The following is a 144179-nucleotide window of genomic DNA, read 5'->3' as shown; positions in this document are numbered from 1 at the left end:
AAATCTTGATTTTGTTAGTTAAGATGATGGTGATCTCACCTAACAGTTGGGTCAAAGTAGCCTCTGATGGCTAAGATGTGAGCCACACATTCATACACATTACTGAAGGGATTGTAAACTATTCCAAAATTTAATAAGGCAATTTGACAACACCTCTCAAAATTCTATCAAAATTTTAAGTGTTTCCTATGTTTTGACTTTTAGGGAATATGTAACTCAGTGGTTGATTGTGAGTTCTGGGTTAATTGTGTGAACCTGGGCAAATCACTTACCCTTCTGTGCCACAGCTTCCTTATTCAAAAGACAAATAATATTAATTGTACAGACATTGTGAGATTGCTGTGAAAATTAAATGAGAAAACCCATGTAAAGCACTATGCTCATAGCCTGGCACTGTGGATGATTTCTTAAAATACCATAAATGTGTGTGTGTGTGTCTGTGTGTGTGTGAATATACATATATATTATATATATGTATTTTTGTGATGAGTGAATGAATGTTTGTGAGAGTAAAAAAATGGCAAATCACCTACCATATTTGTTGGTGTATATAAGATGCATCTCAATTTTACAATGTAATTTTTTAAATGATACTTGATCATAGTTACTTAAAGTTATTTTAACTGAATTTTTTTTGAAAGCTAGTTTTGTTCCTAGAAAATAATATACTGTATCCTACAATTATAAAATTCTAAATATGCAGTGATGTTCTAAATTAGGGAAGAATAATGTATAAAAAATGACACAAAACATAAATTTGCATCATGGAATATTAGTATTAAATACCTAACTGGTAGTAATTTAATAGAAGGAGAATAACACCTCTACCTCTGTTTAGCTTGTCATCCCCCCTCTTTTTTTTAAATAACTAACTCAATCCAGGGTGTGAAGATTTTATCTTTTCATTGATTTTTTTGTTGTGGAGCTTTGCTGTTAGGAGACATATCATTCACAATTTTCTGTTTAGAGCTTTATCTTCCACCTTAAATAGGGATACATTTGAAACAATAAAATAATAATTTGGGAATTCATTACTGGGAGAAAAATTACATGCATGAAGTAGAATATATACAGCTGTTCAAAGGCACGAAGGTGTACCTTATTTCCCTGTATTGACAGAGGGAAAACTCTAAAATACATTTACTATTTTTGTTTTCATCTTTTTTAATTCCACAATTCAAAAGTAATAATACTCACATTTTTTTTAAAAGTGGAAGTGTTCCTTCTCTTCTCCCATGCTTTGTCTCAGAAGTAACTATTGTCAATAGTTTGGTTATTTCCTCTACCTATAGTTAATCTCTGTATTGTCCTATGATTTAATTTATGATATATCATTTATTTTAAAAAGTGCAAAATAGTATACCATTTATAATTTTTGCTATGCATATGTTTACATGTACAAAATATATGAAACACTTTCTAGAACTGTAGGTTAGATTAGAACTTTTATTTTCACTTTATGCTTTTGTTTTAATCATTTACTATGAGCATATAATGCTTTTATCTTTTAAAATTTAAACATTTTTTTAAAAAGCTGACAATCCATTATAATTGACTTGACCACTGGATGACAGGCAGCGAGTTTGTTTAAGGTTGTGACTTTAATTCATGATGTGTTTTTGGTAAGTCCCTTTCATTTCTCAATTCATAAACTCAAGATAATTTAACGCAAAAGATAATCTTTGTCAAAACCTTTGAGGTTTTTGGATGAATGATGACTGATGCAAGACTGTTACTCCCCAAAGACTATTTAAAGAAGTTTGGGAATCCACTATGCTACTTTCTCAAGAGGAAAATGGAATTTGGCCATGGATTTTTTTAGCTCCTGACAAATCTGGTGAGGCATGGCACTTAGAGGCCAATTCAGAAGTCACAGCATGGTCTGTCACCTCCGCTCTGTTCAGCTAAAGAAATCCAGTCAAGAAAACAAACAAAAAACCACAGCAAATCTTCCCAAAGTTCCCTGCCTAGTTATTCTGAATATAAAAGACTGTGTTCCTAAAGAGATAAAAACTTTGGCAGTAGCATTTTTATGTAATAGCAATGAAAAATATCACAATGCCTATGGTCATCGTCATTGCTCATAAACAATGTCGAAATGTCATGAAGATATTTTGGCATTTTCCACTCCAGTTTTTTCTATATTTTATTTTTTAAGAGTTCACATTTTTACCTAAGTCTTTGTTATTGATTTCACTTGGATTTGCATAGTCTTGGGCATTTTACAAAATGGACTCATACTCTTTACTTCATCTGATCTAACTCATTTGAATAAAGACCTTCAAATGACTTAGCTTTCTGAAAATGGCTTTTTAGGGTTCTCCTTAAAACCACTAAACTTTGCTGTCCATTTAGTTCAGTTTTGCTGGTTTGTAAAAAGTTTAACATATGACATAAAACTACTAATTAAGATTTAACTGCTAAGAAAGACCACATGACAAATGGGAGACTCAGGTAAAGAGACTCCTGGCTCCCCTTTTTCACTGAAGGATGGTACAAAGTTTTTGACAACTTCTCCGACAGAGAAAGGTCCAGTTGAAACGTCAGTAGATCAAATAGACCCTTGACTTTTGAGTCCCCAGAAAGAAGGCCATAAATGCAAGCGTAAGGGGGTGAGTAGGAGGAAAACCATTCCCAGTGCAGCTTTTCAAGCTGGAGTCACTCAACAGACCTTTCCTGAGGATGTTCCTGTTTGCAACGAGTGGAGTATGACATTGTTTCTCCTCCATTTTTTTTTTTTTAGGCAGGAAGAAGCTCCGACTGTTCGAATACCTTCATGAATCCCTTTGTAATCCCGAGATGGCATCTTGTATCCAGTGGGTAGATAAAACCAAAGGCATCTTTCAGTTTGTATCAAAAAACAAAGAAAAACTTGCCCAACTTTGGGGAAAAAGAAAAGGCAACCGGAAGACCATGACTTACCAGAAAATGGCCAGAGCACTGAGGAATTACGGAAGAACTGGGGAAATCACCAAAATCCGGAGAAAACTAACTTACCAATTCAATGAGGCCATTCTTCAAAGACTCTCTCCATCTTATCTCTTGGAAAAAGAGATCTTCTACTCACAGTATGTCCAACCTGATCAAGCATATCTAAGTTTAAGTAATTGGAATGCAAATTGTAATTATACATATGCCAATTATCATGAGCTAAGTTACCCCGATTGCTAAATATAGTCTTACATATTATGATTTCCAACATCAGAAATCCCTGAACATGCAATACAGATGATGCATTATAGAATTGTACACTTGAAATTTATATAATTTTATTAACGGATGTCACCAGAATAAATTCAATAAAAATAAAATTAAATTAAAAAGAAATGCTTACACATTTCAGGATTTTTCTCTTAAAGCAAGTGCTAAAGAGAAAAAACTTTACTGTTGCTATTTTTTTTTTATTACATAGCATATAATCTATAGTGACTTGGTGAGATATTCTGCCAGTGAACCATGTTAAAATGATCAAGTCCCATTTGAATGTATAGGCTAAATGTCCTTGCTCTTACTCCAATAGGGAGACTTTGATGAATATATTCATTTAAACATTATTTTCCTGTCATACCAAACAACAAAAAAATTACTAACAGATATCTGATGACCTTAACGACAAACACTGATTGCAATGATAATGTTTAATTCATGCTAAAATACTTAAAATGGCTTCTAATCTTCAGTGGCTGTTCTAAACTTGTATTTTCTCTGCACTCAGACCTCATGGTCTGTAACCCTCTGGTGCCAAAGAAAAGGTCTCAGGAAAATGCCACTTAACTTAAAGAAAGCTTATATCTCCCACAAATTACTTCCTTGCATTTCTCTATTTCTTAGGGTAGACCCTGAAGTTAACGTTTCTTGCTCTCCTGCCACTCAGCCACAGGGAGGTGCTCTTGCCCTGTTAGCTAACTAGCCCAACTTTGGAACATGATCTTTTTCCCTTGAACTAGCCCAGCAGAGACCAAGCTGGAATAGTTGAAAGAAAGAAAAAAGACTTCGATAAATGATAGAAACTAGCAAATAATAAACCCAGAGAGAAACCAGAATTTAGTCAGTCTGGCTTGAAAGCTATGTTTTCATCTCCACATTCTATGAGGAACTGTGGGAAGAAATACTTTTTTTCTTCCTGCTTGGCAGGTCATGCATGTGCCACAGAGCTTCCTAGACAACATGGTCATTTTCAGCCAGGTCAAGAGCCCCCTGAAGCCTGCCCTATTCAGTTTGTAGCATTCCCACTCCTTTTTCTTTGTGTCTTCCTGGTACCCTTCCTTCCCCAGGAACTCTTACAAAAGAATATGTGTGGGTTATAAAACAAAAATTAATGAATGAACAAACTCATAGGCTCTCAGAAGGTAAGGAGGTAGGGAGAGGGCAGAGGGTTAAGGGCGTCAAATATATGGTGACAGAAGGAAGCTAGACTTTGAGTGAGGAGCACACAATTGAGTATACAGATGTATTATAACATTGTACACCTGAAATTTATATAATTGTGATTAACTAATGTTCCTTCAATAAATTTAGTAGAAATTAAAAGAAATATGGCAGCTCCAATGTGACTAAATGGAAGCTAACTTGATCTTGGCCATCTCCACATGCAGTCTGGGCTCTGTTATGGGCTGAATGTGTATACCCCCAAAATTCATGGTGAAACCTATCTCTAATATGATGGTATTTGAAGGTGGGGTCTTTGGGAGGTGATTAGGTCATGAGGGTGGATCCTTCATGAATGTGTTCAGTGTCCTTATAAAAGATGCCCAGAGAGCTTTCTCTTTCCACCATGTGAAGACACAAGACGGCCGTCTTTGAACCAGGAAGTGCACTTTCACCAGGCACTGAATGCTCTGGCACCTTGATCTTGGACTTCCCAGCCTCCTGAACTGTCAGAAATAAGTTTCTATGGTTTATAAGCCACTTGGTTTATGGTAATTCTATTATAGCAATCTGGACAGACTAAGACAGTTAGTCTTAGACTGTTAGTACTTAGACAGTGCTTACATTAAAGTATGACTCAGCAATTACTCATTCTTCCACAAATACGTTTTATAGAATATTAATAAAGAACATATATTTCACTGAAGATTGCAAAGAGGAAATGGTTAAGAGTTTACAACACAAATCATTTAGTCAGTTACCTAATAAAATTCCCTCAATATTTTCTCCTATAGTCCCACCCATATCTAATACCAGCTTGAGGGGCTCATCTGGACAATTCTCCCAGAAGCCCCCAGTCAGTTCCAGCTCTTTCTTAGTGCTCTAGAGTTGCTTCCTTTTCAGCAGAAACTTTGGCTCTGCCTTTTACCCAAAATGCACTTACCAAAGCCCATTTTCACAATCAGGTCCTTCCTTACAAAGACATCTCATATTGTTCAAAGACTAAAACCCTCGACCTATATTATGGGAAATGATATCCTGTTTCAGACAAGGTGTTCCTTCTTCCCACCACCCAAGAACAAGGGAGAGAGACTTCTTAGCTTTGACTCATGGCCCCTCTTTCCCTAATTATAGTATCCCATCCTCCATCTTGTCACTTTTATCTGGCTGAATGGTTCATTTAAACTCTCTTCCAGGGAGTGGCAGCTCTGAGAAGCAAACTCCATCCAGTTACAGTGCATCTCACGGGAAGTTTCCCAATACTTGGTCTCTTGGCCCAGGTATTAAGCATTAAATCTTTACTTCCAGGTACTTCCTGTCAGCACTTCCCTTAAATCACAGGATCCTTCTTTGCCCTCTGGCCCTGCAGCCTGTGGTCTTTCTGGCTGATGTACCTTCTTTTCTCCCTACAGTTCTTTCTATTCATAAGGCATAAGAAAGTGCTGAGGATATTTTCCTTTTCCTCATCCAAGCCACGCTATGTAAGAAACATTCTGTGGGCAACCCTGTTCAAAGTCATCTCTTTTATTAAATTAAAGGGGGGAAAATGCAGGAAGAGGATGACAGCATTAATTACAATACATAAACTAAAGTATAACCAGTATAATTTTATTCCTCCCCCTCCTCTATTCCTTCTTTGTGCTACACTGTGCCAGATAGAATAGATCATCTCTGGGTGTCTAGTGCTACGTAAAACAGACATGATTTCTTCTATCTACAAGGTGTCAATTCTATCACTATTTAATTACAGATTTAGACATCTATTAATATTTAACCCAAATTTACTTAATGGCTTACTGATGAGCAAGTTCTTGTTTGAGCTGGCCTGGGGTGATTAAGATGTTTACTGTAGGCTGCAGTATGAGAGCCCTGTAAGCGAGGTGGTGGGGGAGACTCTGAATTGGTTGGTTTGTATTTAAAAATCGCCCCCGCGGTGGTCCTTTGTGATCCCTACTTCTGCCTTGTGGAATAGTCTCCCAGTTTATTTTTTTGTATGGTAATGTCTGAAACTGGCGTTCAAAAGATTTATTTTCTTAATACTGGGCAGCACTGTGTTAAAATGAGTTCAGAAAACTATTATTGCCAATTTCATATTTCAGCATTTGCTACTGAAAACACTCGACTTCCTGGCCCTGACTTCTGAAGCATTAAACTTTCTTGTTGTAGCCAACTGAAATCAGCTTTGAATCACTGAAGTACTCACTGGAATTTATTGAAAGATATTACCTTGCTTTACAGAATTTCTGAGAAGACTGAAGAGCATGCAGCCGGTGGGTCATAAAGACCCAAATCACATCAAAGACCTGGTCAAATGAGAACATCATTGTCACTGTTACCAAGCACTAGATGCCTTAGCTCATGTCATCTCACATGTCACTGAACAGAGCTAGCAGAGCATCATTGCTGCCCCCGGAAACTAACTTGCTATAGCTGCCATTGCATTCAGAGACAGTGGTCTACCATCCCTGCTTCTGGACATCATAGAGACCTATTCAAATTCTTGGAAGGGGACTTCGATGGGCAGAGGCTTGCTCATGTGCCTTTGTTGGCTGCAAAGAACCTTAGAGAAGCAATTATCTGAAATTTTCAATTTTTATACTGGGAGACTTTCTGCATCCCACCAAGACTTGTAAGGACAAGAATTCCCCAAACATAGGAAGGGGTTCACATGCTGGGCAGCCAAAAGAATGACAAAAGTTCATTTGATTTTTAAAGCACAATAACAAAGATCAGAACATGTATAGTTTAATTTCAAAGACCTTTGACCCACCTGGCTAACTGCCCAAAATTCTCTTTGTTTTTAGTACTTCTGTGGTCATAAGAATTTAAATAGTCTCTAAACAACTTTTCTTTATCTTTCTCAGAAGGCATTTTCAACACAGTATTTAAATTCTCTAAATATCAAGTAAAACTATAACATATTTCTGTAATTGAAGCTTATCTAAGAACTTTAAGTCCATAATTTCTCAATTTAACACTATCAAAGTGTTATTTATGTCTGTTTTGCTTGTTCAGGAAATTTCTATGATGTTCTAGTTTCATGGTTTAATTTTATTGGCATGAAGTTTGGAGAGCTCAAAGATATATAATTAACCAGTTACAATTTAAAAAAAAAAAACAACTGATACTGATTCTTTTCCCAAGAGCGTTTTTCTGGTTGACAGAGCACACCCTGAGGATGTGAGGGGTACCCTGGAAGCGCTCGGGATTTAATGGCCCTTAGACGTAGCTCTCAATCAATGACAAATGGGAGTTCATAGATACTTACTTCTGCTTCTTTACCTTTTAACTGAAAAATGCTGAGATGTGTTCTTACACCTCCCACTTTCCCTAATGGTGTTTCTTGGAACCTCCTCTCAAACTACTAACATTCATGTTCTTGTCTCACTGTCAGCTTCTGGAGGTGGGGGAGGACTTAACAGAAGCCATTAAATGACTCAGATCACTTATGACCATTGAGACGTATTAGTTACAAATGAGAGAAATGGACCGGCACTTAGAGCTTACTGGGATACTAATATGTTTCTCTCTCTCTGCCCCTCTCTCTCTCTCTCTCCACCATGGGTGTTAGCAGCTCCATTTCCCATTTATAGGTGGAGAAATGGATGCTGGGAGAATTTACATATGTTTTCTAAAGTCATCCAGCTAATAAAGAGTTCCGTTGTTTGTACTCAGATCCATCTAATTCTTTCTACTATGCCACACTGCCTGCTGATGTAATGACTATCTTAGGTATAGGTTAATATAGGTTCTCTACCCATGCCAATCCCAGATCTTCATAACATTATTGTTCTGGAGAAGAGTATTTGCTAATTAACAAGGGTGATATGTAGAATAGCCATCTATTCCCCATTACTGGGTTGGGTTTTTTTTTTTTAAGATTTTATTTATTTATTTTTAGAGAGAGGGGAATGGAGGGAGAAAGAAAGGGAGAGAAACATCAGTGCGTGCTTGCCTCCAAGCATGTGCCCTGTCTGTGAATCAAACCTGCGACCGTTTGGTTTGCAGGCCGGCACTCAATCTACTGAAGCACACCAGCCAGGGCATCTACTCCCCATTACTGTTGATGGGAGTGTACATTAGTACAACAGTTGAAAATGAGGTTTTAAATTAAAAATTAATGTTTTTTTATTTTTTAGCAATGTATTATGTATGACATTTAAACTTTGAATTGTTCTAAAGGGCTTATAATGAAAAAAAAACAGTACCTTGCTCCAACCCTCTCCTCATCAAATCTTGCTTTTCAGCAGCAACCACTCCAAACTCATTTATCTATTTCTTCTGATCACACATCCAAATAAATTCAGGGCTGCTATTTCTTGGTTTCCCACCTTTAGATAGTATTGATTGACGTTACCAGCATGTAACCTTCTGAGCTGGGCGCCCACATGTAGGCTAACAGACTTCCTACCATTGTGCTAAGGTATATCTACCAAGACCTTGTTACTTGTTAATAATAAGTCTTCATGGTAAATAAGGGTTTTCAGCCAACGTATGTGTGAAAACCTCTTCATTCAACCTCATATTTAATTTATAGTTTTATTAGGTGAAGAATTTTGAGTTTCTTCTGAATTTGGGAGGCATTTCTTCATTGCCTTCTCCCACTTGCCACTTTTTTAGACATCAAGTGCCCTTCAGAGAGTGATGACTTTTCACTTCTGAAAGATTTTTGTATCATCTTATTATCCTGGGAACTGTAAAAAATTTGTATCTGTGCCCTGTCATGGGTACTTTTTTTAACATACTGTGCTGAGTATTTAGTGGATCTTTTAAGCCTGGATACTTACCATTTTCAGTTGTAGGATTTTTGTCATTGTTGTCATGTCCTTGAAATTTCTTCTTCATTCTTTTTTTCTTTCTTGCATTTTGGAAACTCATTGTTAGACCTCATAATTGATCATGTCTCATCGCTCCTCTTTTTCATCTCTTTTTGAGATATTTCCCTAACTTCACATTCTAACTCCTCAACTACATTTTATGTTTGTGATTATGTTTTAAATACACAAATGTTTCATCTTGTTTTCTGACTGTTTAATTTTTATTTATCTTATTTTTATTCTATGAATGAGTTATTCTCTACTATATTTCTCAAGTTATTATATGTATGCAGTTTTAAGTTTTCTTGTCTTTCCAATGTAATATCTTTACTTTCTATCCCTTCATTTAATTTTTTCCTTCTCTTTTCTATTTGTGACTTTCTTCAAATACCTGGTCATTCTTGCCTCTCTACTAATGTGTAAGGCACTAACGAGGTTTTACGGGTGGTACTTACTGACTATAGGCTTCACTTTAAGATGGCATGGTTGCAAGGCAGCTATTTCTTTGGGAAGCCCAAATATCATCACTTACAGAATATTCCTGAGAAAAATACTCCCAGAGGGAACCTGGAGAGACAAATGCCTAGTTTCGGGGTTATCAGAGGATGTTGAATGAAGGTCTGGGGATCCCACCATTCAGTAAGCAGATATTCATTTAATATTAGGGTTTTCAGCTTCACACTTCACCCTACCTTTCAGCCCAAGTCAGAGCCATTCTAATCCAATTTCTCCACATAATAAACCTTTGATCTACTATTAGATGAACTAGTAAGTTACCTTTCTGGATGGAGAACCTGGGGATGCAACTGTTTTCATTTAAAGATGTTTCAGGTGATCATCCAATTTTCAATCCTACATTGCCCTTAGCTTTCCATGATACCTGGTGCCTTCAAATTTTGAACTTTTCAGGCAGAGAAATCAGTGAGTAAGCTTGGTTTTACAGTTTCCTTTTCTGTATACATGTGATTTGAAGTTTCTCTTCTGGGCCATGGATCATTTTTGGGTCTGTTCCTATTGTCTGTTTTCTCTCTTGGTTTGTCTGGTGATTTTAAAATGAATGCAGGACATTTAATATGAAAAATTATATATACTATAGATGATATTATTTCATCCAGAAAGGATTTCTCTTAGCTTTTGTTAGAAGACAGGTGAGCAGTAGATCGGTATAATCCAGTCAGGTGTTGTACTAATTCAAGACTGAGTTGCAGGCTTTTTAAGGTATAATTAATTTCCTTTTTATACTATCTCCTAAGGAGTAGCCCTTCATACATGTTATATTTAAATTTAAAATTTTTTTAAAGATTTTATTTATTTATTTTTAGAGAGAGGGGAAGAAAAGGAGAGAGAGAGAGAAACATCAATATGTGGTTGCCTCTTCCATACCTTGTACTGGGGACCTGGCTCACAATCCAGGTATGTGTGCTGGCTGGGAATCGAATCAGCGACTGTTTGGTTTGCAGGCCAGCACTCAATCCACTGAGCCACACGAGCCAGAGCCTAAATTTAAAATTTTGTCTTTAAAAAGTCTCTTGTATGATTTTACAAAACAAATTATATAATGAGAGCTTTGTAAATATATCCTTTTCATACCATATATATTTACTTAGCAGGGGTAAGATGAAATGTATGTTGTTGGAATATGGGGTTAAGTTATAGGATTAATATGCTACTTTATTTTGGATAAGAAATTTTACTTATACATAGGGATAATAAAAATCTTTTTTTTTCATTAAAACAAATGTCAATGTATTTAGTGATAGAATGCAGTATTTTTATTAATTTTTATGCTAAGTCATAAAATGATTTTTCACTTCTGGTGGGTTGTTTAGCCTATGTACCCCATGGATCATTCTCCTTGGACTTTAGTGGGGAAGTCTAAGAAGTACTGATTGCATCTAATCTACTTCTTCCTCCTTCCATATTGCTCCAATGGCGAGCAAATTCAGAACATCGTATTCTAGACTTCCAGTAAAAATGAATCCCATTAATTTATGTATTCATTTATCTAAACACTTAGGTCACAATTTCTGATTTAATTATCCACATTTTGTCTTTCTATTTTTTAAATCAGATATGCTTTTATATATGTTTATTGTCTACTCTTTTATGGCCTTTTGAGAAATAAATAGAGACATAAACCATATATCTGTCCATCACATTCCTTATTTTATTTGTTGCCTTTTTTTGAAAGCTGACTTTGAACTTTTCTTTGAAGACACTGACATGATTTATTAATTTTTGTGGCATTTTTATTAAAATCACTGGGAAATCAACCTAATCTAGAACAAGAAATTAGGATGATCAATGTAAAATATATTAGTGTTTCTTTGACTATTTATAAGAAATTATTGTATTGCTGTACTATAAAATATGTAAGGCACTTTAAAATAAAAGGAAAACCATTAGTTCTATTCATTTAGTTGCAGGAAATTAGTATTTCTTTTAGGTTTCCCTATGCAAATATTTTTAGAAGCAAAAACAACCCCACATTTTTATGGATATTTTTAGAAGTATTTATATGTAGAGACTACATGATATCAGGATGATGTAAAAACATTTTTATAGGGTAAGAATATCCTATCAAATCCACTGAGTGGCAGGAGGAATATGTCATTCTACCTCATAAAAATATTTTTGCTATCTTATTACCTCCATACTGAATAACTTCTTTGACTTGTGGAGTACAGAGACTCGTTTTTGCTGCAATAAATAACAGAATTTATAAAATTAGTTCTTAGATTGCCATATGGCTTTTGATGAGGGGATTGTGACTACCTAAGAATTAATTTGTAGGAGAAAGAAAATTACAAGTAAATTAAATAGGCAAAAGAGCATTACAAATGAGACTTATGGCATAGGAAATACTATTCACATAACCAAATATAGGGGTGTTAAGCTTTTTAAAAATGTGTTAGATTTCCTCTATGAATGTACACAAACGTTTGAATATGCAGTTTTCAATAGTGACCTAAACTTTTTGAGACACAATTTATTTATCACTATAATATAGATAGTACACTCTCTCAAGGCCGTCCCAAACACTAAATGACATACCAACCTCATAGAAAAACCATGTTCACTTCAATTAAAGAGACCCCAAATATAACTTAATCCTTAATTTTCTCAATGAGAAGTTGAAAAAATAAGTTTCAGTCACTTGAAAATATAAACTTCTAGGGTATATATTAGTCAATTGACTATGGTCTAGTATAGTAACTTTGTTATCAACAATATAAATATTGTATTGGTGTAAGGACATGCATGTGGGTACCAAGTTTACAAGGGGTGGAATTGTAATGGTTAATTTTATGTGTCATCTTTTGGTTTGCAGGCCAGCACTCAATAATTTATGTGTCATTTTGACTGGGTCATGAGATGCCCAGACACTTGGCAAATATTATTCTCTATGTGTCTGTGAGGGTGTTTCTGGAGGACATTAACATTCAAATCAGTAGACAGTGAAGCAAATTGCCCTTCTTTCAATGTATAGATGGATCTCATCCAGTCAGTTGAAGACCTGACTAGAACAAAAAGGCTCAGTAAGAGGGAACATCTGCCTGACTGCTTGAGCTGGACTTTGATCTTTTCCAGCTTTTGCACTTAGACTGATACATCAGCTTTTCTTGGATCTCAAACCTGCCAGCTTTTGGACTGGAACTTATACCACGAGCTCTCCTGGTTCTTAGGGCTTTGGACTTGGACTGAAACTACACATTGGCTCTCAGGGTTTCGGTTTGGGAACTGCCAATCTTGAGACTCTTTAGCCTTCACAGTTGCATGAGGCAGTTTCTTACGATAGCTAGCTAGCTAGCTACCTATGTACACACACACACACACACACACACACACACACACACACACACACACACACGGTTCTCTTTCTTTGGAGAACCCAGACTAACACAAGATGCCATAACAAACTACCATAGAGCAGGTAGCTTAGACAATACGAGTTTATTTCTCACAATTCTTGAGGCTGGGAAGTCTAAGAATCAAGGTGGCAGCCAATTCAGATCCTGGTGAGGACTCTCCTTCTGGCTTGCAGCCAGCCTCTTCTCACTGTGTTCTGAAACGGTGAAGGAAGAGAGAGTCCTCTGGTGCCAGGCGTCTCTTCCTATAAGGACACCATTTCTATCAGATTCAGGTCCCACCCTCATTACTTTTTTAAATTACTTACTTTCTTACTCCAAATGTAGCTACACTGGGGGTTTAGGGGTTTGACATTTGAATTTGGATGGTGAGGACATACATTCAGTCCATAACAAATACTAACTTAGAAAAACTGCTTTCTAAAGCATTCTTGTTCTAAGAACACTTTTATCCACACATGTACATGGGTCTTTGGCATGCAGGTTACTGCGGCCTCTTTCTGAACCACCACGTCCGTTTTTCCCTACCTTCTGAATTGTTTGCTCTATACCACTCTTTGTATCAGTTATGATTACATCACAGAAAATTTTATCCCTAGGCCAAGAACCACTTGCAAACATTGAGACATTTTAAGTCCTACAGATTTACATTCCTAATCTCTAGTACCACTTATACTGCTTTTTAAAGTTACCTTTTCATAAGAGAGGGTAAAGGGACAATAAATGGTGATGGAGAAACACTTGACTTTGGGTGGTGAACACTCAATACAACATACAGATGATGTGTTGTAGAATTGCATGCCTGAAATCTATATAATTTTATTAACCAATGACACTCTAATGCATTCAATAACATTTTTTTTAAAGTTGTTTTTTCAACACCTTTGCTTATACCAACACTAACACCTATCATTCATTATTGAGAAGTCACATCCTCAGAAATAAAGACTAAATCCATGTTAAATTTCTTTGCCTCCTTCTTAACTGGTTTTGTAAGCCTCTCAGACTAACATTGACTGAATTAGTTTCAAATATTTCTTCCCCAAACAGGACTTTGTTGTAGAAAATAAAGTACCTACAATATAATGTAAGGCTTTATAATGATTTAAAAATATGGAGATTCTTTTTCTGAGGGAAATATTTTGGGGAAAACTGCATTTGCAATCCTTAAATACCTATTAGCTGAATCCTGTCTCTTCTCTGGATATTAGTACTTCTCTGTCCTGGAACTTGTCAGGATTCCCATCTGCAAAATACTGAATGTTTGTGTGCCCTCAAGTTCATATGCTGAAATCCTAAACCTCAGTGCAGTGGTATTAAGAAGAGGGCCATTGGGAAGTTAGTACATCATGAGAGAGGGGCCCTCATAAATGGGATTTAGTGCCATTATAAAAGGGGCAACAAGAGTCTCTTCCGCTCTGACTCCACCATCGAACGCTGCAGGAGGGGGCTGGCAGTCTGCAGCCCTAGACAACAGCTGTCACCAGAACCCGACAATGCTGCTACCCTGATCTGTACTTGTAGCTCTCAGGCCTATGAGAAATACATTTCTATTGTTTGTAAGCCACCCAGTGTGTGGTACTTTGTTATTTAGCATTATGAATGGCTAAGACACCGTCTTCCCTCTGCCCACTTTGGAAAACCCCTTTTGATTACTTATTTAAAAAGTAAAGACTAGTAAACAAGTGGCTTGTGGATCTACATGACACTGAAATAACAACAACAACAACAACAACAACAACTTTAGAGAACATTTTTTGAGCCCTTATTATGCACCAGGCACTCTGTTAAGGGCTTTTAAACTTTATCTTATTAAATCCATGCAACAACCCGCTGGTGAGATCAACAGATAAAATATTCTCCCTGTATCTCCTCATATTGTCTCCCTTCTGTGTATGTCTATCTCTGTGTCCAAATTTCCCATTTTTGTAAGGACACAAGTAATATTTGATTAAAAGTTCACCCTACTCCAGTGTGACCTCATCTTAGTTAATTATACCTGCATCAACTCTGTTTCCAAATAAGATCTATTCTAAGGTACTAGGAGTTAGGACTTCAACATACGCATTTTGGGTAGACACAATTCAACCATGACACTCACATTAAACTTTGCACTACATATCATAATTGCTTAATATTTAATGTTCTTTATTCTTCTAAAGTGTTAATTAAAAAGACAATCTTTTTCCTTAAGACAACCTCTTAATCTTTTTGAGTTAAATAATTACTCAAAATGTTATACAGTTTAAGTAAATCCATTTTTAGGCAGACTATCCAGTTGAGGAAATAATTGGGGGGAAAAGCCCTCTCTCTAAATTGAACAGCTAGGAAAACCGGAACACAGAACATGAATTTGGCACCGGCACGTGGTGAAGTAAGCTTTCTATTTCCCTTCCACAATGTGTCCTCCACATTAACTTTCATGGTCATGGTGCCTGAAGCTCTTTGCCTACGTTGCAGGCTTCGTTTTCCCCTCTCCCAGTGCTGCCTGTCTTTATTAGACTTCTGTCACCCTTATGGAAATACAAGTCCTATCCCCAGCCCGGGAGTTCCATGTGCATTAGTTCTTACGAACTGACTATAAAACTGTGGATACAATAGCTGATAGACTTTTATTTTCCTTCCTGCATTAACTTTTCAGATGTCCTTTGAAAACAAATCTACACATGTAATCTGTATCTCACGTGTAATTAACATATAATTAATTCTGGGATAATTTTGTTAATAGAAATGTTTCTTTCATGAGAATGTTTCATGAGAAAGTGTGAGCTAAGGACTTTGGCTTCCCACCTACATAATTCTTTCCCTACAGGATTTTCTGTGAGCCCTTGGTCAGGGACCTCTTTGATCACCAGGTTTTTCTTTCAAAATGAAAATTGCTTCATTTTGTAAAACTTGTACACACATAATCCCTACTTCTTGTAAAAAGCTCATAAAGTATAAATATAAAGGCATAATAACTGCTTTTTATTCTTTGTATAGCCTTCCAAACTTTTTCTACATACATATATCTTACTAAATGATGCCACAAATGCACAGACTATTTGTAATTATCTCTTTCTGCCGAGAAATGGAAACAGAACGTATTTTCTTGTGGACAAAGCTTCACATTATCTTTTTAATAGCTGCATGCTAGTCCTTTTGTAGATACAGCATGACATATTTATTACCCTCCGATCTCGATGTATGGCATTTTCCAGGGTTCACACCGATTTTTACCTTTTTCTTAGACACCAACTTTTTAGGTCCAAACTGCAAGCTTTAGCAATAGAAATAGAAACCCAGGGTTTGAGCCCTAACTCCCGTCAGGTCACACCGTCTGTGGGTTGCCACCCTTCTTCCACCATGAAACATTATTTGAACAGATTCTCAAAATAGTACTCCCTCTTTTTAGCATGCCGGCGTCTCGCTTGTGTTATCTGGCCCTCCCCAGTGGCCAGCAAGAATTCTCAACCCCTTGGCCTCGGAGTCTCTCTGTCCCTGCGCCAGACCAGACTTAGCAATCAGGGCATGACGTCAGGTTGCTGCAGGCGGTTGGACCTTTGGAAGAGCAAGTGGGAATGCAGACTTGTGGAGCCGGCCAGCTCCCTGTCTCCACCCACAGCAAGAGATCCTGGTGTCATGCATAGAAGTGTTTGGAGTGGAGGATAAAAGGTCAGGGGTACAGACGGATAGTGTGCTCTAAACCCAGTCTAACCAGCTTCCATTCTGGACTTGCTGTTGCTCATAAATTACACAGGAGATTGAGGGAGGTTATAGACTTTTCAATTCTCTAATTATCACGAGACGTAGTATAACTTAGTAAAAGAGCGTGGCCTTCAGAATCAGACAGTCGTAAGTTCAAGACTAGATCTGCAACCTGATACATAAGACAGTCAATAAACATTGAGTAAATGTGTTAAATGTTTGTGATTTTTTCGTTTCCCCAGGTGTATAACGGAGGTGACAACAGTACATGTCACAAGGTTGTTGCGAGGGCTATTTGATGAATACACAATTAGCATATAGAATGTGCTCAGTAAAGTAGAGCTGCTACTTTATTATGCTCAGAAGGAAAATTAGAGCTCTTCTTACCAGAATCTGTATTATAGTCCCCCTTGCCACATTTATTTGTTCAACAAATTATGTTAAACGGGACCTGTGATAAGTACTGGGGAAACGTGTCCAGGGCAGCAATCTAGAAATATATATTCATTCATGCATCGAACATATATTTTCTTGATGATCAGATTTTTTTATTGTATTTTTTCCATTACCATTTATTCCCCCTTGTTCCCTTTTCCACCTCCACCTGCCCCCTCCCCCCAACACATATTTATTCACTGCCTATTAACCATATACTGAACACACAATCATCTATCTCCAAAATATTTCTTGTGTCTGTCTACTTACTTTCATCTCCATTGTCATCATCCTGGGGACCACAGCCACAGCTTCCTGATCACTCTGCCTGCTTCCATTCCTGTCTCTTTAAAATCATTTCACACCCAGACTGGCCTTTTAAAACTGTAAATCGGATCATGACATTCTTTTGTTAAAGCATAAAATCCCATTTAGAATAAAATTCAAACTTCTTTCCTTGGCCTGTGTGGTCCCCCATGACCTGGCCTCTCCCTACATCTCCAACCTCAGCTTACCTTCCCCCCACTCACTATGCTGTTCCAGCTCCTAGGAGAAGCCAAGCCCTTTTTTTTTTTTAAGATTCCAGACCGAGGGGAGGGGAGGAAGAAAGGGAGAGAAACAAAGACGTGAGAGGGAAACATCAATTGGCTGCCTCCTGCATGAGCCCTGACTTGGACCAAACCCACAACCGGGGTATGTGCTCCGACCAGGAATCACACTTGCGACCCTTCAGCCTGTGAGACAACGTCCAACCAACTGAGCCACTGGCTGAGGCCAGCGAAGCTCTTTTTTACCTCAGGGCCTTTGCACATGCTATTCTCTCCACCTGGAATGCCATTTCCTAGAATGACAGGCTTCTCATCTTTCATGTATCAGCCTAAAGGCCACCTTTTCAGAGAAGGCATCCTGAATAACCATTGTTTTTTCCCTAACACAGCGTCTTTTTTATTTCATTTCTACTAGTTTTTACAACCTGAATTTGTTGTTTTTATTTATTTGCTTACTGGCTTATTGTCTGTCTCTCTCAGCAGAACTTAAGTTCCATGAGGACAGGAGCTTTGTCTCTTCTTTGCTATTTGCTCTTCATTGCCCAGGACTCTATATCTGCCACAGAGTCGGCACTCAGTGATGATGTGTTGCATGGAGGAATGTGTGAGTGAATTCCTGCTGTCTTAAAACCTCCAGGAATAAAAATTCTGAACCGCAGGATGGCACATCCTAGGGCAGATGTGAGGTTATTTTTACATAGGGCTAAATTTTAAAAAATTAATAGAATGAGACCTGAGGAGAAGGGAGAGTCAGCCTCCTGTAGGAGAATAAAGAGAGTAAGACTCCAGCAGCGGGGAATTTAACAACTCTTTTATATCTACGGACACGACTGATGAGTTGCTCTTCCACAGTCCCTTAAGTAAGACCTGTTGGTGGATAGGGTGCGTGGTAGAGTTGGGAGCCTGGCTTCACATACTGGCCCCACCACTCAGTAGCTGTGTGGCCCCAGGCAAGTTAGCTGACGGCTCCAAGTGCATGCAAGTGAGACATGCACCCCTGAGTCTGCTCCAGAATAAGTGCTCAGTACATGTTAATGAATAATTATTCTTTTTATTCTGCTTAAAAGATTTTGTTTATTCTTTTTTTAAAAAGATTTTATTTATTTATTTTTAGAGAAGGGAAAGGAGGGAGAAAGAAAGGAAGAGAAACATCAATGTGTGGTTGCATCTCATGTGCCCTGTACTAAAGACCTGGCCTGCAACTCAAGCATGTGTCTTGACCGGGAATCGAACCCACGACCCTTTGGTTTGCAGGCCAGCACTCAATCCACTGAGCCACACTAGGTGGGGTTGCTGAGAAGATTTTTAAAGACATACCATAACCAGTGTAAAAAAGTACCAATAGCTAAAACCTAGCACAGTGCTTAGTATGTCAGGTGTCAGTGGGCAGGCTAGGCCCCTCCAGGAGTTTCTGATTTAGTGGTTCTGGTGGTGCCTGGGACTTTGCATTTCTAATAATTAAGTTTTGAGGTGATACTGATGCTGCTGGTCTGGAGGCCACACTGTACTTGACAGTGGTTAAGTACACCAACTCTAATGCCAGGCCGGCTGCATTTGAGTCCGAACTACACCGCCCTGGATATGTGATCTTGATCGAGTTGCTTAATCCCTCTGGCCTTGGCTCCCTCCTCTGAAAGCAGAGATAATAATAGAGCCTTCCTCCAGAGGTCATTAGGGGATTTATTTTATTTTATTTTTTTAATTTTGTTTATTGATTTGAGAGAGAGAGAGGAAGGAAGGGAGAGAGAGAGAAAGACAGAGAGACAGAGAGAGAAGAACATCAATTTGTTGTTCCACTTATTTATACATTCATTGGTTGCTTCTTGTATGTGCCCTGACCGGAGCTTGAACCTACAAATTTGGCATATTGAGACAATCTTCTTACCAATGGAGCTACCTGGCCAAGGCGTAGGGAGTTTAAATGAGGTCTCACATATGTTAATTGTTTAAGACACATTAATAATTATTTGTTAATAAAAAACCAGTTAAAATGAACTTATAACAGTGCTATCCAGTGGAACTTTCTGGGACTATGGAAAGGTCCTATCCCGTGCTGTTCTATTCTGTAGCAACAGTCTGCATGTGACTATTGAGCACTTGAAATGTGGCTAGCACAATTGAAGAGCTGAATGTTTAATGTCAATTAATTTTAATTAATTTAAATTTAATAGCTGCAAATGACCAATTAGAGTTCCTCCCAAGATCTGGGCAGAGCCCAGCTCTTTGGACTCTGAAAACACAGGGCAATGTGAAGACCCAGTATGTGTGAATCAGCCACTTTCTAACTGCCTGTCCTCAAGCAAGCAGCTCAATTTCTTGGCAACACAACCTCACCGGTAAAAGGGAAGTAACATCTGCCCTGATTCCTCAAAAATTCTCTATGTGTTTTAATGTGATAATTAATGTAAAATCGTAAAGGCAATACAATTGCAAGGATTTCTGTAAAGCTTTATGTCACTCCTTCAGAGTTTCTTCCCTATGACCTACTTTAAGGGCAATGGCTCTGTCATCTTCAGTCTTCTGTGTTCACAGTGCACAAAACACAGCAGGTCCTGAGTTCAAACGCAGCCTCCATACCGCTTGTCTTCTAATGCTTTAGGACATGTAGTAAAAAGGAAGAAATAAAATATCTGTATTATTTAAAATGCAACAATATGCCTTAAAAGTTATTGTCAAAAAGTATTTTTAAACTAATATTTACTTTGTCCCAATTATAAAAATTTAGTTCTTTTAAAAATTTAAAAATCCAAAATAGTGTAAAGAAAAAATACAACTTACTTATAATCCATCTACCTAGAGATAATCCTTATTAACATTTTGAGGCATTTCTTTCCAATTATATGATTATGAGTTCCTCCTTTCTTCTCTCCTTCCTTCTTTCTTTCCTTCCTTCCTTCCTTCTCTCCTCCTTCCCTCTCTCTCTCTCCCTCTCTCCCTTTCTTTCTTTCTATAAATATCTTTGGAGTACCTGCTATGCACCAAGCATTTTTCTAAGTGATATTAATACAGCAATGAAGAAAAGAGACCAAAAAAAAAAAACCCCAAACCCAAAAACTTTGCTCTCACAGAACTTCTATGCTAGTGGATGATACATGTAAACAATAAAAAAATACCAATATAATAAAAATATATACACTAAAAAAATATATAAATTTAAAAACAAAATTGGGCTAATGTCATTTATATGCTTATGCTGTTTATCTTTTTTTTTTTCTCTCCTTTCCATTATGTTGGAAAACATTTTCTAATTTCTGGGTTCTTTAAATAGGTCTGTCTTTACATCCATGGTCCGCTGAGTCAACACACGAAGCTCTTTGGGGTAAAAGGAAAAGTAAATACTTAGTTGTGTCTTCAGGAACTTTAGCCTGGGGCATGGTGTTCTTAAGGGACAGGTTGGACTGCCCAGGGCTGTGACCTTTGGACAATCATGTCCAGAGCTAGGGAATCCCAAGTCCAGAACTCATTGGTCATATCTCAGAGTTTACTGAGCCTTCAGGCATTACCAGTTCACGTTATACCTCTGAAATATAGATATTTTAGATCTTAAAGTTTATGGAATCATCAGGACCCATATAGTTTGTGGTCCACCTCTTTCTATTCCTGTATGTCCAACACTGCTAATTGCTCTGCCCCTTTGCAGTTCAGATGACAAAAATCTAAAACTTAAATCCTGAAAGAGGCTTCTAAGTCAAAGTAGTGAGAAACATAGGGTAGAGAGGAGCAAAGCTCACACTGTGATGGAGACTTGTAGTGGCGAGACAGAGGGAGCAAGGACAGACGTTTGTCTTCTTCTGTGCCCTGAACCGCCCCAGCCCTCTCCATTTTACAGAGTCCTGCTCTTTCTTGTTTCTCCTTGTTCCTCCCCTCTCTATGGTCCCACATCCTTTGCTCGTTAGGGTCTGCAAAAAAAAAAAAAAAAAAAGGAGAAAGAGCCCATATTTTCTCAACACATCAAGGCAAAGCTCTTGTCTTACTTGGGAATAAAAGAACAAATCAACGAATGAATGAAATTGCTGGGTAGCCAGAAGTGTTCTGTTGATGGGCCCCAAGGCAAATCCTCAAGAGCAGTGGTTTTTCTTCTATTATTTAGGGGAACCAAGGAAAACGTTGATTGGTTGCTCATATCTGTCCATCAAAGGTTTGAGCCAGGACAGAGTCTAGAATTAAGGAAGCACACTATACAATGGATAGCACCACAGAGCTACCGGTGTGGAAAAGAACAGCCAGCCTGCCTTGCTGCTTTGAGATTTTACTAGTGGTAATTTCAATGACATCTTTGTTTCTCTTCCTCTTTTTTCACATCTGTCACTGCATCATTCACACTGACAGTGCGCTAACATTGCTAATAGTCCTATACAAAATGCAACTATTGGCAATGAAATGCTTTGCTACTAGATTAAGAGGCAGTACAATATAGTACAAGAGTGAGTGGACCAGCACTATCCAATAGAAATGGAATGAAAGCCATGAATGTACGTAATTGAAAATTTTCTAGTAGTCCCATTAAAAAAGATGAAACTAATTTTAGTCTTGTCTTATTGAAACTTGTGTATATAAAATATCATTTTAATATGTAATCAGTAGAAAAATTGTTAATGAGATATTTTATATATTTCATGCCATCTTCAAAATCTAGCATGCATTTACACTTACAGCACATCTTAATTCTGACTGACCATATTTGAAGTGCTCAACAACCATATGGGTTAGTAGGCACTGTTTTGGACATGGCAGATGTGGACTTTGCAGCCAGAGTACCTAGGGAAGTAATCTAAGGAGCTATATAACCTCTGCATTTCAGTTTCCTTATCTATAAACTGGGGAAATTATAATCCCTACCTTGTTTAGAATTGTTACAAGGGTTAAATGAGCATTCCAAACATTGTCTGACATAGAGTGGACTATCAGTAAATGTTAGTTCTTATGATCATCAGAAAATACATTTAACTACATCCTTATAATGATCAAAGCACTCTTTCAGTAAGATCTTACTCTGAGCTTTCTAAATAGGGACTGTATATCTGATATCTTGCAGTGATAAAAATCATATGCCACTTTGGAATTTCTACCTAGCTTCAGAATTATCAGGAACAGTTTGATCTTGCTGTGCTTTCACAAAACTTGGTAACCTATAACTTGACAAATTTCTTTATACTATTAAGTCTACGAATAGATTCTCATTGAATTTTCCATATAAGCAGTATCATATTTTTATTAGGATATTCACAGTTATAAAATTATCCCAGACTGCTTTTTGATGAGCTCTTAAGAGATTAAAACCATGCTTCATTACAGTAAGAAGATAGCACTGTTTTCTTGCAACTGTGGCATATAGCCATAAATTCATATTAATATCACAGGATATATCTGAGGGCCTATGCACCATGATATATAAATTATTACTTGGGGCACTGGTATGACAGCTTTTGAGTAAACAGTGGAGTAATTCTCCAAAAGTTGTTTTGGGCCACTTAAAAATTGTATCTTAGAAGTTTCCAAATCTCAAATTCTTTCATTGATTTATGTATTCACACATTTATTCATTCAACTATCTGTTTATTCAGCATGTATTCGATATGTATGGGCCAGAAACTTGGCTAGACAATGAGGAGTCAGTGGTTAGCAGGACCCACAGTTCCTGCCCTCAGAGGTTCCGATTCAATAGGAGAGAAAGATATTAATCAAATAATCACACAAATAAAATTGCCTGCTGGCATAATTGCAATTAAGAAAAGAAAAGTTTGCTTTGAGATTCTATGAGGAGGAAATTCGATTTGGTCAGGAGAGCTTTCCCGAAAGAAGTGCTGACTGGACTGAGAACTGGGGAAGGGAGAGGCGTTAACCAGGTGCGGAGGGGAGACCGTTGCATTCCAGCAGCGGGAACAGCATGAGCCGCAGGGCTGAGATGGCAGGGTGAGGCTGAGGGGCGAGACTGAGAGAGAGCTGTGGGCCTGAAACAGAGCGAGGGCAGGCAAGCTGAGGTTTAGCTGGAGAAGTTGGTAGGGTCGAACATCCTAGGTGCTTGACAGCCACGGTAAGGATTTTACGTTTATTTGAAGAGCATGGAGAAGCTGTCACTGGGTTTCCAAAACTTAGGGATGCTAGGTCAAACCTCACTTTGATTCTTGGTAATTATGATGAAATAAAAATGTCAGGACACCAAGACATGGAGACCAGGAAAAGGCTACACATGCCCTTTATTCCCAAGAAATGCAACCCAAAATGACAGCCACACTAACTTCTCCATGGTCTGCCCTTTATTTTAGCAGCTCTTATTCCAGTTCTGAGCCTTTGCCTTTGTGTTTCTCTGCTGGTGTTTAGCAGAGCAGATGATAGAGCTGTTTTGACCACAGCTTAGAGTTGGACTCCTGAAGATATGACCTGTTTCAGAAAAGGATGTAAGGCCTGACATTTTAAGTTAGACCAATGAGTCTCAATTCTGGGGAGGAGGCAAATAGGAAAGACGTGATCAAATTTGCCTTTTGAAAAGATAACTACAAATGCCAATGTGAAAAAAAGGGTTAGAGGAGGTTATGAGAGGATGCTGGGAGACAAGAAATCTCTTGCTATCTTCTAGATAAGAAGTGATCTCAAATGTGAAAACAAGTAGATATATTTAATAGGTAAGTAGAAGTTTAAACCAACAGGACTTGGAAATGGATTGTATACAGAAAATAAGGGAGAGGGAGATATCAAAAATAGCTCCTAGAATTTTAGGCTGTAGAACTGGATGGATAGTTACACCTTTCTTCAAGATGTGGAGCATGAAGTGAACAAGATTTGAGGAAAAAACTTAGGAGTCTATTTTTGACTTGTGGAGTTTGAGATGCCTCAAAGATACCCAAGGGAGGATGAAAGTAATGGGTGTTAAGGGCTGGGACAAGGGGGTTGGAGGCGGACTGAATGTGGGAGGGGGAGTGGGAAGGGCAGGGGAGAGCAATGGGGGGAAAACGGGGACAGCTGTAATTGAAAAAAATGATAAAAAAACAAAAAAATTAAGGTACAATTTGCTTTCGCAATCTTTCAAATGGAGAACAGAGTTTAAAAATAATAGCTTATATTATTAACACAATGTTAAGGAAAGATTTGCGTGTATGTTTATTTTATTAAACTAATTAGGCATTTGTAGTAAAAAAGAAAAGATGCTTGATGGATGTTTTCAATTTGGAAGCTCATGTATGTCAGTTTATAAAGTGCTCTGAAATTATTTTTTTCTGAGGCTTTTCTGTCCTTTATTTTCTCTCTTTCTTATTACTACAGCTCTTGTTATTCAGGTATTATCTTTTCTTTCTTATTTTCATCTCTTTTTCATTTTGCAATATTTTTTAGAAGATTTTTCTCAAGTTTGTCATCCAACAATTTTACTGCGTATCAGAGAAAAAAAATAAATAATAAATATAGGCTTGACCTGACAGGAAGACATTTAAAAACTATCAGATAAACCTGTCTTGTGATTGACACTGCTCTAGAATTGACTCTGTCCTCACCAAAATATGTATGTTGAAACCTAAATCCCAATGTGGTAGTATTAGGAGGTAAGGTCTTTGGTAGGTGATTAGGTCATAAGGATGGGGCTCTCATAAGTGAGAATAGTGACCTCAGAGCCCCGACCAGCATGGCTCACTTGGTTGAGTGCCATCCCACAAAAGGAGAGGTCATTGGTTTGATTCCTGGTCAGGGCACATGCCAGGGTTGTAGGCCTGGCCCCTGGTTGAGGTGCATGGGAAAGGCAACCAATCAATGTTCCTCTCACACGTCAATGTTTCTCTCCCTCTCTCCCTCCCTTCCTTTATCTCTAAAAATAAATAGATAAAATCTTTTAAAAAATAAGAGAACTCAGAGAGCTCCCTTGTTCCTTCCACTATGTGAAATATTTTTCTCATGTAATTGAAAAATCCATTTATCTATTTATTTATTCAATGATGTTTATCAAGCACTTACTATTTGCTAGGCTCTGTTTTAAGCCCTTGAAATACATTAGTGAACAAAACAGTCTAAGATTTATGACCTGGTTAGAGCTTAAACTCTAACAGACAGAAATAGATGACAAACAATAACCATGTTTAAAAGATAAGTGCTAAAGCCCTGATCACATGGCTCAGTTGATTGGAGGGTCATTCTATGCACTGAAAGGTTGCTGGTTTGATTCATAGTCAGGGCACATGCCTAGGTTGTGGGTTCGATCCCTGGTTGAGTCATGTACAGGAAGCAATCAACTGATTTCTCTCTCTCTCTCTCTCTCTCTCTGTCTCTCTCTCCCCCTCTCTCCAAAATTAATGGAAACATGTCCTTGGGTGAGAATTAAAAAAAAGAATGCTCTTAAAAGGTAAGTGCTATGGTACCTGAGAAAAGCAGTTTGTGGTAAATAGAGGTTGAGAGTGTTGGGTGGGAGTTAGGATGAACTATTAAAAAGGGTGGTCAGGAAAAGACCTTACTTATTGAGTAAGGGACACTTGAGAAAAGACTTGAAGGAAATGAAGGTAGTTCTAGTTTAGACACAAATAGACATAGGATCTCACGTGATATCATCAGGACTTATCTTTCTCTGAGCCCTGTTATGGCTTCATTCTCAGGCAGAATCTCCCCACAACTCAATAGCAAAAAAGGAAAGAAATAAACCTACCAAAATTTGGCAAAGGACCTGGACAGACATTTCTCAAGAAAAAATATACAAATGGTCAACAGGTACATGAAAAGGAGCCCAACATCACTGATCATCAGGATGATGAATATCAAAACCACACTGAGACATCACTTCACACCTGCTAGAACAGCTGTTATTAAAAAGATAAGAGATAGATAACAAATGTTGGTGGGGAGGTAAAGAAAGGGGAACACTTCTACCATGTTGGTGGAAATGTAAATTGGTACAGCCATTATAGAAAACAGTATGGAGCTTCCTCAAAAAATCAAAATAGAATTATCTGAGGATACAGCAATTCCATTTCTGGGTATTTATCCAAAGGAAACAAAATCAATATCTTGAAGACATATCTGTATCTCCATGTTTGCATCATTCACACTAACCAACATATGGAAACAATCTAAATGTCTGACAATGGATGAATGAATAAAGAAAAGTGATAATATATAGATATAGATACATATCGATGTAATATGATGAATGTTATACATCTATATAACTATATCTATGCCCCTATATACATAAATACACACACACACTTACACATGATGTAATATTATTCAGCCTTAAAAAGAAGGAAATCCTGCCATTTGTAGCATGTGGATGAACCTGGAAGACTTACGCTAAATGAAATAAGCCAGGCACAGAAAGACAAATACTGCATCTCATTTATATGTGGAAGTTAAAATAGTCAAACTCATAGAAGTAGAAAGTAGAATGGTGGTTGCCAGGGCCTTGGGTGAGGGGAAGGTAGGGAGTTGTTGATTAAAGGGTACAACTTTCATCTGTGCAAGATGAGTAGGCTCTGGAGATCTATTACAATATTATAAATAATATAGTAAACAATACTGTTTTGTACACTTGAAATTTGCTAAAGGAGTAGATTTTAAGTGTTCTCACCACAAAAAAAAGGGAAAAGGTAAGAAAAGATAATGGTAACTATATGAGATGATGAATACAGTAATTAGCTTAATTGTGGTGATTATTTCACAATGTATTGCATGTATCAAAATATCAAGTTGTGCACCCTAAATATACAAAATTTTTATTTGTCGATTATGCCTCAAGAAAGCCAGAAAAAAAAAAAAAAAGAAAGAAAGAAAGAAAAAGAGCCATTGTCCCAATAATTCCAACAAAAATCACAGGTTTAGGTCTCACTGGCTGGCATGGGTCATGTGACAATCCCTGATCCAATGCCCATGTTTGATTGACCAGTTTTGGATTATATTCTTGCCTCTGAAGTTGGGGTGTGGGAGCAGGTAGACAACCAGAGGGACTGAGAGTGAGGGTGAGTTGTTCCCCAAAGAATAACTGGGGTGCCAGAAGAAAGAGGAATAAATTCTGAGCAAGCAGAACAAAACACAAAGCCCAAGGATGTCCATTATGGGGTGGGAGGGAGAAGGCACAGCCTTATTGCAACTGCCCCAGGTGCTCCTTCGCCATTGGCCCCCTGGTGAGTAGGTTACTACTTCTAGATTACATGTAATAAAAGATTCAATTTCCTTCAGCTCAGTTCAAGCAAAGCTACTTGTAATTATTTAACTTGCAAGTTTTCTAGGGTGCTGGCTCTCGGAAGATTTTATTTGCTGATAATCTTTAGGTTGCAAGGTCAGCAAGAAGAATATTATCATATAGTTACCAAGTAGGGGATTAAGTTCATGTGATTTAAAGTGACCTTGGCCATTTGCTTTTATTTCATTTTTTACTTTTGTGTTTCCAGACTCTACATAGCTCATTGACTGTAGATGCCTCTCCAACTTCCCCTCTCGATCTCCTTTTATAATTTGAAGTGGGACTTTGAAGATCCTGTAATCACCACTGCATACCTTTGATTAAATTTTCTCTTAATTATTCTATCAACTCGATTTATATACCATTGAAGGGCAAAAGGGATACTACTTCTATTTAAAAGTTAGTGATTTTAAAGCAGCCCAGGTTGACCAAACTCAGAAAATGAGTTTGAAGAAAATGATTTCATGGCCGAAAAGTAAAAGTTGCAGATATTGCTTCAATGCAAGACACTAAGAGGGTCCATGTTAGATGGTACCTTGATCTACGTTTTGTGGAATACAGGCTTGATATAGCGTGTATAGATCCACCTGTACTCTAATATAAAAAAAGAATCTCTACCAAGAGCATCAATAATGCCAAGTGAAAAGTCTAATTAACTTACTTGAGTATGAGTTCCCAAAGTGAATGTATACTTCCAGCTGACATACTTTTCTCTTTAAAAAATTTTTTTTACACTTATTGATTTTAGAGAGTGAAACATTGATTTGCTGTTCCACTTATTTATGCATTCATTGGTTGATTCTTGTATGTGCCCTGACCAGGAATGAACCCACAACTTTTGTGTATTGGGATGATGCTCTTACCAACTGAGCTACTAAGCTATGGTCCAGCTGACTTAAGATGCACATGCTCCCTACTTTAAACACGTAATAATTTCCTCCTTGTCTTTAAACTCTCATCCCCTAACCTCTCAGTATTTTTATTTCATTAAAATATATTTTTAAAGATTTTATTTATTTATTTTGAGAGGGAGGGGAAGGGAAGGCGAAAGAGAAGGAGAGAAACATCAATGTATGAGAGATACATCAATTGGTTGCCTCTAGTACAACCCCAACTGGGCGCCTGGCCTGCAACCCAAGCATGTGCCCTGACTGGAAACAAACAGGCAACCTATCAGTTCACAGGGAGGCACTCAATCCACTGAGCCATACCAGCTAGGCATAAAAAATATTTTTTAAGTAACCTTTGCAAACTCCTGAAAATGACACTAGAATAACCAGGGAAGTCCCTCTCCAGGTAGAGTGACCTTACATAACACTCTGTGCCTCAGTTTCCTCACCTGTCAAAGGAGAGTAACAATAGTGCATACCTTTGAGGTAGACGGGGCCTGTTATCCACCACTCCATCATAATACCAAGAGGACAAACTAAAACAAAGGTGGAGTGACTGTGATAAGGGTAATTGACATGGTTGATGTAGCGAAGCACAGTCTCACAGAGATAGGCCTTGTTCAGTTTTTTATTTAAAGAATGTAGTCTATGATATTCCTAGGGGTGATTCATTTGCATAGCAACCCCTGCTTCTCACCCCTCAGCCAGGGTGTGTTCTAGGCATGGCTGAAAGCACACCAGCTAATTCTCTTTGAGCCTGAGTCCCGCCCTCCCCCTGCACCCTCTTGCCATTTGAAGATGGTTTGTGGGCACAGAGCTCATTTCTGGAATGCTGGAAGAGCTAAATATTTGCCTAGTGGGCGCCGCACCAAAGGCGGCCCCCGCCTTGTAGCTCCGATGGCTGCTTTAGGGTAGGATTTTGCAGATCTATCTTGCTGCACACTGAACCATAGAGATAGACTTCTCAGCTTTAGGAAGACAAGCCAATTCGTAAATTCCCTTTACCTAAATTGAATCAATTCTCCATGACCGGCACCAGGGTCTTGATTCCACGTGTAGTCCTTTCATGTTACTCCTGTAAATGAACTATGACCACAGAAAGGTCAAGGGCTTTAGATAAAATTCAGATTAATTTTGAAGTAAGGGATTATCTCAACCAAATTTGAGGAGGTCCATTCCTTTTAGCAGCTGGTGTTATAGTTTCATAGGATAGAAAAGTATTCTGTCAAAATGCCAATCCTACAGATCTGGGGGCAAGACATAAGGTAGACTTAACCAATCGGGAGATATTTTTCATGCCAGCTCACAGTAACTCACAGATACCTGACAACTGCAGCTGTCTGGGCCCCTGGCGATGGCAATGGTCTATGACTCACAGGGGTGTTTATGCCAGAGAATGCTGCCTCTGCAACACTACCCCAGACATGCCCCAGGAGAAAGTAATTTGGAGCAATGAATGTAAGAGGAAGATCTCTGGGCAGATTTAGTGAAACCCAGCCCCATATCTGAGTGCAAATAGTGGTATATGGGGAGGTGGAAAGTGCATGGGCTTTGGGGTCAGACGGGCCCAGCCACAGTTCTTAAGCTCTGCATACTTTATATTCAGCCAGTCAGTTATTTATCCATTCATTCTCTTTCTCAACCATTTTTATTGAGGATTCACTATGTGCCAGGCACTGGGCTAGGTGTTGGAGTATATAATAAGCAGGGCTGGCTACATAATTTGTGAGTTCAGTACAAAAGCAAAATGCAGGGCTGCTCGTTCAAAAATTATTAAGAATTTCAAGATAGTGACCGTGACGCACTATACCAAGTATGGGTCCCTTAGACTGAGCCACACAGAACTAGTCCTCATGATAAGGTTTTGGAGACAGGATAGTTTGTGCTCATGAAGCTGAGTTGCTGGGGAAAAATTATTTAATTGCACCAATTAACCTAAAATCTTGACCTTATCAGGATTGTTGAAGGACAGGAGCATGATGCTAAGAATGTCTGTAAGAGGGGGTGTCAGCTCGGGGCACCTCAATAAAATACCAGAGACTGGGTGGCTTAAACAGCAGAGATTTATTTCCTCACAGTTCTGGAGGCTGGAAAACCAAGACCAGGGTGCCAGCCTGTCGGGTTCTGGTGAGGACTCTCTTCCTGGCTTGCAGAAAGCCTATTCTGTGTCCTCATGTGGCAGAAAGGTCTCTTCCTCTTTCTCTAAGGACACCAGTCCCGTTATAGGGTCCCCACTCTCATGGCCTCATCAAAACCTAAATATCTCCTGAAGGCACCTCCCCAAATACCATCACTTTGGAGGTTGGGCTTCACGATATAAATTTAGGGAGGACACAAACATTCATTCCTTAACTCATTGACTTGATTAGTCAAGAAGACCAGGAAGGCTTCTCCAAAGAAATAATGTTGAGGATGAGATTTGAATGGTGAATTGGTGTTCAGTAGGAAAAAATATTGCTGATCTGTAGGGGACTCCACCATTTCAAAGCCCAGTGGACAGAAATGAGTCTGAAAAAAAGAGAAGGAAATGTTGTCATAGGTGAAAAACCAGGAACGGCGTGGGTCATGGGAACCTAGGCAAGGAAGTGTTTCAGGAAGCACGGAAAATCCACCTTGGTGACTCTGGCAAGTGGATACGCTCTTAAAGGTTTAGTGGGATTACTAGAATGCACCATATTTTATTCTTTCTGGTAATTATTTATCTCTACTAGAAAGTGGGTGCATCTTTTCCCAAACAGTAAATTCAGTTCTCAATCCTGGTGCATATACCAGAGAGGAAAGTTGAAATAAAGAAGTAAAGTTGTACAGACTCTTCTCCTAGGAGTGAGATAATGCTCTTCTAGGCGCAGACACATGAATACACATGGTGTGAAGATGCCGGCTGCTGCCTCCAGCTGCAGCCCCATCTTCCCGCTCCCTGTCTCATCCACAGACGCCGCCCTCTATGTACTTCCAGTCCCAGGATTCAGCACATTGTCTCACACCCCTTGACCTTGTGATGCTCTGCTCCATCTGGAACAATCCTCCGTTTCCACCCTCAGGCATGGCCTTTTTGACTCTTGCTCTTTCTTCATAGTTTAACTAATATTTCCTTGAAGAGGCTCCCACCCTTGGACCAAAGTTGATACTCTTCTTTCCCTCTTGTGTTATTACAACTATAATATGTAAATAAATAACAGTATAAAACATAATCCTTCTTATAGCCCCTGTCTTTTTCTTGATCCATTTATCCTACTACTGTGTCTATAGGCTAACGAAGGAGCTTCATTTTGCCATTGACTCCTAGTAGCCAAGTGTTGTGTCTGTGTTCTTAGTGTACACCAATCACCTGCCATAAGCCAAAGGAGTGCAACGACATTATCGTCCAAGCCTGACTTAGAGAGGAAAAATGGTCATGAAGATTATTTAACCCTCATTTACAATAATGCTTATAGGCACCTCTCAATTCCAGCACTCTCCCATCACCATAGCAACCACATATCAAAAGAGGAGTGTGGGTATGTATGTGTGTAGACCCAACAATCCTCCAAAAAGGACATGGCATAGCATCAAGATCAACACTGTGTTCTGAGATCTCCTGTGATTCAGAATTTGCATACAGACGGGTTGTATTCCTAACTGGAATATGGGGAGGGGGTAGGGCTGGTGTAGGGAATGTAAGCAGTTAGGATAAATTATTGAAACTTGTGTCAGCTTAGAGATGTTCATATCGGATTCCTAACAAAGAATGGGGAAAGAAACAGATTCCAAGTTTTCTGCTCTTCTGAGTTCATTCCAACACCATCTGAATGTTAGACCTTCTTATGAATGATGTTGGGTTTTAAGATGTTGAGTTGTTTTTTGCAACTTCTATTTATTGATGTTCTTCAACAAATTCAGAATCAAAGAAATGGAAAAATCATAAGACTAAGCTCACATGAGCAGGAAGTTTGGGCAACTTATTTACCAGAGTATATCCAGCAGTCTACAAAGTACTCAGCTAGATGCAGATATACCAGGAGGAAGCACCAATAAAGAAGTGGGGAAAGGAGACAGGGAAGGGAAAGAGGCCAGTAAAGGCACAATATTGGGACAATTGTATTGGAAAACTCGGGGAGACTGTATCATAGGTATTTCAAAACTATCTCCCCTCCCCAGAAGGCAGGAAACTCAGGTACTCATCCTCTAATTCCCATTCACTTGGCCCACCTAAGAAAAAGTCCTTAGGTGGAGATGACTCCTCAGGCATATACTGGAATGGTTAATGCTCAGGGAACATGTGTAGACACTAGCTGGGTCCACTAAAGAGAAAGAGAAAAGCAAAGCAAAGAGAAAAAATGAAGACAAGGAAAAAGGAAAAACTCAGTGTTCCTTTCTGTGTGCTTGTGATGTGTATTAATGAGGTCTATTAATAATTTTCAAAACTATAATAAATAAAGCCATGACCAGTGTGACTTAGTAGGTTGGGTGTTGTTCCACAAAGCAAAAGGTCACCAGTTCAATTCCTGATCAGGGTACATGCCTGGCTTGTAGGTTCAGTCCCTGGTTGGGATGAGTGATCAGGGAGCATGGGAGAGGCAACCGATTGATGTTTCTCTGTCACATCAGGGTTTCTCTCCTTCTCTTTCTCCCTCCTTTCCTCCTCTCTTAAATACATACATACATACATACATACATACATACATAATAGAAACACCTATGATCAACTCCTCTATACAACTCTTCTCTCCATCTGAAGTAAGTACTTCTACATTTATCAATTTATTGTTTCTCATGTATGACTTTCCAAATAGAACAACACATTGCAAAGTACTTATGAATAAAAATGGATTAGTAAAAAAAAAATGGATTAGTAGAAGATAAAATTCCCCAAAGGGCTAAGAAACATAATAAATATAGGAAAAGATATTTCACTTCATTTGTAATCAGGGAAATTCATATTAATACAGTACAGTAAGACACCATTTCTAGGGAAATATTAAAAAGATTAATGATATTCAGTGTTGACAAGGATATGGAGGAATGGGCATTATTATACATTGCTATTGGAAATTTGTAGCCATATTCATTAAAATGAAAAACACACAGGCCCTGGCCAGGTGGCTCAGTTGCTTGGAGTGCCATTGTACCCCCCACACAAAAAGGGTTCGGGTTTGATTCCCAGTCAGGGCACAAACCTAAGCAGCATGTTTGATTCCTGGTTGGGGTGCATAAGAGAGGCAGCCCTTTCACTCAGAGTTCCCCTCTCCTCCACTTCCCTCCCCTCTCTCTCCCTTCCTCTTTCTAAACATATCCTCCTCAGATGAGAATTAAAAAAAAAAAAGAAAGAAAAGAAAAGAAACTCTCAGTGCTAGCGGGTCTGTTGAGAGGCAGATATATTGACAGATGACTGGGGGCCTCGAAAATCAGTGGTCATTGTAGAAAGGATCAGAGCGGCATAAAAAAGTGTTCTAAAATAGGTAATGCTTTGGGAATATATCCTCGAGAAATAGCTTTTGCTCCCCTATCATTTCAAAAAGAAATGGTACAAAATTTTCTCCAGCATTGCCATAGAAAACCAACATAGCCAAAAATTAGGGGGTAGTTAAGCAAATTACAATGTACTAAGTACATTGAAATAGAATAGCAAAGGCCGAACTAGGTGTCTCTCGGGTCTGTGTTTGACTTCTGGCTCTTACATGCTGGTTGTGTGACTTTAATGATGTTACTAAGCATCTTTGAGCTTTAGTTTCTTCTTAAAATGGGGATAACAGTAGTGTCTAATTCACAGATTTGCTGAGTGTTGGAGGAATATGCATGTCATTACGGTTACTACTACTACTTCATAATAAAATGAATGAGTGAGTGAATAGATGAATACAGAACTCTATGAGATACCCCTAAGTGAAAAAATAGAACCGGCCATCTGTGCTTTATATGAATTATGTAAAACTTATTTACACAATGATTAAAATCAAAAGGTCAAAACATTTTGTAAACACCAGTAGTGGTACTTGAACATGGAATTATTTGCCTCTTTAATTTTGTTGACCTTTTACTTTAAAGTTGGTTAATTATACAATAACTCATATATAAAATATTAAAAACAAATCCAAGAAACAAAATTGCTTAAGGGTCTATTCTTTGACAATAAAAATAATGTTTTGTGGTATGCTTGGGACAAATATTTATTATATCTCTTCCCGCACCTCTCTCTCTCTCTCTCTTTCTCTCTCTCTCTCTCTCTCTCTCTCTCACACACACACACACACACACATGCACACGGACCCCTACCAGAATATTCCCACTGTTCCCAGGCTGCTCATCAAGCTTATGGTTGGAAATTGCAGTGTTACCAAAATACAGAGCCTTCCAGGATGTCTTGCCAGAAGGACCAAAGTCCAGGCTGGTGGAAGCATTTGGAGCAGCTTCAATTAGACTGAAGGGCAAGGACACACAGACTCCGTGTATGTGTGCCAGAAAACTATGGAAGTCTGGTTGTTAGTAAAAAGGGGAAGTTCAAGTTTCATAGCAGAGCAGATAAAGCCCCTCAGGGCCTCACTCAGCCTCCTTGTCAGTGTCAACTCCTGGCATTAGGCAGAACCCTACTATGGATCCTACAATCAACACCCCCCACTGCCCCTGCTCTCTGAATGCAGCATAATGTCCATGCTTTCATGAGCTTGTCTGGGCTGTCAAGAATGTCCTTCATGCCCTCCAAGATTCCTCTGGAAAATTTCCCTGATCTTCTCTTCTTTTCATAGAAGATGGAATCATTGTCTACTGTACACAGCATTGGGTGCATGTCTCCACTGATCACCTAGCATCATGTACTGGAACCATTGGGTTCTATAATGTGAAATCCCACTTAGGTTATCATCTCTACCAATTTTTGTTTCTTTTTAATTCTGAAGTCACTAGATGTCCTATTGGTCAGCAAAATACATGGTGAAAGAAGACAGAAAGAGAATGGCTTATTCAGTGACATCCATGAACAACGGAATTCAGCAGTTCACTAATACACAACCAACTCTAACACAGAATTCTGTACCATGTACAGAATTAAAAATAAACCTAGGTCATGTTCAAACATAGTAATATACATCACTTGTTACTCATCCCTTTCTTTCCTTCCCTCTTTTCCTTCCTATCCATTTCATTCATACAGCAAATTTTGACCAACCACTTCATGTTTGCTTAGCGCTTTGCTCTGGGAATACAAGCATCAATAAGATGTAATTCCTGCAATATTCAGATTTAGAAGCTTGGCACTATCACTCATTAATAACATGAACTTTGAGGAAAACAACCTCTCTAACTACAGTTTCCTCTTTTCTAAAAAATACTTTATTTGTTTATTTTTAGAAAGAGGGAAAGGCAGGGAGAAAGAGAGGGAGAGAAACATTGATGTGAGAGAAAAACATCAATTGGTTGCCTCTCATACATACCCCAACCTGGGACCAAATCCACAACCCAGGCCTGTGCTCTGACTGGTAATCAAACCGGTGACACTTTGCTTTTGTAGGACGATGCCCAACCAACTAAGGTAGGGGCAGTTTCCTCATTTTTGAATTGGCCTAATAGAATAGTAATAGCCACACTAGGTATCTCTTGGGCCTCTCCATTAAGTTTCTTTCATTAAGCAAGAATAATAATTTGACTTCAGGGCTTTGGGAAGAGGGAGAATTCTCTAGCAGGACAGGAAGGAAAGAAAGTTGTTGATACTCTTGCATGACTTTGTGCTTTTTGGTTCCATCACAAGGATGTTTGGCAACCTGAAGGAAAAACAATGCGTCTGATTCAAATGTCAGAAGAGAACCAACTTAGGATGAGTGAAAAAGCACAAGAAACGAGTAACAGCAGGTGGGATTGCCAGGATGGAGAGAGGAAAGGGGTGACTTAACCATCTGGTTGAAATTTAAAATATCTTTTCTACTCTCTTGATATTGCTCTTGAGTGTTACTAGTGTGGTAGAATTTGCACAGTTAGTGAACAGATTCTATTCATGTATTAAAATAATCTGATGTTTTTGGAGAAGATGTTTTGCCTAAATTTTTAGTACCCTGTGTGAAAGTAAATTGTTGAAGAAGCAAATCAGGAACAAACACATCACTGGATTGTGCTCAAAACACATGGACAAAGTTATTGAGTGGGGGAGATAAAATGAGACACCGAAGATGTTAGTTTCCAAATATGGGCTTGAAAACTGACAATCTAAGGTCAGATCTCATCACCATTTTACTAGCCATGTAACCTTGGGCAAAATAGTGAAACTCCTGTTCCTATGATTTTTCTTCTGTAAAATGAGGATATTAATACTACCTACCATATAGGATTGCTGTACTTGATAAATCGTAACCAGTAACAACACATTAGCCCTTTTGTGATGGAGAATTAAGGATGGTTTTCTTTCTATATTCAACATTTTAATGAAATAGAACTTGAGCATTATAATTAAATCTGAATGGGATGAGGAAAGAAAGCAAAAGGGTTGAGAGAAATTTTCATTTGACTGAGCTATTGGCTTGGATTATGCAATCATAATATATTACAAGCAAACATAGCACTGCAGATTTTTGACTACGTATTCACTGAAACCACTAGCACTTTATATATCAGAAATTAAAAACTAACCTCATGAGTAAAGCAGTTTGAGCTTATATTTATAACTGCCCTGGAAGTCTATTGCTGAGATGAAAGGCCTTTATTTATTAGGGCCTCAGTCAGTGCAGGCCAATGAAAGGAAGGCACTAATCTAAGAGATAGCTTGGGATAGAAGTCCTAACTGGTCATAGAGATGTTTTCCAGAGGAGGTATAAAGTAATGTTGAATTTGGAAGAAAGTTAATTGTCCAACTAACCATAGTATGGTTAGTTTATTTATTTATTTATTTTTTTAGTGTATAAAAAACCCTTTATTGCAAGACTTTTTCTTATTCTAATAGAGTCACTTAGGCTGAAAGTTCAAACCTTTGTTTTCCCTGTTACCTACTTTGTTTTTTGTTTTTTGGGTTTTTTTCTTTCTTTCTTTATTTTTAAATACATTTTAAAGTGTTTTTTTTTTCTGTATTAGTATTTAAAACTTACTCTCCTATATTTGTCATAGGAAAGGCTTGAATATTCCTGAATTGCTTATCTGCATGGGAAACTGACTTGGACATGTATTCTTGCGATTGTTATTTGTCCTTTTCTCAATGCAGTTCCCACCAGTACTCAGAGCAGTGCTATGAGGTAGACTAAAACCAAGTATAGCTAAGGTTATTAAGATTTCCTGCTGTACCTGTACATACCAGCTATATTAGATACCCACTGTGTTTCATCAGTCTTATCAAATGTTCCCTTCAGCAGGTTATTACCAATCCTCTGGGAAACAGGACTAAGCATGGATTTGGGAATGCCATGGGTTTCACAGGAGAAAGACCAAAAGAATGGAAAAGACCCCCGTATTCATTAGCCTTGTGGTTGGAGTTTCACAGTTGCTTCAAATTCTGGGCACTTAAAACACTTTACTCCCATCTGCAGTGGATAAGTCAAGGAGAGGTTCTTTGTTCAGGGTTCAAGTACTCTTGTGACCATCCCAAAATAGCTCTGAGTGTAATACAGTAGAACCTCACGTAGCTAAACCCTCAAGCCTTTGACCTGTCATCATTGCCACCCTAATCATCTTTCTGCCTTTCTTAGGCAAGCCAAGCACTTGAACAAAATTTTCCATCAACATTCAGAGTTGCATAAACCCCTTCTTTTTTCTTTTCCAAAGCCACTAAAAGTTTCCTTGTCAAAGAGAAAAGGACATAAGCTGGACTTAACAAGGACTTCTCTTCTAGATAAGTTTTCCTAGTGGCTTACGCTGTTCTTTACTCAGATTTGAATCAGATTAAGTCAATCTTCCCCTTTGATTTTATTTCACCAAAGGATCTTATTTTCTTAATCTATGAGATTTTACAATAATTGTGATCATTTTAGCCAGCTGTTTATTCATGAAGCCACGTGTGCCGCTGGTCAGCCTGTATTTCTTCCACCAGCCAAGTTATTGTGTTGAGTTGAGTGTTAAAGAAATCTGATCGTTTCCTTGGTCTCTGTTTTGGAAGATGCCGGAGTTTTACCCTTGGTGACAGCATGAAAACAATATTTAAACGAGGTTAATGAAGAGATGGGAGGGTAACACTGCAATAGCTCTGTTTTAAACTACGTCAAGAGACAGCACAGGAAATGAGAAAGGGTTTTATGAAAACTGGGCAGTTTCCTGAGTCATAGTAACATCACATGAAAAAGCAGCATGTTAGTGGGTAGAGGCCAGGGGTGCTGCTAAACATCTTCCAATGCATAAGACAGCCCCACAGCGAAGAATTATTTTGCCAAAATGTCAATAGTATAAGAAACTTTGCAAACCACTTTTAACACAATCAGTCACAGCACCTTCTCCATATACTGCAAAAATCTTTTTTTGGAGTTCCAGTTGCGTTTTTACCTTTCTTGAAGTAATAAAGCATAATATACTGAAAATGTTGCTGATTTTTTTCCACCCTCAATATTAAAATGGTTACACAAAAATTCACCAATTTTGATGTTTTTTAGTAAAGATTTTATTCATTTTATAGAGAGGGGAGGGGAGAGAGAAAGAGGGAGAGAAACATCAATGTGTGAGAGAAACATTGGTTGGCTGCTTTTTGCACGCCCCCAACCAGGGACCTGGCGTGCAACTCAGGCATGTGCCATGATGGGAATTGAACCAGTACCTTTCGGTCTGCAGTACGATGCTCAGCCCACTGAGCAACACTAGTCAGAACTAGACAGTTTTTTTATTAAATGCATGCTAATATGACAGCTGTCACAATATGATCTAACAAAATTGTTTTGAACAAAGTTAAAGACAACCAAGCATTACTAAAACCATCCTATGGTAAAAACTAAACAAACTTTTTGGCTTATCCAATATTACATAGCTAAAACTTTGAAATTTTTAAATTTTCTTTTAAAAATCATTCGTGTTGGTTTCTTTTATCATGGTTACAAATGGTACATGCTATAAAAATACTTTAATGAATAAGCGTCCTTATTGTTATTATTATTATTAAAGATTTTAAAAATTTAATTATAGCGAGAGGGGAAGGGAGAAGAGAGGGACAGAAACATCCATATGCGGTTGCCTCTCAAGTGCCCCCGTCTGGAGACCTGGTGTTGCAACCCAGGCATGTTCCCTCACTGGGAATTGAACCAGTGACACTTTGGTTCGCAGGCTGGCACTCAATCCACTGAGCCACACCAGCCAGGGCTAGTAGTAGTAGTAGTAGTAGTAGTAGTAGTAGTAGTAGTAGTAGTAGTAGTATGTAGTAGTAGTAGTAGTAGTAATATTTATAGAACAAGATGATATTATAATACTGTTCTTTGACTTGCTTTTACCCCCTACCCCTCATATATCGTGGCCATATTGCTCCATGTCAATATGTGCAAGTCTACTTCTTTTTTCTTGGTAATGAGCATCTTTGTATGTGCCATTTAATTGTGTAGCCGATACGTATACTAAAATGTACATATTATCAGACTCCCCTTACTGGACATTTGGCTCATTTTCTTAGTAATTGCAAACAGTGCCACAGTAAACATCCTTTTACATAGTCTTTACTATCTTCTGCATGGGTTTTTGTAAAGTCAGTTTTTAGAAATGAAAATTTAAGTTTCCCAATCAGTCTGGGTAATGGTTAGACGACGTTTCTAACTTACCATGGCCACAGGACGAAGATTTATGTATCCTCCAACCACCTCCTACAGACTGCACTGTCTGAAAAGACACTAAGTTTTGTTGGAAAAATGGCAAGTTATGACTTCTTTTCAGTGTCTTCGCCAGTAGATGGCACCTCGTGTTCCTTTGTATTGACTAAAATGCCCCCTAACCTCCATGCATTCCCAGCGTGTCACTGAGCCCTCACTAACAAAGCGATGATCACATCACGTACAAATGCTCCTGTCTCATTGCGCTTGTCCCGTGTTTGTATTGTTCTGGTTCCAGGACGCTGAGACTTTAAGCCGGAGGCTCTAACTTGAGCAGGAAGAGTTTATTTTGGGATGAGGAATCTTCCCCCATAGGAGGGCCTCTCAACCAGTGTCTCTATTTCTATGTCTTTAGAAACTGGGAAATTCTGGAAGGGAAGAATTTTTCTAAATCTGCAGAATTCACTCTTTTCTCTCGAAAAGTATCAGGCTCCTGTGTTGGTTGGATTTATTCCCTTTATTGTGGGAAACGCAGGTGCAGGAACTCTGAGGGGTCAGGCTGAGAGCGATTTCAGTCAATTATGCTTTAGAAAATGGCTCTATAAATCTCCTTAAGTATGTAGAGTTGATGGGATAAATATATACAAAGTATTCATTTCATCAACCCTATAAATATACGTGTTTAAAAGCGCCAAGGAGGAAAAGAAGGAACAGTAAACGATGATTTTCAAAAATGTGATGACAAATCATTTAGTTTTGTGCAGGTGTCAGTTTTCTTTAAAACAAATGTCCGAAAAGCTCAGTGTAAGAGTTTAATATTTTACTTTTCTGAATAAAATTTTGATCGAAGTGAGTAAATGTATACTATTTTCCTCCAAAACAATTAGTATGGCCATGAATAAACCTTCAAGAGAAATATGGGAGAGAACTGGAAATTCCTGATCTGCCTTTTCTATAAATGTACCTACATTTCTATGTCTCTCTTCAAGAAAAATTCAAGCGTGTGGGATTTTCTCATATGAGATGAGAAAAGATGAGCTTTTGGTGTTGGTAAGAAAGGAAAAAAAATAACAATTTATGATACATTTAGCCAGTTGTGCCTCAGAACGCAATACAAATTCCACTTTTGGCCTTCTGGGGACTATTTTATACTGTGGTACACAGGGTCATGCATCCTGCAATATATAGTCCTTTAAAAATACCCGGATATTCTATCTTCCCTCTTCCCTTTTCCCTTTGAAACCCAGAGAGAAAATGTAAAGTTAGGGTTGTTTCTAACAAAACATTTTATAAACAATTTAGGTGATGTGGACCAGTAAAATAAAAAAAAAAAAAAAGCTTTATTTTGTTCTAAGTTAGCTGAATACATCATTAGGTTGACCCATCTTCCCGGAATATGTATTGGTATTGTGGGGAAAAGACGAGGTGAATTTTCAACTAAAAAATTATACAGTATAGAATTACTATTTGCTTCTGTATTTATGCAAACTTGTTTTCCTGTTTTTAAGCTACAGCATCGTGTTCTTAAATCTTGTCCCACCTAAGTCTGATACAGCACCAAAGCTCTACCTTAGCCTAACTTGAGATTTTTAAAGGAAAAGTAAATGGTAATCTTAGAAATGGGGCAGAAAACTGAGTTTTTAATATGGCTTATGAACAGAATTTAACCCTTTGTACTCAGCTCAATAGGCTTTTAAAAAATAACCACAACCCTGGCCAGGGCGCTCAGTTAATTCGGCATTGTCCCCACAGACCTAGGCTTCCAGTCCTGGCTCAGGTTGTGTACGCAAGGCAACCAATCAGTGTTTCTCTCTCACAGCAATGTTTCTCTCCCTGTTACTCCTTGCCTTCCCTTTTCTCTAAAATCAAAAAGCTGCCGTGGCTGGTGTGGCTCAGTGGGTTGAGTGCTGGCCTGCAAAATGAAAGGTTGCTGGTTTGATTCCCAGTTAAGGCACATGCCTGGTTGCAGGCCAGGTCCCCAGTTGGGAGTGTGGGAGAGGCAACTAGTAGATGTTTCTCTCACACCTTGTTTCTCTCCCTCTCTTTCTCCCTCTTTTCCCCTCTCTCTAGAAATGAATAAAGAAATCTTAAAAAAATTAATAAAATAAATAAAATAAAATCAGTAAACATGTCCTCGGGTGAGGATAATAATAAATAATCACACACACAGAAGAAAAAAAGCAAAAAAAATAAAAATAATCATGAAACTGTTTATTATAGGATTCCTTTCTTTAAAGTTATATTTTATTGATTATGCTATTACAGCTGTCCTGATTCTTCCCCCTTTGCCCCCTCCTCCCAGTGTCCCCCACTCCCACAGGCAATCCCCCCACCATTGTTCATGTCCATGGGTCATGCATATAAGTTCTTTGGCTACTCCATTTCCTATACTGTACTTTACATCCCCATGGCTACCCTGTAACTACCTGTTTGTACTTCTTAATCCCCTCACCTCTTCACTCATTCTTCCCCTTCCCCTTCCCCCCCCCATCTGGCAACCATCTGGTAACTAACTTCTTTTCTCTTGCTGCTTTTAAGAGTCTCTCTTTATTGTTAATCATTGGTCTTTTAATTATGATGTATCTTGGAGTGGGCCTCTTTGCATCCATCATAATTGGGACTCTCTGTGCTTCCTGGACTTGCATGTCTATTTCCTTTATCAAAGCTATTTGAAAATCTATTTTTTCAGATAGATTTCCAATTTCTTGCTCTTTCTCTTCTCTTTCTGGCACTGCTATGAGAATGTTGGATTGCTTGAAGTTGTCCCAGAGGCTGCTTATCCTATCTCAATTTTTTTTGTATTCTTTTTTCTTCTTGTTGTGCTGTATGGTTGTTTTGTCTTCCTTATGTTCCAAATCATTGATTTGATTCTTGGCTTCGTCCACTCTACTGTCATTTCTCTGTAAATTGTTCTCTATTTCAGTTAGTGTATGATTAGTTTCTAACTGGGTCTTTTTTATGCTGTTGAGATCTGCACTAAGTTCTTTGAGCATCCTTATAACCAGTGATTTGAACTCTGCATCTGATAGATTGCTTATCTTCATTTTATTTAGTTCTTTTTCTGGAGTTTTGATCTGTTATTTCATTTGGGCCAGGTTTCTTTGTCTCCTCATTTTGGAACCTCCCTGGGTTTGTTTCTATGTATTAGGTAGAGCTGCTTTAACTCTGTGTCTTGGTAGTGTGGCCCAGAGTAGTAGGTGTCCTGTAGAGTCCAGTGGCACAACCTTTGCTATCACCCAAGCTGGGTACTCAAGGTGTGCCCTTCCTGTGGGCTGAGTATACCCTCCTCTTATATTTGAGACTTGGTTGCTGTTGGTAGATCAATGGGAGGGATTTACCCAGCCCAGTTAGCTGCAAGGACTGGCTTAGACCACTTACCACCAATATCTGGCTTACATGGAAGATGAGCTGTGCAGGGGCAGTGGCGGTGTTCCTACATGGTCTGTAGCTGTCCACTGGGTGTGCTGGCCCTGGGGTTTCCCAAGCGGTGCAGACCAAGGTCAGCCCCGACCTGTGTTTTGCCCAGGGCACCCTGCCTAAGCTCCAAAGCAATCTGAGAAGGCTGTTACTTGTGCCGGGCTTGGAGATTCCCAGGTGAAGCCAAGTTGTGACTCTAATCTGGCCACTGTTAGGGCTCACTGAAGCCAGCTGTTGCTTGTTTGATAGGATTTAGGAGCCAAGACCAGCCATTCTTATGGAAAAGTAGTTTTGGGTGGGCCTGTAAATTGGGTGAGGCAGAGCCTCTGGGGATCCCCAAAGCAGGTCCAACAGTGTTAGCCAGGTTGATGGAGTCTCAGATATGGCACCAGCTTATTGGCTCTGTGGGGGGGGGGGGGTGTAGTAAAGGGACAATGACCTCTGCTTGCCTTGATGCCAACACTTCAGTTTCTCCCTGTATACCACTGGTGACTTGCAAGCTGCTACCCTGGCACTTGGAGCTCACACGGAGTGAGTCTGAGTAGGTAAATTGGTTTATATAATTCCATAGTTGTCAGACCCCCATTCTACTGGATTTTGTAGTTGTCAGACTTTCATTCAGCTCGATTTCTGACATTCCTGAGTGGTGGTTGTTCTATATTTTAGTTATGAATTTGATGTGGTTGTGCAAAGAGGCGAGCCATATCTGCCTACACTGCCGTCTTGACCAGACGTTCTTGGCTATTGACCAGAATTGTATTTATATGAGGTTTCTTGGTATATTTGGTGATAATTATTAGAGCACTAGCTACTTACAAAGAAGCTGAAGTGTCTATGAGCATCCACAAATGAAAGAACAGGGCTTTCAAAATTTATAAATGTAGTAAATGAGTTAACAGCAGTCTTTCAGAAATGCCTTCCCTTCACACATTATCCTCAACATCCATCCATGTGGTTAAAAATCACATGTGCCCGCCCTGGCTGGTGTGGCTCAGTGGACTGAGTGCTGGCCTGTGAACGTAAGACTCGCCGGTTCGATTTCCGGTCAGGGCACATGCCTGGGTTGCAGGCCACGTACCCAGTAGGGGGTACGCTAGAGGCAACTACACATTGATGTTCCTCTCTCTCTCCTTCTCCCTCCCCCCCTGTTTAAAAATAAATAAATTCTTAGAAAAAAACAAACAGATGTCCTTCCATATCATGAGGTAAGCCAGAAAGAGAAAGACAAATATTGTATGATATCATTTATATATGAAATCTAAAAAAGCAAATGTGTAAAATCAGAGAATAAAATGGTGGTTACTAGTGGTAGGGTGATGGAAAGATGCTAATGGCACAAGCTTACAATGAGTAGTAAATAAACCCTAGAGATTGAGTGCACGAAATAGTGAATATAGAAAACAAAGCTGTATTATAAACATCAAAATTGCTGAGACTAGATCTTAATTATTCTAAAGATGAAAAATAAATGATGATTCTGTGATGTGATAGAAGTGCTAATTATTGCTACAATGGCAATCATATTACAATATATAAACATTACAGCATATCAAATCAACATGTGTATACCCTAAATTTACACAATGTTTAATGTCAAATATATTTCAAAAGAGAAAATAATACCTCCATTTTTTTTATTGTTCAAATACATTTGTTTCCATTTTCCCACCACCACTTTCCCCTGTCCCACCCACCCCACCTTCCACCCTCAATCTTTCCCCATTTTGGCTTTGTCCGTGGGTACATTATACATGTTCCTTGATTTGACCCTTCCTCTTCTTTTCCACATTACACCCCACCCTACTCCCCTCTCATTGCTGTCGGTTTGTTTTTTCTTTCAATGTTGCTGGTTATATTTTTCTTGCTTGTTTGTTTTGTTGATTAGGTTCCACTTATAGGTGAGATCATATGGTATTTGACCGTCTGGCTTATTTCGCTTAGTATAATGCTCTCCAGTGGCATCCATGCTGTCGCGAAGGGTAGTAGCTCGCTCTTTCTTTCTGCTGCATAGTATTCCACTGTGTAAATGTACCATAGTTTTTTGCTCCACTCATTTATTGATGGGCACTTAGGTTGCTTCCAGCACTTGGCTATTGTAAATTGTGCTGCAATGAACACTGAGGTGCATAGGTTCTTTCGAATTGGTGTTTCAGGATTCTTAGGGTATAATCCCAGTAGCGTAATTGCTGGGTCAAAAGGCAGTTCCATTTTTAGCTTTTTGAGGAAATTCCAAACTGTTTTTCCCTAGTGGCTGCACCAGTCTGCATCCCCACCAACAGTAATACATCCATTATTATGGTAACCTCCACTCAGTCACTGAAGGTCTGACAGTTGAGATCCATGGTTACAATGCTGAATGCACATTTTAATCACCTGGGGGAATATTAATTAAAAAAATTGCTAATACTGGAGCCCAGTCCCACCCACCACAATTAAATCTAGATGTGGGTTTAGCCAAAGCAGTGAAAGCTCCCATGGTGGGTATTTCTTTTCAAAGTCCCCAAGAGATTCTGATGGGCAGCAAACCACCTGTCTAAATCTAAAAGAAAATTTCCATTTCATATTCATTCCCAGAGCAACTTACAAGTATCTGGTTAGATTTTGACATTTTCTTCTCCTTTCCTCAGAAAGGGGCAAATGAGCTGTGCTAATGATATAACCAAGACAGTTGGGGATGGAAGAGAATCTGACTTATGTAGAAGGTCCAAGGATACGCACAGAAATTATTTAAAGAAAATAAACTTTCATTGCTGAGGCTGCTTCATGGCTACTGTTTATGATCTCATGCTTGCCAAGGCCTTTTTCTTTGTTCAGAGTCAGCTTCCAAAGAAAGTATAAATCTGCACAGTTGGCTTCTTCCAAAACCTTGCTCTGTCCCCCGTTTAGTGAGTCTTTATAATGATCTGAGCCTGTGAAATGTTCCAATAACGAATATTTCCAGTCTAATGGAGCCCTACTAGTTTAGGTAATGTGAAAAAGATTTCTTTCCCGGCTTTCCATGGCTGGTTGAATATAGAAACAGTGCACCATAGGAGTTAAGAGTGGGCGTTGGAGGCAGACCGCTCAGCTTCTATTTCTGATTCCTCTGTTTCCTAAATATTTATACACTTGAAAAAATACTCAGTTTATCTGAAACTTGTTTTTTTCATCTGTGAAGTGGTGATGAAAATTTTCAGGGTTATGATAAGAATTAAATGGAAAACTGTATACAGAATGTAAGGATTTAATCGCTTCTCAGCCTTTTGGCTAAGATCAAGTGCAGAATGTAAGGATTAAGTGGAATAATGTATGCAAAAGGTTCAGCATAGTGCTTGACTCAGGCTTAGTACTCAAGAAATAACAGATATTGCTACCTTAACTCTCTTTAGCCACCTCCACTTAACTGACTGGCAATTTTTTTTTAAATTTTTAAATTGTATTTATTTATATATTTATTTTTTAGAGGGGAAGGGAGGGAGAGAAACATCAGTGTGTGGTTGCCTCTTGTGTACCCCCTACTGGGGACCTGGCCTGAAACCCAGGCATATGCCCTGACTGGGAATCAAACCAGCAACCTTTTGATTTGCAGGCTGGTGCTCAATCCATTGAGTCACACCAGCCAGGTTGACTGGCAAAATTTACCACCTCTTTTTACTTCCTCTAAAAAAACATACTGTCTGCCGTGCCCTGGAACACTCTTAGGTACACAAGCTTACTTCTCCCACCAGTTGAATTATAGCCTTATCAAGAGTATTGTTTGTTCCCGAAACTGTTTATGCCAGTAAGACTTTGTAATTGAAATTTAATTAAATGTTAAGTAAACAGATGAAACATGAATGTGGAGACTTGTTTCTTTAAGCACTAGGTTAAATGCATAAACAAATTAAAGTTGCAAAAGTCAAAGTAGGTGTGGTGAAACAAACTGTAAAGACTCAGAAAATGGTACAAATTTAGAATTCTAAACACATTTTGATTATTTTTCCAAATCAAATAGAATGTTTATATTTAACAGTTTTCTTTCTGTTTTTAATAAATTTTTTTATTTTGTTGTTCAATTACAGTTGTCCCACCTTTTTCTCCCATTGCTCTTCCCTGTTGGGAAGCACCCTGTCTGGTTTCAGGAACTGTAACCCTACTGACAGGTGGGAGGGCCCCAAGGCTGGCAATAATCAGGGAGGCCTTGGAGAAAACAGGCTCCTGAGGAAGCATAACCTGTCCCCCTGGCAAGGGTATAGCTCCTGCCTCTCTGCTTGGCCTTGTGATGGTTGCTTGTTGATGACAGGTAAGAACCCTCGACGAAAGGGGCGACCTAAGACAGACATCAACCGGTATGGGAAGCAGACAGGAAACTGGGGGAACAATTTGGAGAAAGGGCAAAAAGGCTCACACCCCTCGGCTTGACTTTGGACATGGCCGGAGTCCTCATTCTATCCTAAAGAAATCTCCTTGTCTCTTGGTGGCTCCCTCCCCCAACCTGGCTCAGGCTTGAAACAATACTGGACACAGCCCTAAACTATATCTGGCAGTTCCCGGGGAAATCAGGCCTAAAAGTAAATTCTTTACAGTGTGCTTTGTTTTTCCCTCAGAAGCTCTAGCCAGCTCATGCTGGGAAGGAAATTTACGTTATTCATAGATCCTAACCCTATTCCCTTGGGCACTTTTGTGTTTACTATGCTCTCTCCTGTTGAGTCTTCTCTCTTGTATACTAGTCTCCTCTCAGACCCAGGTAAATCAGTGTGTTCCTGCCACTTGTTTTTTTCAAAGCATCACCCATTCTCTGTAAACATTAACATACTGATGCAATGAGATAACCTGTGCTTTCTGGTTAGCTAGCCCCACTGAGAACCCGTTCGATAAAAGCCTTTGAACAAAGGGACTCTGGGCCTTCCCCGCTAGGGGGATCCTGGCAAACAGAGAAGGGTTTGCAATGACTCGTGTTTATTCCCCCAATCCCTGACACCGCCAGGATGGGTTCTGTGGAAATCAGAGTCCCCAGTCCTATCTCAGCTGGCCCTGGACAGTAACCCTCAGATCCTGGAACACTGTGCTCCCTGCAATGTGCTCTGTCCCCCCATAGCAGTTGTTGCCCAGACTGGGGAGAGGCAACCTGTGGCGGCGGAGCTCCCCAGTGCGCCACATGACACTTCCCTGCCCTGATTCCCTCCACCCCCAATCAATCTCCAACCCATTGTTCGTGCCCAAGAGTCCTTTTTTCCCTGGCTGATGTGGCTCGGTGGATTGAGTACCAGCCTGTGTACCAAAGGGTTCCTGGTTCGATCCCCAGTCAGGGCATATGCCTGGGTTGTAGGCCATGTCCCCAGTGAGGGGTGTGTGAGACACAACTACACATTGATGTTTCTCTCCCTCTCTTTCTCCCTCCCATTCCCTCTCTCTAAAAATAATAAATAAAATTTTTTAAAAAAGAGTCCTCTATTCATGTTCCTTGACTTTCCCCTTCCCCTTCTTTCCCCCATTTCCCCCTCCTCCCCTCTCTCTGGTCACTGTCAGTTTGTTCTTTATTTCCATGTCTCTGGTTCTAAATGACTACAAGTTTTAGATCTGCTTTTGAGAAACAGGTATTGTATGTCATATGTCATTTATGTAATAACAATAAAAATTTCCAATGGGCATATTGAGTAAGGAAAAAGCCTTGGTCTTACATAAAAATATTAATGACTGAATGTACACTTACAGAGTTTACATGAAAAATATTGGTACATGCCATTTAAAAAAATTATAAAATCTTATTGATTAACTCATTATTTTATAATATTGGATCAAGGGATTTTAATTATTTTTTTTCAAAGATTCACATAAGGAGAAAGGGGGGAAAGGTGATATTCTTTTCTCAGGACAGCTTCTTTTCAGTTACAATTAGCATGAGCTAGATAAGAAACTTTTTCTCCTGTTTTTGTATTTTTATTACCAAAAATTTTAAACATAAAAATATTTTAACGAATTTTTATTCTACATGTATTGTAATCTATCTTCCAGGTTCAACAACTATCAACTCGTAGTTAATCTTGTTTGATTTATATTCTACCAGGTTCCTTGTTTCTTGTATTATTTTGAAGCAAATCATATGTTCTGAAAGTTGATTTTTCCATAGCTACAGTATTTTTGTTTCCAATTACAAATTGTTATTGAAGTGTATTATAGAAAAGTGCATACAGAAAAGTACATATATATAACTGTTCAGTTAATTTCACATAGTACATTGGCATAAGCAGCATCTTACTTGAGAATCAGAATATTATGACTTTTAACTACATAGGTTAACTTTGCCTATTTTGTTCTTCATAAGGTGGAAGCATAGTGTATATTAGCTCTGTGTCTAGCAACTTTTGTTTAGCACTAGGTTTCTGACATTTATCCATTTCACTTACTCTCTTTACTAGCTAATATTTCTTTTTGTGAATACACCACAATTTATCCATTATAGTGTTGATGAGAAATTTGATTATTTCCAGTTTTTTGATATCATAAATGTTGCTATTATTTATCTCATCATGTGCATAAGAATGCAATTATGTTGGGTATATACCCAGGAGTGAAACTGCTGGGTCATATTCAGCTTTTAAATATACTGCTCAGCATTTCTCCATGTTGGTGTTCTAGTTTTTAAAAAGCACATCTCTCTACTAGGCCAGATTTTATAAACTTCATATATTTGGTTTTCTGTAAACATTACATTTTATGAATTAAACTTTAAATACTTAAATCACTTGTGTGTGTGCATGCATAAAATTAAATTCTCTGAGATATGCAAATATTGCCTATAAACTCAATGAGATTTCAACTTAAAACCACTAATCTAAATCAATTATTCAATTACACCTTTTAAATTGGAATCATGAGACTGTCTCCTAAATAGCTCAGTACCAATGCCAGATATTATTATGAAAATATTAATACCATGGTTTTGATTCTCTGAAAGTTTTCTATACTTACTTCTAAATCTTCCCGAAGTTTTAAAAGAAAAGCATACTTGCTTAATGAAGATGATGACGATGCTAGTGAACTGAGATTGTCCTTTCACAATGAAGACAAATACCACTCCAGTTAATGGTGGTCATTTCAGCCCACAGACCCTGTCTAAACCTGAGACCTGGTGCTCCAAAGACGTGTCGCGATCCTTCCCTCCACTCCACTGTCAACCTGAGCTCCTTCTTACAGTGACTGTGTTTTGGGCTTTGAAAATTGAAAGGAGGCTGTCCTCTAACTTGCATGACCCAATTCTTTGCCCATTGCCCAGTGTCTGCAACTCTGGAGAAATGCAGAACCAGACTGATCACTTGCTTTCACTGCAAGTTTCTTTACTTCTTAAGATTTATGTGTAGGTAGGTTCCTCATTTACATCTACAAGCTTTTGGATAAGATTTGAAGGTATGTGAATGCTTTTTTTCCCCCCACTTAACTTAAAAGACTTTGAACTTGATGAAGTCCAAAGATACGAAAATGTTTCTGTGTTTTGCTTGATGGAGACTACAAACAATATACCTTTCTGGAATATTGTAAATAATGCTTATGACTTTGTCTGACCTGTGTTCCTAACTTGTGAAATCATTTTATTGATGCATCTGTCAGAGCTGAAAACCTAAGACTCTTATTTGTGGACTTTCTTCCCTTCATAATCAACAGATATGCATTCTGAAAGTCCATGTAGACTTTACTAATTCATCACTTAACCCCAATGTGATTCAGCCTTTTAATTAATTAGTGTTGCAGGTGGTACCATAGAGCTCTATGCAGAGAGCCTGCAGAGAAAATCTGTTTGTCCTCATGCAAAGGGAGCAATAGAAAACATACCTGGAACACATACTTGCTTTCAAAACTAGCTCTACCTCTTCCTAACTGTGAGCTTTGAAAAGTTATTTAACTTCCTCGTATCTCAGTTTCCTCATCTTAAAAACAGGGATAACAATGGTGCTCACCTTATAGAGATATAGGTGAATTAAATGAGATAATACATGTAAAATGTTTAGTGGGGTGTGCAGGACACTCTAAGCGTTCACTAAATGATGATGGTGACATCCCTGAATTTTCTGGGAGACAGCTGAGGATGAGGCTTGCCTTCAACCAGGGAGGCAAAATGAGGGCACTGCGGGCCAGCAGCAACAGTCAGGGCAGCTGAGCAGGACCAGAGTCTTTTCAACAAAAGCACAGGGCAGAAAATAAATCTGAGCCCCAGAATCCCATCTCAGAGGCCCCAGCGCTGCAAATAGCAGCTGCAGCTGCAGACCAAGGGCTGGCTTTTACATGTCCACAGTGTGAAAAGACTCATGGTGACAAACTAATCTTTTCTATCACACCCACACAGAGTCAGCAATCGCACATAGGAGTAAACTCTGAATATTAAGTAGCCATTTTTAGTAGCATATCGCAGACTGACTGATAAAACAGACTGTATGGGAAACAGGGCTTGGTAAATTTTGTATACTAATCAGATGGTCTTGGATGTACTATAGAAGATCATTTTGCTGCCAGTGAAAACCCCCTTCCATCTATAGAACACTTAACATGTCCAGACAGTATGCCAGGAACTTCACATGTGTTAGCTCATTTAACTTTCCCACGTCTCTATGGGCAGATATGACTATTCTCTCAAACTAGATCTTAAAAGGGCCAGTAAAAGATGAAGTAACTAAGGCTCAGAAGGTTAAATAACTTACCCAGAACTGTAAGATTCTAAGTGCAGAGCCAATGTATAAACCCAACTCTGTCTGACTCCAGCATCTCATCTGTTAAACACTTCGCTCTGTTGCTGATATTATAATAATATATTACTCATAAATTATTTCATGTGGTTACTTCTTGTTACCTCAGATAGTCCCATATAGGGAGGGGCAGAGTGTTACATTTGTTTGTTTTGTATCTCCAAGCTTCCAACACGTAGTGGAAGATGAGTGATACTTATTGGTAGATGTTGAGCAATGCTATGATGGAATAGGGTAATGGAAGGCATCGGACAGATCCCAGCGACAAAATCTCGAAGTCACTTAAAAAAAATAAAAGAAATACTTGCCTCTCAGCCCATAGATATTTATTTATTTTTCCAGCCACAAGCTACCAAAGTGCTTCTTGTAGGCTGTAAAGATAATGAAGGCAAGATCCTGCCTTTAGAATACTGTAGTCTACCAGGGGTGTCCTACCTTTGGACGTCTCTGGGCCACCCCGGAAAGAGTTGTCTCGGCCACACATTAAATACACAAACACTAATGAAAACTGATGAGCAAAAAAAAAAAGGTTTTAAGTAAATTTATGGTTTTGTGTGGGGCTGCATTCATAGCCGTCCTGGGCTGCCTGTGGCCCACTGGCCATGGGTTGGACACCCCTGGCAGACTAAGTGTTGCAAATTCAAATGTCCACACGGGCTACTCAGTTAGCCCCCAAATGACTGAACTGGCCCAAGAATCCAACTGGGGTGGGCTCCATGGAGCTCCGCTTCATTGTTTCTACCCAGACCCAGGATTTCCAAGTGGGGGCAGAAATTCACATTTTTGTATGATTTTTTAAGATTTCATTTATTTATTTTTAGAGAGAGGGGAAGAAAGGGAGGAAGAGAGGGAGAGAAACATCGATGTGAAAGAGAAGCATCGATCAGTTGCCTCTTCTGTGCACCCTGACCTGGGACCAAATCTGCAACCCAGGCATATGTCCTGACTGGGATTCTTACTGGCGACCCTTTGCTTTGTAGAATGACGCCCAACCAACTGAACCACACCAGTCAGGGCTGTATGATTTTTATATGAAACAAGTGTGTGGGCCAAGCAAAATTTATTTGCAAACTGGATTTAGTTCACAGGCTACCAGGTTGAGATCTGGTTTAAACAATAAAACATATAAATATGGACAATATGAGGGAAACAGATGTTTTTACAATACAGGAAGTATACATAAAATATTCAGAGAAATCAGAGATCATTTCAAACTAGAGCATTAGAGAAGACTTTGTGGTGGAGGTCATATCTGAGTTTATGCTTCCAAAGTGAATCAGCTTTGGAACCACCATGATTGATGGGAAGTAAAGCTGCTTCAGCTGCAGGAAATGGTAGCAACAAAGGCCTGCAGATAGGAAATAATAGGTCAAGGTCAGAGACCTCTGAGCTTCACTGTACTCTGTGCTTGTTTTGTTTTTTAGTGCCTTCCTGAAAATAAATTTATTGTATACATCATCTATAAGCATCAGAGTTTAGAAAAATTTGGGTTATTCCAATAAGCGTTGTAAGCACAGAGTAGAAGACATGGAGGCTGAAAATTGTTAGGGCCCATAAATTAAGGGAGAGATGAAGGCAAAGGAACTCTCACTGCTTATAGCCGACTGCATGGTGTGTGGTAAGACATGAAGCTTAAAAGAACATCTGAGTCTTGGAAGGGATCCAGCAAAGGCACCAGGACTAATTTAGGAGATGAAGGGTATGTCTTATGAGGAGCGGCTTAGAGGGCTTAACATGCTTCGGCTTTAAAATAAGGCGGGTGAGCAGAGTTCTATTGATAGCCTGCAAGGCTTCCAGTATGAACTTGTACTTGGTGTGAGGCAAAATTCAAAGTCACTCTAAGGAATGTCAAGAAGGTGGCTTCCTTTCTTTTACACTTCAAGAAAGATGAATCCAGACACATTATGTGCAGGAAAGTTTTTAAAACATAGAATGGATTTCCATAGACTCTTTGGGGGAATGTGTTCAATTTTATCACCATCCATCCTCTGATCTGCTAAATTTAAAGATCAATATTCATAAGAACAATTTAAAATGTCAAGGGTGGAAACATCACCGTCCTGGTAGTTCCAAGTACACGTAGAACACACTTGACACAGATACACACACAGGGAGGCAAAATTCACTTAGTCTGAAATTTTACATATTCACCAAACCTTCACCACCTTCTTCACTTGTTCCTTCTTGTTTCATGTATTAGGAGGCTGGTTATGGCTGGGAGAACTGGTAGACCTAAGTCTGTAAGTGATACTGTGTCAGTGAAAAGTAAAATTTGTCCGTCCTCAAATTTTAAATTATTCAATAGCCTGCTTTCTTTTATATTTTAACTAATTTCATTTTGGATCCTGGACCTCTTGCTTTTCATAGCTTAGTTAAAACTCAACAATTTCCACAATATAAGCAAAGGAAAGAACCAGAAGGAACTATAAGTATTTTACCAATTATTATCATCTGTAACCGGTTAATTTGTAATATTCAATATACATTGTAGGTTCAGAAGTGAAACTCAGGTTCAAGGTCAGAGATGGGTTCTGGGAGTCATTCACACAATAATAGCTGAGAATCTGAGGGGATTATTTCACTAAGGGAGACAAGGCGCACAGATACGAGAGGGCCGAGAACAGAATCTTGGGGGAAGTCCTCCCATCTCCACCAGGGCCCAGGAGAGGAAGAGAGGGAAAGCAGAGGGAGAGGCAGCATCTGTCTACTGCCACTTAAATCCATGAGCCCCTTCCTCCTGATCGTTGTCCTCTTTTGAAGCCAGCCATCTAAACAAAGCCCTTAGGCTATTTTGTTCACAAACTTTTTTGCAATGAACTGAATTGTGTCCCCCCAGCCCCCTAATTCATATGTTGAGTCCTAACCCTCCAGTGTGAAGGTACTTGCAGATGGGGTCTTTGGGAAGTAATTAGGTTTAGATGAGGTCATGAGGGTGGGATCCTCATGATGGGTTTAGTGTCCTTTCTAAGAGACACTCCAGAGCTTTTTCTCTGCCTCTCTGTGCCGTGAGGGCACAATGAGAAAACTGCCTTCTGAAACCACGACAAGGGCTTTCACCAAAACCCGACCGTGCTGGTATTCAGATCTCAGATTCCAGCCTCCAGAACCCTGAGAAGTACATTTCTGTTGTTTAAGACATCCTGTTCATGATATTTTGTTTTGGTAACGTGGGCAGACTAATGCATCTTCTAAAAAACATTTTGGATAATCTTTATACATTTTCAGATTGATATTTAACATTTTCTATCATAAACTTAAATAGCTGTAAAGAATGTCATTTTAGCCTTCTGTAAAAGTTGTCATTAAAACTAACAATAAAACTGTAACCTCACTATTTTAAATATCTCCCATGGGATAAAGATGTCATAGTGATATAATACCCACCCTAACATATTAAAGGTATATAAGCTCTTTAACCTCTGAAAATTTAACATTATTCTCTTTCTTCCTGAGTAAATTTCTTCTTCTATTTACCTCACAGGATTCAATTCCCACTTAATGCAGTTTCTTGCCTTAAATGCCTTTAAAATTTTTTTATCTTATATTTTTCTTCCTCAAAAGATATATAAATAGGAACTTTAAAAAACATTTTTTTTTCTGTGACTCCAAGACTTTGCAGTGTTAGAAATGCATTTGGAATTAAGTTATTGTTGTATTATTTGTATAGCATTTTTAAAAGAAGATATAACTGATACATAATTATTAAGCACAAAATAGTGTTTTATTGAAAATGCATTTGTTAGGTGTGAAATGCTTTTTTCTTAGTTTATTTATCCATGGCTGAGTATTCATTATAAGAAACCGAATTCAGTATCAATATCAGAAAAAATATTCTAGCCACAAAGGCCCCATAGTGTATGATTCCATTTATAGGAAATATCCAGAATAGGTAAATCCACAGACAGAGGAAACACATTGTCGGTTACCAGGGCCTGGGCAGAGGGGAGAATAGGGAGCAACCGCTTACTGGGTAACAGGATAACTTTTAGGGTGAGGAAATGCTTTGGAAGTAGGTAGAGGTGGTGGTCGTACAACATTCTGAACTTACTAAATGCCACTGAATTTTTCACTTATAAAATGTTAATTTTGTGATGTGAATTTCACCTCACTAAAAAATTAATTTAAAATAAAAACAATAAACTGGGGGATTGCAGGGGAGGGTAAGGAGGGATAAATGGTGATGGAAACTTGACTTGGGGTGGTGCAAACACTACACAGTGTACAGATGATGTATCATAGGATTATACCCCTGAAATTTATAAAATGCATCACTAATGCCACCCAATAAATTCAGTTAAAAAGTAATAAAAATTTTTAATATCTTAGGAATTAAGAAATAAATTTGTTTTAAATAACTCTGGATCAATGAGAAAATTAAAACCAAAATAAAAGATTATTCATTAATTAATGAAAAGGTTGGTATGTTATCAGAATCTATAGGATGAGGCTACAGTCCTTGGCTGAAAACACTGTCTAAATTAAATCTTTAACATGGAAAAGAACTTTACCAAAAGAAGTTCTGAGAAGAAAAGATAATAAAGCTACCAATTGGTTATTTCCAAACACCAATAAAAATTGTTGCAAAAACATATTAAGAGAAAGAGAGAAAATAAAGATATTTATAAGGAATAAAAAATGGGGCATAAAAATCACAGACATTCCAAATATTACAAATTAAAATAAAACGTTGTATACAATATCCTTACTAAACCTAGAAAAAATAATTTTCTAAGTTAATTTAAAAGAAAGTAAAAATCCTGAACTTCTAAAGTTCTAAAGAAGGAATTGGAAATATTCCTAAAAATTTATTATTTAAAAATGGATCAGATTAGATGGTTTTATAATTATTAGTTATCTTCAAAAAATATATTTTCCTGTTATTCAAATGATTTTAAATATTAGAAAAAGATGCAACTATCTATAATCAATTTTGTGATGCTAACATTACTGGTATGTTATACAGCAGAAAAAAGAATTTATAGAATAATTTCACCAATATATAAATGCAAAAATATATAAATTAAAATGTTAGCCAATAAATCCAGAATTTATTAATAAAATAATAAATATACCATAATAAAATAGGGTTATTATTAAGGAGGCAAGGATTATCCAATATTTGGCAATTTTTCAAAATATATAATCATTTTATAAGCAAATAATAGAAGAAAAACACATGATTGTAACAATATATACAAAAATGCACATTTGATAAAATTCAGTAGTCAGTAAGAATAAATAAAACTACCTAAAGAAGTATTTACTGCAAGATATTAGCAAATATTACATTAATCTTTAAATGCTGTGTCCAGTTCCATTACAATCAAGAGTATAGAGAAAGACCCACCCTGCACACTATTATAACATTGTATTTGAGCTTTTAGCTAATGTAATGAGAATATAAAATAAATTCAATAAACATTGAAAAAACAAAATTATCACTTTTTCATATTATGTAATTATACAATTATATAGCAGATAAATACAAGTAACCTTCCTAAAAATCTTATTTGAGCTAAAAAAATATTTGACTAAGTGGCCAGATACAAAATAATTATAAAAATAACTTCATAGCTTTTTTTCATACTCCTAGTAACCACAAAGAAATGGAAATGGGGAAAAGAATTACCTTTGAAATAGTAACAAAAACCATAAACTGTATAGGCACAAATTTAATATAAATGGTGTAGAATTTTAATAGGAAAAATTATAAAGTGTTATTAATAACTCTAAAATGATATCTGACTTGAGAGACATACTGTATTTCTAGATGAGGATTAATATTATCAAATGACAATCATCTGAGAATTAATATATAACAATTCATATAATTATAATTAGAATATCCTTTGTGTTATAAGAAGATGACAGGAACTGACAAAATGTATTTAAAATTTATAAGGAAGAACATAAATTAAGAATTGCAAAGAAAATTTTGAAAAATTAGATGGGGTGGTGCTTGTCCTATTACATATTAAAACTTAATTTAAAGCTAATTAATTCAAATAGTATTCGCTGAAGAGACACACACTGAACAGTGAAAAATTAGCAGTGTATCTATAAATAAACTTAAGTTTATATGGGAACTTAAACCTTAGATTACATTTCAAGTCCATGGTAAAATAACAGTGAAATGGTGCTGGCGTGGTTCCCTGTTAAGCTGGGGCTATGGTGGGGGCAGCAAACAAGTTTGGACCCCTCACTGACACAATAAAAATATTTAACTATTTAGAAATATTTGCAGAAAATTTATGAGAGTATTTGAATATGCCTGGGTGGAGGGACATTTTTAAGTAAGACAGAAAATCCTAAAGCCATAGAGGAAAATGTGACAGATTTGAATAAATAAAAAATTTTAAACTCTTTTATGGAAAAAAAATCATAAAAGCAAAAGGCAGAGTTAATAGCACTATTAAAAAATAAAGTATTTGAAGAACGCAATCACAGAAAAATATAGAAATCACCAATAAACATGATATGTTGCTTAAACTTTGGAAAAAATGGAAACTAAAATAATGAGCAATCCTTTCTAACCCATTAAGTTGATAAATTAAAAAGTAATAATATCCAAGGTATGAGAAAAAACAGTCTTACACATTGCTGTTGACCTGTTAAGTAGGCAAACTTTTGGGAAAATAATCTAGCAAAAATCTATTAAAGACTTAAACTATCCATCTACACTAGCAAACTCACTTTTAACAATCTATCCTAATAACTTAAAAATATCTATATACATATAGTCTGTGATGTTTATTGCAGTATTAATTGTAGTGGCAAAACACTGGAAACAATATGAATGTCCATCAAAAGAGAAGTAATTGAGAATACATGGCACACTATGGTATATCCATACCATGAATGATTATTATTCAGCTATTAAAAAGTGTGTGTGTGTATACTTGTATATATATACATATACTTGTGTGTATATATATGAATGTATACTTGTATATATACACATATCAATACAGAAGATGTCTATCGCAGGTTAAGTAGAAAAAGCAAGTTGAAGAATAATGTAGATAAAAATAGATGAAGAACTTTCTACCTACGAATATATGTTTGTATGTGTATATATGAACACAGAAGAAGTTTAGACCCTAATTCACACCTTGGAGTGAGGGTAAGGTTAAGGAGAAGGTGAGGCTTAATATTCATCCTTCTCTGCACTCTTTGGTTGGTGAAGGGAACATTACTGATTTTATTTTGAAAGTTGTGGCAAAGATTGACATTTGCCTATCCAACATCTGTTCTCTTTATTTTCTTTAATAACAGAAGACCGTCATCACTAAGAATGAAAGCCTACATTTCCCAGCTCTTTTTGTGGACATTTATGGCCAGATGTAATCAAGTTCTAGGCAGTGGGATGTGCTAGATATTTTGTGTGGGACTTGAAAGAAGGTTCCTTAACATGGAGAAAGTGAGTCCTCTTTTTCTTTCTTCTGTTGCTTGGAATGTAGATGTAATGACATGAGCACTAGCAGCCATTTTAGACCGTGAAGGTACCTGAAGGACAGTAGGGCAGGAAGAAGGAACATGGTTTCTCATGACATTGTGGAGCCACTATAATGACTCTAAGCTAGTTACTTTTGGACTTCCATTATGTGATTGAGAAAGACCTCTGTCTTGATTTAACTGTTATTTTGTGGGTTCATAATATATTCAGCCAAATCTAATCCTAAATAACACAAATGGAAAAAAAAACAATAAAGCGTTTAAGATAAGGAAACAAAGAAGAGCCCTGTTGACCATTTTTCCCGCTCCCTGAGAAATGTTGGAGTTAAAGAGCCTGCAGCCTTCTAAATGTATAAGATCTGAAATAGGGGTTATATGTTCCTCAAACAATACAACCCTGGGAAATTATACATATTTACTTATTATTCTAACTTAAAAATTTACTTTAACCATCTAATATACTCTATAACCATTTATCATAGAATTTGTTTATACTTCTAATTCCTCCAACTAGGTTTTGTCTTTTTACAATTAAATCCTTTATTACAAAAAGTTCCCCAGGTCATAAAATATTTTCTCCATGGGTTGCAATATTTCCTGGCACTTGTTCTCTTCAGTAAAATGATCAGTGTATTAAAAACCCAACAGAATTTCTGCAGAAGCCAATGATGGCTCAGCACTTCTTTTGTGGCATGTGTGAAATCTGCCCATCACTATAAACATTCTTCTGCAATGTGACACTTAGGCCTTATGTCGATTTCATATGTCATGTTCAGTGTGCTGGGAATGCTGAAGAAATTATTCCTTTTTAGAGACTACACGTATAAACTCACAATGTTAAACCCAGAAGGGGCTTCAAAGTTCACTTTTATAGGCTCCTCAATTTACACAAAAGGAAACTAAGGCCCAGAAAGGCCACTTGCCCTTCTTAGAGTAACTCAGTTGATTAATGATGATCCAGAAATTGAACCCAAGGGTCTGACTTCAGATTGTAGGTTCTTTAGTTTGTTTATTTATTAATCGATACTCTCATGGTAGACCCAGAAAAAAAAAAAAGGTTTTTCTTTTTTTTGTTGTTCTTTCAAGGCACATCTATGCGTTACAGAATAGGCTGCTTTCTGGCTGATGTTTAGCATCTAAGAGCAAATAAATATTTTTAAAAGTAAAGCAACAGTATCAGTGGAACCACATAGTTGAGAAAAGGCTTTCTTGGTAGATGATGTTCATTGACCATCCTGGCTGTCCTCCTCCCCCTCACCCCACATAGCTAAAGCATGAAGCTATTGAGTTCTAAGTTGAGTTTCCATCCTTATATGAAAAGTTAGCTTGGCACAGAGTTTGGTAGAGCTAAGTCTGACCAGCTGCACTCTCAGCCACAAGGGAAATTAAATGAGACAGTGTGGCTGGTTCAGTATAAATCAATCAAAGTCTCTTGAGAATGATCTTGAAAACACAGTAACAATAAAGGCACTCAAGGAGTCTTTTCATTTAAACTCATTTTAGTCCTGGTCTGTGCAGTGGCGTGAATGTGGACAAAGAAAGTAATGTCTTTTTTAGTTTGACCAGTTGATAGTTCATAAGTCTCCATCGGTTTCTGGAGAGTTTGGAGAAGAAACCAAATCTGACAGTCTACCAATATCTTAAGTTAGATTTGTGTATCTGTTTGCTCTCTTGAAACAAAACAGTGGCTGCTGGTCTGCCTGGCTTTCTTTGCCCATGCCCCGTATATTTTTAAGTATGCAATACAGTAGTTTTTAATATATTCACTGAATTGTACAACCATCACCACAGTCTAATTCCAGAATATTTTCATCCCTAAAAGAAACTCCATATACATTAGCAGTCATTTCCAATTCACCTTCCCCCCAGCCCCTGGCAACCACTAATCAACTTTCTGAGTATCCTGGGCATGTCACATAAATGGAATTGCACAGCGTATGGTCTTTTGAGTCTGGTTTCTTTCACTTAGTGCACTGTACTCAAGCCTCGTCCATGTGGGAGGGTGCATCATTCCTTTATTCTTTTATATGCCATGTAATTATTTTAAATGATATTTCTTAAGAAGAGGTAAAGGCTAAGTATTACTTAATAGAACCCTTTGCTATTCTTGGAGGATAAAACAAGAGTAGATATTCAGCATAAAAATTTGGCTTTTCAAATTAACGTTATTATTAACAAAAATAAGAAAAAATTAAGTCCAGTAACTAAGAACAAACAAAAATAAAATCTAATGGGACCATACAATTATCATCTTAATGCAAAGATTTTCCTTTATAATCTTAGTCAGAATTAAGGTAGATGTTGAATTTGCATATTACAATTTTTAATTTGATTTCTTTTTTTTAATCACCTGGCAAACTTTTTGCACTCCTGAGGCAACACAGGACTCCGAGAGAGAGAGAGAGAGAGAGAGAGAGAGAGAGAGAGAGAGAGAGAGAGAGAGAGAGAGAGAGGAAAAAAAAAGAGTAAGAAGGAACACGAGGCTGCAGCTGAATTTAGAAAGTTAGAGGTGTTCTCATCAGCCACATGAGACGGACAGGAGGTTCCTTCCAGTAGGCGAGAGAGCGGAGTGCAGGCAACAGATGTGAGAAAGGTCCTCATAGCTGTCAAGTTCCAGCATCCTTGTGCCGAAGAAGGGGCGGTGCCACATGATTGACTTTCAGAGGCAGTACAAAAGCACAGGATTTCTCCCCAACTGCTTGTCACACTGACCTGCACCATCTCTCAACTGCCTGACTGCCTGACTGCCTGCGGGGTTTCTGTCAACTGCTATTGGAGGGGAGCAAACGCTTTGGAGAGTAACTTTTTCCTGTGGCCATGCCAGAACCCACTAAGGGTAAGACTCACCCGTAAATCTTTTTCTTGTACTTTTTAAGTAAAATGTGTTTATTTTGGTATTTATTTTTAAACAAATCCAATTTCTTAAATAGATTATAAAATAATAGAATCACTGTGATTTCAGGAAAAGAGCCTTGAAAATAAAAAGACCAGAGGAAAAATATAGGAAAAGTATACCACTTTGAAAATATCTGATAATGATAGTTTATAAAGGAATATTGACTGAAGTTTCAAATTATAATTTTATCATTCAATTATAAGGGATTCTTAAAGTAATTTAAGGATGTTAATTGCTAATGGTGAACAAGTTGATTTTCAAGTGTATTTTCTTAGGGTCAATCACAAATTTTGCACCATGTATTTGCAATTTGTGTGTAGGAGGGTGTGACTTGGAATACTTTTTTAAATGGTTAATAAAGTTGATCAAGATTTCAAAAAAGAATTTGTGACAGTATTCCAGATTGGCTATTTTTTTTTTTCATGGAAAGATATTTAGACTATACAGATGCAGGCATTTTTTAACTTTTTCAGTGCTTTTGGCACTTTATTAGTTATCATATTATTAAATCCTTGCATGGAAAGAAATCTTTGAATATCACTGATGGATTGTGTTCTTTAACAAGTCCTATTGTATCTAATTTCTTAATATGTAGCCTTTTAAAAATAATTAAACTGAAAAACATGAAAATATTTCTTCATTAGAAGAAATGTTTCTCCTTTCTATAAGAAAATCAAAATTTTGAAAGTACTAATTAATAACAAATAAATTGGTATTAGGAATTACTGGAATGACTAGTGAAAAGTACAAATTAACAGCACAAGTACACTTAATTTAATTTTGAATGGAAACATCTGCTTAAAATTTTATTTCATTCATATTAGCCTTCATTAGTATTCCCTGAATTTTTATTTTTCACTTCTGCAAATAAATGCAAAAAAAATTAGGAAGCAAAATATAGTATTTAGTTTTTTCATTTTTAATTCTTAAAACTGCTTTTAATCATTATTTTCAAGAGTCTTGAAAAGGATGCTAGACGTTGAACCCGAATTGAAATACTAACCAAAGTCTTTGAAATATATTTTCTTTATGTAATTAAGTAACCAGTGTTGACAGGCTGTGGTGATCAGTTTACATGTTGGCTTTACTTAGTGGTGGAGGGCATTGATGGATGAAGTCTTCCGCCCGAAATAACCACACCAAATGCATGCATTAATATGGGAACTTAATCCTGACTATCGGGCAGTGAGTCCAACCCCTGCTAAAGTGTCTTATTTGTAATGCAAATGATTTACATGTGTATTAAGTGTCCTTTTTATTTGATCTGTCACTTGACTAGCCTCTTTAAGGCTTATTTGGATGAAATACATTCTGTTTCCTAAGTAAGGACAGAATATTGTTTCAATTATCCCACATTTGGATGAATTTGAGTATGTTATTTTAAAGCCCACTCGATAATGACAAGAAAATTGAAAAACTACTCTACAAATGGATGACAGACTGTAGAGCCTACAAAGCTAATTAAATTATTCTGATTGCTAGGTGTGATAAACTTTTACTTTGTGTCTGACTACTCAGTCTGACCCATTCTACTTTTAGAGACAATGACATTTTAGACCTAAAAAGAGGTAACTATATCTTTAACTTCAGCTCCCCCCCCCACCAAATGTATATTTTTAATAAAGTAACAGATACAAAGTCCTCCTGATTTTCTTTTGCTATAAAGGCACTCTTGATATTCTGTGTAGGAGTCCCCCAACCCAGGACAGTAATTTTATACTCATAGATTCTTTGGTTGGTTTAAATTTGGGTGGTGGGAGTGGAGATAAAAAGAGGACTACTGATTTATTTAAAACCCTTTGAGGAAGTACAGGGATTTTAAAACTTGTTTCCTTACCAGCAGAGCTGATTCCTAAACGAACTGCACCTTGAAGAATTTTCCTGGTGAAATCGTTGCATTTCAATATTGTTTCCAACAGAACAGTAAGGACTGTGTCAACTCAGGAACTATTCTGTTCCTTGTTCCTTCTCCTGATTTCATTTTCACTGGGGCTGGTTTTATTCCATGTAAACATCCCTCTGAATGATAACCTCAAGAATAAAACTTGCCTCCAAACCAATTCTTCAGAGTCATTTCAATCTGCAGAAACATTCCCAAGGCACAGGCTCCTCCAGCCCCTACAAGACTCGTCACCTCTCTTCCCCATGCCCAGGAAGGAGATGACCACTTGCTGTCACTCTTGATAGACTGCATGGGCTGTCTGGCCCTCCCAGGATCCAGGAGGACCTGGCAACTCTTTGAAAGAGGCTGAGTTTTCAGCACCTGAAGTTTGCAAATGATGTATCTCTCGTCTGCCTCCCAACCTACAGTGGCCTAATTCTGGGACCTTCATGTTGTTGGGTCTTGGGAGAGCTGGACCTTTTAAGGAGGAGGGAAATGTATAGGTGTAACTTTGGGCCTCAACAAGGAACTCTGATGGGAGTGATTAACTGTTGGGTCCTTGTTTAGACACTTGAAAATATTCTGGATGACTTGTCAACCCCTTTTGATGGAAGAGAGCATTATTTTTAAGGAGCATCCACTTCCCATTCCCTCCCCTCCACCTTTATCAGTTGTATATTTATTCTTTAGAGAACAATATTATTTGTACTACCTGTTCTAGATTAAAAAGTCTATCTTATACTTTGAATTCATGCAGAACCTGAAGCCTTGTAATTTTAAGTTATTCTATTCTAATAATGACAGGAGGTGTGGGAAAAAACTTTGAGATTTGTGGGAATGCTTTGCATACATGTATGTATGTATCAACAATTAACGGAGCACTTACCATGAGCTAGTTGCTGGGATTTTAGAAATATGTTCAACACAGTGTCTGTTTTAAAAGCCCTCATAGTTAATTGCCTCTGGGTTCTACCGTGTAAAAAGACAAATCACCTTTCACTGGAAATTTCTCTTTTGCAATGTTATCAACATGAAGTTAGAAAATCGCAAAAGCTTTTCTTCTTTGGTAGAATCTCTGATAGTTTAAAAACACTATAAATGGCACTTAAACCCCCCAGAAAATGATTCTTCAGAATTTTATCTCTGTAGTTTGTGACAATTAAAACCATAAAGCCTGGTTCCTAATATACTTAGACAATTGTTAACTGTCAAAATGTAAAGATACCAGAAAAACTCTCTTCTAAAACACCAAGTTGAGGCTTCAACAGGAATTTCACTTTTTGTTACATATCAGTCCCTTTTATATTTTATGCACCTAACTTGCAGGAAAAGGGCAAAAGTTCTTCCTTGGTGTTTGTGTACCATTCAAAAAACCCTTGGGAGACTCATTGTCATTTCTTCATCATCCACGTGAGATCTCTTCTTGCAAACTCAAACATATGGAAAGACTGTATCTCCATTTATTTTTAAGGGGCCATTCTAATGGCTCGAAGAGTCAAAGGGATGGCATTGTTGTGACAGATTCTTTTGCTATATCAACAGGCAATACCTGCCTATCTAATCTAACTTGGCCTTTTTCAGTAGAAATAGGCGGGGATGTAGTAATGGAGAATAACTTTAAGTCCAAAGGACTCTTTGATTTGCTATATCTTTCTTTCTTGGTTCCCTAGAGATTTCATCACATTTTAAAACTCCACAAAGCCCCAAAACTATCCCAATGTAGAGCAGCATTCATTACCTCTTGCCTATTTCTCAGCATTGCTCAACGGTTAATCATCATCAGAAAAGGAACCCTGGTGACAGGAAATCTCCCTCTTGTATTCACTCTTTGACCTTCACTTTCTACCTGCAGGAGACTGAATGGTTTATTTCAAACACCACAATAAGTTTGTCTTTACAAAAGTCATCTTATATATAAAATATTACCTTTCTCTCAAATTGGGAAAAAGTTCATTTGCAGGAAGTAAGGGAAAGAAAGGGAGAAGAGGGAGAAGGTATTTTATCAAGGGCAACTATTCTTCTATTTTCAGTGGTTCATTTAGGGCAAGTTAAAGATTTGGAAGAGGAATAAAGGAGTAGTATGAATGAATGCCACAATGTTCTTCTTCCCCTGAGAAAACATGGCTATGCTGTACTGGAGCAGTATGGTGTAGATCTGAGCTATCCGTTGTCAGAAAGAATACTCTGGGGCAAATGCACACCAAAGGGACTTAATACTTGGCAAAATCATTCTTTTTCGGTAGCCTGATTTTATGACTGTCCGGACTGCACCTGTTAGGAAGATAAATAAAGGATTGGCCAATCCTTTCCTTTCAAGCGCCCTAAATATATCGCTTTAAAAAAATGGGTAAAACAAGTTGTAAACTTACTTCTCATCCAGTAAGTCAGAAGAGGTCTCCCTCAGATCTTTCAAACAGCAGCAAAGTAAGCAAGTAAGAAACTTCGTGAAGGGAACAGAGGTCGAGGTTTGGTGCTCTGGCGGCTCTGAGGGGCTCAAGCGAAAGGAAAACGTGTAGTATTTTACTTAAAGGAGCCTTTGTTCTCTCAATGGTTCAATTTATTTTGTCGATGACATGGCCTCGAAACATTTCATTTTAGACTCCTTATGGACAATTGACAGTTTTCTTATTTATACCGATTTCAAAGTCCCTGAATCTGACATGAGTATGGAACAAAACTACCCAGGCTGAAGTCGCTTAAAAACAAAACAAAAACAAAAAGAGCTTGGTCGCAAAAATAAATAAATAAACAGTCACTTTAAAAACGTGAGCAAATATGAAACAATGTTTTTGCAATACTTCTGTAAAAAAAAAATATGCTTTTGTAAATTTCAGAGATTTTTGTGGGAACTGGCTGCTATGAAAGGAAATAAGTGCTGTTGTTTTTATAGCCCTAGACAACGTTTTTGTTATTTTTTCTTAAATTTCTGGTGATTGTTTCCTTTAAAAGTTATTTGTAGGCTCTTTATGGACACATAGAGAAGAATTTTTATTATTGTTAATAATTACTATTTTTGTCTGTACTCCCCTATAATTAGTCTATGAAACCTATATTAATAGACACAAAATACTCTTAGCCAAGAGTGGTAATTCTAGATCTCATCTCTAGACATGCTTGGGTGTGTTAGGTAATAAAGAACAGGATTAAAGCTCTAGTAATCAAAAATAAGCAGAAAACTTTTAATTTCATGTGTGTAGCTGAGGAGGTAGGGCCATGTCTTCTTTCTTTGTTTTTACTTTATGTCAGTTTGTGATGGGAACAGATGTCTTTTCTGTGAGCCCTCAGTTGATTCAGAGTATGGCAGTTTCCTAAAATTTGAAAGTATAATAATTAAGGAATATGAAACTGTGAAAAAGAAGAAGAGACTTTATCACTTAATTTCCTACATGTATATGCACATTGTCTCATCACCAGAGAGAACAGGGCTCCTGTCCCCAGAGCCTTTTACAAAGACAGCCTCAAAACTTCAGTGACGATATTGCCTTGTTGGACCCAAGTTTCTTTTGCATGGATAGGCCCAGTTATAATTTGCATAGAGTGTGTGTTATATGGGATAGCCACACAGATAGACAACAAACCACATTTCAGGGTATTCCCATCCACAGGGCAGGTTTTTTGTGTGCTTTTATATATATTTGCACTGTGAAGTTTTGGGTTCCATCAGGTTGGGGTGTGAAGTGGTTGATTTGGCAAAGAGAAAGACCAAGATCATTTATTCACATGAGCATTTCTCCCTTGAAAATGAGTTCACAAAACCCTGCTTGTAATCGGACTTTCATTACACCTTTCAAGGCAGAGTTACCATTCTCTGTGTTCTTGTAGCAATTTGTGTCTCAATCTGTTCTAGTGCTGCCCCATCCTACGGTGGTTCAAGTCTGAAATCCACTTTGGTAAGACTTTTGCCCTCTTGTACTCCCTTAGGAATCTTTTTATGGGCCTAGTTGGCACAGCAATACAATATCTAAAATTATATCTAACAATATGTTGATGTTAGAGCTTATAATTTTGTTTTATTAATTTTTATCTTATGTGTGAGACATTTATAAGAACCTTGAGCTAATTTTTTTTCCTCCAATATCATCTAATTCTTCCTCTAAATAACATCAAATATTTTTGAAAAGGGAATAGCTTCTGTGTTCTATAAAATTTTATATATCTTGGAACAGAATTCTCCACTTATAACTGAAAATTTGCCTATGTTTATAATTCCCCATTTTAATTTCTAATTTTTTAAGTTAGATTGCATTAGAGTTGTTCTGCATATAGTATATATTTTGGATTTTTATGCATATTAAGTAAACAATATTAGTTATTAAACAGTGATATAAACAAAGATACTATTATTCACAGACCACTCTAGACAGTTCAAAGTCCAATTGCGCAAGTATTGAGTTACTTACACTTCATATGCCTCAGTTTCCTCATTTGTAAATGAGAATAATCATAGTACCTAACTCATTGGATCTCTATAAGAATTAAATGAGATAAATCAAGTAAAAAGCTCAGAACAGGACTTGGCAAATAATAACTACATTTTCCTTCTAAAGCAAAAAACTCAGAAATTTCATCTGTTAAAGGTGCTAAATGCTTCACATTTAGTATCAATTTTGAGGATATTTCCACCAATATATGACAACCACTGTAAGATACATAACAACCACTACCCACCTCCTTACCCTGTGTTTATAATACATTGCAAAAGAGTTGTTACTATCATAGCCATCATTGGTACTACCATAAGCCCCCCCTTTTTTTAACCTGGGATCAAAATAAGAGTTCTGTAACCTAAAAGCCCCTGTTGTGTTCCCAGTGAAATGCGCCGTGTCCAGCTGAGGCTCCCCAGTTGTTGGACAGCTGATGACAACCAGTTTGTTCCCTGTCCCATTGTGGGGCATGGCCTTTCTCACCTAGGTAAAGGAGTCACCCTGTGCATGTACCTAAATCTGCCACCAAGGGTTACCACGCTTGGGTTTGCTGGATATTAAGATTTCTCTCCCCACCAGGGGTGCTTTTTCACAGGCGGAGTCTTCCTCACATTTGAGTATTTCCGAGATAACAACATAAAGAACTCCCCATAATCACATATGGACATGGTGGGTGATTGATTGAGTGCCACTGTGTTTACTGCTGTGGAATTTTATTTTTATGACCCCACCTGGCATTGGCACTGTCCGTCCTCTATTTTTAGAAAGTTACCCAATGTGAAGGCCAGCAATGCCTTGGGGCAAGGCCTTTAAGGAATGTATCTGATAACCTATAGCCACCTAAGAGTGATGTGATCCTGGTGATGGTCAGCCTGGGGACAGACCCCCAGGAAAGGCAGAACAAGGGACTGAATGAGGAGACTGTTAACACTTCAAATCACTATTGCAATAATTTTCTTTTGACCTGTGTAAAGGTTTTAAACTTTTTCAATTTGAGTGAAGGTTTTCCCACACTGCTATGCCATTCAACCCCCATTCAAGTCTTACTTTAAAGCATGTAAGAATAAGGATAATGTGACAAGTCATCAGATCTTAGCAAAAGGCCTTATTTTCATCCAGCCCCATGTTAATAGTGGGAAGCTGTTGTGTGCAATGTAATACTAATCACATTTTAACCCTCTTCCTGTGAGGAATGACATCTTAAGTTGAAACATTTGTAATTAGAAAGATGTAAGAACAAGTCGACTAGGGGAAGAAAAAAAACTGGATTCAGGGAAATTCCATCAAATTGAATAATGAGCCACTGAAATTTTACATACTTGATGCACAATGAAACTTCATCTATTCAGCACCATAAAATACACTCTTTGGCAATATTTAGCCACAGTAAATAAATATGTATTAAATTGATTGAATCATTCTGAATAGCTGGATTCTCCGGATAGCAAAAAGTTTTTGTTCTTAAACTTTATTATTTCAAACAATTTGTAGAGAAACATACCTAAAACATAATATATTATTCCTTGCTTTTAAAAACAAACTAGAATCGATATAATTAAACTTTGTTTTAAATTTTGGGTATTAGTTATTGTACCATGTGATATCCTGAGAGCCCAAATTATTTGCGTTCGTATTAAGTGGGTTCATATTATTTGTATTTGGAATTTGGGTCCAATTTTTCATAGCTTTCCTGTTTCATTCCTTGCTCGGGGCTGCCGTCTTCTTTCATTCCTCTTTCAGTCAGTGTGTGAAGCAGTCCCTTCTCTTCCGTTGGTTGTTGGTTGTTCGCTCTGGACCCTAGACCAGGTCATTAATCTGGCTGAGCAGGGCTAGTCCACAGAGTGTCAGCAGGGCACCTAAGGCACCACATTTAAGGAGGCACTCACTCTCAGGGTTGTGCAAGTGTAGGGTCAGCACCTGTGAGTGAGTGCCTCCTTAAATGTTGTTCCCTGGGCACCTGGCCTGCCTCACTGCAGGCCTTCCAGCTCCCAGACTAACTGAGGACCTGGGTCAGGGACTTCTCTTGTGAGAAAGCACTTGAGCTCTTAGTGTTTGGAGCTTGAGGGGCTTGAGGGGCTTGAGGAGCTTGAGACAAATCCATCTTGTCCTTGGGAGACTCTTTTAAAAGTGCTGGTCAGCTGTTGTTGTCTCAGTAAGTCAGGTTACTAGGCAGCTAAATTCTGAATAAGATAGGTGGTACTAGACAACATTGCCCTTTTATCTCTATTATTGCTGTAGGAAAATAAGTTATTACCCCCTAAATCAATTTATGGCTTTTATTCTGACTGCTTTATTTATTAATCAAGGCTATAGATTTTTTCAAAACAAGGCATATGACATGAGTTTGTTTTTTTTAAAAAAAGCAAAAAGCATACACACAAAATATTTTTTAACAAAATTTGCAATAAATTCTAAGCATTTCTTAAACTCTTTGGTCTCGGGTCCATTGCACTTTTAATGATTATTGAGGAAATTAAAAAGCATTTGTTTTACTCATCATATCTATCAATATTTACTATATTAGGAACTAAAACTGATAAAATTTTACAATATAAGAATACACAGCAAAAGTTTTATTAGCTGTCAGAGCATTGTGTCGTCACACGTACACACTAGGGAAGTGTTACAGCATATTTATGAGAGGATGTGAGTGAAAAAAGGCAAATAATGTCTTAGCATTATTTAAAAAATAGTTTTTATCTTATGGACTCCTCAAAGGGGTCTTGGGGACTCTTGGGGACCCCAGACCATACTTTGAGAATCACGATCGTAAATTAATATAGAATTGTCTCTAAAAAAATGTGTAATTCTCTTAAATCTCAAGGTGTAAAATGTCAGTACCTATAGTGCAATGAATAGAATGGGGACAAAGTAAACATCAAAACCATAAAAACATTAAATTAAACAGTTTATGGCTAAAATTGATATCTCCGATGCATAAGCAAGATGACAGGTAGAAATACACTGTCATTTGTGTTTGCTGATTATTTTGGTGACACTTATGATTTATATAATCAAAACTCCCCTAAGACTTTTGAACATCCCCCCCACCCCGTGAACCATAGTTTATATTAAAGCAGTTTCCATTGTTCTGCTATCTAGGCCCGTGAGGTCCAGACTGCAACATGTACACAGGGCAAACCACACTGTCAGCGGTGGGTGCACCTCACAGTGATTATGACATATTTACTTTAAAAAGAAAGATAATTTGCTATACCACTAAAAGTGACAAAACTGGAATTGGTCAGGTAGAGCCTGATTCATCATAATGTTTACAATATGTAAGATATTCACACACAGCGTCTGGCAGAAGTAATGCCTGCTTGAGTGTGACTGGTAGGGTAATAATACAGGTGTAATAATTTATAGTTTTTATTTGAACATTTCACCTAAAATATCACATGGTGATGCTGGAGTGTGATATTGTTGTGTTACAGAATTATATGCTTATGATTTTGCAATAAAAGATTTTGCAATAAAAAGGGGTATTATTTGTGCCAGACCCTATATTTTACTTCAAACCAAGAATTTGACTTGAGGAATAAGAAATAATAATTAAGAATAACGTACAATATTTTTCTGTACCCCAAATTACCAAAGGATGGTTTTAGTATATTTATTTTATTTGTATAAAGTGACAAAAAGAAAACCACAAAAAGCAAAAAAGACCTGGAATTCTATCACTCAAGGATAATGACTGTTACATGTTTTTATGTCTTTTCTATGCCAACATAGCATGCGATATAACTTTCTCCTTCATGCTATCAAAAAGCTAAATTAAATTGCACGTGAAGATCCATAAAATATTTTTAATATATTATTTGAGCAGGTGAGCCCATGGGAAGGAGAGAGCTGGGTTGTTTGTATCATTTTGGTGTAGAGACATCCATGCAGAGAGGCAGGTTAATGCCTCTTAAGACTTCAAATTTTTCCCCCTCTCATTGGTTGACCATGGAACCCTTGATCATTGAAAGTAGAGACAGACCACACTGGGGACCCATTTTGGGGGTTTTGGGTTCCCAGTCTTGTAACAGCAGCACAAAGGCCACAGATGAGCTGTCTATTTAATAGCTGCCACCGGTGCCCGTCAATTAGAATGCCCTGGCACTCGCTGTGAAGGCCTGCCATTGATGGCATACCTGTGCTTTTTACAGTAGGTGGTCATAGGAAAAATCCACCATAAATAGCTCAAGCCCTTTGAAAGCATTTCAGGGTTGCAGAGGGAAAGGCTATATCTGTGAATTAGACAGGATCAAAGAACAGCCGCCTTTGCCAAAGGAGGAAGGCGCGTGCTGGTTTAGAATTCGATTAATTTGCATGTTGTTTATTAAAAAAGTTCCCTAGGCTTAATTTTTCAGAATGCCTTAGTTTCTTTTTGTTAAAAAACTTTATAAATATCAACTAGTATATACCCACTTCTTTAGTCAATCCTGTTAGTATGTTTTCTAATGGAGACAGTAAAATGAGGGGAGGGAGGCAAAAAGCCAACTTTATTCACCTGGCAGAGAAGTTGCATGGAATTTGCCCTTTGTTTTTGAAAAAGCAAGGTATAGTAGGACCTCACCTGAGTAAATGCGTGTTCACTCTTAATGTTAAAAGGGAAGATATCAAGCACTTCCTAAGACTGGGTGCCTTCTGATAGTCACAGCAACGCTAAGCTAGTTGACAGGGGAGGTGGCATGCTTGTTCTGAAGGGTTTTTGCTAAGAAATGTAGGCCAGATTTTGAAAGAGGTGATTCCTTAGAAAGGCAATTGGTGTTCCGTCACTGATGGCCAAAAATCTAGCCGTAATTGCTCTCCTGACCTTGTTAAGAAGTGGAAGAAAAGTGTTGACAATAAGAAGAAATATAAATAATGGGATTGGATGACTGCCTGTGAGCATACAGCCAGCGGGAGGGTCACCAATGGGAGACATTGTGTTCCCTGTGGGTAAGACAGACCAAGAAAGCTGCCCTTGGAGTGCCCGGGGCTGCTTCTTCATTTCTTGGCAGCGAGGAGAAGGGGCTTTTGTGCTGTAGGAACAGGCTGCCAGTCAACTATATTTATGGAGCACCTGCTGTGCAGAATTTGCAAAGAAGGAGACAGGCCTTGTCCTCAAGAAGCTTGTGGTCAAAGAGAGAAGAAAAGTCTCCGTCTCCTATAAACCCTGTAGCATTCACAATGGCATTTGAAATAGAGAGGACTTGGTGATATTTAGGGCATATTCTGAGCCTTGTCACTCAAAGTGTGTGTCAGGGACTGGCAGCATCAGCATCATCTGGGAGCCTGTTAGAAATGCAGACTCTTGAACCCAGAGTTAGAATCTGCACTTGAGCAAATCCCTAAATGATCTGTGTGCACACCTCAGTTTCGGAAGCACTGGAGGGGCCTCGAGGTGGTGACTTTCAAATGGTTTAAGAGAGCAAGGCTACCTGGTTTGGTGAGTAAACTGATAGAAAAGGCAGCTCATTTACCTGTGAGCCTCTTAGACACTGGCATCTCATCTTAGCCTTCTTTATAAGCTCCACCTCCCCCTTATTAAATTCATGGTGGGAGCTCAATGAATTCTGATTGCATGGGGCCTTCTTCTTATGGTCCCTATTCAGTGGGGTCCTATGGAAAATGGTATGAATGAATTTTTGTTATAGAGGCAGCCAGCAAATTTTGGGAACATGCAAATGATTTTTAGAGGCGTGGACAAAACTATAGGCAAGGTCAGAGACAAAGGTGTAAACTGAAGTAAGAGGGCGCCAGGGCCCTGAGGCTTACTGGCAATTGTTTATTTTCAGCCGCAGTCATATGCTGCTTGGCCTTTGCCACTCCCGGCTTCCCATCTCTCCAGGGTTAAGACAGCTGCAAATCTTTGTTTCAAATGCTCTGAAAACCATTGAGAGTTCATTTCTTTATCTTTTCTGTCCCATAAGATCGATTGATTGATCAAGTTATCTGCACTGTGCAAACTCTATGTATTGCATGTAAACTTCATCAAAGTCAGTTATTACCACTTTACAGTAGGAGAGCGAAAGGCCAACCTTCTCTGTTCAGTTTCCAGACGCTTCCTCACCTCCCACCCCAATTTCAAACATGTTCTAATATGACGCAGCCCACAGACCTCGAAATAAGGTCAATCCCTAGCAGGTGGCATCTGTAGAAAGACATGAGTATCATGCTCACAGGTGTGTCAGAGTAAAATTCTGATAAAGATGATGATAACCACAAAGGGATAGAACATACAAAGTGTGTACCATGTTCCCTATCCCTGCAGGAACTCACTCATTCCTGCCAGCAACCCTTGAAATGGGTTCTGCTATCATTTCCATTGCATAGATGAGGAAATTAAGGCACACGCCACTCCAACAGACAGGGCAACATCCGTATGAGGCCATGTGGCCGTGACAATAAAACCAATCAGTTCAGTGTGGGGGGGTAGGATGAGATGCAATAATGTCCCTGAAAGGTCCATAGCTTACTTCTGTCCCCACCGGCCGGAGCGGCTGAGAGGGGAAGTGCAGCCCCCTGCTGCAGAGCCCGGGTGCTGGGTCAGGCAGACCTGGGCCAGAGCCTGCTCCGAGCTTCCTGAGCTGTGCGGCCAAATAGGGACTTAGTTCTTCTCTGTAAACTGGAGGGAACTGTAGTACTGACTTCATAGAGCTGTATGGATTATAAGAAATAACATATACCAGGTCCTTCATGCAGGAGGTGCCAAAAAGTGGTTGTGCTCTATTTATTCCTTCACTGGCTGTCAAGTAACAGGGTTTCTATGATTTTTAGAAGGAAAAGGTCTGGCTCCACCTACCTACCAGGGAGGCACGCATTTTTCTACTTTTATTTCCTGCAACCATCTTACAAATGTACTGTCATTAATATTCTATGTTTTTGTATTTCTGACTACCTGGTGCCATTGACTATTAATGACCCATTTTCTGTGGGTTTCTTGGAAGTTGAATTAAGCCTTTTAAATTCTTACTTTGGTTTGCTTTGGGGCCTGTTACATAGAACATGGGGGCTACAGACACAATGGACATGGAGAATTCACATTCAGGGCAACATGTACAGTTTCAGTGTCCAAGACGAGTTTCTTTTGTTTATTTGACTAGAATTCGTTCACCCTTGGCCTTACTTCCAAAACAGGATTTTAAGCAGCCACAGCTTCCCTTACAAAATAGGCCTTTGTTTACGTAGATTCTGAGAAAGCACAGCCAATTTGATAGTTTATACACAACCACCAAAGGAGCTCTTCTTAATTTTTTTTTGGTCATTTAATGTGTTTTCTACAATAAAACGAGGTACCAGGGAGAGAGGAAAGGAATGAAAGATCCCTGTCCTTGTTTAGTTGGAAAGGAAAAGAAATATAAATATATAGAGACAACTGAAGAATAATTTTAAAATAATTAGTGAATAAAGAGTGTATTATGATGTGGTCCAGAAGGCCAAGAAAACAAGGGAGAGGAACAGAATGGAATAATTAGCGCTGAGAGTCTTAGGAGAAATGTCAAAAAGTCAGACCAAGACGGCCTAGCACAGCAATGCTAATAGTCGTTGCCGAAAATTCTAGAGCTCTATCTATGTGCCAGGAACTGTGCCGGGCATTTTATATAGGATTAGCACCCTAGGGGGTCATTTATCTTACTATTCTCATTTCACAGACGGGGACACCAAGCTGATAGAGATTAAGGAATTGCACCAGGTCACACAACTAATCAGGTGTAGGTCTGTCTGACACAATCGTATGTAGAGAAAAAAACAGAAAGTCTCTTGGGAAAAAGATCCTCACCCTTCTTCATGACAGAAAGGTCAGAAAATGAAAAGAGACACCAGCTCTGGAGCAGAGGGGCCCCCTGAGGGAGAGGGAGGCAGTGCTTGCCGACAGTGGCTTTGAACGTTAACCTGAAGAGTGAAGACCTAACCCAACCGGTAACAGAGATCCTCTCTTGTGGAGTAACAGGATGAAACCCCATTGTGGCCTAAGTAATCCCTGCGGCTGTGGGAAAAAGACTGGAGGCTGTTGAAGCTTGTCTGTGGAGAGAGCCAGGAAGAGGTCCTCAGGCAACGGGTGACAGTCCTAAAGACAGCGTGTCAGAGAAATTGGCTTCCCGCTCTTGGTCTCCTGATATCTGGGTGTTGCATCAACTCACCCAAAGCCAAGAGGTCAACATTAGAGTTCTATCTCTGCACTCAGATCTCTGAACATAAAATACTTTGACCTTTTGGTTGACACTGGCTCTTCAGGTTGACACTGGCATTAAAGAACCTTTCCATGACATCGCAAAGAAACAAAAGTCCTTCTCTTGACGCCATCTAAGGAACAGTTGTTTTTCACTGTATCTTTAAGCCATATCACATCCTGACACATTTTCATCTGCCAGCCTGAAAGGTTATATGGTTTTTTCCACTTAGTCATTTTTTTCTCCCTAATTAGTAAATAGTGATGTATTTATGTATGGTCATCTGAATGAAAATAGTTTTTTTGAACAATAAATTGGAGTTTATACCCGGCACAAAAAATTAATAAAGGAAGATGACGTCGCTACACCTTGGAAGCCCTGTACCTCTCCTTTCTTGATTTCTGTTGCTGAGAAGTCGGTCCTTCCGTCCTCACTCCAGCCCACCCAGACTGAAACACGGCGCTTGGCCTGCGCATGGTGAGAACTCTTGGGTCACACTGCTCATTGTGAGGCATTTCCATTTGGCTTGGAAATAGCCACTTGTGGGGAAAAATGTGGAAAATCCTAGATCCAGACAAAGATAAGGCTTCTGGGATCCCACAAAATACCTATAATACAAAAACTTTTCTTTGCTATTTAATTGTCAAGCAGAAAGTAATTGTAAAAAATATCACCTTCTTTAACTGCTTCTTCCTGCCCTGGAGGAGCAGCTGGTTTTCACGCATGCCATTAATTCACTAATTCCCAATTCTGGGCCTCTGTGGGGATTCAACAAGGGAAATTCCATGCCCTTTGGTCACGGGACTGCCGTTAGCTCCTCGGACATATCCTTGAACAAAAGTTTCTTTAACAGACTTTACCACCAGACTGCTCTACATTCTGGATATCTGAAGCCAGATATAAAACCTCAAAACCGGAGCTTCGAAAACCGCGAGTACGTGTAGGTGGAAATCTACCCCAGGTATATGTATTTCCAGAAACAACTGTGAGAGGGGTTGATTTTGTTTCCCAGTGAACAGAGGGTTCGTCTTATAAAAGGAAATGCTGCCAAATCGGAGGCCTTTTGTTTCCTCAGCATTCAGAAATTTTGTCCCATGAAGGCGGGATGATGTCAGAGATGCTGTGGTGCCCCTGCTCTGTGGGAAAAGTGAGGTTTCGTTGACTGAGCACCAGCCTCACCTTAGACTCTACAGGATGTGAATGCCTTAGGCTCTAAGGGACATGCTTGCCACTCACAGTGTCTCATTTTATGCTCACAGCAACCCCATGATATAAGCTAGATGTTGTGTCCAATTTTCCAGATAATGGAAACAGGCTCAGTGCCATGAAATGTCCTGCCTTCTGCCACCTGGATCCCCATTTTACCTGTGATCTGTCCATCACTAGCCTCTCCCACCTCCTCAAAATCTGTATGATACCATTTAGATCCTCACCTCACACCATACACTAAACAGCAGTGTGTCTCAGGAATCAAGAGGTACCTGCTTCACCCTTCTTGTCAGTACAGGTAAGATGGCTGCCTGGAGTTTAGCACAGCCGGGGGCTATGGAAAGTAGCTTTTCTCTATGATTCGTGAGCCTAACACTTCCATTACTCTTTTTATTTCTAGAAAATGAAGTGCCTGCCCCAGCCCCAGCCCCACCCCCGGAAGGTAAGTTAAAACACTACCTCACACATTTGGGCTGCAAATTCAGAATGTCTATCCCAGCATGGTTCGGCCTTCAGTGAAGCTGTGAGCTTTAACTCCTGTGGAGAAGTTGGATGACCACAGGGGTGATAGGTTTATAATAATAATAATAATAATAACAATAACAACAACAGCAACAACACATTGTGTTTATATAACCCTCTCACGTTGATCTAATTTGTATGACATGTCATATACTTATAAAACCCTTGGTGTTGTGGAGACTGGGTTTCCAAGGCGCTGAAGGCTTTGCAGGGTTTGTGACACATCGCTAAGGGCAAACAAAATGCACATCTTTCTTGTGAGAGTGGGGAGCAGATCCCATGTCCCAGAAGATCACCGGTCTCTTCTCAACTTCAACTATGCCACCATCAAGCACTTCCAGAAATTTAAGATTTGGTGGCCTCTGCCGGCTCAACCTCAGAACCAATTTCTCCAGTTCTTAGTACCCTGTTGTCCACCAGGTGGCAACAAAAACAACAAGGACTCAAGAGTTCCAGTGAACTTGGCAGGTAGAGGCAGTGCCCGATGCCACACAACAGAGAAAGCCTGCTTTTGCAGCTACATAGACCTAAGGAAGAGAAGGGGATTGAAAGGATGACAAGCCCAAGTGGAATGCTAAGCACCCAGCATGGATCTCCAGACCAAAACGACGCACCTTTTCCCGGGAAGACACCAAAGTGCCCTCTTTCATCGCTCCTCCTCCTTGACCAGGATGAGAAACTAGCATTCACTAAAGAAATGTTCACACAGATTCATACACACAGAGAACAGAATGATGGTTGCCAGAAGGGAGGGGGGTTGGGCGCCTGGGTTAAAAAAGGAGAAGGGATTGAGAAGTACAGGTTGGTAGTTACAGAATAGCCATGGGGATGTAAAGTACAGCATAGGGAATATAATCAATAATTTCATAATAATTATGTATGGAGCCAGGTAGGACTGGAAATAACAGGGCAAATGCTTTATAAAGTATATGATTGTTTAATGCCTATGCTGTATACCTAAGACTAATACAAAATAATATTGAATGTAAACTGTAATTGAAAAAAAAATTTTTAAGAATTATTCATGAGGTATTGACCATGTGCACGACTCTACCCTAACACTTCAGAAGGATACAGAGCTATCTACCAGATATTTATTGATAACTAGACATAAACAAACTGTCCAAGATGTAGTGGAGAACTAATCTATGTAGAAAACATTTCCCTGTATTCAGTTTGCTTACACCCAAGTAGAAAATAAAATAAAATACAGACCAGAGAACAATTCAACAAAATACAGCCACTATGTTGAAACATGGGGCACAACTCTAAGAACTTCAACAAGTCAGTATGTGATTTAATGCATTTAATGTGTGTTACTTGAATTAATAATGTGGTGTGAAGACAAGGGGTGGGAGGTCACTGTAAACCAGTTCAGCCTAGTTGAAAGCAGGAAATGAATAAAGCCTCAGTTGCTGGTAATCTTTTTGCATGGAAATTTATAAAGAGATTATGAAGCTCTTCCACCCTGGGGATCATTTTCAGGAGGGCAGTTTGAGAAATCTAACTACTCACACAAGCCTCTTTGTCCAGCTAAGAATACCAGATCACATGCTCAAAACCCTTAAATATTACAGAAGAGTATTGCTATGTGTCAAAATGAATGAAACAGGCTCAGTGCCACATGAGTGTAAACAGGGATAAGCTCAAGTTTAATTTTCTTTCAACCAGTATCAATCTGTGACTTTTTTAGGAACTTCTTTGGTAGGTTTCCTTCTTGCATATTCAGACTTCCCTTTGCCAATACTGTGTAGACTGAGGACCTACAGGCCATTACAGGTATAACCTTTCCCTTCCATTCTTCAGATCAGTAGCTGTCACTGGGCCACTATGAAGTTTCCCTTATTGTGCCATATTTCATATTCATTGCACAATACTGACTTCTTGTTGCTCAACCATGTCTTCTTTTACTAAACTCTGCTGTAAGTGCCTTTATTAGTTAATTAAGATTCAGGTCTACAATCAATCAAAAGAGAGAGAGTTCATACTGGAAAGAATTCTTTTCTTGCATATACCACAAATCAGGCACCATTTGCAGATATCTAAACTAATATGCTTCTGATCAGAGAGAAAAGCAGAATAGATGGTCTCATAATAAAATCTGATTTTACTGCTATCATATTGCGCTTACTGCCACTCATCTCAACGCAGAAGATTAATGTGTGCACCAAAATATTTTCTTTGAAACTATTGTACAATTATAGATTTTATATCTTGTCTGTATCAAAATAATACTATAATGTTATTTAGAAGTAAACACTATTAGAACCACTACGAGCACTATTAGAAGAGTATTAGAAACACTGTTAGAACACTGTTAAAGCCACTATGGACAAAACTTCCTTAAAAATTCAGTCAGTCCCTTGTTGGGGTCTACAAGGAAGGGACTCACTATAAGTACTGTGTGCTAACTAATTGACCACTGGAGCATGACCCATGTTTTATACTCGTTCCACACCAGCATGTTCTAACATGAACCCAACAGCTGAATGTATTTTAACAAAATCTGTATTGTATGTTTGTACATGTACTTTTTTCAAAAGTAATCAGATTAATTGCTTTTATAAAAAGTTTAATGTGACTCTACATTATAATCCCCAAATTCATCATTCATGTACAGCATAATAAATGTATATGTAGCATCATTTATGACCTGTCTGTTTTCATTTATGCCCCCCACAATGCCCATCACACAATAAAATATCTTAAGACACTTTTTAAAATGTGCTTGTACTTTCTACACAGAACCAAATAAAGAGCCGGAAGCCGGAACCACACCGCCGAAAGGTGAGTGGAGGGAGGGAGAATGAGGCTGAATCCAATAAAGTTAGAAGCAGAAAGAGGTCAGTAATGCTTGCCAGGGTGACTCCATGGAGTTTCTCTGCATTGTCTTTCATCAGTGTGATTAAGTGTCCTTGTTTTCATCTTAGCTGCACAACCCAATGACGCTTTGATTAGTTTTCATTATACAAATTTTCTAAAAGAAAAACAATAATGATTTTTTAAAAAATCACAAACACTTGTTGAGATGTCAGCAAATTAATTGGTAGTTTTCAATTTCCAGTGTACATATAATGGAAAAGGTATGTCTGGTCTTCTTGGGATTATATCAATTTGGAAAATTATCAGGATTGCCTAGGTTTTTCTTTCTTTGAATGTTTTCATGTTACTGTGTAAACTGACCGAGGTTTCACTAGTAATTTTGAAGGCCAGCATCTTGTTTTGTAACACTATGTATTCATGTAGATTTATATAATGATTTATGTAGATGGACAAGCAAACATCATATTGCTCCTTATTGTTTTGGAAACTCATTTATTTCTGCAATATTATCCTACTTTTACTTTACATGTAGATAGTCTAGTTTTATTTTTTAAGATAGTCTAGTTTTAAGCAATGAGTAATATTTATTACATGGATCCATGAAATACTGATTCCTTTAAGTCATGGAATAAGTCACTGTCATTTCTAACCATCCATCTTTAGCTAAGGAGTGTTAGTTTTCTACAAAAGAAAGTTTTGACAGTGGCAGATTTGACAGTTCTGCTTTATATGTTTGTGTCATCACTTATATGTTCATTTTTTAATTTGTGTAATGAATAACATAGTTTAAATTTTGGAATAACCAATTATTTTCAGGCTACAGTAAGATTTTTCTTTCTGGATACTACTCCAAAGTATGTTAAGTATCTTTGTTCTTACTACACCATATCTCCTTACCTAATTCCTGATATTGTTGTCTTCTATACATTAGTAAAATACTTTTCTTCTTTCTTTCAGTACATTGGACCACTTTTCTTCAACTAACTTGAACTTACACTCTCATAAATGAACACACAATTTTGTAGTATACTCACTTTGTCCTTGACCTTAAGTGGCTCCCATGGATAGTAACCTGAATACTAATCCTGGCCGCATGAGACACAGTCTGAAGGTTATTTGCTTATGGAATGCAGACAATGCAAACTCCTAGAACTCTTCCATGAGATGGGTTCAAAGATGTTTGGACATCTGGCCGAAGTTATTGTAACATTATTCTCCACAAAGCCGATGGCATACACCTCTGTTTCCAAATCTGGAAAGGTGTTTGGGCCAGGTTTTGAGGCTCAACCAACAAAGAAGATGACGTGATCCCAGAGGGCAAGCTGTCAAAGTTAAAACAAAGTCTGTGCCTTACCCTTAATATGAAAAGTCATCCAATTATATTTGTGTGCTTAAGTGAGAAAATGCCTTTCTGTATATTAAAGTCAACCAATCAACCAACCAGTCAACCAACCAACCAAAACTCTTCTTTATGCAGGACGTAGTTTGATGACAGAGCAAGACAAGATGACTAGGGAGGGAATCCTGATTAGTAGCATTTTTTTCCCTGACATTTGCAGAAGTCAAGCAAGGCCATGCCACGTGCAGTCACATGCCCAAGTACATAAACTGCCATGTATCTATTTTTCTCTACATGCTTAGGAAGAAAATCAATTTAGGATAGAAGGTGATATCCCTAATTAAAGAAGGTAGGTAAGTGGAAGTTGTTTCTAAATATATAAACCTTTCTACTATTACCCACTTTCATCAAGGACAGGAAAATTTCAAAGAAAATACTTAAGCAAAAAAAAAATAGACACAATAAACATTGCTGTATGTATGACGATGGTTAAGAAAGAAGGCCTGCATGAGCATAAACAAGATCGACAACCCTCAGTCCATTTCATTGAATTTTAACGAGTTCAGCTTGGGTTTCACTCCTTCATATAGCCTTTCCCTGACTTCGATCTCCCCTTCCTCCTGATTTCTCTTGGACCTATCCCCTCTGTCATTCAGTCACTCTTCTCTCTACCTAATCATGTGCTAATGGTTCACTTCTTTCCCTAACAGGCTTTAAGCTTTTTGACTGTTGGGCACCATGTCTTAACACCTTTTTGGGGCCCCTCATCTCATTTTTCCTAGTGTCTAGAAGAGAGCTGCACAAGGCAATCTCCTAATAAGTACCTGTGGAATGAGTGAACAGTGGAATTTTCATGCTGTCTTAGCTTCTGATCACACAGGCAATGATAATCTCGATAGAATTTTATTTCCATTTACTGGGCAGAAGGACGACCATCCCCTTCATACTCAATAATGAACTTCCGACTGAGACAGTGATATTGGGCATTGAGTGCTCATCCTCAGAACAGAGAGAGAATGTAAGACCAACCCACTAAAAGCTATTGAAAGTGGTCATGCCTAGATATTAGTACATTTTCACACTTTAATTAGTCCCCTATCTAATTACTTAAAGTATATGCAGTTAATAGTGCCAAGACCATCACTGTTAAGAGCAACATTCAGAGCAACGCAGCCTTCCTGTCATTCCCAGGTTGCCTGAATCATTCTGTGACAACCTGGAAATGTTCTGAAAATTGTTGTGTAGCCACAGAATGTGGGTTGGTTCTGATATCAACCTTACAGTAGTGCTTGTGGGTAGATTTGCCAACTTTTTATGTTGGCTAAGAGTCGCTGTGTGGGAAACAGCTGGTTTTCCAGGATGGGGTTTTGCTATTTGTTGATTTGCTTGTTTGTTTGCCTCTGGACTTGTCCACTCAACTATCCTGTTCCTTAGTACTGCTCACTTTGTCCTGGAATTGAAACAGTAGAGATGGCAATAAAAAAAATGTGTTTAACCAAACAGCAATTCCAGAATTTACATGTGCAAATCCCCTTTTAGATCATGCTGGGAGACAATGTCCTTATAAAAATAAAGCTCCCGGGATTTAGGATTCTTCCAGAATAATGGCAGGTGGCAAATCGATAAAGTGCAAAGTACAAATTCTTTTTTTATACCCTCAGTGGGGCCAAAGAACTGTCTTTTCTTCTAACATTCACTTATTCAGCAATTATTCAGAGTCAGCTACAGTGCCAAGCAAGGGTCTGGCACTGAGTCCTGCCCTCCTGGACATGACTTTAGGGAGCTTTAGAGAAGAGAACAACCATCAGCAGAACACAGTGGACCTCAGCTTTGAAAGCAAACAATTGTCGTGGAGGGCCATGTGTAGAGGATAATGTAGGTGCTCAAATGGGACCATGTTTTTATGGTCAATCAATATTGTATGTGTGAACGCAGAGTAAGGAGGCTGGCTCTCTTCTGTGCCTCAATGACAGGGCCTGTGGGAAGTTTCGAAACTGGCCGTGTGGGTGGTTGCAGATGTGCCAGTGGTATTAGGATCAGAGGTTACTTCGATGATCAGTACTTATTTTAATGCCTAAGTTCTGATAGATATATATAACTTTGTGTGTGTGTGTTATTAATGTGTAGTCTGTATATATTTTGGAAAGTCCAATTGGGGTAGTTACTGACTCTTTTTATTTTTTTTCCAGAAAAATAACTGCTTTTGATAATCGTGGCAAGAGAAGTAAAACTTTCTTTTCCCAGGCAATAATCATCGTAAATGAACCCTGTGCGTATTAAAGAAATCACATAGCTTGAGCTGAAGCATCTTTCTTTTGGCTTGAGTTTGGTTAGCAGAAGAAGAAGAGAATCAGAAGAGGGTCCAGAAAATTTCTCCTAAATAATATGATTTTTTAAATTAAGAAATTATTAAACTTTTTTCCTTCATTTAGGTACTTTTGCATCTACAGTAACATGATATTCATGTTTCTTACTAGCATGCTAAAATGTTTTTCTGAAATTTTACCTTCAGGAATCAGACAACTATTAATTAAAAAGTCTGTGTGCTTTATTTGTGTATTCTAATTACACATTTCTTTGTAATGAACTTTGTTAAAATTAATATCACCATACTTTTTAATTTTAAGACAAAACCATTATAAGATGCAATATCAATTTAGTAGACTTGGGGGAGAAAAAATTATTAAGTAAACATATTTATTGTAAGATGAATCCTGATTTCAGAAATATGAACCTGTGAAGGCATGTGTCTTCTCATTAAGAAAATAAATTAATCAAATGCCTCAGCCCATGATGGCTTAGTGTTAGCTGTTGATGTTATTGTCTTCCATACGTGGTTGTTGTACTGTTGTTGTGTTTGGTCATCTATGCCAATAATCACTAAAACTGATTACCTTGCTTGAGGAATTCATAAATCTGTCTAAATCAAATCAGGTGCTTAACCAAGGCTTGTTTATAGTCACATATATTTTAATTTTATATGCTTTTTGATCTTTATTCTAAAATTTCAGCTACAATCCTAAGGTTGTTTTACATAAAAAATTAATTTTAAAAGACAATTTAAATCAACCATAGGTAGGTTATTTTATGCCTAAGAGACTATGAAGAATTATAAGAATGTAAACACTCTATTATCTCTGGAAGTCTCTCCCTCCAATTTCAGATTTCATGTGTCCTCCCCTAAAATCCTAGGCTTGTAATATGAAACCAAGTTCTTTCTCTTCTTTCCAGGCCTTCTTTGGGAACTTCAGTTATTTAAAGAGTCCTTTTCACGGTTTCACAAATGCTATTTTCCCATGACTTTACAGACAAATAAAATTCTGCCTTGGTGAATTTCCCTTCTGCGTAGTTAGGGGAGACAGCTCCGCTGCTCTGGGCCCAGGTCTTCATGAATGCTGCGTTCTCAAGGGCCAAAGGCAGTTGTGTATGTTTTCACCATCATTGCAGTCACTTTTAAATAGAAAAAGAGAGAAACTGTGACTTATGTAGTATAATTTTTTTGTTTTGTTTTGTTTGAAAACATTCTTTGTATGATGCCATGCCTTTCGTGTTTGTGTTGTTGAATTAGGTGCAACCTAAAAGATTTGGATATTCAGTTTCCCTTCTAGCAGTAGAACCTGTTTTTCCATGGTAAGGAAAACAGTGAAACGTTCCATTTTAATCCAATTTAACCAAGTTCAACCAGGCAACTTTTCAAGAATTTCAGGTCAACATCCCAACATCTCAACTACATTTCCTAATCTAAAGTGATACTAGGATCAAAGATACTTTTAAAAGAAAAAAAAAAAACAGTAAACTTGTCAATTATATTTTTCAGCACTTTTGTAAATTTGGAAATGTATGTACAAGAACTCACATATTGCCAATTGAGAAGGAATTGCTGTTTGGAAGTAATGTTGGATCATCCAGTTCCTTTCATAAAACTCTGAAGCACTGGTTTAATATATGGTGCCTCAATAATCTAAATAATTGTGCATGGCCCCTCAAATAGTCTTAATGTTTAGTGGACATTTAAACTACTCATTCATCAATTTTTTTGCTTATCTCTTCCTTTTAGTTCTATGAAAATATGTGACTGCTCCTCTCAATCATTTAGCATTCTAAACAATTTAACTCGAGGATTCCTTATACGCTGTGCACAAAGCAAGCTAACCACAAAACCTATATAAAATGAAGTGTCCATTTGACTCAAAATGGTTCTGGTTTCTAGTTTATACATGATAAAAGAAGTTCCTTTCTAGGATTTGTTTGAGTTTTAAGACTTCTTTTTCAAGAATTTTTCCAGGATTTTAAATCAAGATTCTTTACATACTTCAGTAAATAAAAGTCTTCAAATAAGATACGTACATATAATACTAATATTGAATTAAATTTATGGAAAATAATATTTTTAAGTTGCAAGATATTTCATTTTTGTTATGTAAAATTTTAATTTTTTAACACTATTCTGAAATACAGAATTCTGCTGGTAGCTCAGAAATAAATATACTTCCCCAAATGCTTAGTTTTGTGGAAAGTTAAAGATACTCCAGAAAAAAACGGGTTCAAAAGTGAACCAAGTTTGGGAAATGTTAATAGCTGTATCATTTCTTGTCTCTACTCCCAATGCTAGAACATAATTGGCACACTGAAGGTTTTGAGATATCCCTCAATAAAAGCAGACACACAATACAATAAAACATAATCATTTAATTTTTCTTAGCCTAACATTTTTTGAGCTTCTTTGACCACTGAAAACTTCCTCTGAAGAATCTCACAGTATCCAGTGAGTCACCTCTTGGGTTCTGAAGATATAACATTAAGTTTCTCTATATGTTACTCTAGTTACTCTGTAAAAAATAATAAAATATAACTTTGAATTTCAGAAAAGAAATTTCAGGCTAGTAAGCAATGTATCTTGTAAATATTCTAATAAATTATACAAAAATATAATATTTTATTTCAAGGAATTTTTAAGCACTTTTTAATTAAATCATGTGCATGTGTTTGCTATATCCTAATTTATATAGTCATACAAGTTCATATTTTGAAGGCCACAATTCCTCTAGTATTTTAAGTACAAAGATTATCATCATTTGCACTAATACTAGTCTTCATGCTTTGGGCAGAGGTTTGGATAACACCAAATGCCTCCTTAAGCAAAAACTCTCTATAATTCAGACATTTTAGAAAAAAGAAATATTCAGTGCCTCTGCACATAAACATTCCAAGGCACATTTTGAATTTTACAAATGTTCATGGGTAAATGTTTAAAAAATTATACAGCATTGGCCAACACCAATATAATCTTGGGACAATATTTATGCAATTTCTAAAATAACTACTGGTGAATTTAGTAAGTATGACAAATTGATTTCCATTAGTTAATGTTGACTTGATTCCTAAATATAGGAAGGAAATTAATCATGAGGTTTTTGTTCTCAAACAATACATATATATATATATGATTTTATGTCTGTGTCCAAATGGTCATGGTACATAAATTATGCCTGCCATTGACTTCAGTTACAAAATAATAAACCACTTCCATTGTGGATTTCATCAAGGTTAGAATTTTTAGCACTGATTTGTTTTCTCAACCTATAATCATATAAAATGCTTGCATAGAGTTCCAATTTTTAATTTACATTTTCATTTAGATTACCCTACTTTCTCAACCGTTTTACTTATTTTTCTTTTTTGCCCCAAATACTCAAATTTGATCTCTTAGGTACCAAGACTTCTAAGGCTTACACATCAATTGAAAGTGTTTGGTGTAGTTTCTCCTCTGCTTTTTTCAGATTTCTCTTTTCTCAGGATACTGAGGATGAAGTCCTTTTCTCCTTGACTTTGTATGCCTATTTCTTGTTTCAGATGAAGAGGAAGGCTCCCCGTCCATTGCCCTGCCTCCAGGTTAGGATGACCCCAAAACCTTCTTCCCCCTACTCTGTAATTCAGTACTAATTGACAATAGAAGCAAAGAGAGGGCAGAGCACCTTAATGAGACGAAGCACAAACACGGCCACCAGGCTTTCCTGGTGCCAGAACCAAGAGGGAAAATGCTAGCTTCAATGGCAACTTTTTTTTTTACATGAGAACCTTTTTTTAAAAAAAAGTATTCTTTATGAAATAAGTAAGACTTTCAAATCTCAGATATAAATTTTAGAGGCAAAATTGTCTTCCATTTGCCCTGTACCCCTTGTCCCCTGTCCTTTAGATATTTGGATTTTTTATATTGTTGTTTTCTAAATAAGACACATATTTTTAGAGATGCTTTCTTAGTTGAGGCTCTGCTGATTTTCCATCCAAGCCAACTTCTAGCTTTTTTCTCCCCGTCATCAGAAGAGGGTTTGGGGGAATCCAAGGAGGTTGAAGTCAACACTTCCTTTGCACCCCCTTCCTCTTCCATCATCCAAATCACCCTTTTCTTTCAGGTTTGGGTAGTCGGGCCCTGGAAAGAAAAGATTCAGGTGAGCAGATGCCTGGAGAAAGGCATCCTGATCCTATCCTAATATAAACACTAATGGCCTCATTTCTTGAAGCTGTACTGATTCTAATCTTGTTTTTTTTCAGTTTGTAGCTCTGATAGCCATCTTTCAATGACATTGCTTCTTACAAGAAAACTAATGTATTGAGAAACATTAATTTTGCATGATATACACACACAAATTCAGCAATCTAGCTACATGCATCACAGGTTTGTTTGTTCTATTGTAACTGTCCTTGTTAACATTTGACAAATACACAGAGAGTACAGAAGTTAGATGATAAGTCACATTTTTATTGAACTTTACATACAGCTGATAAAAAAAAAAACCTACAAATGCACACTGTCAGCTGTGTTACAACTCTCTGTGGTAATTCATTCATTCCACATATTTGTGTTGAGAGCCTACTATGATCCTTGGATGGGCCTCTTATCAGCCAGACATTTGTAGGTATAGAAATGAACAAAAGAGCAAACATGTTCTAAATGTGAACACATTTCTCATTTTCTAAGTATGACTGGCCATACTTTACTATTATTATTAATATCACAGACACCCACAACATAAAACTTTAACATCAACTGTTATTAAAAAATTGTGCAATCATGTGATTACATTACATAACTTCACTGTGAAAATGATGGTCTTTATGGATAGAAATACTAAGCATGATTGATACATGACAACTAAAATAACTAAATCTGTATTTCCTTCTTTTCGAGAAACATTAACAGGTAGAGTTGGCAACCCATGCATTTTTTTTCAGTTATTTAAGCGGCTGAAACTGCTGAAAGCAGGTCTCGGAGACAGAGGGGCACCCACAATTCCCTCTGGCCCTCCTCACTGGAGTTGACTGACCGTTAATCCAAGCTAAGCACCTGGAGTGCAAACTTCATTTCCAGGTTCTCGCTCTTCATGGGAAAGCCTCAAAGAGTTTTCTTTTCTTGCTGTTTTTCTGGGCTTTTCCCCCTTTTCAGGACGCTCCTACTATCCTTGAAATTTGTACCTGCAGGTGACGATCTATTACTGAATTGTCGAAGTACAGCCTAGTCTATATGATCCTAATAGGATTGTCTAATTATACAATGGCAAGGAATTTAGAAATACCAGGCTAGACATGCTTGTCTGATCCTTCCCAGTTGACCTGCAAGCTGGCCCATCCAATTCTTTTGTTGTATAGATATGGCCTTATAGTCAGCCACCTGCAAAAATACTGAGAGTACTGCTTTAATATACTTCCCACCATTATTTATCTGTTAGAGGTCAGGCAGGATGGAAAATAAAGGAACTATGGCTTCCAACAAAAACAGAGTAACAACCTACCTGAGAAGTTTTACAATTTCTAGGAATTAGAAAACGTGCCTTTATCCCATCATGGAAGAGACATCCCTGTAAGAAGGGAATCTGTCACTCTTTACTGATTGGCTGCAGGGGAGATGGATGGAAAGAATGATGTTATTACATTTATCCAGGTGTATTAGACAAAGAAAAGCTCCAGCATCGATGGGAACGACAAACCCAGGTAAGTCTGTCTGAGAAGAACCTGGCCCTGAAATGATCCTTTTCCTTCTTTCTGCTCATTAGAGTGGTCTCTTGGCGAATCACCTGCCACAGAGGAACAAGTCAAGCAGAATACTAATTCTCAGCTGTCCACCCTGTTCGTGGAAAAGCCTCAAACAGGAACAGTGAAAGTTGGTGAGTGTCAAGCATAAATCCTGCTTTAAAAAGAAATGCAGGTGAAATTTACATAACATAAAATTAACCATTATAAGGTGAACAACCAGGGGCTATAAATGCATTCAATATGTGACCACTACCTCTATTTAGTTCCAAAACATATTCGTCAACCCAAACAGAAACCTTGTACCCTCATTAAGCAGTTATTCCCCATCCTCCCTCCCCTCAGCCTCTGGCAGCCACTAATCTGCTTTGTCTCTATAAATTTCCCTATTCTGGATATTTCCTATAAATGAAATCACACCATAAGTGACCTTTTGTGTCTGAATTCTTTCAGTTAACATAATGTTTTTGAGGTCCAGCAGTGTTGTAGAATGAACCAGTACTTCCTTTCCTTTCTATGGCTGAATAACATTCCATGGTATGTGTATATTAAATCCTGCTTTTATAACCTGAAAAGGTGAGTGAAGCTATCATTTCAGTGCACTTTGGCATGTAGGAGTGTAGCGCCTGGAGCCTGGAGCCTGGAGCCTGGAGCCAGATTGGATTCAAATCAGTTTCGTCTGTTTAAGGGGGGTGGTACGACCTGTGAAGTACTTGGAACAGTGTCTGACATTAATGAAAGCTCTGAGCCACTGTTCACTGTCAACGACACACCTCATTCTGTAAGATGATTACAACACTGCACGCACACAAGATCATAACCTATAGCATTTCAGAGGAAGTTAGTTGAACAGATGGTTCAGCTTTGGAAATATTCATTCAAAAATATCAATTACACATCTGTTGAAACATTATTCTGAACACTGAGTATAACATGTGAGCACTCAAAACTTACGGTTTTAACGGGAGGAGCAGACAACAAGAAATTAAACAAACAAATGCCAAGTGCCTAAAGAAAATAAATAGAATGGTGGGTAAATTAGAGAACAACTTGAGGTCCAGGAATTGGAACAAAATAAAATTTTATAGGAAATACACTGGGATCAGAACTAGTCTTTGACACTTAGCCTAATATTATGCATATGAGCACACGGCTGACTCAAAGCACACTTGCATGTAAACGGAAATGTTCCCTCCTCTTGTGTTTCCAGAAGACACCAAAATGCTGGGTTGGCCAAGCAGCTAGAGTTTTCATGTATTTAGGATCTAATCAGTAATCCATCAATTCAAACAGATAGACAACTTTATTTCAAAAAGATGTTACACTTAGTCATATTCCTATAATTTTGGGCTTCCCATCATTTGCATAATGGAAAAGATTTGAAAAAATGTATATGCTGTGTGTGTGTATATAAATCTGTGTTGTTTTTCTCATTTTTGTCATAAACGGAATATAAAACAAAAGGAAAAAAATGATTTCTAATGATTAAGCCATTGATTCTTCTTTGTTCCATAAATCTCAAAAGCAGAATAATTTGGAGTGTCTTAAAAACATTTAGGGTACCCATTAAAAAGTCAGGGCCATTTCATTGCACAGTTTCAGGGGTATTAGTCACACAATCGGGTATGCAGTGCAATCCATGTACCTCCTTCCAGTTGAGAGCAAAACAAATGACAATTTTCAAACCACAGTCTGAATCACTTGTCCTTTTTCTAGGTGAAAATATCACCTTCGTAGCCAAAGTCAAGGCTGAAGATCTTCTTAGAAAACCCACTGTCAAATGGTTTAAAGGGAAATGGATGGACCTGGCCAGCAAAGCTGGGAAGCACCTCCAGCTGAAGGAAACCTTCGAAAGACAAAGTCGGGTATGGCCCTGAACTCCTGGCATAGCGCTCTGACTAGCCCATTCCTTCTGTGCGGGTAAAAGGTCAATTTTAGGTTCTGCTTTGAGAGATTCCAATCTCAGAAAATTCTCTGGAGTTACTAATCCTAGTGTCTGCTCTTAGCATGCTTGCCCTGCTGTGCCCAGGGTCTGTGGAGCACATTGCCCCCACCTCTGCTCAGAGCATCGTCCTGGAATCCCCAGATACAGATATGTCTTCAGCCATTGCTACAGAATTGGAAAATTACTGAAATGTGATGGCATCTTTCTGTCGGCAAGGTAGGACTGAAATGTGTCTGGATGTGTTTTATTGCAGGTATACACATTCGAGATGCAGATCATCAAGGCCAAAGAGAACTATGCGGGAAACTATAGATGTGAGGTCACCTATAAGGATAAGTTTGACAGCTGTTCATTCGATCTTGAAGTACATGGTAAGAGAGAGTTCTCGTTTGGATAAATGTGACTTTTTTTTTTAAATGGGGGATGAGGGGATGGAGGAGGAGAAGTCCATTTAATACCATGAGATTTTGAAAATAAAGTTTCCTTTAAAATGGTGTGTGTTTCTGATTGTGACAGTTGCAGCAAGCCTGCTGAATTAAATAGTTAGGAGGCAATTTATTAGTGGAAGTTGGGGATTCTATTGCCAGGTATCTCTTGTCCATGTTATCTGTGTTCCTTCAATCTCCCAAATAAGGGCTAATGCCATTTTTTGCTGCTACTGAATAGACCTATTTCATTGGGTTCACTTACTCCCCCTCAGGTGTGGTGAGAAGTTAATATGATCCGAGGATGTCAGGAGACCCGAGTGGAAGGGAGGATATTTCTCTTACAGGGACTAACATCAGATATGAAAGTTCTCCATCCATATATTCTGTGTACTGCCCGTAGTGAATTGAACAGGGATAAATGTAAAGGTGTCCATGTAGACTGAGGGCAAAAAACAAAGAAAAAAAACAACACACTTCTCTGAGTATACAATGGGAGAGGTGACTTGGCAGCAAAGATCATAAACTGAATCCAAAGTGTGTTGTAGTGACAAAAGACAAAGCTGGCACAATTTAAAACTGGGTCATTAGAATTGGCATAGAATCTAGGTTTAGAAAATGATACCACCCTGCAACATGCCAGCTGTTCCACATCTGGAGGAGTGTCTTTGGTCATCGGCACTATACCTCCAGGAGGATCCCTTCTGGAGCAGGATAACTAGGAGGATAGAGGATCCAGAAGCCACGCCCTCTTCGGTGGGGTTGAAAGAGGTCATGCATGCAACTATGGTTCATTGTAAATAGAAGGGCTGGCACACAGAAGGATAAGGCCATTTTCCAAGTCCTCCAGAAGTATTTAGGCAGATTAGAATCAAAATGTGAAAATTATGAAGAGTTGAATTTTGTCTTCACGTTAGACTGCGTTCTTTCGGCAAAGCCGTGCGGACACTCGGAAGGCTGCGAGATCCCATTCTGAGAGCTGTCAGGCAGCGGCTGCAAGGCCGTGGGCGGAGGTGCGGTGGAGGTTTTTGTGTTAAGTGGACATCTGGCTCTGAGCAGTGCGTCTTTAACTTGGCCTGCCATCTCTGAGAATCACCTGGAGGGCTTTTTGAGAACTTCGATTTCTGAGTGTCCACCTCTGATCTGGTGAATTAAAATCTCCAGCGGGGAGATCAAGAAGCTGCTTTTGTTTTTTTGGTTTTTTGGTTTTTTGGGGTTTTTTTTTGTTCAAGTTCTTCAGGTGATTCTAATGGGCAGGCAGGTGGAATGATAACGGGCTAAAGTAACTCCTAAAGTCCTCTCATTGATACTGTGCAAGGCAGGGTAAGTTAGGGCATCTCAGCAGCTCAGCCATCCAAGAGAGTCACCCGCCCCCTCACCTGGCCTTTCTTCCCTCAGAAGAATTCCTGCAGCCTGGAAAGGAACTGAGCACAAAACTGCCTTCTTAATGGTACTTATTTATTGTTTTTTTTTCCTTTCAAAGAATCTACGGGGACTACTCCAAACATTGACATCAGATCTGCTTTCAAGAGAAGGTAACTTCAAAAGGGGACTCTAGGTAGTTTTTGAGTAACGTGAAAGTAGACGATTTTCAAAACATACTTTCTCTTCCTCTACCCTCTAGAATTCCAAATGAGACCAACTTCTTTCACTATAGTTAAACATATATTTATTTAAAACTCAGTGTTCTAGAAAAGCCATGAGCTTAAGACCAAATCAAGTACAATGTATACTGATGATTCTTAAGACTATCCTTGTTATAGTGAAGCTCCCATTTTGGTGGGTTTCACAGCTGCGTTATAAAAATACACTATCAATCTATTCTTATGTGGCTTCCTCCTTAATTGCGTTATTTCCCACCAAATGGCCAAAAAAAGATATATATGCGAAGGTTTGCATCTAATATAGAACCAGTTTATTGACGTCAGAAAACTTATATTGCTTTTCATCTAGAAATCATTTATGGAGCTATTAAACCATTGCCCAGAGAACCACAATTAAGTAGCCATTTACTGAAGTTAGCATTATTTACATATTGAATTATCCTAAATGAAAGATCACCAAGTTTGCCAAAATAAAAATCACTGTAAAAAGGAAAATATAAATACCTACTTGATTTCTTTTGCAACTGCCCAAGGCTGAAAAATCAGAGGGCCAAGGAAAAAAAAAATGAAAAATTTTTCCTACTCTATGTGAAGGGTAACTAGCCCTTTCTTGTCATTATTTCACTCTCTGAACTTAATGCTTCCAAACATAAATTCCTTAATGAGAGCAAATATTTTCTCCTTCATACAACTGAATGCACATACAGTTTTGTTAAATAAAATCATCCCAAACCATTATAAACTATTAGTCTGCTAATAAAAAGTGTATTTTCTTCCTAAATTATGAATAAATGAAAATTTTAATCACTTTAAAAAGATATTTAATATTACCTGATCAGTCAATTGGTATTTTTTTAAAAGTCATAACTTTCAAATCCTGTTGTCTTCCATTTCTCATGTCCAGCAAATGCAGACGTCCAGCAACTGAAACTAAGCTCAAACCATGTACAAGTATATTTTAGGAGAGATGAAGACACGATTTAACAAATTTTGTGCTTTAAAGGAATAGAAATGTGTTTACTTCCTAAGGTCTGCTCCAAATACCTGCTTATAAGAAATTTTGAAAATATGTTATTTGAGTTTCAATTCATATGACTTACATGTTATACATAGTTTTTAAACCTGCACACTCTTTCCTTAGAAACCATAACTAACATTTGTAAAGAGCAGAAAACCAAATCTTCATTAAAAAATTAAACATGTAGTGGCATTTAAGTGTAAGCTCCATAGCTTCTATTTATAGTTTATATGAAATCAAAGATGGCTGCATGCTTAATTTAAGATGCATTTCTCTATAGGAAAGCACTTTAAAAAATTCCTAGTATTAAAAGGCTCATCAACAATTCAAAGGCAGATTTTTGAAAAATCCATTTTAGAAGGTGTAACAATCAACAAGAAAATGAAAAGCTTATAACTATTTCCCTTTAAAACAGAAAGGAATGCACCTTTTAAAAAGCTCTGTTCTACTCCATTTTTATGTTATGTCAGTATTGTATTATTTGATTCGTCTATCGGTGGACACAAAGAGGTTACCTTTGAATATAAGCTTTGCACTTATATATTTGACACTGGTACACTTCTTCCTCCAAGCCAATCTCTGTTTGACATGTGTGACAGAGATCAGCAAAAGTCCTTTGCTTTTTACACAGGTATGTTTCTAAATGCCCCCAACTTGCAAAAACAAAGTACTTTGTGTTGTTTGGCTTAAGCGCATTTGTGTTACTCCATTTTAACACAAATCCAAGCTGTTATATATATGCAATCTACAAAAATGTGTCTTCTGAAATCGTAGAGTAACACAAGCTCCTCATGTTTACTTTTCCACAAGTACACACTCCAGAAATTTTAAGTGTCACTTGTGTGAAAAGAAATAGTTTGTGTTGATTCAGTCCCATGACTTGTGTGCTGGTACAAAATTGCATATACATTATATGTAGAGTGTTTGGGGGAAACTGTTGTGTATGTGTCTCAGCATTAAACCCAGATTTGCTTTTCTTTTGTTAATGACAGTGGAGAAGGTCAAGAGGATGCAGGGGAACTTGACTTTAGTGGTCTCCTGAAACGTAGGTGAGAACCAAATGATGGAGTGAGGAGCTATGGTCTGGAAATTTTTTAGATACCCACTCAGAGAAGTCCAGTTTAAAGCAGATGTGTTTCAAAGAATTTCTTACATCTTAAATTGTGTTTTGCTTATAGAATATAACAGTCAACTAAGAAAGAGAGAGAAACAACCACAATACTAATCTGTTTAAGATGTTAGCTGATGCTTTTAAATTTTCTTTCTTAAATGTTTTATGAGTCTTTTCATATTTTCTTAGTTGGGGATGAAGAAATTGAAAACTGAGACAAAAGATTTAAATACCTAAAAACTTCTACTTTCTCTCATTTCAATCATGATTCCCTGTGATGATTGAATAAATGAAGCCTCCATTTTCCTGAAAAATCAATTTTACAATTTTGGTAGATATCTCTACAAATATACAGGGGTCTGGCAGAAGTAAGGCCTGCTTGAGTGTGGTTGGTAGGTTAATGATATGGGTGTTATAATTTATAGTTTTAATTTGAATATTTCACCTAAAATGTCATATGGTGTGCTTGAGTGTGATATTGTTACATTACAGAATTACATGCTTACGATTTTATAATAAAAGATTTGGTATTAAAAAGAGGCATTATTTGTGCCAGACTCTGTATTTTAAAGGCAAACATACTTTAATATAGAATTTATTATTTACTGTATTTCATCAAATCTAAGGCACCATTCATTTTAAGATATACTGTATTTTATAAATCATTGAGCAATAAAAATTACTCCAAATAGTTTATTATGACAAACAATTGATTATAAAATACGCCTTTCTTTTAGAGATGTTTAAAATGTCAATAAAAATGTGCATTTTAGAAGAGATGAATTATGGTAGTAAAATGGAAGTAAATATTTAGTATTTCACTCATCCTCTTTAACATTGTTCTCTCTTGCAATAAAATTTCTATAATTTTATTACAGCTGTTTAGCACATAATCATTTTATGGATTTCTGTCCATATAGTTGCATATATATAATCATATAATATGTGATATTATATTTGTTACATATAAGTTAAACATCCAGATATTTAGTGCAGAAACAACAAAAAGAAATTGATTTTTGCTAGGACTGTGTTTATCTAGTAAATTTGTGAATAAAGAGTGAAACTACAATTCTAAATTGATGATATATCATATTGATATCAATTTTCATTTAACTTTTCAGGTTTACTTTTTATTCTTTTTAGTGCCTGCTATGGTTATTAAAGGAACATACGTATAAATTTGCTTGACATCAAATTACAAATAGAAATAACTGGGCTTGTGGATATTCTCAGTTTAGTTAGATGCTGTAATTCGAGTTTCAATGAATGAAAAACTCACCCAGTTCTAAACATTTCATTTGAGCACAGAAACATTAAGTGTGATTTACTAATTGCCTATGTATATCCGCCAATCAATAGTCTTAGCACCATCAAATCATCTTTCCTTCTTTCGATACTTCAAATAATCATTAGTGCCAATAATATTTGTAAATTCCTCAATTTATTTAAAGCAGTAGTGTATGAAGTGACCTTAAGTGAACCTCACTCTTCCTCATTCTATAGGTGAGAAACTAGAGACCAGAAATGTTGGGTGACTTACCCCAAGTCACACAACTAGTTAAAAGCAGAGCAGGGACCTAATTCCAAGGTTCCCTTTTCCTCAATCAATCAATCTATCAAAATGTGGTACAGTAGATTATTAAATGCCATACTCTTATTAAAAAGGGAAAAGAAAGAAAAAAAGAATAGACTAGTTGTACCAGTAGTTTGGAGAGTAAAACAAATCATCTAATTAATGGTGAAAATGACTATAGAAAAAAATTACTAGAAAACATGGGCAGCCAACATGTCTCCTGTTCTCATTTTCTTTACATCCCCTAATTATGATTTTGACTCATAACTAGATTGTTGTTAACATAAGACTATATTCATTTAATATACTTTACTAACCCACCAATATAACTTTAGAAGTCTTTGTGTTTTCCTACTAATTTGTGAATTGCATATGTTTTCATTGTGGTAATGACATGTGGTTACCATTTCTACTCTCTAAGAATCTGTGGCAAAATCCCTATCTGAAGACATATCATTACAGCCAACATCTCCATACAACAAAAGATATCCCTGCCCTGAAGAAAGCCAACATATTTCAAAGAGATATTAACTAAATCATAATAAGTCTTTTGGGCAGTATCTTGTTATGGGATTTGACCTATATAAGTACTTGAAAGTTTTATTCTACATAAAATTTGTATAACTTCTTTGCACTTTACCAGAATTGTCAAGTTATAGAAATTTTGATGTAGATGAAAATACTTTGAATGTTATATAGATCAATCCCAGTACTTGGGAGAAATCAGAAGTGCCTTTAGAAATTAGAATTTTTCTCCCTACTATAAATTAATGTAGCCATGCAGATAGGGCCATCTGCAGCCAGATATGTTAAGAAAAGATAATGTTCTGGATGAGTTAAAGAAATGCTACAGTTGGGAGCCTCAATCTCATGTTCCATTTCAAAACGAGGAATACTTCAGTCTTGCAATATGGGATCCAGCTAAGCGAAGGGGAGAAAAGGAAGGAATAAGCAAGAGGTCATCATTGTTCATACACAAAATCTGAGGAAATTAAGAATGTGGTAGAGTGAGGTATATTTTGGTGTTTTAATGAAAAAATGGTGAGGATGATTGGTTTTATGAATCTACCAACAAAACTTAAAAAAATCTTACTGAAAATGATCTTTATTACTATCTTCCATTGGATAGCCACCCAAATCTAATTATGCCTCAGAGTTTGACTTGTGCCTCTTTTTAGTTATTTTTAATCTAGTTAGATATCTTTAAATCCTTTTACCAGTGTCAGGGTGATACTCAAAATGTGTACATGTCTAATTCTTTTTGGCTGACATACAAATTTAAAACAATGTATTATGGCATAATATTACAGTTTAGGGACTTATATTGAGGCAGGAATGTGACAAAAATAAAGCATTAATAAAGTGGGTTGAAGAAACACCCACAAAAAATGTATACATATGTACATACATACACGTTTTAATTGCAATTTGCCAAGACTTCCTACAAAATATTTAAAGGATGTATTTGAAATTTAGACTACTTTCAGGCAGTACATTTAGTAGATATGGCAAATGATTACCAATATTCCAACTTCAGTACAGTTTTCTTAAGCATTTTAATTTCCCCATGTTAATAGAGGGTGTTGTTATTTCAGTGAAATGAAGATAATACCTGTGTCTTGAGTTTCTTCCTTTTTTAAAAACTGTATTAGGGTGATATTGGTGCACAGTTCCACATCATCTGTAGACTGCATTGTGTTCACTGCCTCAGGTCAAGTCTCTTTCCAGGGTCTTAGGTTTTTAAGAGGCACATTTTTCTAATGGTGTTGTCCAGTGCTTTCCATAAAGGTGGACCAGTGACCTCTCACTTCCTTTCACTTTCCAGATTAGTCTCAGCATCATCTGCCACTGGGCAAAAAAACTTACATAACAATGGAAAGTAGATATGCAGAAGTCATTTTTGCCTGGTCACTCTAAACTCTATGTTAATATTTATATTCTCCTTTCCCTCCCCATGGTTGCAATCCAGCATTTCCTCAAGAAACTGGAACAGGTATAATTCATGTGACAATGCAAACATATGTAATCCATGATTTGCTAACATGATAGCATGAATCTGTTTTCACAATGATGTTTAAGGTGTGTTGACCAGTTTTCCTGGAAAATTATGTCCAAACCAGCATTATTCACAGTAAGTAGACACTGTAAGATTTCCAAATTAACCTGATAAAAACAGTCAATTAAGCTTAAACAAAGTCAGGACTATATAGCCAGTGAAAGAAATCAATTTAAATTATATTTTGCATTTACACTAAGTATCTTTTCCTGAAGCGCTTATTCCTGAGTTTTTGTTTCATTTTTTGGTTTTAAAATAAGGGTAGACAAGTGTACTTTAAATCTGATATATACTTTTAGCTACATAGATTCTTTACATGTTCTGTATGTTCTTTAGTCAGTGATCAAAATTGTGGGTCATAATTTTGATAATTACGCTAGGAAGCTACTATCCCCTTGTTCATATATAACCGTTAACCATTTGCTTTAAAGTTAACATGTATATATTTATGACTATACCAAACCTGCTCCCTAAAAATTTCAAAATAGTACTTTAAAATAAAATTTAAAAAATGTTTGGCCTCACTCTCCTTTTCCCCTGACAATTTAGAAAAAATTCTTTTAAAAACATACGTGTCCACAAAAATCCTAATGAAAAACAAACCAACCAAAAACCAAAAAACCCCTTTGGGGTAATTTTAAATACTTTTGCATAAAAACAGCCAAAGATGATTAACGTACACATTTACTAATATAGTAAGAAACGTGCTATTTGCAAAATCCAAAGATGTGTGTCCTGTATGTGTACGGTCTCCATATTTAGATAGATAGACAGGGTGTGCACACCAGTGAAGTTAGAGAGAGAACCTTCTTCTTTCGTAGACCAATATTTAACACTTTCAGTTCTTAATCTACTTTTCAAAATTTTTTCAGCACCCATATGCCAAACGAAAACGGATCTTAAGTTCCTCAGAATCTCACCTTCTAGACTTTCAAGTTGACAATATGTAAAAATATCTCAGGCTAGTTCCCGATAGCCTCCACTCCCCTTCATGTTGTGCTTTTCACCAGAAAAGCGAGTGTTAATATAAGTGCACGCATCCGATCTTTAACTATCTGGAAGCTTCCCTGAGACTTCAAGCAAAGCCAATAGACTTGCTTCTCAGCTTAAGTGCTCAGACACTAAACAGAGCTTGCAACACTGAACCAAAAAATCCGTAGTCCCGAAACCTTCCTGGTCTTTGAGGGCCAGTGGGCGGCCGCTAAACTAGACAATGGTTCTCCCCGGTTAGGGAAGTGAAGCAGCAGGAGGAAGAACCCGAGATAGACGTGTGGGAGCTGCTGAAAAACGCGAACCCCAACGAGTATGAGAAGATCGCCTTCCAGTACGGTATCACCGACCTGCGCGGCATGCTCAAGCGGCTCAAGCGCATGCGCAGGGTGGAGAAGAAGAGCGCAGGTGAGTCCCCCGGAGGGCGTGGCCACGGGTCCGCGTCCCGTACCCGCGGAAGACTGGACCGTGAACCCCCCCCCCCCCACCGCCGCCGTCGGTGATCCGGTCTCTACGTCCCTGTCTTTGGGGTGGGATTGGCAGGATTTACGCTTCCCTTGGTTACCTTTGGCTTCAAGTGAAACATGTCACTGTGCCGCATAGCACTGGTGCGCAGGTAGCAGATAAGCTACTGAAGGTTTAAGGTAACAGAAGAATTACATTAAAGTACTACCACATAAGGCATATAATGGAATATTAAATATTCCTATTGTCACTGGTAATTTCTCAGTGACCCCTTTCTCCAGCCTCCCCATCTCCCTCACTATCGAATTCTTGACTCCTTTCTCTTTATTTTACCATCATATTCTTGCACCCATTTTGATGGGCCGCGGGAAATTCACTTCTCACACCCAATAAAGTTATCTAAATAACTTTAAATAAATAACTTTAAATAAATAACTTTAAAGTTATCTAAATAACTTTAAATAAAGTTTTGTGAAATAGCTATGTTGCTCCCTGGGGATCTAGAATAGATGCTGTTCATTGTGGTTTTAAATATCTCTTTAAAAAATACTTTAAGATGTTGACATTAAAAAAAGAAAGAAAGAAATACGTTTTAAATTGACTATTAGCTCTTGAAAGTTTCCTATACCTGCTCATTGTCAGTTATGGTTTTATGACACATCAGGTTGACACATCAATCCTATTAATGTTTTTGTTTGTTAATGTTCAAATAGATTTAAAGAATCTCACCATCTCGTTTTAAAAATCTGCCCTTTATTTCTAAGCCTCCTTGTAAGTTGGTTGAGAAATGGCCCCAGAGAAATATAGAAGTGGTTTGCCTCTCGGCTCTTCTCAGACTCCACTATCTCAGACTCCTGAAGTTTTATTTCTGAGAAGTGTACGAGACTGAGTCACAGACATGTGAATTCTAAGGCGTACAGCCCAACGACAGCTCTTTCCCCTACACAGTCTTTCTTATTCTTATCACTTAGTTCTGAATTGATGTCTTGAGGTATGTGATAGGTAACGTCTTTAAAGCTAGTATTTATTTTATCTTGTTAAAATATGAGGAGGGGAGCTTGTTTAAGCAGTAGTATAATAAAGGTGGAAGGATGGAAATGCAAGCATGGCAACTTCGTGAGGCATTCCATACATGTAGGTGTTTTATAAACTCTCTAAATGAGAATTATTATCTTTAAAATCAGAAAAAATATATAAAATTTAAAAAAGTTAACTATCTTTGTTTAGGACATTTCAAAGGCAATAATTTTAAAAACCACTATGTTGTATGAAATCCTGAGTGAGTGTGTGTGTGTGTGTGTGTGTGTGTGTGTGTGTGTGTGTGTGTATTCTTTAAATGTGCCACTATTTGGGCAAAGTGTCCATAATACAAAAGTATCTGATAAGTCTATTTCAATTAGTGAAAGGCATTCAATTTAATCTTATGAATCATTTAATTTATCTCATAAATTCTATGACTGAAAAAATTATCTGTAACATAGAAGACATACAAAGGTAATACCAGTAATCCTGACAGTAATTATGCTAGGAAGATAAGCATGTTCTTCAAATTTAATTTCATTTGGATGCTTTATATTATACATTCCCTGAAGGATTAGGCCAATCGTTTTTAAAGCCTCTTTGATAATTATTTTCTTCTGTTTCTCCCCAAAACATGTATATTCATTTTAAGTTTTTAAACCATTTTATTGAACATAAAACAACACAGAAGTCTAAAATATAAAGGATAATTTGGAAGATTTCTAGTTTTTTTATTCTCTGAGTCTCAATTTTTCATTTTGTTTTAGGTTCTCATACATATATTAACTATTTAAATTCATAGTAGATGTTAATGCACATTAACATAACTTTGTTTCTTCTCTCTACTAGCTTTTGCAAAAATTCTTGATCCTGCGTATCAGATTGATAAAGGAGGCAGGGTGAGGTTTGTTGTGGAACTGGCAGATCCAAAGTTGGAGGTGAAATGGTATAAAAATGGTCAAGAAATTCGACCCAGTACAAAGTAAGTGAGCTTTGCAAATAATCAGTGATGACTATAAAAAATTAAACAGTAATTTAACTTAATTTTCTATGAATAAAAGAACTTTTTAGTTAAACCTTTATAATGCAAAATCACATATAGAGAGTAAAAACTTGTTATGTGTTTTGGAATCATTAAAATTATAGCACTATATAAATTAATTCTTGTTTTATATTTTAATTTTATACAAACTATGTTAGGTGATTCTCAGTTATGGTTTTGTGTCACTATAGGTTATAAGTGATTATTTCAGAGTATCACCAAACTTTTCTCAATTTTTTAAAATAAAATTTTGAAAAATTTTGAAATACATATTTGATACACTGGCTGTAAGTCACACTGAAATTAGATAACTTTTGATTTTCCAGAGTAACATCTAAAGCCTGTGTTTTATTATTGCTTGGCTCTCTCCCAAGTGAAGAAGTAAGACTAATCTCTGACGCCTGATGGTATTGCTAGTCTATTATGATATTGCTTTACAGAGATCCATCTGAGCCTGAGAGATTTCAACTGCAATATATATCTTTAAGTTAACAGGAGCCATGTGAACATTTTTACAAGATTTTAATCATGTAAATCTGTCACTCTGTAGTACAATCAGGTGGCCTCCAATTTCTAAATGTGGTCATGCCTACAGAGTGACTTTGCAATGGTAATGTTTGTACCTGGTAAAAATCTCTTGAAGGTGGCTTGAATTTACCAAAAATGTAATTTTACTTGGTTATCTTTATCTAGAAAGTGTTCAGTGTTTTAGTCTTAAAATCTTCAATTGGAAAATTTTGCAAATGAAATCTTTTTCTGTAGCTTATTATAATGCCCTGATACACCCATCCATAATCCAAGTCACAAATAATTAAATTTTGCAAACTTCTTGGTTGTTCAGTTTTTTTATTCCAAATGCCCATGTTCTTTCTTGATGATGATAACTGTGATATGATAACACTAGTTCTTAAACTCATTTAAGAGAATATCATGTTCTATAAAATTACTGTCTATGTTAATGATTAAGTGACAGATCAAAATTAAATTCCTGTCTTTCAAGCATTGCCAAATTATAAGCCAAATTTTCTGGCAATAAAGAAAATAAAATCAAGTTAGTGGACTCTGTTTATCTTCTTCCTATTTAAAATAGATACATCTTTGAACATAAAGGATGTGAAAGAATCATGTTTATCAATAACTGTGCACTAACAGATGATTCGGAGTATTATGTGACAGCCGGTGATGAGAAATGCTCCACTGAGCTCTTCGTGAGAGGTAAAGTGAAATCCCTTACTGTAGTCATTAAGGGCTGAGGGCTGTCCATCTCCCAGGGGTCATAATTAAGATGAAAATAATGAGGTGAGCTCTTGGCGCCAGAACAGAGTTAGTAGCATCTCTAAAGATGGTTCACTCAGCAGGCTCAGTTGGCTCTGCATTGCACCTTAACGCTGGCAGTTAATCTGGATCCTAGGTTATCTTCAGGTTTGTTGAAGACTAGAAAAGCCAATGGGAACAACAACAAAAAACAACTGCTGGGTAAAACAGCCGGTAGGTTTTGACTCAAACAAGCGGTATTTTATAATACAAGTGTTCTAGCTCTAACTTCGGAAACCCAGTGAAGTCTACAAAACAATCCTCATCTCACGCGCTCCGCTGATCACAAATAGAGTTCTCTTGAAACTAGTTAAATAACTAAAGTGGCATCAGTGGTTGGCTCTGAGAATTCCAAAGACTATCATTTACAAAAACATTGTGAAAAGAGCCAGAGGATGTCAGTGAAGCCAGGCATTATTATTATTATTATTATTATTATTATTATTATTATTGTGTGTGAGGCCCATTGATTAATACAACTCTGTAATCTCCATCATCCATCTAGAACCAGAATCAAGGAGTTTTAGTCTTAAAGGTTCTTCTTCATTAGAAGTGTCTACAACCTGGTATCTTATTTGACTCCCTGCCCCCCATATGATATTTGATACATTTTGTCTGCTCTCTAAAACAATAATTTCTTTTATTTGAAAAGTTCTGGGAAAACTTCCCCAGGGTTGTCAGCTATTTATTTTGCCAAGAAAAGTCATAGAGTCCCCACTTCCTATCTACCACCATCTAACCATAGCTCTGTGATATAATACTTTCTTATTGTTGGTTTTTCATCTGTGAAGAAATTTGGGCAAGGCAGGTTTTGGACATTTAATGATCCTGACTCCCTCTTTTTTCACACTAGAACCTCCAATTATGGTGACCAAACAGCTGGAAGATACAAATGCTTACTGTGGGGAGAGAGTGGAATTAGAATGTGAGGTGTCTGAAGATGATGCCAATGTAAAATGGTAAATAGCTTTTCTGAGGTCTGTTCATTTTTAAAAGACACACACAAAAAGTACCTTCATAATTTGGATTAGAAGAAATTGGTTTTACAGATATGAAAAGAATCTCAATCTCATTTGTGTTCGTAGAAATGGTAATTAAAACCATACTAAGATACTGTGGGGTTTTTGTTGTTGTTGTTGTTTTTGTTTTTACCCATGGTACTGAAAAAGATCTGGAAATCTATACTGGTAAGGATGTAGGGCAGTAGGCACATACTAATAATAAATGGATGGCTCAAGTTTGCCCAGGTCTGTTTAACCCCAAAGTCCACAGATGCTCTTCACCTCTGTACCATGCTTTCTCTCACTATACCATGCTAACAACTTACATGGGAAAATATACTTTTTTTTCCATTTTATTCCTAGTTATTTTATTGTTATAGTACCTCAGAAAAATATTTTAGACTGAAAATCACAAATTACATTAAAAAATAAAAACCAATTTTTTTTCTGTCAGTGGGGAGTGTTTTCTCAAATTCTCTTTGAACCACTTCAAAATTAAAGACTAAAAGATTCTGAATCCTAAATTGAAGTGCTTTGTTGAGAAGTATAGTAAATTACACAGCTGGAATCTGTAGTAATTGGTATAGAGTAGGTTGTTCATTCTAATCTAGAGTCATAGCTCTCTTTAAAATGTATTAAAATGTTATTCTCACCAGTAGTACGTCAAAACCCCAAACATGCATAATACCCACTCTTAGCAAGTTCATCTGATTGATCTTGAGTGGAAAGAGGGGGTTTATGTTCTTTTAATGTAGTTTTCAGATAACATTTGTTATAATATTAATTCACTGATAGATCAATTTATCGATTCTTTAATTCAGTAAATAGTTCTTGAGTGTCTCCCAGACACTCTGCATAACACTGGGATATGGGAACAAGACCAATAAGGTCCATCTCCTGAAGGGTCATTTGTCAAAATTGTTTAATAATCTGTTTTAACCCAGGTTTAAGAATGGCGAGGAGATCATCCCTGGTCCAAAATCGAGATACAGAGTTAAAGTTGAGGGCAAAAAACACGTTCTGATCATAGAAGGGGCAACCAAGGCTGACAGTGCAGAGTATTCGGTAATGACAACAGGAGGACAGTCGTCCGCTAAGCTTTCTGTTGGCTGTAAGTGAGACTTCTTTGGATGTCTTCCATGTGGGCTTGCTCATGGCGTTGCATTTTTTAATCCAGTTTCAATCTATTTCATTTCTACTTGTGGCAATTTTAAATATGTAAAATTATATTCCATTTTAGCTGAGGGTCTATGTCATGTCAATTAGGGTCTCTGAGAAAAAGAGCCCATGGTTAAAAAATATTTTAATCCCCAAATCATATAAATAGATGGTAAATACTTAGATATGATATCAAATCTTTGTCACATTTGCTTAATTCATCAGTGACTTCCTATCTATTCATTAAATAAACACTCAAGATTCTGCAATTACATTTGGGGGTGAGAAGTTACTCAGCAGGCCTCAGCTGAGAACATTGTAAGAGCTAACTTGCTAATGTGCATCCGAGGCGTGAGAGAATTAATATATTTCCCCAAATGCCCACTATTTGTAGTCAGCTCTCAATGGCAGAGACTGTCCCTTTCAGTTAGCCATGAAAATTAAAATAGCAAACATCACAAAAACATTGATGATATACACAGAACAGAAATCCTGCTTCTTTACTTCCTTTCTGAGTCCAGTTGTGATTTATGTGGTCACCGAGTTATTCAGAAGTAATTTCAATATACTCCTATGTTTCATGGAATGTAGGCTATTTTAGTTTACTGTCAAAAAAGGGTTTTTTTCAATTTGCAAACAATTTTTAATAGTTTATTTTTATTGTATTTTCCCATTACCATTTATCCCCCTTATACTCTCTTCCACCTCCACCCTCCCTTACAATCGCCACACTGTTGTCTGTGTCCTTTTCTTTTAAAAGTATGTTTGGTTTTTTAGCTCTGGCTGGTGTGGTTCAATGGACTGAGCACAGGCCTGAGAACTAAAGGGTCACAGGTTCAATTCCCAGTCAGGGCATATGCCTGGGTTGTGGCCAGGTACCCAGTAGGGAGCGATCAAGAGACAGCCACACATTGATGTTTCTCTCCCTTTTTCTCCCTCCCTTCCCCTCTATCTAAAAATAAATACATTATGACACATTTTTAAAAATTTTTTTAATCATAGGCAGATCCTTATTTGATAGTTGTATCCCTTTAAAGCAATTACGTGATTTTCTGCCTCTAATACCATTAACAACTAAAACAATAAAGCAATTACAGTCAGTTCTGCTATAATGCAACACATGCAGTTTTAAAAATCACTGTGGTATCCAAAGTCATGCAATAAAAAGCAAAGGACTGATGAGAAAATAAGATGATGGGCACAACACTCAAAAATTTTGTCAGCAACACATTAAAAAAAATAATAATCTAACAAAAACCATTAGCATAGTTTTTACACATGTTAAATGGTTAATAAATAATACAACATATATGATACTTTACCTTTAAAAAGACCTGAGATTTGCTTATGGAAGTTGTGCCAGTGTGTGAACTATTGTGAGGTGGTGGACAGAGGTTATTTGAAATTGGATGGTTAGTGGTAGTCTCAGCTGTGCATGAGTGTAGCTCATATCACATGGGTCAATTGAGGTAGCTGGTAGATGTTTCAGGGGTGTGTGTATGTGTGTGTTGTGCAGTCCTACCTGCTCAGTTGAGCTGGATGCCATTTTCTGGATTCACCTAATCTTTGTCATGAATGAAATTGTATGTAATCAAACATAAAATTTGCGTTTTGCTTCAATTCGTCCCCTAGTATATCAGTTGCAGCAGAACAAATTCTCATTTTCGAAACAAGCATTAATAGCAACACTGACTGTACCATTATGAAATGACACCATCTTGGCCTGTCTCGATTGGGTCTGGCACTTATAAACATCTATTGTTTCTGTAGTGAAGCCTCTGAAGATATTAACACCTCTAACTGATGTGACTGTAAAGCTCGGAAAAGAAATCTGCTTGAAGTGTGAAATCTCTGAAAACGTAACAGGAAAATGGACTAAAAATGGGCTACCCGTTCAGGAGAGTGACCGTCTAAAGGTTGTGCACAAAGGAAGGTAAGCAAGCTAGGAGATCCCTAAGTGAGGACTGGTCCCCATCTCACTTTCCCCACTTCCTGAATTACGTATTTGTCAAGGATGTTTGAAGAACAGTCCTAGGGAAAGGATCTATTTCTGACTCATTGCTTTCAAATAGCAAGAGCATGTGATTTCTCTGTTGTACGTCATGTCCTACCTGTGATCTTGGATCTGCACTTTACAGCATGGTGCTTTGTCTATTCGAAACCCGCTGACTGATTCTTTCCTATCTAAACATGAGGTTAGAAGAATGATACTGAATTCTGGTTGAGGAACTGGTCAAACTGGATTAACTGTCCCTAACCAATAAGTGCCACATGACCTTTCCACAGTTTTGGCTGGGGTTCGGGGGCGGGGAGGTGCGGGGGAAGGAGGGGCGGGAATAATATGCTAGAATCTAGGAAAGATCTGGGCCATGAGTTTTCAAATTTGGATCCATGGATTCTAAAGAGACCATGAATGAACTTCAGGGGTTCTCATAAATCCTCTGAAATCGTAATTCTGTGCATATAAAAATACTTGCTTTTCTCTAGTGAGAAGGTCCATAGTGTCCATCAGATTTTCACTGGTTCATGACCTCAATAAAGTTAAGAAGTATTAATCTAAGATTTGGTATATAAACCAAAGTCAAGGTTATTCTTAATAATTTGAATCTTAAAGTATGACATCAGTGAGACATTTTCTTTCAACCTTTTCAATGCTATGATATAAAAAAATAAGACTCTTGCCTAATAAATAAGTTGTATTTGTAAAATTAATCCCATATAGTCTAAATTTAATATGGACCAATAAATAGGATAATTAAGATTCCACATTATTCTTTCTTTCCAGGCTGCATAATGCAAGTTAATCAGATAAAGTGTCTTCTCAGTTTGGGTCATATGCAATGTAAATCTTTGTAAAGTCTTAGAAATATGTTTTTCTTGTTCCCTTAGAATCCACAAATTAGTGATAGACAATGCTCTCATTGAGGATGAAGGTGATTATGTATTCACACCAGATGCCTACACTGTTACTTTGCCTGCCAAAGTTCATGTTATTGGTGAGTAGATAAAAGAAACCTTTGTAGAGTTCTGCTTTTTTATTTTTGGTTTTGCTTACCTTGGAATTGTAGCATATTCAAAACTATGTGATATTTAAATTAAAAATATATAACTGTTACTAATCCTAATCTAAATGTTAATCCCTAAGAAAACTTACAATGAGGTAGTTTTGCAGTGTGCCATGTACCATCTTCATTAACTCCTCTTGCTTTTTTTTTTTTTTTGCCACATAAAATACCGGTTACTGCCAATGTTTAGCACTAGCCAAGTACTAGCCCAGATACTCACATGGGAATGACTGATAACAAAGGCCATGTTCAATATTCCAGATCCTCCTAAAATCAACCTGGACGGTCTTGATGCTGACAACACAGTGACAGTAATCGCAGGAAACAAGCTTCGTCTTGAGATTCCCATCAGTGGAGAACCTCCTCCTAAAGTCATTTGGAGCAGAGCAGATAAGGTTTGTTATACACACACACATGCGCGCGCACACACACACGTGCACTGCCCACCCTACTTCCTGCCCTCCATTAGTCAGATGAAAGAAGGAGGCAAATAAATGTACAGGGATACAGCAACCATGTAATTATTTTGACGAAGAAAGATCACCAATTTTCAGGCAAATGTAATAATCATTCATTTACTTTTCATAGTTTTGACCACCTACTATGTGGCCAAAGATGTTTTTATGTGCAGTGAACAACCGTCCATCTTTCTTTCTAATCAATGTCAGGGAATGGGGTGGAAGAGGAAGAGACAATGAATTATTAAATAAATAGGCAGACATAATTATTTTGCATAGTATAATAATAAGTGCTATGAAGGTAAAAATAGGCTAATATGGTTAGCAAGTGACTGTGTGGTGAATGACAATAGCATCTCTGAATGACAACAAGAAACCAATTACATGAAGATCAAAAAAGAGAGATTTCCAGGTGAAGGCAACGCAAGTACAAAGGACAAGGAGAGAATGCGCTTGAAGTGTTGGAGGAGGAAAAGAGAGCTTGTGTGACTGAGGTGGAGTGAGAAAGAGCATAATGAGGTTGGAGTAGTAGACTAGTGCCAGCTCATATGTGACCCTATGGCTTCCTATATACAATGTTTTACAGTCAGCAAAACTACTCCATAAGACTCTATAATTATGAATACATGTCATTATCGATTTGCCAAAACCCACAGAATGCAACACCAAGAGTGAGCCCTAATGTAAACTATGTACTTGAAGTGATAATAATGTGTTAATGTAGGTTCATCAGTTATAACAAATGTACTGCTCTGAAATGGAATATCAATAGTGGGAGATGTTGTGCATATGTGGGGACAGGGGTTATATGAGAACTCTCTGTACTTTCGGTTCAATTTTGCAGTGAACCTAAATCTGTTCTAAAACTAATTTATTCATCATCATCATCATCATCATCATCAAAGAGTTGGAGAGTGTTTCCTCCTTTTCTATTTTCTGGAGCAAAAAAAAGATGTCATTGAGCTATGGACAACTTCAGACCCATATAAATACAATTCGAGTCACAAAAGAAGGGGTCAGAAAAATATTTAAAGAAGTAGTGGTCAAAATACTGTAAATAAAGAGACAAGGAGCTCAATAAAAGCCAAGCACAAAGAATATTAAGAAAACGACACCAAGACCCTACATAATTAAATTGCTCTCAACTTGTAAGAAAAAATCTTAAAAGTAGGCAGAGAAAAAAGCCACATTTAATATACAGGAGCAAAGGCAAGGCTGACATGAGATTTTTCTCAGGAAGCAAGGCAAGTAAGAATACAGTGGAGCAACATCTTTAAAGGAAAAAACTGTCCACCTAGAATTCTATACTCAGCATGAATACTTTTCAGAAAATGATTTTCACATATATAAAACCTGAAAGAAATCATCACCAGCAGACCTGCACTACAAGAAATGCTAAAAGAAGTCCTTAAGTGAGGAGGAAAATGATAACAGATGAAACATTTTCACAAAGGAAAAAGAACAACAAAAATGGTAACTGCATGGATAGATATGTAAGAGGTTTTTTAAATGTTTAAATTTCTTTAAAGATAATTGACTAAAAACATAATAACAATGCACTGTGTGGCTTATACCATAAGTGCAAATAAAATTTATTACAGTAAAAACATAGGGTCAAAGGGAGAGAAATGGAAGTAAGGACTAGGAAAGGTGAAATGGAAGTATGCTATTGTAAGTTTCTTTTGTTGGCTATACATGAAGTATTATATCAAGTAGAGGTAGGCTGTGAAAAATTAAGGATGTATACTATAAACCCTAAAGGAACTATTAAAATAAAAAAAGATTTATGCTAATAAGCCAACAAAGAACATAAAATGCAATCACAAAAACATTTAATTGATTCAAAAGAAAGCAGAAAAAGAAGCATGAAGAACAGATGGGACAAATAGAAAACAAGTGACAAGATATGGAATTACAAAAATAAATATATAAATTAGAGATTTCAATACTCTTCTTTCAATAGTTCATAGAACAAGAAGACAATTGTTAAGGATGTAGAAGATTTGAAGAATACTATCAACCATCTTGATCTAATTGACATTTATAGACACTCCATTGAACAAGCAGTATGGGCATTATTTTAATATGCACATGGGAAATTTACCAAGATAGAACATAAAAAATGTCTCAATAAATATTAAAGGATCCAAGTCATGCAAGGTATGTTCTCTGACTACAATGGAATTAATTAGAAAGCAATAACAGAAAGCTATCAGGAAAACTTCCAAATATTTGGAAACTAAGTAACATTTTTCTAAACAACTCACAGATTGAGGGAAATTAGAAAATATTTATGAACAAACCACATATCAGAATTTGTGAAATGCTACTAAATCAATACTGAATAGCCTTCTATCTATAAAAGAAATGGAATTTGTAGTTAAAAACTTGTCACAAAGAAAATCCCAAGTCTAGATGGCTTTATTGAAGAGTTCTACCAAACACTTAATGAGGAAATAATATCAATTCTACACAAACTCTTCCAGAAAATTGGAGAAGAGAGGAGTATTTCTCAACTCACTCTTGAAGGTCAGTGTTACTCTTATAGCAAAATCAGAAAAATATTACAAAAAGAGAAAACTATAAACCAGTATCACTCATGAACATAGATGAAAAATTCTAAACAAAATTTAGCAAATGGAATCCAATAATACATAAAAGTAATAATACATTATGACAAAGTAGAGCTTATCTCAAGGATGCAAAGTTTGGTTTAATATTTGAAAATCAATTAATATAATTTACCATATTAATAAACCAATAACTTAAAAGACACAAAAACATTTGACAAAATTCAACATCCTTTCCTAATTTCTCTCCGCAAACTAGGAATTGAAAGGAACTTCCTCAATATGGTAAAAGACATGCATGAAAATCTTACAACTATCATCCTACTTAATGCTGAAGATTGACTAATTTCCCCCTAAGATCAGGAACAAAAGAGAGATGTCCACTCTCACCGCTACTCCTCAACACTGTACTGATGGTTCTAGCCAGGACAGACAAGCAGGGGAAAGAAATAAAAGGCATCCATATTGGAAAGAAGTAGAACTGTATATATTTTCAGTTGACATAATTATAGATGTAGAAAATCCAATGTCACATACAAAATATTCACTGAAACAAATGCTTAGAGTAGGCTTATTTGTGATATCCAAAAGCTGAAACATTGCAAATATCCATCAAAAGGTGAATAAATAAGCAAATTGTAAAATATTCACACAATGGAATACTAGTCAGCAATAAAAAAGAATGAATCTCAAAATAATTATTCTAAGTGAAAGAAACTGGACAAAAAAAAGAGAGTACTTTTAAAAAGTCATTAAAAAAACTTTCAATGCCAAATGCTGTCAAGAATATGGAACAGTTAAACTCATGTATCCACCATTGGTGGGAATGCAGAATGGTATGCTCACTTTGGAAAATAGTTTTTTATAAAGTTAAATATGTACTCACCATATAACTCTATGATGCCATTTCTACATATTTACCCAAAAGAAACAAAGACATATGTCCACACACAAACCTTTATATAAATGTTTATAACAGCTTTATTTATAATTGTCAAAACATGGAAACAACCCAGAAGTCCAGTTGTATGAATATACAGTTTGTAAATACATAAACTAATTGCATATTAACTATACAATGGAATACTACTCAACAGTAAAAAAGAATGTACTAGTAATACATGCAGCAACCTGGATGATTCTAAGTAGCATCAAGCTAAGTGAGGAAGACAGATGCAAAAGGCTACACACTGTTTGATTCCATTTACATGGAATTCTGAAAAAGGGAAAACTATAGGGATACATAACAGACCAGGGATTATCAGGGATCAGAGTGTGGGGTGAGTGCATGACTGTCAGGGAACATGGGGACACTGCTGAAGGTGATGGAAATAATCTGCATATTGATTGTGGTTATGGTTATAGCAGTCACATAAATTTGTCAAAATTCATAGAACTGTATATCAAAAAAGTTTGAATATTACTTTATGTAAATTATAACACAACAACAAACAAAATAAAATATAGAAAACTGAAGAGGCCCTGGCTGGGGTGGCTCATTGAATTGATTGCACCAGCCTGCAATCCAAAGGGTCGCTGGTTTGATTCCCAGTCAGGGCACATGCCTGGGTTGCAGGCCAGGTCTCTAGTAGGGGACACGCAAGAGGCAACCACACATTGATGTTTCTCTCCTCTCTTCTTCCTTTCCCCTCTCTCTAAAAAAAATAAAATAAAATAAAAATTTTTTAAAAGAAAAAGAAAACTGAAGATGACAATGTAACACCACCTTAAATAAATATTTTTCTTTCCACATTAAAAAACAGCAGAACATGTTTTATAATCTTAAGATTAGAATTAGGCTAATATGGTAAAATTTTATTCTATTATAAGACAGAAAAATCAGAAAACTATTTCAGGCATTCTTACCGTCATCACAATATTTTGTTATTGAAGATTTATGAGTTCTAATCCAGAGACAAAAGAGAGTTAAAAATAATTAATGGCAAATTACTTAGATTACCTAAAGTTACCATGATCATCTGTCTCTGTTTTTCCTCTTTTGTATATTGGCTGTTCATTGTCATGTAGAAGATGTAACCTGGGAATCAGAAAAATGTAGTACTGTTTTAAATTCTGGTTTAAGAAAAAAGGAAGGAAAAAAGTGAAGGAGAAGAAGGGAAAGAAGGAGGATGAGAAGGAAAAGAAAAGAAACTATAATAGAAAGCTCAACCTCACTGTCTTTACTTTGGGAAAGAAATACTCATTCTTCCATCACCTATTGGAAGGGAAAAATCAATACTCAATAACTTGTATGAAAAATTGGCATTGCAGCAGTCCAACCTTTTCAATACTTTAAAATGTCAGAATAAGAAAATTTTAAAAATCATTATTTAGTTTGCAAAACAAATTTAACTATTTCTAATTTGATATGCAAAAAGACCTCTCTCCTAGAATAACACTGTGTACTCATATTTTTAGTTCTCTGACTTTTTCTTTGGAGAGTCAAATATTGGTGGGTTTTGGAGTCAAATCGCGGTTTTACCACTTCTTGGTCATGTGGCCATGGGTTACAGTTTTCTCATGTGTAAACTGGGATGATAATACCTTTGTCCTTGGAGTTGATGGAGGATTAAACTGAGAATGTGTATTTTAGGCATTGACACCATGTCCAGTTTAAGTTATAAAGCACTCTAGAATAGTCATCGTGTTGTGTAGGTCATGCCATTTTGTTTCTTCTCTCCTCAGGCTATTGTGGAGGGCAGTGGCCGGATAAGATCAGAATCTTACCCAGACAGCAGCAGTCTGATTATTGATGTAGCTGAAAGAGAAGACTCTGGTGTTTATAACATAAATCTGAAGAATGAAGCTGGAGAAGCGCACGCAAGCATCAAGGTTAAAGTTGTGGGTAAGTCTGCTGGATCAATAAACTTCTGAAATCAAGCTGACATGTCTAGATCATGAGTAGACTGTCAGCTATTGATTCTTTCGACTTTTCTGTATAGTCAACAAAGAGAAACATAACATAGTTATATTTTATAAATTGCTGTCTTTTTCTATTTTTGACACTTCTTTTCTTTTTTTCTCTTTTTCTTTCCTTTCTTTTTTTTGTTGCATGGAGGACATATTGTAGGAATGAGTAGCTGAAGCAGCCACTCTAGCTCTCCAAAGTCGTATTCCCTTACAGTGCCCTCTAAAGTTACTGAAATACAATTGCTAAGTAATTTCCCATGTTGTAGTCATTGTAGAGGAGTAAGCTCTGTCTTGGTACTTAGATGACCATCTAAGTGCATTTTTCCTAAGCCTGACACCAAGTGAAATGACTCTAGTGGGTTAGTGATAATCCAAGGTCTCGTGAACTCATGTCACTTTAGTTGTCCCTGAAACATATTTCAAGTTAACCAAAAACTAAGGTCACTTTGTCAGGCACTGAACTATATTTACAAGACATGGTAACTTGCCATTTTTGACTCGGTTTTTTACTGGTCAACATCATCAGTCTTCCAACTTATGTAACATTTACAATAATTAGTCCTTGATTCAGTTCTGCTGGAAATTCACTTTGTAGCTAAGAAACAAATTTTTAAAAAATCACATTTGACATTTAGTTCCTTAGTTACTATTTTCAAGGTAAAGAACAAGAGTCTTGGGTTCCATGTTCTTTAATGTGACACTGCTTTAAAGGATTTTTTTTTTTTGGCTTACCTTCTTTGCTCAGTTTTAAAAATGTATTGATTTTAGAGAGAGGGAAGAGAGGAGAGAGAGAGACAGACAGAAAGAAACATTGATTTGTTGTTCCACTTATTTATTTATTGGTTGATTATTTTTTTATTGCATATTTTATTGTTCCTCTATTACAGTTGTCCCAATTCTTCCCCCATTCATTGGCTGATTCTTGTATGTGCCCTGACCAGGGATTGAACCCGCAACCTTGGCATATGGGACAACACTCTAACCAACTGAGCTACCTGACCAGGGTGGTTCATCTTTTCTTATCTCCTGTGAAGCATGGGTTTTTACCCAAATTAGTTACTAAGTGCATTTCAGTAAACATGCAAAAGTACTCAGAAATAACATTGCTCCTGTCATTATCACCAAAAAAAGTGTTTTCCAAATGACATTTATCTTTGCATGTGCTCTTTCTTATTTTACTCTTTTTTTTCCCCCCACAGACATCCCTGATCCTCCGGTGGCACCGAATGTGACAGATGTGGGAGATGACTGGTGCATCATGAACTGGGAGCCTCCTGTCTATGATGGCGGGTCCCCAATCTTAGGTAACTGCGTGTTCGTCAGTCTGTGAAGTTGCCACTAGAGTTGGTATCCTCTATGCACATGTTAGTAAGAGTATATTTTAAAAAAAGGCATTTAGGAGAAAATTTATTATACTATCTTTATGTATCTAATCAAAGTGAAATACTGTATTTTGGGATGCTGTATAAGTACTCGAGGTTTTAATACCTCTGATGAATATTATCTGATTGCTCATTCTCTCTTGTGGTTGACATTTATATTCAACATAATAATGAATTATATTGAAATACTCTGAGGCTAACTTTACATCATTCTAGTCAGTATATGTCTAGTTCCATAGAATTACGTCTATGGAAAAATGTCTTCTAGAGTTAAATACTTAGAAGAATTCTACTTCCATGTGGAACAAAAACTTCTATTTACTAATTATGAAATTCACAAAATTGGTCATTTTCATTCATACATTTCTGGGATCCAGAGGTAAATCCATTGCTCAACTACACCTACTAGATAAGGGTATGACCTACATATCTGTGATCTATTTTTCTCTTTGCTTCTTAGTAAAATTTTAATTTTTTCTAGTCCTATTATTTTTATTTCTCCTGTGATGTTAATATTTATAGTCCCCATAATCTCTCTCAAACAACTGATGAAATAAAGTGCTTTAAAAATACATACATGCATGACTCTTTGACTTAGAATGCTGAGAGTATTGAAAAATTTAAGAATCCCTAATATCTGACAAAGTATAATTTTGGAGACCAAGGGAAAAAACCCAAGTTTCTATTTTATATCACCTTCAGGATACTTCATTGAGAGGAAAAAGAAACAAAGTTCCAGGTGGATGAGGTTGAATTTCGAGCTCTGCAAAGAAACAACTTTTGAGCCCAAAAAAATGATAGAAGGCGTGGCCTATGAGGTCCGTATCTTTGCGGTCAATGCCATCGGCATCTCCAAGCCCAGTATGCCCTCCAAGCCGTTTGTTCCGTTGGGTGAGTCAGAAGAGATGTGTCTTTGTCATGGGAATCGTTGTCCTAGATTATGACTGCTTCCTTCCAACTTCCAACTAGAGCAGACCGGGAAGCTTCCTAGAGTGGTGGGTGGGCAGGAGTCTGGATGTAGTAAAGAGTCAGTCTCTGCCTAAGAAATTCGGTAGAGTTGAATGTCTTCATGATATTGGCCCTTGAGTTCATTACCAGAATTCCAATGACAGCTGTGGGTAGTTCTGGTTCTTCTCCCCACTAAGAACATGTTGCTGAACACACTGACAGATGATCACTCTCCATTTGTCCTTTTGAAGCCATCACCCTGCACTTTGGTGTCAACCCAGTAACTAAAACAGATTGAGATTCAGTCAGCAAAGCACACTTGAAAATTAATCTTTGCTTTACAATCATATCTTAAGTGCTATCTATTGAACCACAAAGTCGGTTTAGAAAGACAAACAGAAGATAACAGGTCTTTGCTATTTTATGGTAGTGAAGTTGTTTTTTCAATAGAAAGATTTAGTATAAGAGTTTGTACTTTAAAATTAGAGAGTTATGGGAAATTTACTCTAGATCATAAGATCCCAAACTTTGACTTTTTCCAACTTCCTTGGGCCTCCCAGACTCCCACACGAAGCTCCCAAAGTGGAAGGAACGGGTGGCAGCATTTATAAATTACTCCATGTCCGGCAGATCTTTGCTTTACACACAGCATATGCTGAAGGAGTCTTCATTGAGTTTTATTAAGATGTGGGTCTTCTGTGTGTATCTTTTTTTGTATCCTAGCTCATTTTATTGCCATAACTCTGTAGTTAATAATTTCTGCTTTTTTCTATCTCTTTTATCCTTGAAGCTGTAACCAGCCCTCCTACACTTCTGGCTGTTGACTCTGTAACCGACACCACTGTCACGATGAAGTGGCGGCCCCCAGACCAGATTGGTGCAGCAGGTTTAGATGGCTATGTGCTAGAGTATTGCTTTGAAGGAAGTAAGTACAACTCGTTAAAATGAATATCATCATCACTAGGTGAGATATGATCCCTTTGTCTTTCGTTTCTCTCTCTTGGGAATTCATCTCCTTCCTACTAAAAATGACAGCAAGCCAAAGGTCATCCTTTAAGAAGGATAAAAAATGTAGCTCTTCTTTGATACTTGAGGCTAACACATTGAGATGTCAGAACCATCCTACGTAGGCTGCCCAATTGGACAGCACAAATTGATCTAAGACATAGGAGGAAGGGGGCACTGACAATACTTCAGGGACTTCCAGTTCTTGAATGGGTGGAATTAAATTGTTCCAAAGCAAAATAAAAGTCTAGTTAGCATGAAGCAAGTTGGAAATTTTAAACCCTATCCTGAGCAGAGGTCAGCTATCAAAAGGGCTGCCTGTTTTGGAGAATAAAGAGAAACTACATGTTTGGCTATCTGGCAATCATCCCCTGCCTTCATAAAGGGGAAGAAAGAAGAAGAAAAAGTAAGGACAACGTTTCAGTGTTTAAGGGAAACACCATTAAACACCACGTGGAGTAAGAAGTGGGTTCCACGTGTGGCAGTAACTTCTCTCAGGGGTTGGTTACATAAAAATTTAATCATTTACATTTTGGAGCAGAAGAGAAACAGGAAAACAATTGCTGATTAGTAGAAAAAGAGAGTGACTCAAGAAAATATGGGCTAGAGTGCCAGAGTGTACCTAAAACCAAAAACAAAATGAAAGTCACTGAAAGCCCTTTGTGTTTTTGATTTCCTACCTGTCATGATTTCAAAATGTGTAAATCAAACTGCCCCAGCTCTTGACTCGGGCTCCATTCTAAATGATGGTAGGTAAATCCCACATGCCTCCCACAGGGAAGCATGTTCATAGCTCCACAAATGATGAGCCAAAATGTAACCTCAAAGAAAATTCTCTGGACCCCAGACTTTAATATGGATATTACGTGAAGGAAAGAGAAACCACAGAGCACATTTGGGAAATCAGTAGTGTGAACACAAAGGTACTGCCCCTGGAGGAAAAACCTCAATAAAGAAGAAACTTCTTATGATGAGAAAGCTGCTGAGAAAGAAATCCCCATCCCCTGATTGGGGCACCTGTGGAAATGACCAGGGTTGGTCAGGAGGGAATAAGGGGGCGGGGCTTGGAGCATCCTGGTAACAACACTCAGTTCCCTTTACAGGCGCTGCGCTCACAGAGCACTATGCTTATCTTTCCAGGGCTTAGAAAGCCACTAACCAAAACCAGTGAGGGCATTATAAGAAAGTTCCCAGACTTATCCCAGCATGGGAGGGGGGCAGTGTCACTAAGGCAACAGGTAAATTCTTGAGCACTTCAGAATATGATTTATTCCCGTTCCATTCCCCTCCCCCAACCTTTTCAAAAATGTAGGAGCACTTCACTCTGTTATTTATATCTCCCAGCCAGCAGAATTTCCCAATCTTAGATGTATTGTGGCTGTTGACCACAAAACTTTTGTGTATGTATGAAACAGAGCAAATTCTTTACTCTTTTCTTTCTGATAGGTTTAAAAAGTAAGAAGATACAACAAAATGATACATGGCTGTCATTTTGATGTTACCCACCTTAGATAAAATACAACGAAGTGTATTTTACATGATTTTGTGTGTGGTCTGTGTAGATATATATGTATATACACATATACATATATACATGTACACAGTCATTATTATGTATATTTTTTGCCACATAACGTTTTGGACTTAGCTTTCTATGGAACGTGTATATCTTTCTTCTTGCAATCTTTTCTCACTTCCTTGATGTGGCTGATCTACTCTTCATTCTCTTTTAATGGCTGTTGTCCTCCAGACTAATTTTCTGTAGTGCTTAATGCTTTTCAATATGTCAGGTTTTATTCTGTAAGAGAACTCTTTCTTTTATAAGATGGTGTGTTGGTTTTGACTCTGCCTCTCTCTAGTTTTTGGGTTTGTTTTGTTTTTTCTTTAATGCCTGCAGCGTTTTACTCTTTGTTTTCTTCCTTCACTCTAGCTCCTTCTTCTCTTTGTTTCCCTCAGTTAAAGTGGTTCCAGTGTGAAGGGATCGGCATTTTTCTGTTCCCCTCTGATCTTGTTTCGTCTGTTTTCTCTTGAAATTTTCTTCTTTACTAGTTCTTTCCTCTTCCGTGCACGTATTCTGTCTCCTGATTTCACTTTCTCATCAACTGCCTCTTGACTATGAAAATACCAACACAGTAGCTCCCAAACCAACCATTGGCTTAAGATGTATCTCTTTTTCAAAGTCGTAAGTAATTTTTATTAGCCACATGCCCTCCCAGCCACCAGGACATTCTGGCTTCCTGCTCCTTCACCCTGCTACTCCTAGGAAAGTTGGAATAAGACCGAAGAGAAAGTTCCACAGGGGCCAGTGCAGTCCCAACTCCCCTGATACCCAGAAAGTCATCATCCCAAGCCATGGGATATGCCCATGACCACCCTGTGAGCGAGCAACATTTCCTCCACTCTTGTAGAATGCAAGGACCCACAGGCTCAATAGTTTTCTTGACCCAGAGCTTGTTGCCTGGCAACCAGGGGCTGCCTCCTCAGCTGCTGGGGCAGTTTCCATTTCCTTTGAGAACCAGAGCCCTGGTAAGACAGGGCTGGCTTTATTACGAGTGCCCTCACTGCCAGACCGATGCAAGAGCCCCACCCTGGGAGCACTCGTTCCCTGGGGACTCAGAGGACCCTCCCATCCTGGGGTGGCTGGGGAAGGAGGCAGGTGGACTGTTCCTCTGTGTGCTGCTCCCCTGTGGGGTCCAGGGCCTGCCCCTCCTTTCTCTTCAGGGTCTTGCTTGTTCTTCTCTACCTCTTGCTCCCACAGCTGGAGGTGTCCCAGCCTCCTTTCTCCTCCTCTTCTCTGTGGCAGGTGCCTCAGGACAAAAACCACAGTCTGAACAGAGCAGGCTGTGCCTCTCCTGAGGAATTCCCCCCCTTCTAACGTGTTTGGTTTCTTCCGTCACTGCTCTGAAGACAAATATCTTTGCATACTTTTGCATACTTTACTAACAGAGAATGCTGACTACTGATACAATATTCTTCTGGTGTGAAAGTGGGTGTCTTTAATTAATTTTAATGACGGATTCTCAAAGGTACATCAGCAAAACAGTCTGATGAAAATGGGGAGGCTGCGTATGATCTGTCAGGTAAAGTATTCTCTGAAAGCTCTCATGCTTTCTTACTCTATGATAAAGTTTCTGGGAATGTCCCATGACCGAGCATGAAGTACACCCACTCTCCATACACACAAAAGAAGTCCATAGAGATGGAGGGGGGCGAGGGGGAGCAGTAATTTAATATTGTGGGATCTAAGCCTTCTTTTTTTTTCTGTGGGCATAATGAATACAAACTTTTTGAAGCTGAAATATTTATTAGCCCTGGATGCTGAATTTAAATTCTCTTGATGTTGTAGATAAAGTTATGAAAAACTTTTTTAAAAAATCAGAATGTTTGATTAAGGTAAAAGAACTGTGCCAACTTCTTATAAGGAGGGCTCAGCTCCTGAGCTGTTTCCACTTTTGGTGGATATATGCTTATTTTCTTCATAAATGGGACCAGGGTCAGATTCCTTATGCTCATATTAGCATCTCAAGATAAAACAGAGAGATTACGTATCTGTAAAGGTCGATGTCTCTCATTCAGAACATTTTCCTGTTTTTCTGAACTTTAATGTATTTGGATGCCTAAATATCGTTGTTACATCCTTCATTATAAAACTGAATTGGAATAAAACTACTGCCAAATTCTTAGGGACAGTTACTATTATGCAGGAGACCCTAGTATCCTGAATAGAGTTTTTCAGAAATAGCAGGATCTGATTGTCCTTCTTCCTGTTATTTATGTTTAGCCAGTATAGGCCATTTTTTCATTTAAGTATGAAAAATGCCCACCCATGCATATCGTCTGAATCCAGGCCAAATGATTTAATTATGAGTAAAATACTTGTTTGGATTCAACTGTACCATTAGGATGATTTCTTTCACTAAACAACATTTGCCTTCTTTTTCTTTTGCGGATTTTAGCTGAGGAATGGATAGTCGCAAACACGGATCTGATTGACAAGACCAAGTTCACCATCACAGGTCTGCCCACAGACGCAAAGATCTTTGTGCGCGTGAAGGCTGTGAATGCAGCCGGTGCCAGTGAGCCCAAGTACTACTCTCAGCCCATTCTTGTGAAGGAGATCATAGGTAGGTGGCAATCCTTCCACAATTTCATCTCCTTTTCACATTACTTACTTTTATTTTTTAAACCCCTTTCTTCTCCCAACCTTCCTATTTCCTTGTCACTCCTTGAATATTGTATTAACACTTCCTGGGAGTTAAAAAGAACAAAACAGCTCTTTTCAGGCAGTAGGGAGGTCAGCCCAGGTTTTATAACTCGGTAGGAAGACCCGTTAGTTATCCTCATGGAGTTCCTCACCATTGACTTTGGTGGGGGAGGGGAGAGAGAGAGCAAGAGAGGATGCAGCAGGACAAAGAATTCCCACAGTAGCAACATGTCTCAGGTGGGTCTGCAAGGTCGAAGCTGTTGTCATAGACTATGAACACAGTGTTTGACATCTGTTCTGATGGTCCAGGAGCAGTGCTGTCTTAGCACAGATCAAGTCATTGCCACCAGACTGTTGGTCGTTCTTACCTTCCTCGTCACCATGCACTTGCCGTTAACATAAAAGAGCCAGTTTTGCCTTGGAGCGTTCTGGGTGTGGCATAGAAATTATTAAATGTTATGAAATCTTGGTGCTTGAGTACATATTTTCTTCTATACTCCGTGACAACGAAATGCAAAGTACTGAAGTATGATGGTTGTCTCTGGGAAGAGCCCTGGGGCCACTGAGTTAGGGGCTGAACTAGTCATTTTTTTCATGAAATTCCACCTTTACTTGAAAGAATGACTGTGTGACAATGTCTACTTAGATTTGGTCATCTGGCAGACATTTTCTAGAAAATGAATAGCATGAGACTGTCACTTCAAAGAAAACAATTTGTAGTATTTGTTGTCAGCATGTCAATGAAAAAAATGAGCTTTTAAGAAAACTTAGAATTTTGGAAAAATCGTATCCACCATCAACTTGACATCTCTTCCATGCCTAAAAACTTCTCTGATGAAATATGTATTCATATTAACATATGTTATTTTGTATTTATTGAATAATGTAATGTGTTCACATTTGGAAGATCTGCCATAATTCAGTGAAACAGTATTTTTCAAATGACCAATGCACGTTAAAAAAAATCATGCATAGGTAAAAGTTACATTCAAAATGCAAGATAGACCAATGGACTTTAATGTAACAGAATAGGAAAAGTTCACTGAAATGGTTTCAGATTCCACATTGCAGCTTTTAAGAAAATATAATGTATCATGTTTCAGTGTAGAAGCAAAGAGGAATATTCGCAATGGCCTGAAAAGTTTATTAAAATATATATTCTTCCTGTCTTTATGAAGGCAGATTTTCTTCATACTCTTCAACCCGTACAATAGATTGCAACAGATTGAAGACAGAAACAAATATGAGAGTCCAACTGTCTCCATTAAATCAGGCATTAAAGAGATTTGACAAACATAAAATAATGCCACTTGTATCACTAATTATTGTTAATGTAAAATATGGTGTTTCCATAAAAATGTTATTTATGTTATTATTTTTAAATGAATACCTAATTAAATATTCAAAATTTCTGTTTTATTTTTTCAAACTATAAGAGAGTTTATTTAGAAAGTCACAGAGGGAGAAGAAGTGAATCATCAAAGAACTGGACTCAGGAAACAGGTTACAGAGCAAAAGCTGGGCCTTGGGAGCGTAGGAGGGAGAGGCAAGGAAACCTGGGGATGAGGGCGGGGGCGGGGAAAGGCACAGGCGCGCTCCCTGGCAGAGCCACCCCCAATTTCTCCGTTTTAACTTATAAATTGGTAAATATTGATAGACATAGCCCATGTAAGCAAAAGTGTTTTGGGGGATCCTTGATAAGGTTTAGGTGGGTGATAGGGGGCTAACACCAAAAGTTTGAGAACTGCTGCTCCAGGGGAAAGAGCATTGGACAGGGGGTGGCCCTGGATATCTGGGTCTGGGTCCTGCTCTGCCACGGCCTATGGTGTGACTGCCGGAAGCCTTCGGGGAGCGAGTTAGGGGATGGAGGGAGGGATGGAAGAAAGCATGAAGCCTGCACATTTTTAGATTCTGGCGAGGGTCTGTGTGAGTTGAATCCTGTTTCCATTCTTGATCCTTCTGAGCCTTAATTTCTACATCTGCACAACAGAGATAATAACAGTATTTACCACATCAAGAGGTGTGAGAATTAAATAAGTTCATCCATGCTGTTTGCTTCACAGAGGGCTTGCCACATAATAAGCCCTAAATACGTGTTAGCTTTTATTATGATGATGGTTCAGTTTGCGGCAGAACCTTACACAGTCTTGCCTTCCTTGTATTTAAAGTTAGGGAGTAAGAGGAACTTCAGGTTCTCTTTCAATCCCAACATTTGGTCCTCGTCATTGTCATCACCATCATCATCATCATCATCTCTCAAAGTGTATTGAGCACTCACTATTCTTGACCATTACGCTAAATACCTTACATGAATAACATTGTTTAATCCTCACAACAGTCCTATAAGGTAGATGCTGGTATCATCCTGACTTGACAGAACAGGAGCCTGAGACCAGATAGATCTACTACATGTCTGCGCGGGGATCTGACTCTGCAGTCTCTGCTTCCAAGCCGAGCGTAGCACTCAGGGATGACCCTGGGTCCTCAGCCTGACTGTGTCACCAAGAGCAAGTTGCTTAAACTCCTATGCTCCTCTTCTCTTACCATAAAGTAAAAGCAGTACCTTAGCGCCTAAGGTGCTAAGAGGTTTAAATGGGTCCCTTCATGAAAAGTAGTTAGCCCCGTGTCTGTCACACAAGAGCACTCAAGCAGTGAGGCCTGTGTCATTTCTGTGAGCCTGTGAGCCTTTGGCTCCCTGCTCCTGATCGGTCTGCAGCACCTGGTTCTAGTGTCTGCATGGTGTTGAATTAATGGACATTAATACCTAGCAGGCTAGGGTCCCCAGTTCTGTACTTCATCAGAGTCACAGGGAGAAAGCTACTATAAAACTCCAACAGAACCATCTCAAATAGCAAGGGCTCAGTACTGAAACTTTTTGTTTTCTGGTAAAAAAAAAAAAAAAGAATGGAAGAAAGAATGGGCATTCTGGCCAACTAATGTGGTATCTGTAGTCCTCTAATGGATTGTTCGTTGGAGAATATACTCACTGTTGGAAACTATGAAAAATATATACAAGGTCCCAAGAGATAATTTGGTGTTTTTCTATAAAGTTGCTTTAGGCTTATAACAACAATAAAAATAGGAAGTTGCAGTAAAATCAAAGAGGTCAAGGATAAATTTTATTGTGTTAAACTATTAAAAATATGTCTTTGAATAAAACATTTGGGACTGAAGCTATTGTATGTAAGCTCTTAGTGACACATGTAAGCTGTACTGCAGAGGCACCAGCACAAGAGGCGCCCGTGGGCATCATGTCTGTATGCTGACGTTCGGCTGTGTCCCGCGCACCATACTGACCACAAAATCGTGCTATTCTACTCTCACTCAGAGCCTCCAAAGATCCGCATCCCAAGGCATCTGAAGCAAACCTATATCCGCAGAGTTGGAGAAGCTGTCAACCTGGTTATACCTTTCCAGGTAATAATTCAGGGGCTGCTCATTTTCTCGTTCAGAGCTGGGGTGTTTAAGAAGAAGAAGGAGATGCTGTAGTATTGATGTGCATTTCCTCCCAGGGAGATGGGTAAATAAGGGAGGAGCACTGGGGGGTAATAATTTCCTGCTGCCAAGGAGAAATCTATAAAACTGCCGTAGATTTTCTTTCTTCATGACCCAAGTGAGATCTGAAGCTCTGGGACTACAGCAAGGCAGGAGGAAACATCGAGGACATGCCAAAACAAGAAATGCTTCACGTTTCTTTCTGCTCCTATACATCTGCAAGACTAACCTTCATTTGAAACGAAGTTCTCAGGCTAACCGTCAGGGAAACAGCATGTGCTTACTTCCCACAATTACCCCACACTAAAGTAAATTCCAATAAGGGGATAGCTAAAATTTGATGTCCCCTTGTCACTAACTGAAACATGTAACCATTGATAAATGATTGCTCCAGGGGAAGAATTTGTTGTTTGTATGAATAACCAGGCTTTGCCTGCAGTAATTAGTTTTGGTCTCATACACACACAGACAAACGGACGCACATGCTGCCCCCCACACCCTTGCTCATTTGACTCCTTTTGGCCTCCTGACAGCACTGTTTAATGGAACTTTCCATGATGCTAGAAATGTCCTATATATGCACTGTCCAGTATGGTAACTATCATCCAAACGTAGCTGTTGAACACTTGAAATGCGCAACTAGGAACTAGCATGAATTTAAATTTTCCTTAATTATAGCTAATTCTAGTTTAAATAGCCACATGTAGCTATGATATCAGAGAGCACAGCCTTAGAATTAGATTTTAGGTCTCTGTATGCATTTGAACACATACATATGAGTTCATTCAAACTAAGAGCCCCCATGAAAACAAACTAACTGGACAGTCAATTCAGGCCACCCTCATTGAACTCAGGGCCCCCACCTTGGAAGAGGCAGTTACCCTCTCTACAAACAGTGTATGAAATCAGAATGAAAGCCAAGGAGGATGCAAATGTAACAGTAGGGGAGAAGGCGATGACTTGGCGAGGGTCCTCCCACTTCTGTCCTCCCACAGCATCAAATAAAACCAGGAGCTGGGACAAGGCAGGCCCTTGGGACCCAGCCCCAGCCCTGGAGTGGGGCTGCTGAATCGTTTCTACCACTAGGGCTCATCCCAGTTCCCAGATCTTGGGGGTCTGTGCATTTCATTTCTGTCACCGGGTCTGAGTGAGGAAAGAGTATGAGAACAGGGACCTCATAGGTAAGGCATCCCAGGAGCTGCTTAGCTGCCAGGAAGGGGGTGACAAGACCGTGCCATGTTTGTATATCTGTGTAACCACTAGAGGTCTCAGGAACATTTTCTCATTTAATTTGGGAAAAAACCACTGCAAGGCAGGAGGGGCAGATTTCCTTATCCCCACTTGAGAAGGGAAGAAGCTGATGGTCAGAGAAGTTAAGTAACTTGACCGGGTCACACAGCAAGTAAATGGTAGTGCCAAGAGCAGGCTCTCTGTCTCCTAACACTGAATCCAGTGCTTTTTTCCACTCCGTATGTTATTAGAGAACTCAATCCCCCGCCCCCCCCCCCCGCCCCGCCCCGTAGCTAATAGCAAATTGTACATTTAAGGAAATAAGACCTGGAACTGCTTTTTTTGTTATGTTAACAATATCGTTCTCTGTTTCCCATGTGTGAGGCTGAGCACCCCTAACCATTCTTTAAGCTCTCTCTGTGGGCAGAGGTTTGGCGTGTGTCTCTCACATTCTTTATCATAACCCATTGACAAAGCCACACCAGGAGCCAGTAGGAAGGCTGCGCCTTACCTGACGGACTGAATTAATGCTTGGTTCCCACCTGTGGGGCGAGCCTGCGTGCTCAGGAATCCCAGGAAGTTCCTTTGTAATATAGTCTGAAACCCATGTCCACGGGTGAGATTATAATTTCTCAAAGTCTCTTAAAGAATAATTTCAGCAGCTAGAAAAGAGAAAGAATTATAGGCAAGTCTGAAATGAGCAGCAAAGTGGAGTAATAATCATTAACACTTAGATATTAATAAAAACACGTAGTATGCAGATGCTTTCTAAGGACTTCAATCTTCATAACCACTGTGAGGTAGGTACTATGCTTGTCCTTGTTTTACAAATTGAGAAACTGTGGCACTGAGAGTTTTAGTATAATAACTTGCCCAAGGTCACACAGCTATATAGTGTGTGGAGTCAGGACCCAAATATAGATTCCAGGGTCCCAGAGCCCGTACTCTTAGACATTACGCCGTGTTGTGCGGGCTTTGGAGCTGAAGACACCCGTCTGTAAAACCTGATTGTAGCACTTACTTAGATGCAAGGCCTTGGACAAGTCATTTAACTCCTTATCCCAAAAATGAGGATAATGATACTATCTTGATAGGAAGATGACAGGAAATAATGAACTTCATGCACATAACGTGGTGCCTTGTACACAGAATGCAATCAAGGCAGCAAGTGTTATTACTGTTGCTGCTCTAGTTGCTCCCCACCAGGCTGTTTTCCCTTCTGGCCTGGTCTAGGGTAAGCCACTGTCATTTTTTATTTTTTGTAGTTATGAGAAAAAGTCTTGAGACAAGCTGATTTCTCTCCCCCTCGCCTTTTTCCATCTCTCTTTCTAGGGAAAACCAAGACCAGAACTAACTTGGAAGAAGGATGGTGCAGAAATTGATAAGAACCAAATCAACATTCGCAACTCGGAGACTGACACAATCATATTTATTAGAAAAGCAGAGAGAAGCCACTCAGGGAAATACGATCTGCAAGTCAAGGTGGAAAAATTTGTGGAAAATGCATCGATTGACATCCAGATTGTTGGTAGGTTTGGAAGAAGGAATTAGAACGTTCTGTCAAGGCAGTATTGGGACTAATTGTCCTTGTCATTAAAGCGTCAAGTAAAGATGTGTGATAAGCTGGCTTGGCATAAAATTCTTGTTTAAGGATTTTTTAAACAACAGATACATTAGTAAGATTTGTTTGCATTTCAGAACAGTTTTTCACTGGCTAAAAGGACTAGCCATGGGAGATGTGGGGTATCTTTGTTAAAGAAAATTAATATATGTATTGTTTTACAATCCAGTTCTCTTTTACTGTTTCTCAACTCCTCAAGGATAAAGCTATTTCCTGTGTTGAATTCTTGCATAGAAAACATTGTAGATTCTAGACATAGTTTAACATCTGTCTGCTACACTTAAAATTTGCTATTAATAAAATTTTAATGGAGAAAGAAGAAATTTTTATTAAATGGAAGGAAGGTGTGCCAAAACAAACTTAAGCAGTTAAACACTGAATTGGCTGATCCTGCAGGGCTCATTAGGTACTTACCTGTCTAAATAATTAGTAAGGTTAGTTCTTTCTTCTGTTCAGTTAGGGGTATACAAGGGCAATTTCTTGTGGATGGACCTCTCTCACTTGAACTGTTACACTTTTTGCAACGTCAAGAATAAATTTAAGAACAGAGCTAAAAGAAGCCTTGTTTCTAGCCATTCTTTACAATTATATTTCAGCAAATTTGCTGAAACTAGAAGTTTTCTCACCAAAAGGGTAACTTCCTGAAACAAGCCTTCCTTTGGGGGAAAGTTCACACCCTTCAAACTAAGCTTTTATTTTCCTTCTGGCTAAACCTTCCTGATTCTGACCTGGCTCCATTCTAATGGAATCCCATGGAAGTCTCTGAAGAGCCTGTCTTCTGAAACACAAAGGACATTCTATTTTTCTACTTAGCCCTATAGTTATATTACCAGGTAATTGTGAGTGCCTGGTATATCCCTTGTACACTGAGAGTGTTCAGTAAATGGTAATATTATTATTTCAATTATTTTATTAGCTCCAAATGTATGTATCTGCTATGACTAAGAATTTACCAAAGCCACTTACTGTTAGGGAGCAAGTATTTGAAGAGTCAATGTGAACTTTGAAGACGAAGTTGACCTGGGGCACAGCTGGGAAGCTGGACTGTAGGACAGCTTGGTGAAAACAAGAGATAAAAAACTGTGGTTGTAGGAACTTGTTGTTGATAATAGTGGAAAAGAAGGGAGGAATATCTCTGTGGTTCCACCAACCGAGCCTGTAAAGGCTGCTTGTTAAATTGTTTTTAAAAGAGAGAAAAGTCTTACCTTAAAGCACACCACAGTTTGTTCTTTTTAGTCTCACATTTTACATTTCCTATGAAAATAATTAAAATTGCATTTTAATAGAATGCCTGAAGAAATATTTCAGGGCAGAAAGGGTGATGCTTGCACTGAGAAAGATAATAGATGTGAAAGTCTCTGAAAAAATTAAAAAGTACTATGGGAATATATAATATAGGGTAGGACAAGAGTAGGTTTACATTTGTGAGTATGCAAAACAGTTTATTCTAGTATTATTTTATTCTAGTATTATTTTCCATACAAACAACTGTAAACATATTTTTGCCACACCCTGTATAATTATTGTCCTTTCTTGCCCTTCTGTGTATGATTTGATTTTGGGGGGCTTCCCATTCAAGACTTAGTTTTCTTGACTCTTTGGTCTTCCTGAATGTTACTGAAATTTACTGGAAGGTCAGAGGTCACAGGAAATAAACTGAGGAAGGATTTTATTTCCTCATTAGTGTACTTTACTTACATAAAATGGAAACACTTGATAAATACAAATAAATCTTGGAGGGAGAGTTGAAAGAGTGATAATAACGTGTTTCCCTCATGCCTCTTCAAGTGCCTTTTGGGAGCAGCAGAGAAACCCACTCCCAGGCTGGGGGCTCAGTGCCTTTCACCAAAAGCAGAGCTGCTCAGCCCAGGGGGCTCTAAATGTCAGGTCCAGCATCAGCTTGCATTCCCAGCTAGGCAGGGTAGCCTTGCAATTCAATGCCAGCAGGCTGCCCCTGGAGGGGTGGTTAATAAGGTTTGAGATTGCATTTCAGTTTTCTTTTCAAAGTCTCTTTTTCCCGTGAAAGTGAAAGTCAAGAGTTCCCAGATAAACTTAACCAGAGTGCATTCCATTTCTCTGAAGCCTAAGAATGGTGAAAGAAATGTGGGTAGACAGGCAGGGAGGTAGGGACATTTTAAAATAACCCTCCTGCTGCAACATAAAGGTTGGGAGGGAAAGTGACCGCCCGGTTATGCATGAATTTGCCCTGTAGACCGTCCGGGTCCACCCCAGCTTGTGAAGATTGAGGATGTCTGGGGAGAGAATGTTGCCCTGTCATGGACGCCACCGAAGGATGATGGAAACGCGGCCATCACAGGCTACACGATCCAGAAGGCTGACAAGAAGAGCATGGTAAGGGCTGGCTTTCTCTGGTTCTGCAGCGGCAGCAGCATCACACTGCACCAGAAGGAGAGGGGCAAGCGTGAGGTCCTCTCTCGTGAGGAACCCACGGGGGCCATGGGGGAGTGAAGTGACCTAGCAGAAAGGGTAAGGCCTTTGGAGCCACAGAGAGCCCAATCTGAGTCCCAGCTTTGCCACTTAAGACCATGTGTACCTGGATAGTCACTTAACCTCTTCGATCTCTATTCCTCATCGGTAATGTCAGTTCACAAACACTTACTTTGCTTGGTTACCATGAAGCTAAAAAATATATAAAGCACCTGATGCAATGCTCAGTGGAACTTAATAAATTTACTTGTTCAACAAATATTTACCTACTCTGCATTCCAATTCAGATTTACACCCATGCAACTCTTTCTCTTTGTATAACAAATGTTCAATAGCATGGACAAAAGGACACTAGTTAGAAGAGAAAGATTCTAAAGGGAGCGGCATATGCAAAGGTCCTGAGAAGGGAAGGAGCTTAGAATGTTCAAAAGGCAACCTGGTTGGAGTAGGAATTATCACCCATATTTTATAGATGAGGACACTGAGGCTCTGAAAGTGTAAATGGCTTGCTCAAGATCACCAGATTTTAAATATTAAAGTGTTGATTTTCCTGAATCACAATCCAGCCACTATACTCTACTACTGCCCTGCCTGTAAGTGAATGAAGAAATAGATGAATGTTTGGACACACCGTGGCATATAGTCATTTTCCACTCTCATTAGATGAGTAAGACATCTTACTGAATGATATTGATAAGAAGTCTTTAGACAGTTATACCAGTGGATAGCAGTAAAACATAGATTATGAAATTTCATCAGGTTACTAGAACAAGGGAGGAGGATTGGTAAGGGCAGTAATAACAACATACCTTTGTTTAATACTTGATAATTAATTTATACTTGAGTATATCATTATTACTCTCAATATAAAAATTAGTGTTATTTTTCTTTTGGTGAATGAAACATCCCTGTTATTTATTCTAATCACCAGTTGGAACAGTTGTGTATTTCTAGATGATTTCCCTCAAATTTTTTTTTCTTTCAGGAATGGTTCACTGTCATTGAGCATTATCACCGAACCAATGCCACCATTACTGAACTGGTCATAGGAAATGAGTATTACTTCCGGGTCTTTGCTGAAAACATGTGTGGCCTCAGTGAGAATGCAACAATGACCAAAGAGAGCGCTGTGATTGCCAAGGATGGTGAGCTGGTAGTGGGCTGGTGAAAGGGGTTTTGGACCCAATTTCAGTGTGTGGGGGTTTGGGGAGTTTCCCCCACAGCACCTAACAATCCTGAGACACCAGCTGGACATCCTCCAATTCAAATCTATCCTGACACGGTCTGCCCAGAGATAGCATCAGACCCCAGGGGTTATGGGCTCAGTCTCACAGGAATGTCCCCACCTCCCACTTCAGATGCCAATTGTAAGTCCAGGTTGTCACCTGTGCTTCCAACAGGCTATATACCAGAGGTTCCAATGACGTCCTCCTCAGGTTTGATTAGTTTCCTAGAATAGCTCACAAAACTCAGAGAAACATTCTATCTACTGAATCACTGGTTTAATATAAAAGATTATAACTCAGGACCTTCCAGGTGGAAGAGGGGCATAGGCCAAGCATGGGGGAGGGGCACAGAGTTGCCACACTTTCAGAGCCCTCCGAGAATCTCCAAGTGTTCACCAATCCAGAAGCTCTGCAAATGCGCCCTCCTGGGTTGTAGGGAGGCTGCATTGCACACCCAGGACTGATTATATCGCCAGCCCCTCTCCTCCTTGGAGGCCTGGGGGAGGGGCTAAAAGTTCCACCCACTAATCACAAGGTTGGTTCCCCTGGCAACCATTCCCTGGGTGGGGTCAAAAGCCACCTTATTAATATAACAAAAGATACTTTTATAGCCCTCCTTGCTTAGGAAATTCTAAGGGTTTTAGGAGCTCTGTGCCAGAAACGGAGATGAAGACCAAATGTATATTTCATATTATAAATCACAGTGTAACACTGGACATCTAGAAATCTTGGTTTTCAGTGACTAGAGGAGACTGAAAAAAAGCAGAGATGTGGGGAAAGGGAATAGGAAAATGATAAACACTTTAAAATTATGTAAAAATTGCCACGTAAATAGTAATTTTAAAAGTAAAATTTTTAGAGGAAAATTATATTATTATTGCATTTTTTTAAACATACAAGCTGTAATTCATTCCAGCTTCTGGGCTGTAAGTGTATTCAGTGGCTAGAATCGTAGGGATAGGGAAAAATAGACAGTGACTTCTTGAGCTTGATTTCCTTATATTCTTGGACACCTTCAATGTAGCTATACATGAGACCCATGAAAAGGGTGAAGCTGAGTTTCATGCCTATCACTTCATTTCCTTATAAACCCCTCCCCTTAAAGCTCTTCCTCATTGCTTTCCCATTAAAATGCACCGTTGATCAAAACACTCCAACATCCATTTCTTCTAAATACTCGTTTCAGTTTCATATGACCACTCTGTCCTACATGGAATCGGCTGTACATCTGTACCCTCCAGAATGAATGCCGTGTGGTATTCACTGACGTTTTTACATGTTTTTCTAAGTTCAGGGGAGTTTTAGTGGTGAGTAAAGTATGCCAAGAATAATATAGTCTCAAGCCAATTTGTATATTTCTAATGTTTGTTTTTAAGGTAAAGTCTACAAAAATCCAGTGTATGAAGACTTCGATTTCACAGAGGCGCCCATGATTACTCAGCCTTTGGTTAACACGTACGCCATCGCTGGTTACAATGCCACTCTGAACTGCAGTGTGAGGGGAAATCCTAAGGTACCATGTTGTACTTTTTGAATTCACATTAGTTAAACTTAAGAATTAACCCCGAATTCTCTCTGTTGTATGTGCCACGTTATAAATATAAGTAGTAATATAAACTGACCCTCCAGGTGCTATTTGTGTCCTATTCTAGGATCGGGGGGTGGTGTTGGTGGAACATTAAGTACCTTATTTAAATGTAGTAGTAAAAAATGTTTATATTTCTTTAATAAATAAGGGATACCTTCTAAGGAAAAAACAAACCACCTCTTTTAAAAAGAACTGAGAGGTGAGGAGATGGAAGTAACATTGTTTCCCCTGAAAAATTGGGTGGGAATATTGATTCATCAAGTTTTCTACAATAGATTAAAGCAAATGATGAAACTAAAATGCAAGGCAGAATTTAAAATGTGGTGTATTAAGGGTACAGAATACTGGGAAGGGAGAAATCACATCTGACAGAAGAGAGTTAGAAAGTTTGTAAGGTTTCATGTCGTTGGCATTTGAAAAGAACAACAAATTAATGAATGTTGCCCATAGAGATATTTATCTATCCCCTGGTGGCACTGAGGGAAGGAGGCTTAGAGTTTGAAAAATTGCAAGCAATGGTATTTTCCCACATATACTATGGACAGAAATAGGAAAGTCAGAGAGAAGTCAAACTGAGGATGAAGGATGAATTCATGTTTAATTGGAAGTGATGTTGGTACATCCACATAGGAATGACAAGTAGACAGAGAAGAGGTTCACTGGAGCTTAGGACAAAGGCTAGGGCTGTGACTCTTAGTTTAGGAGTCCCCAGGCATGGGAGAACTATGTTCCACCTCTTAGAGCCAAAGCTCTAGAAAAGTCTGTCGTTGAGGAAAGAGGGTAGCGAGCGAAAAGCCAAGGACCAATGCCTGAGCCTTTATGAATGCTTCCACTTGAAAGGCTGTAAGAAGAGAACAGTATGACGAACAAAGAGAAGGGCCATCTCTAGGGTCTGAGAAAGGCAAAATCATGTGAGAGGTAGAAGAGGGAATGGGGAGGGTGTGCATTTTCATAAGGGAGGAGAAGACAATATGAAAAAGGAGTGGAAGGTCAATGATGTCAGATATAGTTCAGGGGTCAAGGAGAATGGAGTCAACTCCCTGGGTGACTGGGTTATGATAGATCTGAATTATCTGGTTGGAGAAGATCCATTACCACTGATGATGATAACATTAATCGGTTATCGGCAGATTAATTGGTGAGGAGGCATAAGCAGCCCATAAATAATTAGAAAAGAGAGTCAGGACAAGGAAGTGAAGAATATTAGATGGTTATGACACTTTATGGGGATTCTCTGAAAAATGCTCAGCAATATAGAGTCTCTTCGGTAGATTAACCTCATGGACCTGCAGATGGAATTGAAATGTGACTGAATCCATTTGGGAAGATAGCCCCAGAGCCGTCCTGGGAACAAATCTGGGTTGCTTCTTCAGAACTACTCATTGCCCTCTTGCCAAACTCTAATTAGAATTTAACTTGAGAGAAACAGTGTTCAAGTGGATGTGGATTCTTCTTAGATGTGTTTCTTTCTAAGCCATGATTTAAAATTCTATCACTGGCTCTGATGGCCTATTAATGTGCTAACTACAGATATGTTTTGACCTAATTTACTTCAATATTAACTTCAGCCTAAAATAACCTGGATGAAAAACAAAGTTGCTATTGTCGATGACCCAAGATACAGGATGTTCAGCAACCAAGGGGTCTGCACGCTGGAGATTCGCAAGCCCAGCCCTTATGATGGAGGCACTTACTGCTGCAAAGCAGTCAATGACCTTGGGACAGCTGAGGTCGAATGCAAACTGGAGGTGAAAGGTATGACAACCAAGATCTTGGGTATAGTATAAATAATAGAAAATCCTTTAATTATTATCCTTACTGCAAAATCCAGATTGTTTGCCAAAATGTTCTGGGGTGGATGAGGAAGGGGGAAGAGAATTTGGGGAGAGAAAATGTTTTTACATCTTGCATTCACTCTTGATTTATTTTTGAAGGTTATTTGGTTTTTTAGGTAGTCTTATTTTTATCTCTTACAATTCTTATATCTAAAGAAATATTGATTATAGTGGAATGCTGGTATGTGCGCAGCATGATACAAATAAATGAAGTTGAGACGGTATTATTTTGGTGATGTAGTTCATCTACATAATAGATGCAAAAACTTACCTAATGATAGAAATTTAGACTATTTTTAATTAGTTTATTTGTGAAACTTTCAATACTTATGGGTAAGCTTGCTAATTTAGTGTAGAATATTACACATGTAGAATATAGTATCCACATACTTTAACCAATTCCTTTTAAAACATCTCACTTGAGAACTTCCATTTACAGGTCTGCATTTCATTTTTACTAGTTTTCAACCAAAGTAAATCAAGAAAACACATAAGGATTGATGTGGTAGAAAAGTTTCAGCATAACCTGTTACCTTAATTGATTTTCATGTTAAGTATAATTTTTATACTGAAGTTTTATTCTTGACAATCAAAACCTACTTTGGGGCACCATGAGACAATAGGTGACACGGTTCTAATGTCTTTTCTCTCTTTCTTACTGTATTGCATTGTCCTTTCGGTGGTAACCAAAGTCTTTTTGCTACCTTTCTGTAATGAAGAAGTTACAATAGAAAGACAAATACTGTATGATTTCACTCATATGTGGAATCCAATGAACAAAACTGAACTAACAAGCAAAGCAGAGACGAACTCAAAGATGGAGAGCAGATGACAGCTAGTGTTGGGGCCAGGGTACGAGGTGGAGGGATTGAGCCAAAGTGAAATGAGCTCATGAACATGGGCAACAGCGTGGTGATTGCTGAGGGGAGGGAAGCAGAAGGGAACTAAATGGTAATGGAAAACATAAATATTAAAAGTTTTTAAAAATTTATGATCTTAAAGTCAAAAAGATAATCTTGTAAATATTTTTAGAAAAAAATACATAGTAAATGCTTAAGATATTTGTGTAAAAAAAAGTTTTTAGTCCTAAATTTAGTATAAAGTAATAAAGAAACTTACTGAAAAATATTTCCTTTGTAACTTTTAAAAAATAGTATTTTTTCATATGACTTCTATAAGTTCTGAGGTAATACAGTATAGTAGATTCGTAACTGAGAGCAAAATTTTTTTCATGTTTTTCTCTCAAATGTAAAATATAATATTCTTAGAAAATTTCAAACCTTACTCTTGAGATAGTGCTTACAAATTTAAATGTTACTTTTTAGTTTTAATTAGCTTTAAATGCAGATTATAGTCACAGTTGCAAATACATCTGGCTTCTAAACTCCTAGCCTTATTAATTCCAAGGTATTGTTGGTACTTATGTTTCAGCATCCAAAAAAACAAAAGTCTAGTACAACTCCTGTGTATTGGGAAAATAACTGAATGTTGCTAATGATATAAAATGACAATTTCATAAGTGGTTCAACATTTGGGGTCCTCCATAAAAGATAATGTTATGCGATTAGATGATATATTCTTTATAGTAATTTCATAGTGAATTAGATGGTAATTGAACTTAATAATATAAATAATGCATTCTAGTATATAAGTTTATAGTAAGATATCAATTGTAATATATTATTGGTAAAAGCTTTTGGTTCTAAAAGTAAAGCCAAGATTGTTTATCATCAGATTGTTATCTGATAATAGGTGACTTGAATCAAGTTAAGCTGTGAAAAATAAAGGTAAGAATGTCAATGGAGAACAAATAAATACTGGTACAAATATTCTAATTCTACAGTGATATATCAAGGAGTAATTACCCCTGGACAACCACTGTTCCTGGCGGGGCAGCAACAGGTTTTAAAAATTCATATCCCACTGGATATCTCTACTTTCTGTTCCATTCCTCTTACATGAAATCGCACTTTGCATGTAAAGCTTGACTTTCTTCATTTGCTTTTAATTATATTTTTTAGCAGCTCATGGCATACAGCATTTATGCCATGAACAAGGAAGGCCAAATTATTCAAGGATATTCAAGGATATCAATGCAGGAGCTAAGTTCTGTCAGAAAACTAAGTACCATAGGAAAGATCCCCACAAATAAAGCCAGAAAGCTACATTTGAAGATAGCTCATTTTAGGCATAAGACTATCAAAACCTGGGAACCAATGGCATTTCTTTAATATTTTCATTCTTCATCTGTAAAGATAATCTTCCTCTAAGATAGCTTCCAGTGTAGTTTCCTTAGGTTCATGTTGAAATTCAGAAAACCGAATGTTTTTAAATTGCTAAGCTGTAGAGAATGTGTTCCAAGAGTTTTTTATAGGGAGAGGTCACAAGTAAAAATAGATCCAATATTTAGACACTTTCACATGTTAGATTTTCCAATAGAATGTCTGTATTCTATCGATTCACCAGTAGGAAATCTGTAACCCATTTATCTGTTGGACATATTAGATATTTTCATGGGACCAAAGTTACTTCATATATTCATGAACTTAAAAGGAGAGAAAATTCTAGGTCCCATTTGTAAATGTATTAAGCATTAAGGGAGTCCCGTAGTATATGTATGATTCTCCCCATTCGGTAGAGTGGATTAAGGAGTTCTTTGGGGCAAGGTAAGCAAACTGATATAAACTCTAATGACGCAGGCAGAGCTGTGCCTGAGTTTACAATATTTGCTCTCTGAATTCCCAGAAGTAAGGTCAGCTTTCAAAAGAGGAAGGAAGTAGGGCTTTTTCTTAAAAGTTTTGTAGATTATATATAGAGTCACTTTCTAGTCTGTTTGTTTAAGCCTTTGGTTTACTTAGACTAGTCATATGTAATTATTTTAGAATACACATTATGGAACACACTAGTCTAATATATCTACTTGATAATTTTGCCTTTTAGAATTTCAACATATATATATGTGCACTAATTCTTTGTCTATCATCAATGTTTTTCTTTTGTTGAAAAACACTATATATATATGTTGTAGGTTTTTTTTTTTTTAAGCTAATGCTTTGGAAGCTCTTACCATAAATATTCACTGTACAATCAAATGAGCTTTGCCACCGATTTAGGCAAAGTGGTTGTGAATATTAATAAATGTTTTACATATTAATGATCCTTTTGAAGTGACTGGATCCCTGCCCTTCATTCCATGCGCTTCTATGTTCCTACATCTTTCACATGACTAAGGATTAATGAAATCATCTCATCATAATTGCGACCATAATTTCATCCAACAAGTACTCAACTTTGGTTTTAGCACTTTATTAATGCTTACAATTTCTCTCTCTCTCTCTCTCTTTCTCTCTCCCTTTTCCTTAGTTGTAGCACAGTAAGGATTTTTGAATGTATATTACCATCTAAGGTAAGCTTTCATATGGTTTTGGCATATGAAGCTTATGACTGTCATAAGCCATACAAAGCTTGTGGAGTATGGCATGATTTTCATTATGTAATCCAATGAAAATAGACTTTAAAATATCTAACTTCATAGTTTTTATTTGTATTTCAGTATCTTAAAATTAACAGCTAGTACTTACTCAGCACAATAATCTCCTATTGACATGAAGCAAGTTGTTGAATGCAGTAGAGCATGAATTAAACCATTTAATGTAGATGAAAATGCGTGATACCCAAGCATCCTGACCTCTTTGCATCAAGGAATGGACATGTACATAAGTGGCATCATTTCTACCAATATGTGACTTGAAATCTTTTTTTAAAAAGGAGAATGACTTTTCCAAATTTGCATTAAAGAAGTTTTTAAGAATGCTCCAATGGCATGCTGTTTTTGTCTGGTCGTGAATTTATTAGCAAGTAGTTCAGTACTTCTCTAAAGGGCCGTGAATTGTTACGGTTTCATGGGTTCTCTCATGAAAGGTACTTTTATTTTTTTTTAATGTAATTCAGAAACATGAAAGGTAAGTATGAAATTAGTAGGTATTTCTCTGGCCTTCAGAAGGTATTGGATAGGTTTTACTATTGTTAGCAAAATATTTCCAATTTTTTTCACTTTTGACAATGTACGAGTAGTTAAAGGAATAGTCCCTTTATTCTTCTCCAATGTGCTTGAGTCAGAACTCTTTGTGCTTTTTAAAAGAACATTAGCCAACTGGAAACAGTTCTTTCCACGGATTCATAGCATGTATGCATTTATTTTGCCATTCAATCCGAGCACTTAAATCATCTATAGAGAATCCCAAAACCTCTCCAAGTGCAATGAATACTTTCCAAGCAGTTAGGAATTTAAACTAAAATTGAGTAAGAGTAGGAGACAAAGGATTTCTATGGGGCTGGCTAGAACTTGCCTTTTCTTCTAGATGTCAAGTGATTTAAATTCTAAATGTACTACACCCAGAAATAGATTTCCAAGTAGGGACTGAATAAATCTTTGTAACCAGCTGGAACATAATTAGTCACATTCCCAGGCAGCTAGCCCAGAAGTATTATCTCAGTGATTTTCACATAGACGGTTCTGACTTTGCCTTTTCCCTTTTGTCCCCTTCAGGTGGACTTTCCTTCTGCAGGCTCCTCTTGCAAGGCGTACCTCCTAACATAATTGACTCATATTTGCGAGACTTGCAATCAAGCAATCCTGAGGAATACTGAGGGCCCGGGCACTGCCTCCGCTCTCCACTGCTTTGAAATCTGGTTGCGATAAGAACGCATTTTCTGTTTTTAACACCTGGCACCCAAGTGTGACCGGTTTTTTTCCTCCTCATGTTGAAGAAAAAAATATATATTTGCACGGATTGCTTAATTAAAAATTGCAAACGAAATCCCATTTGAAGCCAGTGTTTTGATCATTATTGTCTGTGCTTCGTCACTGTACTTTACAAAAAAAAAGCTATACAATAAGGAAAAGTGGGTATTTTAGTTTAATTTAATAGGCTGTAAATGCTTTTTTAACCCAGAGTGAAAAAAAGAAAGTAGTACAATACACCACAAGAGAATCTTGAAAACCCATCTTTCTTGATTTAAGAGATTTTCTAAGCCAAGCAGAGTTGTGTTTTTCACACAACCCTCCTTAACCCCAGTGGAACTGTGCCTTTCCCGTTCACATTCACTAGAAGGCTTCTTCAAGTCAAACAAGTTTTCTCAACAGAAGGGGAAATATATTCAATAACTGTGGCAATAAATCTGAAGTGTTTGTGATAAAATGACACAGCATTTGTTTTCTTATTTGGGGTTGTGTGACCAGACAGCACTGAGGACAACAAGCGGGCTGCCAGCGTACTCCCCAACTCAGGCCTGACCTCCAGTGTCACTCTGGCTTTGCATCCTGGCCAAAGTCACCAGAGTGCCTGCCAAAACAGTCACAGTGACAGAGAGCTGGTGCAGACTACAGAGCAGCTACAGATTTAGGGATTGCTGATGGCATCCATTCAAAACCTAGAAGCCGAGAACCAATGAACCAAAGCCCATTGTTTCTCCAGCAGCTTCTTTCCTTTTCTCGGTGTTGTGGAGAAAGTTTCAGTTAAGGGAGTGGAACAGAAGCATATGTAAGTTTCTACACACACACCTCAATTCACCTTCTTTCCTTTGTTCTTTTGGCCTTTTGTTCTGGGAGCTAAATACACCGTGACCTGTAGGTGGGCCCATAGTGTCCTGGTACAACATAATATCTGTTCTGCTTCCTTTCCATTTGAGAGCTGGGAAGCTGTTATGGTGGCCATGCTCCTGGATCGATATGGAGCTCCCCCATTTTAATCAGAAAATCTATTTGCATATTATTGACTAAGCTATTTTATATAAAAGAAGCCTGGCTTACCTATAAAGACATGAAGACCATATATCTCTATTGCAAACCAAATAAGACCTCTGTGTGGCAAAACCAATGTGGCCCATGCAGCCTAGTTGCTGGGTCAGAGGCCCAGTGCAGCAGCTGGGCTGGTTGCTTCATTTAAACACTCATTGACCAATCTCACCAAGTCATTGTCAAGTGCGTTATGCCATTGATAAACATTGTCTAAAAGTGACTATAAAGCATCCTTACAATATATCGATTCCCTAGTCATTACTTATATTCGTTAACTATATTTTGTACCAGATAGTGTTATTTTTCTACAAATGATCTCTCTCCTCATATTAAGGACACTCCCATACCACAAAGTTCCAACAAGAAAGAAAAAGTCTATTTTAAAACTACAAAGGCCA

General features: G+C 37.8%; 2 protein-coding genes across 4 annotated transcripts in view; both read left to right on the top strand.

The window, feature by feature from the left end:
- The window catches only part of SPIC (Spi-C transcription factor), an 8444-nt gene extending 5273 nt beyond the window's left edge, over positions 1–3171 (top strand). Inside the window, exon 6 of the mRNA XM_054574469.1 lies at positions 2744–3171. Coding sequence (XP_054430444.1) covers positions 2744–3171 — 428 coding nt within the window. The remainder of the gene's footprint in view (positions 1–2743) is intronic.
- Positions 3172–62555: 59384 nt separating this feature from the next.
- Positions 62556–142801, top strand: MYBPC1 (myosin binding protein C1). 3 transcript variants are annotated; one of them, XM_054574635.1, is made up of 32 exons: positions 62557–62840; positions 78960–79001; positions 81827–81868; positions 89097–89135; positions 89657–89692; positions 91295–91405; positions 92988–93136; positions 93470–93587; positions 95125–95176; positions 97256–97312; positions 102238–102404; positions 104331–104463; positions 105614–105738; positions 106691–106796; positions 107783–107949; positions 109767–109929; positions 110886–110992; positions 111323–111456; positions 116775–116934; positions 118199–118303; positions 119084–119272; positions 120120–120254; positions 124291–124458; positions 127867–127955; positions 130596–130791; positions 133097–133236; positions 134318–134477; positions 135935–136071; positions 137715–137901; positions 139825–139883; positions 141345–141387; positions 142531–142801. In XM_054574635.1, the coding sequence occupies exons 1-31, from the start codon at positions 62822–62824 to the stop codon at positions 141348–141350; spliced, it is 3498 nt and encodes a 1165-aa protein (XP_054430610.1). In that variant the 5' UTR covers positions 62557–62821; the 3' UTR covers positions 141351–141387; positions 142531–142801. The 3 variants fall into 3 exon arrangements, with proteins under 3 accessions (XP_054430609.1, XP_054430610.1, XP_054430611.1); XM_054574636.1 differs by lacking the exon at positions 139825–139883; XM_054574634.1 differs by lacking the exons at positions 141345–141387; positions 142531–142801 and having other exon boundaries at positions 62556–62840; positions 139825–140762.
- The last annotated feature ends 1378 nt before the right edge of the window (positions 142802–144179 follow it).

The sequence above is a fragment of the Pteronotus mesoamericanus genome, unplaced genomic scaffold (assembly GCF_021234165.1).
Source record: "Pteronotus mesoamericanus isolate MK-2021 breed Mesoamerican mustached bat unplaced genomic scaffold, CSHL_Meso_final contig_263, whole genome shotgun sequence".
In the NCBI taxonomy this organism is placed as follows: Eukaryota; Metazoa; Chordata; class Mammalia; order Chiroptera; family Mormoopidae; genus Pteronotus; species Pteronotus mesoamericanus.
The sequence above is the reverse complement of the archived record's forward strand: the minus strand, read 5'-3'. Positions and strand labels throughout refer to the sequence as shown.

What these genes read in the sequence shown, in the direction of transcription:
- MYBPC1 (XM_054574634.1), top strand. An exon ending in GGTGGAGAAGAAGAGCGCAG is followed by an intron (nt 102,405 to 104,330) that starts GTGAGTCCCCCG and finishes TCTCTCTACTAG; the next exon opens with CTTTTGCAAAAATTCTTGAT. An exon ending in TGGCGGGTCCCCAATCTTAG is followed by an intron (nt 118,304 to 119,083) that starts GTAACTGCGTGT and finishes TATCACCTTCAG; the next exon opens with GATACTTCATTGAGAGGAAA.